Source organism: Phocoena sinus, chromosome 3, assembly GCF_008692025.1.
Source record: "Phocoena sinus isolate mPhoSin1 chromosome 3, mPhoSin1.pri, whole genome shotgun sequence".
Taxonomy (NCBI): Eukaryota; Metazoa; Chordata; class Mammalia; order Artiodactyla; family Phocoenidae; genus Phocoena; species Phocoena sinus.
In genome coordinates, this window is record NC_045765.1 from 59,333,165 (window position 1) to 59,477,343 (window position 144,179).

Here is a 144,179-nt window from a genome sequence, read left to right on the forward strand (position 1 = left end):
AATGACTAAGATATTGTGGAACATAGTCACAATGGACTGGACCTGGAAGGAAATTTATAACCTGGAATTCATGTAAGAGAAAAGAGGAAAGAGCATCTATCTCCAGGAAGTTAGAATATCAACAGCATATTCAACCCAAAAAGGTCCACTTCCAGGTGCATGAAGTGGTTTGTGGCAAGGCAATGTTCCCACTAAAAAAAACCCCTGGAAACACAGACAACTTATAAAAATCATATATTCAAAAGCATCAGAGAACTACTGAGGCAATGGAGATTAAAGGGTAAGATTTCAGGGGAGAACTTTTTACCAGATGAGTGCAGAATACACATTATTTTCAGGAGACATTTATATGGTCAATTCATTTTCAGTAAAGATGCCAAATCAAGCCAGTGGGGAAAGATAAGTTTTTTCATCAAAAGGTGCTGGAACAACTGAATATCTATATGAGATCAAATGAAACTTGACCTCCCTACCTCACACTATATGTAAGATTTAATTTGCCATGGATCATAAACCTAAATGTAAAAGCTATAACTGTAAAGATAGTAAGGAAAATATCTTCATGATCTGGGATAGGCAAAGATTTCTCAGAAGTAGAAAGATATAACTATAAAAGAAATCATTGATTGAGTGGAATTTATCAAAAGTAAAAACGTCTGTTCATCAAAAGATAACCATCAAGAAAATAAACAGGGTTTCCCTGGTGGCGCAGTGGTTGAGAGTCCGCCTGCTGATGCAGGGGACACGGGTTCGTGCCCCGGTCCGGGAAGATCCCACATGCCACGGAGCGGCTGGGCCCGTGAGCCATGGCCACTGGGCCTGCGCGTCCGGAGCCTGTGCTCTGCAACGGGAGAGGCCACAGCAGTGAGAGGCCCGCGTACCATAAAAAAAAAAAAAGAAAAGAAAAGAAAAGAAACAGGCAAGCCCCAGACTGAAAGAAAATATTGACAAGATAGATGACTGAGAAAGAACTTATATTCAGAATACATAAAAACTCCTAAAACTTAATAATTTAAAGGAAAAACAGCCCCATAAAAATAAGCAAAAAACTTGACAGACGTTTCACAAAGGAAGATATTTGAATGGCCAATAAGTTTGTGAAAAAGTGCTCAACATTACAAGGCATTAGGAAAGTGGCAAGGATGTAGAGCAACCGAAACTCTCATATTACTGGTAGGAGCATAAGAGTACAACCATTTTGCAAAAGCGCTGGCAATTTCTTAGCCAGTTAAACATGCCCTTACACTCTGATTTAGCAATTCCAATCCTAGTTATTTATCCAAGAGGTACAAAGACATATGTCTTTAAACCAACTTATACAAGAATGCTCCACACACCTTTATTCACAATAACCAAAAAAATTGGGAAAAAACCCCAAACCCAAATATTCAACAGGAGAGTGGATAAACAAATCACGATGTATTTATACAATGTAGTGCTATTCAACAATAAAAATAATCAATGCACACAGCAACATGGATTGATGTCCCAAACAAAAACAACTGAAGACAAAAGAGACATACTCTATAATTCCATTTTTATGGAGTTCTAAAACAGTCAAAACCAATCGAAGGTGAAAAACATCAAAACGATGGTTGCCTCTGGGGGTAGAGATTAACTGGGAAGGGACGCAAGGGAACTTTCTAAGCTGATGAAAATGTTCTGTATCATGATAAAAGAGGCAATTAAATGATATATCCATTTGTCAGAACCGTGTGTGCTAAAATGTGTGCCCTTCCATGCATGTATATTTTACCTTAAAATGAAAGAACTGTTAAAAATCATCATCAGGTAGGGGAGTTCGGGGGAGTACAGTGGACGCAAGAATGGCAGAATTTGATCATTGTTGTGCTAGGTGATGAATATCCTGGCGTTAATAATACTCTCCTCCTTACGTTGTAAATGTGAATTTTTCCATAGTAGAATTTGTTAATGAAGGTGAAATAAAGAAGTTTTAAAATTTCTTTAAAGAAGAAAAAAATGAAGAGAATTAGTTGCCAGCAAGTCTTTATTAAAAGAAACACTAATGGTAGTTTTTTCAAGAAATAAAAATGAAAAAGAATCTGAAAAAGAATAGATATATGTATAACTAAATCACTTTGCTGTACACCTGAAACGAACAGAACATTGTAAATCAAATATACTCCAATATAAATTTTAAAAAATAAATGAATTTCAATTAAAAAAAAGCAATAAAAATGATCCACATGGAAACGTAGATATACAAGAGAGACTGAAGAGCACCAGAAGGGATAAATGTGTGGATGAACATAAATTAATGTAACTGTACAGAATAATCCTAATAATGTTGTGGAATTTAAAATATATGTGGAAGATTCATCAGAATAATGAAAAGTTGACAGAGTTAAAAATATTCTAAATTAAAATATTCTAAGGTGTTAAAATTATTGGGAAGATAGGAAAAATAATTTTTTGGTAAAATGTCAAGCAGACATCTTGTAATATATGTGGTAATTTATTACAGTAGTAATAGGAAACTAATGTAGTATCCACTGATGATTTTTGCCAAAACTAATCCTTACTTTGATGGTTGCAAAATACTGATTTTCCAACTCCAGCACTCCCTCTACATTTTCTAGTTGCCACTTGTCATTCTACTAAAGGAACAGAACTTTTTCCCCCTTTCTATATAAATAAATAAATATTATATGCATAAGTATCTATTAAATATATATTTATATGCAATATACTATATATATAAGTATATATTATATATGTATATATTATCTTTTTATAATCAGTATGGACTCATAAATCCGTCAAATTGTCCCAGATTTGGCCCATGGGAGCCTCTTAAACTGGCTTGTTGTTGAGCCTCTTTAACTGGCTCCGATCATTTTGTGAATGTGCGTGTCTGTGCATGTGTATTTCCAAACTTCCTAGCATAGCAAGATATTCCAGTCTTATATATTTCCTGCCCTAGCCCTAGAATGAGCCATTTCTCTGAGGAGCCCTAGACTCCTTTTAGTAAGAAATGGTATTAAAAATCAAGATCTGGTTTTAGATATCCATATTGCTACAGGGGTGTCTTTTCTTCTTGGCCTTTTCAGCAGATAGAGCTAGGAAATATATGCGTGTATAATAAACACACACATATATACACACACACAAATATATATGTGTGTGAACATATACAGGTATATACACATATATATTTATATATACCTATTTTAGAAATGAGTTCACACCAGTACCTCCAGTCCCAATTCATCCCCATAGGGCTCTTCCTTGCCTTCCTCCATTCCATATTTCTACATCTCTTTTCTCCATGGTGAGAACCCTGGCTTCCAATAATATCAACACATTTACTCTTTTTTCTAAAACATAATAGATCCAAAACTATCTTAGAGGACTTCCCTGGTGGCGCAGTGGTTAAGAATCCCCCTGACAATGCAGGGGACACAGGTTCAAGCCCTGGTCCAGGAAGATCCCACATGCCGCAGAGCAACTAAGCCTGTGCACCACAACTACTGAACCTGCGCTCTAGAGCCCGCGAGCCACAACTACTGAAGCCCGCATGCCTAGAGCCTGTGCTCCGCAACAAGAGAAGCCACCACCATGACATGACTGCGCACCGCAACGAAGAGTAGCCCCTGCTCGCCACAACTAGAGAAAGCCCACGAGTAGCAACGCAGCCCCCTGCCCCCCCAAAAAAATTGTTTTAGAATTGATTTTCCTATAGCATTGCAAAAAAAAGCAAACAATAAAAACGGTTCAGGATTTGTTTGTAACTCTTCCCTGCCTCCCTTCCTCACCACAGACAAAGTATCAAATACTGTATTCATAAGTAAAGTCAACTGCTTCTTTGTCCGCCCCCGCATTCAGTAGGGTTATAGTGTTCATTTGAAATAAATTGGGTTCACTGGTTTTAGTTTGATTTCAGTTTTAGAAATGTTCTCCCTGTTCATTCTTACAGATGCAATTTTAGTTTTTGAGTATGTGGAACTCTAACATACTTCCAAAAGCCAAAATGTGCAAAATATACTCAGAGAAGTGTTACTGTCTCACTTGCTTTCTGCCCCTTACCCCTTCTAGGTTACTATGTTCATTGTTTTCTGGTTTATCCTTTCTGTGTTTCTATTTGTAGAGATATATGTATGTTTTCTTATTTTGCCTTCTTTCTTATACAAAATGTAACACACTATATATGCTCATTTGCACTTTGCTTTTTTCATTTAACAATATCTCCTGTAAATCACTCCATAATCAGTTCATAGAGATCTTCATCCTTTCTTTTTACAGTGTGTAGTATAGTATCAGAGTTTATTCAACCAATCTTTTTTTTTTTTTTTTTTTTTAATGCGGTATGTGGGCCTCTCACTGTTGTGGCCTCTCCCGTTGCGGAGCACAGGCTCCGGACATGCAGGCTCAGCGGCCATGGCTCACGGGCCCAGCCCCTCCGCGGCACATGGGATCCTCCCGGACCGGGGCACGAACCTGCGTCCCCTGCATCGGCAGGCGGACTCTCAACCACTGCGCCACCAGGAAAGCCCTATTCAACCAATCTTATATGCTTGGATATTTAAGTATTTGTCAATATTGTGCAATTACAAATAGTGAAGCAATGAATAATCTTGAGGGCATGTATTTTCGTATCACTGGGGTGCATTTTCAGGGTAAATTCTAAAAGCAGAATTGCTTGGTTAAGGGTACATACAAAGATAATTTTATTAAATACTGTGAAATTCCCCTCCATAAGTCTGTAATAGTTTGTGTTCCTACCAGCAATATATGAGAGCCTGTTTCCTACAGCTGTGCCAACAGGGTGTAGTTTCAAGCTTTTGAACTTTTGCCAGTCTGATAAGTGAGAAATGATATCTAGGTGTATATATATATATATATATATATTTTTTTTTTTTTTTTTTTTTTGCGGTACGCGGGCCTCTCTCACTGTTGTGGCCTCTCCCATTGCGTAGCATGGGCTCCGGACGCGCAGGCTCAGCGGCCATGGCTCACGGGCCTAGCTGCTCCGTGGCATGTGGGATCTTCCCAGACCGGGGCACAAACCCGTGTCCCCTGCATCGGCAGGCAGACTCTCAACCACTGCATCACCAGGGAAGCCCCTAGGTGTATTTTTATTTACATTTTTCTTATGAGTGAAGTTGACCATCTTTTCATATTTTAAGCACCATTTTTATATCTCTTTTGTTAACTGTATCATTTGAGCATTTTTTTCTTTTTTTTTTTCTTTTTGTCTGCGTTGGGTCTTCATTGCTGCGCGTGGGCTTTGTCTAGTTGTGGCGAGCCGGGGCTACTCTTCGCTGTGGTGCTCTGCCTTCTCATTGAGGTGGCTTCTCGTAGTGGAGCATGGGCGCTAGGCACACAGGCTCAGTAGTTGTGGCGCATGGGCTTAGTTACTCCGTGGCATGTGGGATCTTCCCAGACCAGGGATGGAGCCTGTGTCCCCGCATTGGCAGGTGGGTTCTTAACCATTGCGCCACCAGGGAAGTCCCTGAGCATTTTTTCAATAGAATTTTAAATCTCCTCCCCAATTTTCAGAAGAGATATAGTTATATGACTGCTGTGGACTGAATTGTGCCCTCCCAGAATTCATATTGAGGCTCTAACCCCAATGTGACTGTATTTGGAAATAGGGCCTTTAGGAGGTAATTAAGGTTATATGAAGTCATAGGGATGGGGTTCTAATCCAAAAGGATTAGTGTCCTTATAAGAGGAGACACCAGAGAATAATCTCTTCTATTTCTTTCTCTCTCTCCCTGTACACGTGTACAGAGGAAAGGTCATGTGAAGACAAGTGGCCATGTGCTCTGGAAGAGAGCTTTTACCAGAAACTGAACTGTACCAGAACCTTGATCTTGGACTTTCCAGCCTCCAGAACTGTGAGGAAATTCTATTATCTAAGCCACCCAGTCTATGTATGGTATTTTGTTATGGCAACCTAAGCAGATTAAGAGAAGGACAATAACTTTTACCTGTGTTATATTTTGCCAATATTTTCTTCCAGTTTGTCATTTTGACTTTCTTATGGTGTTTTTCTTTTTCCATGGAAAAGTTTTGTTTTGTTTTTCATGTTTTTTAATGTAGTCAAGAGAGAAGTATTATAATAACCTTTTCAGATAATTGTGAATATTGTTCTCTGATTCTACACCCAAACTCATTAAGTGGTAGTTTCCTAACAGTTAGTAGTTATGTAGAATATTAAAACATATCACTGGACTTTTCATACTCTGTGACATTAAATCCATTGGTTTTTCTTTGACTTTGAATGAATTTCTTTTTAACCAATGCATGATGGTGTAACATCATGCATTTGGACAATATAAGTTCGCTAAGTTATACTATCTTATATATTACTAAGATATTTAAGATCTTTCTAAATGTTGACAGATTTTTATTATATAACATCAAAAAATTATATTAGTTAATACCGTCACCAATATCATCAGAAAAGTTTTTAAGTTTTGGGAAGCTGTCAACTGTCAAGCTCATGGTGGCAGACACAGGCTTTCAAAATTTTTTTAAATCTGGCCATTAAAGACACTTTTAATTCTTAAGTGAAACTGTGTGTTTGTTGAAGAATTCCGTAACTGCTAAGTTTGGGGCCACTGCCTTGATTTATGCTAAGACACAGTTTTACCCACCAGTGCTTTTGTAATATCAGTGCAAATGTCAATACAGTGAGAAAGGCAAATAAGGCCCTGCTATTAATTATGAATGTAGTCTCAACCCACAGACCCCAGTAAAGAGTCTCAGGGACCCTGAAATGGTCCCTTTGAGCACCACTGCTCTACAGGTAGCCTAATCCTTTAAACCATATTTTCAATCCAGCTCTAACCTCGGGGTGGGGGGGGAATATTTAAATCTAGAGATGCCTCTAGGCCTGGAAAAAGGTAATGTAGCCCTGATGGTTTTCCTTGGTCCCTTTGTTGTTCCCAATTAAGGGTAAATTTTCATCTGTACTCCTCTTAGAGAAGGGCATTAGCTGCTTAACAAAGACAGGAGGGGGTGGGGATTATTGAAAAAAAGGGAAGGAGTCAGACTTACTGCCAATTACAGATCAAAGAGAGAGAACTTACCTCTGCAGTAATGAAGTAAGGAAGAAAGGCTCCAGTGGAAGAGAGGAGACGGTGGTGCATCTGTTCCATGGAAAAGACCACATCTGTTTGCTTGTGGGGGGCAGAGGATGGTGGGGGGAGGTTTTTTTTCTTTCCTGGGATTCCTCTACTCCCTCGAGCACTCACATTCACTTCTCTTTGCTTGAGTGTGTTGATGAAAAGCTTAGGAACTAACTAGAGACCCACTCCCTGCCCTTCCACAAATAAGGTCAAGCTAAACCAGGGAAATGGTGACACCCCACCATTTGACTCTCAGATCATCGAAGGTCTTGGAGAACAGTCAGGGTGGGGCCAGGAGGTGCTGGGGAAATGCACGAATGCTCGATCCCACCCATTGCCTGCCCTGTCCCAAGATCTTTGGAGGGCCATTTGGCTACCTGTGTTAAAGCTTGTAAACTATGGCTCTTTGATCCAGCAGTTCCGCTTCTAAGAACTTATCCTCAACAGTCAGATGTGCACAAAGATGCATCTCTAAGGACATTCATTAGGTCTTTCTAATAGGGTGGGAAATTGCCTGAAAGAAAAACAGTAACAACAATAACCAATAATAATTGGTTAACTAAACAATGGTACAGCCCGGGATGTTTGGGACAGTGGTTCCCAAAATGGGGTCTGCAGATCCCTGAAGGTCACTGAGACCCCAGACTTTTCATGATAATGCTCAGACATTATTTAGCTTTTTCACTGTCTTGGTCTTTGCACCAATGGTGCAAAAACAATCGTGGGTACAACTGCTGGTGACTTAGCACATATCAGCAATGACACCAAACTTCACTAATCATCATTTTATCATTTATTGCCAAGCACTCGCAGAAAAAAAAATCCCAACAGTTTCACTTAAGAATGTCCTTGATGAAGCAGTAAAAATCACTAATTTTATTGTTCTTATTGATTAACGGATTCTATTGCTCTTGACCCCTCAAGACACATTTTACATTTTAATATGTTCTCTGTGACCACCTGGGAAGTATGTGTGAAGTACTTCTGCTATATAACAAACTAGGATGGTTGCCTTGAGAAAAAGCATTTGTGTGACTGAGTTGTGGACTAAACTAGCTGCTTTTTTCATGAAACACCATTTTTATTTGAAACGACCATGACGGACAGCAGGGCTACATTAATATTTTCATGGGCTCCAGGCATTTTTGCTTTTTTGGGCCCCTTCCTCTATAAAGAGATATAACAATTCTATTTTATGACTATGTTAGTATAAAGACAAATATATTAATGTTATATTTTAAAATATTTTATTCGATCTAAAAGAAGTAACCTTCCTTTTCTTCTTCTGATTTTAAAGAAGTTGAAACATTTTCATGGGCCCATAAAGTCATGTGGGCCTGGGCTCTGTTCCTAATGGAGAAGGTGGGCCTGACTGACAGACAAACTGTGGTTGTTCAGACTTGGGTGTGTGCAAGGCTGAATCCTCCATGAGACATAGTTGTAATATATCATGTTAATATATTTGTCTTCACACCAGTGCCGGGGTTTTTTGTTTGTTTTTGTTTCTGTTTTTAAATGGAGGAAGGGAGCCCAAGAAGGTAAAGATGCCTAAGGCCCAGGAAAGTCATAATGCAGTCCTATGTATATGGTGGACATTTTCTTGAAAATGAATAAAATGAACTTGTCACTTCAAGAAGGGTAGTTGTGACATTATGTTGCCAATGGTAAATTTGAACTTACAAGGAAAAATTACAATATTGGGAAATTTGTATCTGCCACCATGAGCTTGAAATCTTCTCAGTACTTAAAAACCTTCTGTTGATATCAGCGGTGATATTAAGGAATGTGATCTTCTGATTGTACCATGAAAGGAGTTCGCATTTGGAAGACTGGGAGATCTGTATAACTCAGCGAACCAGTTTTCCAAATGACCAATGAGGGATTATACCAAATCATGCATGGCTAAAAGATCCATCAAAATAACGGATAAAAAAATAAGATAGACTATTAAGGAAATCAGTCCTTTGCCTGTGGTGTTACAAATCATGTTTCCCTAGCTTATCATTTCTACTTGGACTTGATTTATGGTGTTTTTTTTTTTTAATGCAGACTTTTAATTTACTTTTTTAACACCTTTATTGGAGCATAATTGCTTTACAATGTTTGTTAGTTTCTGCTGTATAACAAAGAGAATCAGCTATATACATAGATCCCCATATCCCCTCCCTATCCCACCCCTCTAGGTGGTCACAAAGCACCCAGCTGATCTCCCTGTGTGATGCAGCTGCTTCCTACTAGCCATCTATTTTACATTTGGTGGTGTATATATGTCAATGCTACCCTCTCACTTCGTCCCAGCTTACCCTTCCCCCTCCCCGTGTCCTCAAGTCCATTCTCTACATCTGCGTCTTTATTTCTGTCCTAATGCAGACTTTTTAAATGTAAAGTAAAATTTAAGAATTCTGCTCATTCCCCCCCAAATAAGATAGATTAATAAATCCATTCAAAATAATAAAAAAGTAGATTAACGGATTTTTATGTTACCAAATTCAAAAACTTATCCATTGGTTTCAGATTCTACATTGCTATTAACCTGTAAGAAACTACTACTTTTTGGGTTTTGGTATGGTATCAAAGAAGAACATCCACAGTTATCTGAAAAGGATATTAAAATCTTCTATCTTTTCCCAAACACATATCTGGTTTTTTTTTTTTATGTAGGCTGGATTTTTTTATACTTAAAACAATAGATAGCAACGACCAAATACAGGAGACATGAGAATCTAGCTATTTTCTGTTAAACCAGACATTAAAGAAATGTGCAAAGTTGCAAGGCAATGACACTCTTCTCACTAAATTTTGTTTGTTTGGAGAATATAGTTATTTTTTATACAAATACATTATTTATATTAACATGTAACTTGTTTATATGTTAACATTTTAAAAATGAATAAATTGATATTTAAGATCTTTCTGTTTTAATTTCTAATAGAACAAATACTGACAGATATAACCCACATAAACAAGAGCTCTTTGCAGTCCTCAATAATTTAAGATAAAGGCGTTTTGAATTCAAATAGTTTGAGAACTGCTGTTGTAGAATACCTGGTTAAATGTTCATAAAGGACCATTAAGTTTCAAAAGCAGGTGACAAGCCCTAAATGCAATAGGAACCCAAATACATTTAATATTAGGTAGATACGGATACAAGGGCTGAAAGGGGAGCAGTGGTTCTCTCCCAGTGGTATACTTAGGGTGATTTTTCTTTTTTTGAGCATTTTTATTTTCCAAGTTTTACATAGTAAGCATGCATTTATTTTGCAATTGGAGAAAAAAAATGCCGGTGGAACCCTCTGAGCCAGATTAGGGGAGAGTGCATGTCACCGAGGTAGAAGAACAGAGCACACAAGTTAGAGGGGAAGAGAAAGGGTGGTGGAGCCTTTTGGAGAGAGGGCATCTTGAACTGCTCCCAGGGACAATATTCCTAGTGAGTTCTATGAGCATGGCACACTGTGGCGGGGGGGCGGGGAGTGTGAGGGGGGATGGCACTAAGACCACCTCTTGGAGGGGTATAGACTCTAACCCAAGGACAACAGTGCATGACTCAGTGGGGACAAAAAGACCCATTCTGAATGGCCGGGGAGGATGCGGAAGATAGATGCTGGGCGCAGAGGAAACCAGGCCCCTAGAAGGGCTCTCTTCAGGACTGAGCCATGAGAACTCAGGTCCCAGATGAACTTGGATTTGAACTCCAGCGCCAGCCTACCTGCTCTGTGATCTCCAGCATATTTCTTAGCTTTCCAAATCTATAGTGTCTTCATCTGTAAACTGGGGATAGAAATGTCCCAGAAATAGTGTGCCTGCTTGGGCTGATGTGAAATGAAAATGATGGGATACATGTGATTTGACACATAGTGAGTGTGCAATAAGATGGAAAGAAAAAACAGCCTTGTAGGCATGACCCATGTCACCAGGGAAATCAATTTAGTCAGAAACCAAAGCTGGGGTGGAGGTGAGTGAATTACTTCTTGGCGCCCTAGGGTTGCAGATTGGGATCTCTTGCTCTGTGTCTGGTCTTAGCCATCACTAAGGACCTGGGGAAGAGGAAGCCTCAGGTCTGTAAACAGCCAGACACCAGCAGGCTGCAGGCATCTCCTCCTCTCCACACATGCCTGGCCTTCCCTACAGCCCAGCTGCTCTCTCTTGTTAAGTTTCTAGGAGTACTGCTTATGTTTCGGACCAGAGCCTGGGCAGTGTGGCAACGCACCTAGAGGGGTTTTCTCCTGGAAGGAGCCTGGTCCACAGCAGGTGCTCAGCAAGTGTTTGTTGAGTGAATTATTGAAGTCTGGCATCCTCCCGACTTGCTGTGGCCTACAGAAGCCTCACCTGGTGGCTGGCCCCTGCAGAACTGAGGGACCTCCCTAAAGAATGGGGAAGGACAGAGCAACTGGGGTGGGGGGTGATCTCTGTCCCTTTCCAGACACCTCTCTGCAGCTTCCCTGGGGGAGTCCTCACACATCCTTAATGCTTTTGTTTTTGGACCCAAAGAAATATCATTTCTCCAGTTTCACCTCCTGTAATTTTCCCCTTCACTCATTCCACTTCAGCCTCACACTCACTCTTCCTTTCTTAAAAATTGAGATATTATTGACATATAACATTGTGTGAGTTTAAGGTGTACAACCTGTTGATTTGATATATTTATATATTGCCATATGACTACCACCTTAGCACTAGTTAACACCTCTATCATGTCACACGTTATCTTTTTTAATGGTAAGAACACACTCACTATACCTTGATGATTTCAGAGACTCTTCTGCCTCAGGGTCTTTGCATTTGCCCTCCTGCTGCTTGGAATACTCTTCCCCCAGATATCCACTTGGCTTGCTCCCTCAATTCATTCACGTCTTTGCTTAAATGTCACCTTCTCAGGGAGGCCTTCTCTAAAGTTTGAAACCGCACCCCAACTCATATCTCCTATCCCCCTTCCTTGCTTTGTTACTGAGCCCAAGCTCGTACTCCTTGCTGCACGACAGGCCAATAAATCAAGAGACGAGTTGTTGGGCCAAGGAATAATGACTTTATTCAGAAAGCCAGCAAGCCAAGAAGATAGTGGACTTGTGCCTCAAAGAACCATCTTGCCTGAGTCAGAATTCAGGCTTCTTTTATACTAAAAGGGGAGGGAGTAAAGTCAAACATTTGCTAGTTCTGGTCAGCCTCTGGAGGGGATGTGTTAATTTCTTCCTCCCTGCAGTCATTCACAGGTGGGCCTGGTAAGGATGGTTCCTGTGAGCTAACCAAAGGTATTTTAGCTTCATGCTCATTACCTGGGAGGCAGGGTTCGCAGAGATGGGCCATTATATATAATTTAAGCTTATAGGAAACACCCTTTTAGTGATTAACTTGTAGTAGGATACAAAATTTCTTCCCTATTACAGCTTTATTTTCCTCTATAGCATTTACACCATCTGGCACATCATCTCTTTTGCCTATAACCTTTCTTTCCCTACTACACGGCAAACTTCAGGAGGTCAGGGATTTTTGCCTGTTCTGTTCACTGCTTCATCTTCATCACCCAAATTGGTGCATGGCACAAAGTATGACCACAGTAGTTAATTGAATTAATGGATGTGTGAATGGCATGTATTGGACACTGCTTTGCAAACTTTTAAAGCATCTTGGTGAGGGGAGGAGGTTACCACCAGCTGCTACAGGGGCAGCCCGAGGGAAGGGAGGGGTCTTCAGTGACTCATAATCTCCCGTCACCAACTCCAGCAGCCACAGAACAACTCTGCGGAGGGTATGTATTGTTATCTAAAGTTGGTCCACAGCTGGGTGCTGAGGTGGCTTCCCCCTCCACACTTTGGTGGAGGGAGAGGAGAGAAGGGGAGGAAAGGTCCCTATTTAAGTCCTTGGGATGGGTCACTAACGCCTTCAGGCCAAAAACCAATTTAGGAATACAAGATAAGTTTTGCATCGGCCCCTCTTTCTGCTTGTCTGCAGTTAAAAAAAAAATGTGTGTGATGATAAAGAATCACTGTTTATATTAGTAAATCTCAACTTGGGTCCAAGAGTGAACATTTGCTGAATCGAAGTAAACGCCTTCCATGCAACAAAGCAGATCCAGACTTCTAAGGGTCACTATGAAGAAGCCCAGGGGTGTGCAGTAGATGGTCGTGGGGAAAACCAGGTTTGATGGGGGCTTGCGTCTAAAGACAGCGGGAGGTTCTGAAGTGCGCGGGAGGTTTGCATTGGTTGGGGAGGGAAAAGTGCTTGCTGGTAACAGCAGTCGTGCCTCCCTCCCTGCGTTAATGGGAAAGCGTCTAGGGATGGGCAGCAAAAGCCCCCCCTCAGTAGGCGCTCAGTAAGTGTCACTCGAGACGCACAGGCTGGGACGCGGGCTGGAGAAGTGCCTCTGCCGGGGTCCCGACCCTTTCCCAGGACTTAGCTCAGGGCGAGTCCCCGGCTCGGGCGGGACCCAGCGTTCGGTGTCCTGGCGAGCTGACCAAGGGCTGAGGGCCAGAGCCAGGGCCGCGATGCGGCCAGGGGACTGACCCACCGACATCCAGGCGATATAGCGCGGAGGGTCCCGCGCGCGCCAGGGCGCGCGCATACGCGGGCTTGGGGTCAAGGCCGGGGCGCCCGGGTGGAGCGGGAGGGGTGGCCGGACGCGCGGGGACGGGATGGGATGTGACGAGCGGCGCGCTGTGCATTGTGGGAATCCCGGGGCCGCAGCTAGTGGTTCCAGTTCACTCAGCAGCGGAGCCGGGCGGAGGGGGCGAGCGCGGGGCGCGCGGGCGGGAAGCGAGGAGGCGGGCGGGCCAGCCAGGAGCGCGGAGAAGAAAAGGCGCGAGCGGCCGAGAGGGCACAGGCCAGACAACCTTGCTGCTGCCGCCGCCGCCGCCGCCAAGCCGCCCCGTAAGTGCCGCACGGGCCCCCTCGCCGCGCGCCCCGTCCCCGCCGCCCGGGTCCGGCCGCCTCGCTCTTCCGGCCGAGGGTGCCTGGGAGCCTCCGGGCCTGGCGTGTACCGGGCGGCGCACGGCCGCGCTCGGGCCGCCGGCCTCAGCGCGGCCCACGCCGGGGCCTCGCGCACGCACGGCGCCCTCCCAGGCCCTGCCCCGGCCGCGCGGGAGTCCCTCTGGTTTTGTTCAAAAAGCAAACCCGGAAGCCAACTTCTCTTAGAACCGCGTTCTCCTGCCTGCGCCTGAGCGCTTTTGTGGGCAGGAGACAGCCCTAACCCGTCCCCCGGCGACCCTTCCCGGGGCGGGCGGGCTGGACTCGGGGCCGCGGGAGGCGGCGGGGAGCTGGCCGGACGGCCTGGGCCTGGACGCCCGGGAGCTGTTGTGCGCGGAGTTGTACTTGGTGAGGCGCCCGTCCGCCGGCGAGTTGCCGGCCCCGGCACAATAAGTGGGGCCCGAGCCCCAGGTGGCCGTGGTGTAGGCGTCTGGCTGGTATCTGCTGGGAGGGTGGGGTGGGGGGTTGGGGGATACTTGCGGGACTGCAACCAGGCAGGGGCGGGGAGGGGTTTGTTCAGGGACTGCCTGGAGAGGGGCCACGGGAACCCCCCTAGCTTTCGCTCGTCTTCTGACCGGCCTTTTGTTTGCTTTGTGGTTGGGAGTTTTTTTTTTAAAGGTAACTCCGGAAGGCTGGAAGGCTGTAGGTTCCTCGGGTGGAGAAGGCCGGGAGGGAAGAGACTCGCTGGGGGTGGGGTGGAGTGAGGAGGTGAGTGTGCAGGATGCTGTTGGCCATGCCACCTGACAACAGGTGTGCCGAATGGCGCGCCCCACCTCCACTCCTGCAGAGACCACAGATCACTCAAGGATCTTGTCAGTAGATTGCTTGGAAGGTTCTTTTAGACAAGATGTTAGGGAAAAATATTCCTGAGTTTGAAAGTAAGAGACTTATGTATTGATACAAACAGCTGAGACAAGCCTTAAATTCAATAATTAAAATTACCACGAAGTCCATGTAAGACTTTAATGATCCAGTAAACAGCATATAAGAATAGACAGAGGGGCACTTCTGCTAGCTTCTCTCTTTCTTCTACCCTTGTGGTTTGAGGTTTTATCATTAAAGATGGGGGAAAGTGCTTTGTTACAAGGCTTCCTGCTCTAGGGACTCGGAATTTTGAACAGTTTTAGGTTTGAGTGGGAGACTCTAGTTGTGAATTAGATGGAATCCATGGCCACGTTTCGGTTACTTGTCTGCTTTCAGAGGAGTTATTAGCTCTGAAATGGACACCTTATACCTGCAACTGGAATTAATACCCATTGTACACAACTAACCAAAGCTGGGCAGTAGCATCTCAGTCTTGTACAAGAGGCTACCCGATGAGGATAAATGTGTTTTTCAACCTGTTTTTCTTTCTTTCTTTTTTTAAATCCTCAAGACTTTAAATTTTTCTTTACTCTAGTTTTAGGAGGAGAGTGGGAAATCTTTCCACTTTGTTATTGTTTTAATCTCTTACCATTGTTAATGCTGATCCCTAGATAAAGGCGTTTAGTAGGAGGGAAGGGGTTAAAGTATGTGAAAATTGTTTGAGGCAGGGAGGGCCTTTAGAATGAGGAAGGGATGGCTCACATTTTATTAAACTTTAAGAGTTGTCTGGAACATCACACATGACACTCTACACTTTACACAACTATAAGTCACTGGCTTGGTCTATAACAAATGGACCAGGGTCAGGGAGGGGTACGTCTCAATCTTTTGGTTTCTTCTGGTCCTCCAGACAGCAGATCTCTGGAAGATCCCTCATCCCTTCCTTCCAAGAGAGACTTGGACTACATACATGTATTCTCAGACCTGCCTTTAATAGCTTCAGAGTTAATGCTGCCCCAAGCCATTTAAAGGAGCTTTATTTAAATAAACAGAAGCATAAACTGAAAACCGAACCTGACAAAACCCAACAAGCATCTATATGTGGTGTTTATCAGAATTTCAGCAGCCTCTAGCTCTCATTTGAGTGTGCCTTTGGGTTTATGTCAGCTTTTTCAGAGCCCCATTCTTGGCACATGGACTGGGAAGGGGCAGGGCTCAGTGGGGCCCACACCTGTCTTATGGGTCCTTCCCAAGTTCTGTAGGTTTAGAAATACATTGGGCCCCACCCCAGCTCTTATGAGTGAGCCCAAGTGCGTCAGCTCTTCATTCCAAAGAGTTGTGTAGCTTGTTAACTTGGATCAGGCCTTCCAGATAAGTGTCTTGCAGCTTTCAGTAAATATTTCTTGAGAATCATTTTCTTGAGGGTCAGGCACTAGGGACAGAACCTGATCAAGAAATGTCCAGTATTGCCATGTCCCCCCACCTCCCAGGAGGGGAGGGGGCTGGAGGTTGAATCAGTCACCAGTGGCCAGTAATTTGGTCAGTCGTGCCTCCTATGTAATGAAGCCTCCATAAAACCTCCAAAGGACAGGGTTCAGAGAACATCCAGGTTGGTGAACAAGTGGAGGTTTGGAGAGAGTGGCACACTTGGAGAGGGCATGGACGCTCCATGCCCTTCCCCAGACCTTGTCCTATGTATCTCTTCCATCAGGCTGTTCCAAGTTATATCCTTTTATAATAAACTGGTAATCTAGTAAAGAAGAAAAAAAAAAAAAAAAAAGAAATGCCCAATTCTTATCCTTGGGAAGCTGATATGAGGAGGAGAAGGCAGGCAAGCAGCCATTGCAGGGTCAGCACAGGAGGCCACAGTAGATCCCATAGCAGCTCCCAGACAGTAGCCTATTCAGGAGCAAGCCCTTACCAGGCACGGAAAGGCCAAGTAAGAGTTGGCTGGGCAAAGGAGGGCAGGTGGGGACAAGCGTTTGAGACCTGCCCCACATGTGCAGAGTCTGAGAACAATGAGAACAGAGGTCATATGGGGGAACTGCCAGAGTGCTCAGGATGGCTGGATTCTAGAGGGGAGTCAGGTGAAGCCAGAGGGCCAAACAGACCAAATCACAGAGGATCCTGATCAGAAACACACGGAAGGATTTAAACTTCTTCCTAAGAGCAGTCACAAGCCTTTGAAGGCTCTGAGTAGGAGGAAGATGTGGTCAGATATCCTTTATTGGGAATGCTTCATCAGTTCAGCAAATATTGAATAGCTTCTAGATGCCAAGCCTCACCAGGGTCTTGCCCTACTGAAGCTCACATTTTCCTCTGATGGCCTTCCATTGGAGTGATTCTCTCTGAGTTTCGCACAACCTTTAAAAGGGAGAGGAGGTTTGAAGGAAAATGTCCTTATGAAGCAGGCAGACGGTGCCTTACTGTTGTTGAAGAATAGTGCTGGTTCCTTTAGTGTCACTCAGGAAGCACATCATGGAGTGGGTTTGCAGAGGTGAAATTTTTTAATCCCAGACTAGCTTCCTGCTAACTGTACCTGCTTGTAGTGAGTAACACTTGTGTTCAGCTTTTGTTTTTTTCCCGTCATGAAAAACCTAACACATGAGGAGAGTAGTATCTGCTGGAACAAAATGTGTGGTTTAGGGTTTACTTACTGTCTCAATTTATCCTTCTCTCCTTGTTTGCAGTCCCTTGGTTCACTGAGGGTGGACTGTAAGTTCTTTAATCATCCGCCTCATTTTATGGTGTAGTGTTTTATGAATGGAGAGAGATGTTTTTCCTGATTGGCCGGAGTACCAGACCAAGTCTCTGTTCTGAGCCAATCAGAGTGCAGCTTGTGAACCCCTGCTCTGTGAGTGATAGTTGTGTAGTATATCCACATGCCTCTGGGGACATGACAGCAACAACACCGTTAATCATTTGGTATGATAGTAAACGGAAGAGAATGCAGTAAACAGGATTAGTGTCCTGCGCTTCAGAATCAAGTGTCTCAGGTTTGCCTTTGTGATTGGAGTTGATGGGAAGGTGACAAATGCATGTGGACACGTGGGCCTTTATCCAGCGGCAGGGAGTGGATGGGGCTGTCCTCGCTCTGTAACAGCGAGCACTGATAGCTCAGATTGCTCCATCCTCAGGTGCTGGAGATAGGGCTGTCTGACTCGAAGCCCCCTAGCCGTTCTAATCAATATTTTGCTCAAGATCAATATGCACACATTCATTGCTTAGATAATAAAAGACTTCACCATTGACCATTCCAGTGGTTTTGTGAGTGTCCTGATTATTTAAGTTTTCTATGCTGCATCTTTTACAGAGGTCAGTGTCTTACAGATATGAGGAAGGTCAGTACTTTCCTCTGGTCTGTGTTACGGTGCCCATCTTATGGCAAGAAGAGAGATTGCTGGAGCCATAGGATGGTCAGGGAGTCAGAAGGCCTCTGCAGGCTCCAGCCTCAGCCATCGGGGAAATTGCGGTGTTCCCTTTCTGGGAATCCCCAAGGTACCTCCACAAGCTCCCTGAATTTTGAGGGTCTGGGCTCCCACACGAAGGGTCCCAAAGAAGGTCCCGGACTGGTGTCTCACTTGCCACATCTCTGAGTCCTGTGGCCTTTGGAAATGCTGCCCTCATTTTTGTCAGGAGAACCCCATCCACTGTAACTAATCAGTCCCAACCCAGCCAGCATTTGAGGGCCTCTCAGGAACGTGGCTGGGTGGTAGGTTCTTAGAGATACAGTGGGGAGCAGAGCAGCCTGGTGCATGCGGTCAAGACAGACAAGGAAATAGGCAGTGGTGATACAGTGTAAGAAGTGCTAAGAGTGGGATAGTTGGCTTTAGAATGTTTATATAAGTTGGATCCGGAGTGGCAATCATGTTGGAGGGAGGGGCTGGAAACTGCACTTGCAAAGCACTTTATATAAGACTGAGAAAAGCAGTTGAACATACTTCCGTGGTGGCTGAGGTGCATTATAAGGGATTTTTCGCTGGGCTCAGGGGCCACCGCAGGAGTGTCTACTGAGGAAACTGAGAGCGATTCAGCCTGGTGGAGCCCTCATTGCTGGAAAGAGGAAGAGATGAGCCGGAGGTCAGCAGGACCTTGCGTGTAAAGCTAGAGTCTGGGCATGGGGCTGCTCCACACTAGACTGGGACTGGGGGCCACACGGCACAGCCACTGCAGGAATGGGTCTCCATCGCCAGAGGACATGTTGGGACCACTAGGTAGGATTGCCCCAGACTGAGGGCTGGAGAGAGTGTTCCAGACTGAGCGAGTGGCATGTGCCGAAGGGTGGAAGCGGGAATGAAGGTGGTTTGCAGCGCACTTAGGAACCAGTGAGGGTGCCCTGTTGGTGAGGGATAGAACGGTGTGGTAGGGTGGCCGTTTCCCCTCCTGAACTCTGTTGCCCCTCCTCCTTGTTTTCGTGTCCATTTTATTCATGGAATCCTCACAGCCAGGCTTCTCATTTGTCCTGTGCTTTGAGGACAGATCACGTTGTCGCGGTCTCATCTCAATCGCTGGGGGGTTTGTCATCAAAGACCTGCTTCTCACTCGAGCCTGGCTCCAGTGTGTCTCTGTGTGAACTTTGGGTTTCTGCAAACACGGTTCATGTCTATTGTGAATGATTGATTGTTGGAGGAGTTGCAGAGATAAAGACCACAGAGATCCCTTCAGGACCAACCACAGAATTTTCATTTCCTGGCCTGATAACAGTCAAGAAGACCGCCAAGCTAATGTTCAGTAACGAACGCCAGGGTTGCCTGAAGACCTGTCACTGTCTTCAAAGCCTGCGGGGCCCTCTACAGGGCTGAGGGCTTCTGGTGTGCTGAACAGGGAGCCCCCCTGGTGGATGAGTCCAGGAAGGAAGGACACAGCTTTGTTAGTTCGATAAGGTACTATTGCTGTTTCTCCTGTGGGCAAGCTCAGTGCCCTGAAGAGAAGGTGAATTCAGAAGAAGCCACTTCCTCCATGACGTAGGACTGTCCGTCTCTCAGAAAAGGCTAGACACAGGACATGGGTCAAAGTAGGCTTTGACTGGTCACTCAGACCCTGGTTTCAGGGTCAGCTTTCAAGTTGGTTTGTCAGGTTACAGAGACTGGCTGTTTCCTCTTTTCTTCGGAGCACATAGCTGGAGGCCATTTCCCAATCTCTCTTGCGGTTAGGTGTGGCCATGTGACCACATTCTAGTGGGTGGATCACAGTCAGGGGTGATGTGCCCCGCTTCCAGGCCTGGCCTCTGAAAGCCCCCATGTGTTGTCCTCCATGGCCCTTTCCCTCCAGTAGTAAACCCTGAATTGTGCATTGAAGGGTGGGAGGAGTCTGGATCTACAAATCATCCCGCAGAGAAGCACCAGCCAGTCATGGAAGCCACTTTGGACTTTTCACAAGTGAGAAGTAAGCTGGGGGCGCTTATTTGTTACAGCAGCTAACCTAGGACGCATAGGCTTTCACTGGTGGGGCTGTGACTTGAATCAGGTCAGTCTGACTTTGGAATTCGAGTTACTAACCACAGTGCTCAACAGCCACTTCTGTCACAGCCACTCTCTCCCCCCACGTTGGTGCCTGGCCATAGCTGCCCGCATCCCATAGACCTCTGAAGAGCAGGACGGACCCAGCATGTTCGTTGATTGGTTGATCTGGAGATCGCACATCGGTTTCCAAATGATGTTTTAAAAACCACCACAGGTTACTGGATGTCATGAGGCTGCATGGCTCAGTCAGAATCCTTTCAGAGCTGTGGCTGCAGCTTGGGGATTTATAGTTAGAAGTGCAGGAAGCACATGAGGAGGGGTGAGGAACAGAATCCCTTCAGGACAGGCCCCTTGGGGAGGGGATGAAAACTCGGGCTGCTCTATCAGAGAGGAGCCTGACTCCAAATAAGACGTGAAGATGTTCTTCTATCAGCAGAGTGGCAGTGATGTTTAAGATCTTTCCTGGGACCTGGGGAGCTATAGATGAGTTGACTACAGCACCTGGCATGGAGTAGCTCCAGGTTGAGTCGAGTTGGGGAGGCAGGCACACAGATATGTGCCAGGGTATGTTCTGTGGGAACACAGAGCAGTGAGCAATTCCATGGTCAGGACCGAGGAGAGGGGTTGTGTGAGCATCAGTTCAGCAGGTTGGCAAGAGGACAAAGGGTGTTTCAGGCAGGGGAAGCAGCATGTATAAAAACATTCTGGACACAGCTTCACAGGTCAGGAATTCAGGGGCAGCCTGGGACATCAGCCTGGGCACGGGTGGCAGGAAGCAGTGCTGCAGAAGTAGTTGAAGGATGCTGTTTGTGGCTGGCTCAGGGTGATGGGGAACCAGCAAAGTGGGCAGAGATCCTCTGGTGTCCATGGAGAGAGACTGGTGCTGGGGAGAACAGGTGAGAAATAGTGGGAGCTGAACCAAGGCAGGGAGGGCGAAGAGAAGGGAAGAGGCTTGAGAAGTTAGGGCAGCCTCCGTTGAACTTCACTAATGACTGGGAGCTGTGGTGGTGGGCAGAGAAACAGGGACAGGGTGACTCCCGCCTGGCAGCTTGATGCATGGTTTTGCCACCGTTGGGGCTGAGAAACCCAGAGGAGTTCACCTGCCTGTGGGACTTAACAAGTGGGCCCTGCCGCAGGCAGTTAGAACGGAGCTCTGGGGCTCAGCAACCAGGTGTGCACCGGGTTAGGGACCCGGGAGTCACCAGCATGTTGACTAAGACTCTTGACTCAAGTCAGAGGGAAACCCCAGGAGCATTACTTTTGAAGAATAAGCGTGTCTAGGACCCATCAGGTCCCTCGATGGTAGTGGCTCCTCTCTGGGACAGGACATTGTCCCATTCCCACAAAGGCAGCCCCAAACATACCCAGACAGGTCCGCCTGTAGACAGAGCTGGAGTCTGTGCTCCAATAAGAACAGGCTTCTCCTTCTGGAAGGGGGAAGCATTCAGATGTCAAAGCTCTTAGGCCAAAGGAATGGGGTTGGTCTGTGAAACACATTTGCATTAAAGCAGAAGACTGCTAGGAGCCCAGTTACAGCTTTTCCCTGCAAACACACATGCACACACGTGTACACATACCATTTCCTGCTCAGAGTGAGCATGGGCACCTGTTTGCAGGGAATGTTTTAAAATAGAGCTCATTACAGAAGAAATGGAGCCAACCAATTGTTTCAGAAAAACCAGACCCTTCTGGGACTCTCTTTAGCACTCAGTGAACAGTTAAGACTTGGTGCCCCCCTTGACAGGGTGAAATACAGGGTTCTCGTCACAGAGGCCTTGAGCCCCCTTAATTCTGGTGAGCCAGTCAGCACAGCTGCCCCAGAGTGTCCAGGAATTCTGCTCTCTGCTGTTTTGGCCATCTCTCTGTTAGGCATGTGATCTGAGATGATCTTGGGGGGTCACACTGATGTTAGGTATAGACCATGCATATCTTGAATGTAGGGTCGGGTGTCAGAGTAACAAGGACTCCTAACTTTGTGGCTTCCATGGTCATAGAGACATGGACTGTGGCAGCTGGAGGGGCCCACACACCGTGGAGCCTGACCTCAGTTTCCGAGAAGATGAGAGACCTGCCCATTTTACTCAGTGGTCTGAGCATCAGTGACTTCGAGGGAAGGCATGTCTGACGCCCCAGAACAGGCTTAGGGCTCTGCATAGCCCCTCTCCCAGCACCCTGCACTGGCCTTTCACAGTTACCATTTGAATGATTGTCGGGTTATTTGTTGTTGCTCTTCCCCGCCAGCTCTGGGAGAACAGGAACCACATCTGTCTCGTGCGCTGCTGTCTCCATTCCCCAGCATAATTCCTGAAGTGAATGCATGAGCGACTTGAATGCTCTCAGTGAACATTTGTGACCTTACTGTGTGGTGCTACACTAGGTATACAGTTGGGGGCAGCCCTCTGAGACCTTGCAGTGTGATGGGAGAGATGGCGGGTTGGGGCGGGGGCGTGTGCACGTCAGTGCTGTGGTGTGAAGCACGTAGGAGCCCAGAGGATGGAGCACTCAGGGAGGGGTTGACAGAGGGCAGAAAAGAAGCATGAAGGGTAAAGGAGGTCCTGGCTAACAGGCACAGCCACGGTGGAGGAGGGCATTTGGGGACACTGCCTGTGTTTGCGTTTAGACCTAAGGAAGCACAGGTAAAACTAGATGGGTGTGCCAGGCCTAGATTTCTAGGGCGTTTCGTGACAGTCCAAGGGTCCTGATTTTATCTTGGGAATTGTGGCAGCAGGGAAAGCTTTAAGACCTGGGCCGTGACGTATTCAGATTTGTGTGTACGGAGATAGCCCAGCCAGTGGAGGGCAGGTAGATCGTTTGTGATCGTTTGGTTAGGATAGTGGTGACCTGGATCCAGGCACAGTCGGGGTGGAAAAGAGAGGACTCCACAGTAGGTGTTGAAGTGGGGGGATCCTTCGGACTGAGGGGCATTTTGGATGGGGGGGTGGGGTCCAAGGAAGGAAGAACTCTCCTCCCTCTTCTCTCTAAGGACAGGCCTGTGCTCAGAGGGCCTCTTAACTCCAACCTGACTGCCCACTGAGCTCCTGTGAGCTGTTCTTGCCTCTCACAGATAAAGGACCTTAAGGTAGGGGTACTGCTTTCATCAGAGAACCTAGGTATATGCCTTACATCTTCATTCTAGGGGCAGGTGACATAGTTTTCTTTTCTTTTATGAAGGCTTCAGCAAATTTATCAGCCCTGGTCTCAAGTGTATGAAAATACAATTATTAAACAAGCGTATAGATTGTAGCCAAGAAATCCCATTGTCTTTTACATCATGTGGCGTAAAGGCGAGGCACTTAAGAGCAGTCATTGTCAGAGTAACATTTATATGGAAGTGGCCGATAAAATTGATGTCATGGTATAAAACGTGAAAAGCGAAGCTGTTCTCTTTTCCAGGGCTGAAGCACACCGGCAGAATGCAGAAACTGGGCTTGTGGGGCTCAGCGGCTGCAGGCAGTGGCATCTGCTGGCACAACCCATTTCATCCAGGGGCCAGAGGCATGGGGAAAGGGGAGATGCCCTGTCCCCAGTAATCCTGACCCATGTGTCTCTTTCCTCCACAGTGTGTTTACTGATCCATCTCCAGGGCCACCGCCATGTCCAGCCGGGGTGGGAAGAAGAAGTCCACCAAGACCTCCCGGTCCGCCAAGGCAGGAGTCATCTTCCCTGTGGGCCGGATGCTGCGGTACATCAAGAAAGGCCACCCCAAGTACAGGATCGGAGTGGGCGCGCCTGTGTACATGGCCGCCGTCCTGGAGTACCTGACAGGTGAGTGTGCCCGAGTCACTGCAGACACCACAGCTTTCCAAGGATTGGTAGGAGGACCTTGTTCATTTCTTTTATTTTGAAATTTTTCAAACCTACAGAAAAGTTACGAGAACAGTACAGTGAACATTTTTACCTAGATTCGACAGTTGTTAACATGTTGTCCCACTTGCTTTATCTCCCTCCACCCTGTGTATATGTGAGTGTGTGTGTGTGTGTGTGTGTGTGTGTGTGTGCGTGCGTGTGTGCGTGTGTGCGTGCGCACTTGGACGTTTCTGGAGAGCCCAGTCCAGTTGTTTTGCAGAATGTCCTTTAATCTGGGTTGGCCTAAGGCTTGGATTTAGGTTCAATGTTTTGGTAGGAGAATTCCGTAAGGGATGTTAAGTCCTTCTCTGGCGTCGTGTCAGAAGGCACCTGCTGTGGGTTTGTCCTGTCATTAGTGATCTTTGCTTTAGTCATTCGATCAAGGTGGTATCTGTGCATTTCTGCACATCCTGGATCACAATCTGTCACCCACTGGCTTTAGCATTCCTTGATGATCTTACCTGGATTTGTGCTATGACGGTTATATAACTATGACGGTTATAAAATAGTGATTTTTCTATTTCTGTTATTTTTCCTACATTTGTTAGTTGGCATTCTTCTGTTAAGAAAAGCTTTCCTTCTGCCCTTCCCTTCTTTTTATTTTTTGTTCTATCAGTGTTGGTTCACAGATTTTTAAAATTTAGTGTGTTATACACTATCGTGTCATTACTCGTTATGATGGTCACATTGTCTCAAATTTGATCTTCAAGCTGGTTTCTGTGTCCTTCTGCCCCCTCTCCATCCGTTTCTGTACGTTTCCTTGCTTTCCAACATAATGAGATAGTCTCATCTCCCCCTGACCTTCCCCTGCCCTAGTCTTGGAATCGGCCATCTCTTCAGGGGCGTCCTTGGTCCTTTTCCCAGATATAATGTTATTGGTCTTATTGGTGGCTCCATGGCAACTGTGGGAGGCCAGCTGGGCAGGGATACCACCCCCCATTTTTAGTAAGGAGAAAAACAACCTCTGGGCATAAAAAATTTGCCTAGGGTCACATATAACCAGGAAGTACTTGAGAAGGGATGCACATCCCGCTCTCCTTTTGTAATACTTTTACCACTTTTTGCTTCCATACACCATCAGGGTAGGTGGCAGGCAGGGGCAGCTGTCTCCCTAGAGCCAGAAAGGAGAGACTCAACAAGACAAGGTGCCTCTTCCAAACGGAAGTGGTCAGGCAGTAGAAGAGCTGGGTCACTTCCTGCTATCCCAGGCCTCTCAATAAGACAACACCAAGGTTCCCCCCACAGAGAACACATGAGGGTTATAGAGTTTTTTTGTGTTCTGTTAAAAGAGTCTAGGCGTAAAAAGTAATTGGTGTTATAGTTGTGAGGCCTTTGCACATATTTGGAACTTGTCACATATTTGGACCCTCTGCTTGTCAGAGACTCGTAGGTGGCATGGCTGGTAGCATGAAGTAGGCCTGATTCTTCTCACTATGCGGATGAGGAAACAGAGGCCCAGAATTTATGTGTCACATCCAGGAGAACCATGTATAACACAGGCAGTCAGCCAGGGAGACCAGGGAAGACGTCACTAGATAGGACTCGGAGAACATTTTTAAGGTCTGGCCCGGCAGTTTACATGCTGTGTGACCCAGAGAGAGTCACTTAACCTCTCTGGACCCCAATTTCCTTACAAATCAAATGGAGACAGCAGTCCCTGCTTCACCAACTCCAGGCTGCTATGAGAGGGGCTTTGTTTGAGTATAATGGGAAAGCTGACATGATGTGCAAACCCAGCCAGCCGGTGTTTCCTGGTTCCCGAATGCTGTGATGCCCCCGGCACTGGAGTGACACTGGGGGTGTTCATAGACACGTTCGTTAGGTCAAATACAATAGCAGTTTCGTTTCTTCTGTCAAGCTTCCTCTTTTCAGTTAGCAGGGCGTTGGTGGGGGGATACCACTGCCCCATCATGTCTGAGGCAACTACTGTCCGCGCCGCACAGAAAATCTGTACGTCTTCCTTGTCTATGCCTGGTTGGCTCTGAAACTGAGTGCAGTGCTCATGAGGGCCAGGTCAGCCGGTCCGTTCTCATGGGAACGGACCTTGAGACCCTGCAGCCTCCCCACCAACTGTGCCTGTCTCTGGCTGTCATAGGTGCAGTAGTGGTCCCAAAGAGGGGTGGGACAGGGCAGCCCAGCCCTAGAGCTGGCCAAGTCGCTCAAGGGAAATCCTTACTTTGGCGTTAGCCATGTTAACCCCTGTATATTAAAGAGTAATATATATTTTTAAATTTTACCAAGTGCTTCCAGCAGAGCTATTAGCTGAATCTGAGCCATTTCCTCTGCCTATACGCAGTGCTGAGTCATTATGTGACTGCTGCCCAGTGCCTGCCCCCGACTGGGTACCTGGTCTGTGTGACGAGGCCTTGAGGGACGTCCTGAGCACTATACTCAATCACTGTTGGTGGTCACTTGTGTCTGGTTGCCTTATGGGACAGGAGCTGAGTTCTGGGGCCACATCCAGTGAAGCATTGCTCCATTCCCCCCATCAGGACAGTGCTGCACACCCACCCTCACTGCTCTTAGGCGGTGATCTGCCCTGAGCCCCTCGGGCTGAGATGTGGGGGCACGTGGATATTGGGAAGTCCTGGGCATCTGCCTGCTCAGAACTTTGGTTTTGGTCCCTGAGAGAGAAGTAAAGGTGGGCCAGCTCGCTCTTGCTCTTGTTTCACTGAAGACCCTTTCCCACCCATTCATACTTACTGAGCACCTGCTGTGAGCCTGACCATGCCAGGCTCTGTATGAGTGCACAGGAATGACTGGGGAGGAAACGGTCTCTGCTCTGTGGAGCTCTCACAGTCTAGTCTGGGAGACAGAACTAGCCAACCCAGATGGTTACTGACTGTGCTGAGTGCTGTGGAGGCTGTACACAGGACAGAGGGACCCAGGTGATGATGTGGCCCAGGAGGGCTTCGTTGAGGAGGAGACATCAGCTGAGACCTGGAGAAGGAGACGGTGCCAGCCAGCCCTGCGAGGGCTGGGAAAGGGGTTCTGCCACCCACTCACCTGCGCACAGTGCACCTACTGGGTGCCAGCCTCTTCCCAGAGCTGGGAGAAGCCAGGAGAGCAGCGCTCATGCAGCTTAGGGCCGAGTCAAGGATGTGGCCCAGACATCATGCTCCAACACAAGGCATCTGAAGGAAGTACCACCCATTCCGCAGGTCCTCATTGAGAGCTACGGTGTGTCCGGTGCTGAGATATAAGCCAGAACAAGACCTCCCCCCAGCCCAAAGAGCTTTGTCCAGAGGCAGGTACAGGCAAGAAAAGGGCAGTGATGATGTAGGACTGCATGTGCTGGGAGTAGGTTTCAGAAAACATTTCCTGGAGGATGCTTGTTAACCAGTTGACCAGAGCTGCCCTGCTTGTCCAGTTGTCACCTGAAGGGCCCTATGGAGGGATTGTTTTCTTCTCTTACAGGTGGCCTACACAATTGCAGGCATGGTGATGGGGTGTCACACAATGCTCTTTTGAAATGGCTGGGCCAGGCCTCCTCCTGTGAGAAGGCCCCGGTGGAGAGATGAGGAGGGGTCTGGATGCTCAGGAGTTGCTGAGCTAGCTGCAGGGCCCACCTAGGAACAGGTAGCTCTGGAGCAAGGAGCTGACATCTCCTTGGTGGCCAGCCAGGGGCACCACTTGGGGTGCCACGATGTTCAGTAGAATCAGGTAGAGGCAGCAGAGCCAGGTGGTTAAGAGCGTGGACCTTGGTGTCAGAGCTGCCATTTCTTCGCTGTGGTCTTAGGCAGGTCACTCACATCCCCAAGCTGCAGTTTTATTATCTGTGAAATGGGGGTTACAGTCACTGTGTCATAGAGTTACTATGAGGTGGAAATGAGTGGATGCACGTGAAGTGCTTTTCTGTGCCTGCACAGTGTAGGTGCCCCAATGCCAACTGGTAGCGTAAAAGCAGAGGGAGGGGTCCCCAGTAATCCTGCTCTGGCTGCTGAGGTAACTGAGGGTTGCCCACTTCCTTTAGGGATGGCGATGGAGGCTGTCACTGCCCACTCATGCGTGGTGTCCTTTCATCAGGCACCTGTAGAACATCTTGGCTGTTTCAGGCCTACTTGCTCTGGTTTATTTCAAGCTGCCATTTGACCCCTCCTCAAGCCTGAATCACCCTCAACACCAAGGTGCCCTGTTAACCAAACTCTTCTGTCTGGTATTGAAGGCCACTTCTGTCCTGAGCTCCTGGCACACTCATGAAAACCTTGAAGGGTTTTCTGGTTAGCTAGGAGCTGAGCATGCCCAGCCCTGGGCCTGTGTTAGGCCAGAGCTGAGGCCAGATCAACATTAGAGCATCTGGACAGGCAGCAGCCCAGCAGGCCAGGGGCCATCAGAGCCCAGATAGATGATCTCCTGTGGAGAGCATGTCTTCGGGGGTGAGGGACCATGCTCACTCATGGAGTACTTCGTGGGTAAGTACTCCTCCTTAGGGTCTGTTCAAGGCTGGGGTGGATGTGGGAGGAGGATGTGGCCTTGCGTCTTGCTGTGAAACTTGAAGCTGGCATCTGTTTCTCCTCTTGGGTGCAGAGCCCAATCATCTGCCAAACTTAAAAGGAAAAGGCAACATCTGGAACAAGCTTAAGTCTGGCAACCAGACAGCTCCTTCTGCACACCTCTATGTGCCTGGCAGCCCTTCTGACTCTTCCCAGAGCTCCTCCTGAGGAATGTGATGCTGTTTGCTGGTCTTCTCAGTGTCCAGGGCAGTCCATTCTCAACTCTTTGGTCCTTGGCCTTCCGGCGTAGGTGATGATAGTAGCCCCACCTCTTGGGGTTGCTTTGAAGATTGATATTGCATCTTATGAATTTAGCCAGCATTCCTACCAAACACTCAATAAATGATGGATAAAAATAAGTATTATCAGGGGGAAACTGAGGTAGTTTCTTTGAGGCATCATCTTTGTCCCCATATTACTGTGGTACTTTTTTCTTAAATGATATTTAAAGGGAACTTGAATTAGTTCAGCTCAGAAAGCCTCTTTGGAGTTTCTTCGCTCTGCTCAGTACAGCACTGCTCTGTGCTGGGAGGTATAGGAGACATGAAATAAGGAACACGTGACATGGCTTTTGCCCTAGTGGAACTTCCATTGATGTTGGGGACACACAAGCCCACAGACCAGTAGGGGAATAGGGCAGGTCTAAGGGACAAGTTAGAAGCACTGGAGTCCTACAGTGGGGGTAGCAGGGGGAATGAGAAGTGTGTGGAAGAGCAAAAAGCAACCATGCTATGATTCGATGGATGCAAAGCACTCTGGGTCAGCATTGCTCGGACTGTGTTCAGCAGAACCGAGGTGTTTGGTGAAATTTAAGAGGTAGTCCACCAAAACATAAGGCTCTATGGGTGAAATTAGGAGATGGCTAGATTCACACTCCCTCTTTTGAGATGGATATGTGAATACCTTTGTTGAGTTCCTGAGTAAAGGGACTGGTTTTAGTTTGGGTACCACCGAGAAACCGCTCTCTTTACTGCAGGACTTTTCAGAGCCTTTAATATACTGGTGTCCCATGAATCCCCAAGGGAGGGAACTGTGATATGTAGTGGTTCCCAGACTTTTATCAGAAAGCCTTTCAAGGAACACCTGTAAACACCTTGCACCATACCGTGTGAGGACACTTATGGGTTAGGCCCATGAGAAATGGTCCATGAGAAATGAAGAGTGCCAACTGAAGAAACAAAGCTGAAGGCCACCATGAAGGATGCATTTTGGTCTGGCTCATGACATTGAGGCGCAGAGCTTGGCTAATAGATAAGGAGACCTAGGTCTGCCTCCTGCATACAGGGCCCAACACATTAGAAGGTGCTTCAGCATTCACACAGGGAGGCTATGACTTGGGAAAGCTGTGCAGTTATTCTGCTAAGCTGAGCCACTCATGCATTGACCACTCTCCAGGGCTGTGCCAGTCACTAATATGCCAGACAAAAGTCCCTGCCCATGGGACTTACCCTGGAGGGAAGTGCCTTTGGAGGCACTCACCCAACGCCTGATGACATCTTTTTCTTTTTCTGGTCCAGAAACCCTGTTACATAGCCTGATCACACAGCTTATTGTGCCAACCTGCCTCCTAGGATGTAAGCCTGTTTGCAAAAATCAAATCTGTTCTCAGAGGATTTCTCCACAGTAAGGAGGGTGGGAAGCCCTGGCTGCCAGCTCTCAAGACTGAATGTTGACACTTTGTAATAAGTGTAGACACCCCCCCCCCCCCCGCTCCCCCAGGGGACCACCATGAGAGTTCTGCTGATTTGGATACCCCAGCTCTGGTCTGTTTAAATACCTACTGTTGTAGTATTATATTTCCACCTCTTATAGGATAAGGCCGTGGCTAGAATTATTTTTTCTGTCTTTTTTGGCTCTAATCTACAAAATGATGAAGATATCCAGACTTGCATATTCTTAACCCCCTACTCCTTTTCCATTTCCCCATGCCCTGTCCCTCACCATGCCCTGTGTCTCAGACCTCGGTCTTCCCTCTCCTGTTTCTCGTCAGTGACCAGGACCTCCACACTCTTTCTAGCAGGCACCTGGCATCGCTCACAGCAGGCACTCCAGTCTGAAACTGTCTGCGGGTACTTCGCTAACCATGGGGAAGTTTACAGGGCCAGCTCCTGACCTGGGGAACGAACAGGGTTCACCCAGGTCACCCTTACGGCTGCTTTACAGACTGGATGAGTCCTAGCCCTTGTGCCTGACTGCATCCTGTAGTAAAACCCCGGGGAAGAGGGATGGTTGTTAAAAATACACCTTGCTGTCTGGTTTTGGCTAGTAAAGTGATCATCCTCATCCCAAATTTCAGCTTGTTTGATTTCTAATCTATAACTCAGGTCAGATGTTGCATATCCCTTTGGTGTTAGTCATTGTCTGCGCTCCATCCCTGCCCCCATCTCTTGTAAGTATAGTAGGGAGAGGCCTCCTCTGTCAGCAGTGTGTCCTGTTACACAGATACTCATTTCAACAAACATCCATCCACTTAGCATTTCTGGCCTGGGAAAGAAAGGATCCGATAAGCTTGGAAGATTACGGTAGGCGGAGCCTGCAGTTGTCTCTGTCACTTACCTGGCCTCTTTACCACTTTTCTATCCGGAACAGCCAACTGTGTCCTGTACTCACACAGCTAAAAATAGGGCAGGGAGAAGAGGACAGGCTGGCTCCGTGATGCTCCGAGGCTCTCTGAATTCCTATGTCTCTTGCTTATTTGCATGACCACCCTACCTTAGACTTACACTTCAGGCCAGGACCCAGCTAACTCTTGCCAGTGACTTCATGCTTCCCTGGGGCTCCCAGAACCCCACAGCACTCACTGTTCTGCAAAGCCCTTCAGCAGCTGAAAGGGAGGACTAGATTTTAATGAGCCAGAGGGTTGCTGCGACTAGAAAAAAATTGGAAACACAGAAGTTGAAACTCCAGTGTTCTGGCAGCCTATATTTAAATGTATGTTCCCTTTTCCAGTTATGTGAGTAATTTATGTTTGAAAATTTAAGAAGGGAAAACTCACTCATAATCCCACTGCCCAGAGATAGCCGCTGGCACTGAATGCCTTTTGTGTGTATGTGTACATGCATGAAAGGGAGTTAGATTTTAGTCTATTTGTTTTCATTAATATCTGCTGTTGATGATCACTGTACATGATCATACGAAGCAAATCATGAAGTCATTAAGGGAGAGCTACATTGTCAGTCCTCCTCAGTCTCCCAGGAGGAATAGATGATTCCGTGGTGGATGAACATTCAAGGGGCGCTGGAAAAAAGCAGCTTTTTAGCACAGTGTTCCCTTGACATTTCCCTGATGACTTGTTGTCAGATGGCCAGCCTGTTAGCAGACCCAGGTGAGTCAGACCTCGGGGCTGAGGCCAGACATAGAAACCACTGAGGGGTGGAGTTTCCCCAGTGCTTCACTTCCCCATCCAAGGTGTGGAGGCGGCAGCACGGCTTGAGGACGTGCTTCTCCCAGGGCCACTTGAATCTGCTGCAGAGCTCAAAAACTGAACTTTCATCTGGTCCTTCATTCAGTTCTTCTAAAGAGGCCATGAGGTTGTCCAGGAGAGTGTTAAGTGTGGCCTGGGCCCCCTTCACAAAACAGTGGCCCCATGTCCCCTGTACTCCCAGCCCCGGGGGTTGGACCACATCACTTGGATCAGAGAAAGGAAAGGTCTCATTGCTTTCTTTTGCAAATATTTTCTCCTGCTCTGTGACTTCATATTCTCTCAACACTGTATTTCAAAGAGCAGATTTTTTTTTATTTTCAAAAAGTTTCAATTTTTTTCACGTATTGTGCCGTTGATGTTGTATCTAAAAAGTCATCACCAAACCTTGAAGTCATCTAAATTTCCTCCTGTGTTATCTTCTAGGAGTTTTATAGTTTTGTATTTTACATTTAGGTCTCTGATCCATTTTGTGTTAATTTTTGCAGAGGGTGTTAGGTCTTTGTCTAGATTCAGTTTTTTGCATGTGGATGTCTAGTTGTTCCAGCACCATTTGTTGTAAACCTCTCTGCTTTCTTGAAGATAAGCCATGTTGCCTAGGAAACCTCAGTGGTCAAGGATTCTCATTGTTGCTTCATGATTCCCCTTTGAAGGACTATATGCAGCTTTCATTTCTGTCATTGGGGTCAGCATATGCATAGCTGGGTTCCCACCAGAAGTTCTGTTTTCGCTTGGGCCAATGGGAAGGCATGAAGCACTACAAAACTGATTCTGGATTTAGGCAAGGAAAAATGTGTGACCCAGACTGTGCATGCCTCTTTCATTCAGACCTTCCATCTGGGCTCACTTTATACATCCTTTAGAATTTCATTTAGTGAGGTCTTCTGGTCGTAAGCTTTCTCAGGCTCTGATTTTGAACATGTCTTTATCTCATCCATAAAGTTTTTAGCTGTTGTTTCTTCAGTGTCTCTATTCTAGTCTCTTTCTCCTTATGGAACACAAATTAAACATTCATTAGTGTTTTATCTAAGTTCCATATCTGTTCATCTCATTTGTATTTTTCATTTCTGTCTCTCTAGATTACTTTCTGGATAATTACTTCTGGTCTATCTTGTAGAACTATCTCCCAGTTTACTAATTCTCTCTTCAGCTGTGTCTTATCTGCTATTTAATTCAGTCACTGAACTTTTAATCTCAGTTGATATTTTTTACTCTGGAAGTTGTTTGGTTCTTTTGTGAATCTGCTTGGTCATTCTTTATAATATCTTGTTTTCTCTTCATTTTCAAATTTTTCTTTAAATATATATTATACACAGTTCTCATATATTTTTCTGAATAATTATCTTTTCCCCAGCTTTATTAAGGAATAACTGACAAATATAATTGTATATATTTAAAGTGTACAATGCAATGCCTTAACATAAATGAAATGATTACCCAGTTTATCTGAAGTCTTTATGAGTCTGTTTTTGCTGGATTTTCAGTCATTGTTCAGAAAGCCTACCTCTCTCCAAGGCTGCAGAGGAATTCCCTCATGCTCTTGCTTAGTATTTTTATGGTTTAATTTTTTACATTTTTACTTTGACCCATTTGGAATTTATCCTGATATATAGCGTGGGAGAGGGCTCAACTTAATTTTGTTCCAGGTGGTTACCCATCTGTCTCAACACAATTAATTGGATATTCCGTCTTTTCCCTGGTGATCTGAGATGCTGCTTTTACCATACATGAAATTTCTAGATATAATTAGGGCTACTTCTCGACTTCCTTTTCTGTTTCATTGGTATGTTTATCTAGTTATATACTTTATAATATCTTTCTCATATCTGGTAGGTCTTTCCTGTCTTTTTATTTTTACACAAAGTAATTGTTTCCTTTAATAAGTAATACATACCAATGACAAAATTCATGTTCCCAAAGGACATACAGTGAGACATGCATTTCTCTCCCTATTCTTTCACACACCCAGTTCTCAAGAGACAATCAGTGTTACCAGTTTCTTATATATGTTGTATATGTTTCTAAATATACTCTTCTCCCTTTTCATTTCAAAATAAATATAGTAAATGTAATGGGTGCATGTGATATGCAGAGACTGACATTTATATTTGAGCCAAAATCTGAGGGTGGTTGATCTGCCTCTAACCTGCCCCAACATCGCTGGTCCCCTCAGCCAACCTTGAGTCCTGATTTGAGACTGAGAGGGACGGCCTGCCTGGATCCTGGGCCATCCTGGGGCTGCTTTCCCCCGGGATGACAGCTTTGTAGTTCACACGGCCTGCCATGGATCCTGAGTATTTGTTCTCATCCATAAAACCAGGACAGTGCCTTGGAGAACATCCCTGCACTTCCATCCTGCATCACCGCCTGAATGCTGCAGTGCTTGTTCACTGGTTTAGTAATTCATCTGTAATGACCTATTTGTGAAAGAGTTACCAAGCTCTGACCAGGTACAAGGTGCTGAGCTGGGTGCTGGGGGTCCGAAGAATCACTGTTGATTTCAGCAGATTTGTACTGAGTGTCTGTGATGGGTCAGACATCCCTAAGGACATATTAGTGACCCCCAAGGCTGGGACTATGCCTTCCCTACCCCCTCCCTCATCACTGTGCGCTCAGCTGCTCAGCACATAGGTTTTTGTTGAAGGGTAAGAAGACTAGTTAGAGGAAGGATGAATTTCTGGAGAGGGGAGTGTAGGTAATGTCAGATGCTGCCAGGAAATTGGTAAGGATGAGAGTTGAACTAGACCCCTGGGTTTTTTTAATGATGCATAATTAGGATTAACACCAGGGCGTCCTGGACCAGACCTGCCTGAGGAGAGGCAGGTGGCAGGGCAACTGTTGGTGGCAAATAGGAAGGCACTGGGAGTGTTTCAAGAGTTGATCTCTCACTCCTGCCAGAAAAGGAGGTCTCCAGCTGCACCTCGAATAACAGAGGAAGCCAGGAGCTGCCCACCTGATTAAAGTAGCAGCATCCCAGGAGAGGTGCTTGAGGTCCCCCTGGGTCCCCTGTGGATGACCATCAAGAATGGCTTTAAAAGAACTACTTACTTAGAGGAGGAGGAGGAAGTAGGTAAGAATTCTACAAATATCTCTTCTCTCAATATCTTCCTGTTAAAATATCAGCAACTAATAAAATATATTTATAGCCCTCTTAGCTTCTTTCCCTGCCTGAGGGCTTCTCTGTTTAGTCAACCCAGAATAAAATACCATGACAGCAAAAAGCCACTTCTCAGAACTATAAATAAGTCCTAGCAAGGAGACAAACCCAAAGGATACTAACCACAGTCAGCCTCTCTCTCTCTCCCTCTTCCCACCACCCCCTCCAGTTCTGGTTGCCAAGAGGATGACACACACACACACTCCTTGGATTTGCCAGGCTGCTCAGCCAGCCTACAGCTCTGACCCTGCCTCCACCTTCCCTCCCTCCCGCTCTCTTCCTTTATCTTCCACCCCACCTTCTTCCTTTTTAGACAAGTGCCCTCCATCTAGTGACCAGAAAACGTGTTCCCTGGTACTTCAAGAGGCCTGTGGGGTCTACAGGGGGACATGTGTCGGTCTACAGGGGGACATGTGTCGAATGGCCTTGATAGAAGACATTTACATATGTCCTCCGTATAGAAGGAGGCTCCTTCTCTGCCAGAGCCCACATTTCTTGCCTGCAGAACTGTGAGGACCATGTGGAAATCCAGGGCCTCTGGAAAAGGCTAATCTATCGGCTTCCTTTGCCGTCGATATCCTGATGGATGCTTCCTGTGGTAATGGGTAACTGAGGTAGTCTTTGGTTAACATTTCTCTGTTGTCTCTGTAAATCTGGATATTGACCGCTGCAACTCAATATCTGCTGTTCATTCAGAAAATGAAGGTCTTTAACTCCAGTAGCATTGTTTTCTTTGCTCTCCCACCTCTGCCCCAGGCCCTGGCAGTTTCCCTCACAGATTAAAATCGTGGCTTGTCAAAATGTGAGTTTTGGGGCACAGAGGGCAGTGCTTTGCATGCAGGCAAAGGCAGGACGGTTTAGATAATAAAACGCCTGTCGTACATTGAGCATTTACTATGTGCAAGGCATTGGCTAAGTGCTTTACATCTGGTAACTCACTGAATCCTCAAACCACCTATTTTGCTTAGGAGGAAATTGAGGCTCGAGGAGTTTAAATAACTTCTCCAAGGTCACTCAGCACAATAACTCATCTCTAGAAGAGCATTTCTGTAGGCTCTCAATGGAGCTGAAATCTTAGCAGTGAAAAGGGGAGCCCTGGGGCTTGGGATTACTCAGTGCACTTTGCATCTCCTCTGCCTTTAGTGGACATCTCAGGAGGATGGGATATGCCCAGGCCTCCATGGCTGGCTCCTGTCCTCCCCAGAGCAGCAGCCTGGCCGAGGAGGCAGATGTGGACTCACCAGAGGAACGGGCCCTGCGCAGTCACAGGTGATTGCCAAAGGGCACGTGGTGTGGCTGTGTCAGGCGGAAGACAGCCCTGTGGCCTGCTGTGGGCAAACAGGACAGGGGTCCTGCGGGATGGACCTGGAAGGACGAGTAGTCCCTGACAGGAAGGAGGTGCATGAGCACAAGAGGGGTGATGGCCATTGGAGGGACGTGTGCTGGGCTATAGGGAAGGGGCAGTCTGCTCAGTGTGGGAGGTGCTGCCTGTAGCTGGACCCAGAGGTCCTGGGGGAGAAGCACCAGACGGCCGCCCTGAGCAGAGTGGAGGGCAGTGCCCAGTCGGGTGTGGGGAGGCTGTAGCACTCAGCAGCGCTGAGGGTGGACTGAAGGGCCAAAGGGTTTTGCCTGATGTCCCTTCATTGTCCTCTTAGTGAAGGGGAGGTGGAATCCTGGGCAACAGAGCTTAGGCAAATCCTTAGACAAGTGGCCCTCAGCATTGGGAATTCGTTTAGGCAGACAGGGCTGGGCTAGTAAAGGTGACCCCAGGAGCGGCAGCCCCTTTCGGGGCCTCCCCTACTATGACACACTCATATCGCTCTAAAAACAGTCAGTTATGGAAGAACCTAAAAAGTCTTCATGTGGTCAGATCTTTTTTTCCAGAAGCAGGATTAAGCAGGCTGGGACAGATGTCAAGGCAGGAGGGTGCTTACGACATACAGTTGCCAAGGCCAGTGGGGTGGCATATAGCATAGTTGCCATTTCTCATTTATGCTGTGTTTTCAATTTACTTTTTACGTTTTGAAAAGATAAATTGTGCACAAGATAAACTCAGCGCCAAAAGGGTAGAAAAAGATGTCTCCCTCGGATCTGGTCGCCAGTTCCACTCCCAGGAGGCAAAGCTGTGCCACATGTCCAGGAACACGTGTCAGCGCGGGCGACAGGCATGGCCTCTGCCCCCCACAGGATGGCAGCCTACAAAAGCCCTGCTCTGCTCCTTGTTTCCCCTTTAAAAGTCCGTCTGGGAAATGGCACCATGTCAGGGCTCTTCAAATGAGTTTCCTCTTTACATTACACTCTTCAAATCATTTCATGTCAGCAGACATCTCTTGATTGTTCACCCCTTCCTGAGATGAATTAAGAACAAATGGCTGTGATTTTCCATATCAAAACAAACATACATATTAACCATTTCCTTGTAAATTAATTTCGAGTCCTTGAAAGCAGTGAGCGGTGGGGAGAGGGCCCTGCCCGGCTGTCAGCCAGGCCCTGGGTCAGAGCAGGTTCCTCTGGCCTTCCCTAGCCACCTCGTCCTTCCGCCTTCCTTCTGGGGCCTTGCCTTGTGCTGTCTCAGCAGCTGGCTTTGGTCCTGCCCTTGCCACGCTACCCCTGCTGAGTCAGGCAAAAGCCCCAGACCCCATCCTCAGGCAGAGGATGCCTGTGGGGCCACCCTGGGTGCTGCGTAATATCAAGGCAAGTCTGGCGCACCGAGGTTAAGCGGGTTCAAGTGCATTTTTCAAACATATGTAAACAGTTAAGTGTAACAGCAAAGGGTAAACTATCAGGGGAGGAAACGCCAGGTTTTCCATATTGCTTCTCTCCTCCTCCTCTTGGCTCTCAACGTACATCCCATCTATCCACCTAGACAGCCAGCCAGCCAGCCAGCCAGTTATTTTGATAGAGGAAACTGAGGAAAAGAAAGTCTAGTTTCCTTCCCATAGAAATCAAGCCTGTTATACTCTGTTTTAAAAGATAAAGTGTGTGGCCGTAGCATCAGCATTTGGAGCTTACGTTTACCAAGTGTTCTAAGCATGTCGTTTGGTAACTCATTAATCCTCACAAGCCTAGAGGTGACCTCAATTATCATCCCCTTTTATAGAATGAGAAACTGAGGCACAGGTGTGTCTTGGCAACTCTCACAGCTAAAGGGCAGGAGCTGTGATTCACACCCAGGCTGTTTGACAGCACGCCCCCGGCTTCAGCGTGGTGCTGTTCGGGGCTACTGCCTCCACTGAAGACAGACCTAGGAGGTGAGCTTACACAGAATCGCTAGAGACTCGGGGAAGGAAGAGCAAGGCTTTTCTGATGCACCAAGCTGGGTTGGCAGTTTAAATGAAGGTAATATTTGCCAAGAATCATAATCTCTTTTTTGTTAATCTGAATAATGCAAAATTACTAATTTTTTATTTTGAAATACCAAAAACAATTAGCTTACTTCAGAAACTCTCACATTAAGCTGTGTTTCTTTCTTACTGGGAGACTGTGGGATAGGTGGGAGACTGGACCAGATGCTGCCTCCTGGGCCCTTGGCTCATGGGCCCTGAGGAGGGGATCTGTCATGTGGGCTTAACAGCAGCAGTGGACAAGTTTGTATGAGACTCGGAACATCTGCAGAAAAGCAACAGAATGGTTCATTCTTACAAAATACCTTGTTTTCTGCACAGAACATACCACCTTCAATTACTGCTGTAGGTTTTATTTTCTCTGTGGAACCCCTGTTTCCTCGGAGGCCCCTGGGACAGGCAGACTAGAGAGCTTTGCTCTGGCCCACAGGCAAGACCCTGGTGCTCCAAGCTGACGGCTCAGCGGGCTTCAACCCCTGCCACTCATCTCCCGAAAAGGTGGGATGTGGGCCGGTGGATTCTGGGCTGCCGAGGGAATTGGAAACTGTGGTGCAGTCAGGACGCAGGAAACGCTTAGCAGTCGCTCTCCGATTGGGGTTGATTGGGTTAAGGTCTTCCAGAATGGCGTAAAACAGTTCTGAACTCAATGAACTGCCGATGGCAGCCTGATGAATGGAAGGAAATACGATAAACAGATTCCTTGTCGTGCTGTCGGCTTTGTAGCAGATACCTGTTTTCTCCTTGGGATTACGTGAACATTTGCTTTCCTTTGATTTCTGGTTCTTTTCAGTATTGCTTTTGTGAGAGGAGACGCTTCAAGCAGTTCTGTAGAAGCCCCCGACTCTTCCCTTTGCAAGGTCCGTGTTTAGCCTTTGGTGCAGCCTCCACACATCACCTGTTAGCTGTTAGGAGTCTAACTCTGCCAACCATGACTTCAGCTCCCTGAAGGGAGATAGAATGCTTCAGTACAACAGATAGGGCTCAGTTCAGGCATTTGGGGGAAAAAAAAAAAAGACTCTAAGCCTTTGGTCTCTTGGTGAACTTGGAAAGTAGACCTATCAGAGGTATTCATGTTCAGACAGCTGGGCTGTAGCTGAGAAGGCTGCCAAATAATGCTGTTACTCAAGGTTGTGGGAATTTCGTCAAGTGGCCTTAAAACAATCGCATTCCACGCGGCTGGGGAATGGTGGGCCCGGGGGTGCCTCTGCCGTGCCTGCTGCTCTGAGGAGAGAATAAGGTCACGTCGCTGGGCCAGGCCGCTGCATATGATGGAGCCAGCGACTCACCGCTCGCCAGGGACCGGCCCTGGCCAGGAGTCGGAGCCAGAGACACTCCGGTGTTCTGCCAATTAGATCTTAAACAAAAAGATGTTAAAACAGGAAACTTACCTCACAGGTGGCCGGTGTAGCTCATCATTCAACCTGTCCCCTTTGCAGTGTTTATAACTGGGGAACCTCACCGCACTGAGGGTCCTCCCCAGAGTGACCCCACGTGCTCTGAGCCCCACACCAGTCCCAGTGCTGGCCGGCGGTATCAAAATTAGACTGTCACTGGTCAGGAAGACTTGGCTTGAGGGGTGGAGGACCTGGTCAGGGGTTTGTTTCTTCTCCCCGTTACTGCTCTTTGCCAGGTTCCTCCCGTGGTTTCTTTTTTTTTTTTTTTTTTTTTTTGCTGTACGCGGGCCTCTCACTGTCGTGGCCTCTCCCGTTGCGGAGCACAGGCTCCGGACGCGCAGGCTCAGTGGCCATGGCTCACGGGCCCAGCTGCTCCGCGGCATGTGGGATCTTCCCGGACCGGGGCACGAACCCGTGTTCCCTGCATCGGCAGGCGGACTCTCAACCACTGCGCCACCAGGGAAGCCCCCATGGTTTCTTAACGGGTTCCATTTGTTTGGGTTACAACCTCAGGGCTGTGGCTCCTGAACCTCCTTCCGTGGCAGGATCCAAGCATGGAGCTCTGGAAGCCGTGGAGAAAAGAATTTGCGTCTGTAGATGTGCTGCTTTCCTGGTTCTCTTTCTCAGAATCCCTTTTTTCTTAAAACAGCCAGAGGCAAAAAAAATTTAGAGATGCACAAAGCCTTCCACAATGCAAGATTAATCATGTGCAAGAAACCCTCCCTGGTAGGGAGGCACGGACTGCATTCAAGTCGAGGCAGAGCTGAAGCTGGCTCCGGCCTAGCCCAGGAGGCGGCCCCCTTGCTAGTGGGGGTGAGGGGCCCATCCCCGCGGGCAGTGGGTATAGTGGCAGGAGCCCAGGCACAGCCCTGAGCCTAGGGCTTCCATGAATTTGCCCTTGCTATCATTTGCAAAGCTGAGGATCACTTGCTAGGAAGGAAACTTAATCAGGAAATCACCTTTGGTGGCGTGTGCCGTGCCCCAGTTCCTCGGCACTCACCACCCTCTCTCCTGCCCTCCCACAGATGTGCCCTGGAGAGCAGATGGGAACTGATCCATCTCGTTGAGTTGCTGGCAGTTGGCACCTCTCCTCTCCCACTGCAGCAGGCAGTCCTCTCTCAGCCAGGAAAGCCCTTCATGACTGCCGTTTCTAACACTGGACTGAGGACGAAGGGGGGTTGGGATTACTGAACACTTGGCAAGGGGCGAGTTCGTGCTCTGGGTTCCTACTTTTGTGCGCAGCAGGAGTGCGTCCTCCATCTTTCTGGGCTGTTGTCAACTTCCCCAGCCCTCTGCCTGGGGCGGAGCGGGGAACACACTTCTCATAAAAGGTGTGTCTCTGAGGTGCTCCCTCTTGTGTGTCCCTTGACCGTAGCCGTTGCGGTGGTAACTATCCAACTGGAAAACATGCAGGAGTAAACGGAAGATAAAGCTCTTGCACAACCAGCCAAGATGGGAATCTCTGCCCCTCTTTGTTTCCCCACTTGACGCAGCTCCCTCCCTCCCCACAGGGCCGAGGGTCCTCTCTTTGAAGATAGGGAGTGGGAGGGCCAGTTATCTTGGTCTTCTGCAGATCACAGGTGAGCTGGGGTTTTGCAGAAAGGAAGGAGTCCTGGATTTTCTAGCTCCTTGGTGAAGAAGTCAGAGGAATGACAGGAAGGACACCCCAGCCCAGCTCTTTCTGAGGAGTTAGAACACTCCTCACCCCACTCCACACACCTCTCCAGCCCCTCCATGTCCACCTTGTTATTACTCCCAGGTGGATCCAGTCTGGCTCCCCTGAGTCCAGGCTGAATTAGCGGTAAGTGAGCACAGTCCTTGACATTTCCCATGTGGAGAAACTCAAACTATTTGCGATTGCAGACACAATGTGAGAGTGGCAGCGGAGGGGGAGCTAGTGGTAGTCCAGGGGAGTTCTTGGAGAACTGATCGTCCTGTTTCTCAGCTGTGGGTGCTCCTTAGAGCTCAGTGCACTGTTTTACTTGCTTGTGTTACATACTGCCTGTCCCTCACCCAAATCAGGGGCCCAGACACACTTGGAGTTCTGGTGAGCCCTCTCCAGGTCTTTGCATTCACCATCTGCACCTTCCCCACACAAAAAATAAAGTAGTGATGCCAAGAATAAAAAGACCACTTGCCTCTTCCCCTCCAGCCTCCACCAGCGGCCACTGTGCCTTCTCTTGGGGAGAACCTGCACCCAATACTCTGGGCAGGAAGAGAAAACAGGCCACTTCCACTTTCCCGAGAAACCATAATTTCAAACGATCTTCTTGCCAAATGGATGGGCTTAGGACACTATTGTGGGTTTCTCTCTGTCTCTCTCTCTCCATCTCTTTCTCTCTCTCTTTTTAAATGAGGGCCAGGTAAAGCATTCTTAGCACATTATGGGGAGAAGGTTGTAATCCCCCAGCCTCCTCCTGTGTATTCTGGCTTTGTAGATACTGGTGGCCTCACGTTTCCTGTGGCCTCAAAGTGGAGGAAGGCTGGGGAGGTGAGGGGGTGGTGGAGGCCAGGAAGCCAGCCAAGTGGGCTACAGCTCAGCGGTGCCAGCTGCCCTCTCCAGCCTTCCTGTCCCTTGGGCTGGCTGTGGCTGGCTCTCCTTCCTGTGACCTTACTCCTAGGGTCAGGCTCCTGTTGCGTCAGGCTCCGGCCTCACTTCCTCACAGGTAGTGAGTTGGACAATAGTGTTGCAGATGTGCTGCCTCCTGCGTGAACGTGGGAGAATGGAGGCCAAGCTGGGCTCATTTCTGCACATGGGCATCAGGTCACTTAGGTATCCCAAGCACGCTTTCTTGCTTGGCCGTGACAGGGTCATCTCCTCTGGGCTTCGGGACACACAGTCACCATCAATTATAGGGAAGCTTCCATGAAATTGACAGGTGGGCCTGTACTCAGGCTGTATGGGAAACAGCCCTGTGGAGACTAGTGGATGAGGGTGGGAAGTGTACTGATTATCTCCCCTTCTTCCCCGGGCCTCACTCTAGTGACTTGTTCATGTGACGTTCAGGGTGAGGGACCCCTATGGCCTGGGAGCATCAAGCAGGCAGGGGCCTCAGTTGCCTCTGGTGTCCAAGTATCATCAGTGCAGTGATTGATTATTGAGTAAATGAATTCCTGCCTTGGATTTAGGCATTGAATCCGTGTGATCCAGGTGTGAGTATCCAAGCAGATTTTCAGCTTGACACACAGACTAGTTTTTGCATTGGGTTCAGCTGTTAGTACCCCTTAACAACAGAAACCATGTAATATTGTAAATTTTAAATACATGGTTTTAATGTAGCTAGAATTTTTTCCCTAGTTATTTTATAATGATTCTGCGTTTTCGCTTTGCTGGAGATATCTAGTGTTTGCAACATAACTTTGAATATTAGAAATCCTTTAGTACCAGGAAGAGGTCAGACTTGAGCTGAGCCTAGAAGGGAGTGCTAGGTGGATATGACAGGCAGGGCTGTGGCGTGGACAGAATTGCAGAAGTGAGGGTGTAAGATACATTTTGGGAGAGTCTGCATTTCTCATCAAGAAAATGAGGCGAAAGTGATGAGGTTGACACTTACAAAGAGAACTGGGCCACCAAGGAGAAAAAAAATCTCTTGCCAAAGGGTACTTCCTAATTTTCCCCATCTTTGGTGCTGTGGAAGAACCTGTTTTCTTGTCTGGCAAACCCCGCCCCAAAGGACTGGTCAATAAACTCTAACTTAGCACCAACTCTAAGTCAGGCTCATATCCTTCTTGGTTTTTTATTTTGTGGAAAAAGTCAAATATACAGAAAGCTGAGAGAGGAACTCTCCGACGTCTTGCTCTCTTACATCACTCCTGGATTTAACAGGTGTTAGTATTTCACCACATTTGTTTTCCTCTGTAGACTTTTTCAGGATTATCTGAGTAAATTGCAGGCACCAAGGCCCTTCACCCCTAAATACTTCAGCATGTATCTCCTAAGGACAAGATACTCCCTTCAGAGTGGTAATACCATTATCACACCCAAGAAAACCAATAATTCCTTTGTGTCTAATATCTGGTCTACATTCAAATCTCCTCAGTTGTCTCCAGAATGACTATTATAGCTTTTTTTGCAATGAGGATCCCATCAAGGATTGGCACTATATGTAATTGGCTGTTGTGGCTGTGTAGCCTCTTTTAATCTACTACACTCCACCTTTTTTGTTTTATGTTTTTATGACGTTGACTTTGTAAAGGGTCCAGTCATATCCTTCTAGTTTTGAATCTGAGTGTACAGGCGTTCAACATTGGTTCCATTAACAGAAATTTACTAAGTAATATGCCACCACCCCCTGAAGTCCTGTAAACCCATGTATGACCCGTTGCTCAAGATGCACAGTTCAGTCTCGGCCACACTGCTGGCTCCACGGGGTTGTTGCTGGTGATGTCTGGAGCGCTGACTGTGGGCAGCCCTGTTCTGGGAAAGGGCTTCAAATCTCAGCTCTACCACTTCTCACTGAGGGCCTTCAGCTGGTGGTCCTTTCTCCTCTCTAAGCTTCAGGGTCTTCATGTCCACAACAAAGGGGTTGGACCAGGGGTCTTCCTAGTCTCACTCAGCTTTGCCTCTCAACACCTCTGTGACTTGGCTCCAGGTGTTGCCAGGCAGACCGCCTGCAGCTTCGTAGCTCGGGGTAGCTGCTTCGGGAAGCCAACTGCCTGCTCCCATTCCTGGCACCAAGAACAGGGGATCCGGGAGGGTGCACACGGTTCTCTGATGCTTTAATGTGACCACATGCCCTTCCCCTCTGCTCCCCACAGCGGAGATTCTGGAGCTGGCTGGCAATGCAGCAAGAGACAACAAGAAGGGCCGGGTCACGCCCCGGCACATCCTGCTGGCCGTGGCCAACGATGAAGAGCTGAATCAGGTAAGGGGCTCTCCTTTCCCTCCCCCACCCAGACACACCAGCAGGCAGTCTTGCTGCCCAAGAGTTGTCTGTCCAGAGGGAGGGTGCTGTTTGGCTGGCTATCAAGGGTGTGGACTGCATTTTGGACTAGTAGCAGCTTCCCCATCCCCCTCCACCCCATGGCAGTTTTTCCCCAAGATTTTATTGGTTTGGGGGAGGGGAATGAAACAAGGCATTTGGCTCTCCTTGGAAGAAAGATGGTTCTTTCTTCCACCCGAGTGGAAACTCCACCCGAGTGAGGGACTCTGAAGACTTGCTCCCCGTGTTGTGAGCCAGGGTCCTGTCAGCCTCCTTGTAGATGCCATGGAGGAGGGAGCTCTACCAACCAAAAGCAAGAGCATGGGGTGGGGGCAGGGCTGAGTTCTTGAAGGTCACGGACGTGCTGGTCTGACTCACCATCCACTACTTTGGTTTTCCTGCAAGCTGCTAAAAGGAGTCACCATCGCCAGCGGGGGAGTGTTACCAAACATCCATCCGGAGTTGCTAGCGAAGAAACGAGGATCCAAAGGGAAGTTGGAAGCCATCATCACACCACCCCCAGCCAAAAAGGCCAAGTCTCCGTCCCAGAAGAAGCCCGTGTCTAAGAAAGCAGGGGGCAAGAAAGGGGCCCGGAAATCCAAGGTGCGTAGGTGATTTGGCAGGGACGTGTGGAGGGTGGGGCTGGGCGGGTGCCGGCAGGCGGGGTCATGCGGGCTCCCCTTCCTACTGAGGGCTCATTCCCCTCTGGGGTGGGGGCCTGTGGAACAAATAGAGCTGGTGACAGAGGGCTAGTCCAGCTCAAGTGGCCAGAGTCTGGACGCAAGTTGGGGACTAGATCTCTGTAGGCAAGGGGGATGTGGGGAGGTGCTGGGGCAGATAGCCCCAGGCTGGAGGGACCTGGTGTCCACCCTTCCAGGAGATGCTCACGCCCGTGGGGTGGGACATGTATATACAGGAGCTTCCCTGTGCGAGCGACAGCAATCGAGTCCTGCCCAGAGCTGCCAGCTGCCCGCTTGCCCTTGACGTGCCCAGAACTGTCATTGTGTTGCCATGGCTGCATGTCCTCCTCCGAGCCTGTTCCAGCAGGGATGGTTCAGATGGTTAGCTCTCTGAAATGACCACCTTGTTAAGGAGGAAAATAGATGCGTTATTTGGGCGCTCTCTGCCAGACCCAGCTGGGATTGAGACTAGGTCGTAGGTGCTGATCTTTCTGTGGGGAGCGAAACCTTCTCATGAGTGTGACCTAATGTCTTCTAGGATGGGGCAGGCCAACTAATCCCAAGCCAGGATCTTTCTGGTCCACCCTCGGGAGGTCCACACCCGTGGCTGGTTGCATTCACCTGTCTGAGACTCCAGGGTAACTGGGACACATGGTTTCTGTTTCTTCCTCACTGGGCCCTGCCTCTCAGCTGTTGTCACAGACTCCAGGGCCAGCAGACTAGGAACAGCGCAGCTCTGTGTTTAATAAAATGGAATCTTAAGGCTGCTCCACCCTGCCCTGCCCTGGGGTGCCCCCTCAGGAGTCACCCTTCTGGCCTCTAGCCAGACTAAGAGGAAATTATCTCTGGCAGAAGGTGGCCTCCCTATTTTGGAAGACCCCCAGTAATATCCCCTTGGAAATGCCCTGCAAGGCCTAATGCAGTGTCATCGTCAGGACATTCTTACTAGAGCCCAAAGCCCTCACCAGAGCGAGCTGGTGAGGACACCTTCCCAGAACAGGTCCAGGAGCAGTGACCCGGAGCCACATGCCAGCCCGCCCTCCCAGCATGTCCCCTCCTCTGAACCCATCCAGACATCAGGCAGGCCTTCACCACGTGGGGGGCACCTTCTGTGACCTCTCACCTCCCACCCACACTGTTTGAGGTGTAAGAGGCTGTATTTTTTGTACATCCTTCTGGGTGTGGACAAACACTTCCCTGAAAACGACAAAATCTAAATTCCTCTTGCCAACAGACACCCCCCACCCCACCCTACCCCACCAGGCTCAGAATCACTCCCCGCTCTTTGAGAGAGAAACCGGATACAGAAGAGTGTCCTGTAAGTTATTTCCAGACACTGTACTCCACCTTGCTCACAAGCCCTGGAGGAGGCTCAGGGCAGGCTGGGGATTTCACAGAGTGCACATTCCTGCTAACTATAAAATTAGCAGATTGAACTGTTTCTTTTTTCCCTTACAACATTTGCATTTGGGGGGAGGTGCAGGACAGGGAAGGCAGGGGAAAGTGCCTGTGTATCCCCCTTTAAATGTTAAAAAAGAAGATGAAGATGCCAAATCCATCATCTCTTGATTATGGGCCTCAGGGAGCTGGCTGCCCACAGAGCAGGGGGCCAGCAGGGGCAGAACTGTGGCACCTCTCCAACCTGAGTGTCTCTGGCAACCCTGGGTTGAACCTTGCTCCCTGTCACCCCCAGTCTTCTGGCATAGTTTTTGCCCCGTAACTTTCCGAACTTCCCAACTTCCCAAACACTATGAATGCTTTTTCTTTCTTTTTGGACTTGAAATATAGAGTGTGTGTGTGTGTGTGTGTGTGTGTGTGTGTGTGTCTTCTAGTAGCTATATTCGGAACTCAGTGTTTCTAATAACCATATGCCAATAATCACTTGAACACTCAACTTTTCCCTTGATTACAAAAGCAGGAAGTCTGTTATGGTGGTCTGTTTTTCTTCTACACAATAAAACACATTGTCTGCTTACTGTACCAGTATTTGGCTAACATTAAACCCTGGGGGAAGCTGAAATTGGAACCGTGAACAGCTAATTTTCAAAACATTTGTTTAATGTAAATTGTGGTGCCAGCTCCCAGAAACAGCGGAGAACCCTGCATCTCCAGGTTTAAGTGGAATGTTCTGAAAATAACCTTTCTAGAGACATGCAGACAAAGCCTTAGTAACATGCTAAAGCACTTGTAGTGAAAGGGAGTTGGTATTTTTCAAGTGTCAACACTTGAATTCCAAATCATAATTTTCCCCCCAATTCTATGTAATTGGAAGGTTTTGAAAGTCTCCAGTTGTGACAGCTGAGTCGGCCTTAGTGGAAACTGTTAGAGAAGGCGACAGAACCCACCAGGGGCTGGGCATCCGGGGCCCTGGCAGTGCCTTGGGGTTCCTCCTTCTACTTGGGTGGCCTCAGGCAAGTCTGTGCCTCTGTTTACCCCCCGCCGTGAAATGATGGGGTCCATCCCAGCCCTACAATTTACTGACTCTAGTGAATGTTTGCATAATGTCTTTGTGTAGGTAATATGTGTGAGAGTTTGGATGGTACAAAGAGTGTGCGGTAATAAAATCTCACTCAGTCCTCCCACTTCTCCCCAACGCAGTCTCTGGAATGAGTTTTCATGTACCCTTTCAGAAAGTCCAAGCACATAAAAAGCATACAGATGCATAAAGTCTTCCCCATCCTACTGGCCTTTCAAGTGTGTGTGTGTGTGTGTGTGTGTGTGTGTGTGTGTGTGTGTGTGTGTGTGTGTGTGTGTGTGTGTGTGTGTCGTGTTCCCCACTGTTTTTGCAGTGTGGTGTCAGTGGTTACTGGTGCCAGCTCATCTGGCTTTATATTCCAGTTCTGCCAGTTGCTGGCTGTGTGAGTTGGGGGAGTTACTTCATTCCTCTGGTATCTCAATTTCCTCATCTGTAAAATGGAGGTATAACACAGGGTGGTTGGGAGGCTTAAAAGAGGATTCATGTGAAGTGCTTACAGCAGTGTCTGGCACACATGTCAGCTGCCGCTGTTACTCCCTTGGCAGTTCTTACTCATCTTGGCATGTGGAGCTGCTTTAGTCTCTCATGGTGTGACTCCAGTTACTGATACTGTAGGCAGGAGCAATGTACCCAGTTCTCTATGGATTGTTCCTCGTGTCCATTCTGACAAACAGTGCCGCAGTGACCATCACTGTGTGTGGGTCTCTGTGCGTAAGTGCAAGTGTATCTGTAGGAGAAAGTCCTCAAGGTGGACTTACTGAAGCAGAGAGTGTATTTTTTAACTCTGATGGCTGTTACTCCCGTATACTGCATATTATCCCATTAAGAAATTTCAAGAGTGGACTTATTTACACATTTGACACTGAGTTGTTGAAAGAAGATGCATCCATTCGATCCATATTTATCGCATCTACATGTGCTTGTTCCCCTTCTTGGTAGTGAGGGTACAGCACCTTGGTGCTCAGGGAGCTCTGGTCTAGTGAGGGAGGTAGAGTCACTGCACAAGGCCGGGGGGCAAGTGGTGCTCCGACCACAATAAAGTGGAGTGATGGCATGGCAGTGTCGTCTTACATAGGTGCTCAGGGGAGGCTTCTCTGGTAAGGTAACACTCAAGGCATTTAAGTGATTGAGAGGAGAGAGCTCCTGGCATAGGGGGGAGCATGCCTGGCTCTTCCCAGAGAGAATGGGACAGGCCTTCATGTGGGGTCCCCAACGTTTCAGAGAAGCCTGGGGAATCTTCTCAAGATAAGGTTTTATTTATTTTTTTAATCTTACTTTTTTAAGAGGGACTTGGCTGGCCCCAAATGATTTTTTGTTTTGTTTAAATTTTATTTATCTTTTTGGCTGCGTTGGGTCTTTGTTGCTGTGCACAGGCTTTCTCTAGTTGTTGCGAGCGGGGGCTACTCTTTGTTGCGGTGTGTGGGCTTCTCATTGCGGTGGCTTCTCTTGTTGCGGAGCATGGGCTCTAGGGCACTTTGGGCTTCGGTAGTTGTGGTGTGTGGGCTCTAGGGCACTTGGGCTTCAGTACTTGTGGCTCGCGGGCTCTAGAGCGCAGGCTCAGTATTTGTGGCACACGGGCTTAGTTGCTCCGCGGCATGTGGGATCTTCCCGGACCAGGGCTCGAACCCGTATCCCCTGCATTGGCAGGCGGATTCTAACCCACTGCGCCACCAGGGAAGTCCAAAATAAGGTTTCAAAATGCATAAAATACCGAAGATTCAAAGGAAACCATTTATGCCTAAATCTTCAAGGTTAAGACCCCTGTCAGAATGCTCACCAAGATTCATAGGATAATCTTTAAGGTATCTCCAAGAAGGCAGTTTTTGCCAAAAGTTTTGATAAATAGTCATCTCACCTAGGATTTTTCAAATGTAAACCCGCTCTACCACCCCAGTTGAACTCCACCCCCATATGTGAATCACTCTTCCCCATCAAGAAGATACACTTGCTCCTCACTGCCTGGCAAAAAGCCCAAGATGATTTTGGGAGAGCGCCTCTTTCTTTTTGAGAAATATTTAAACTGCAAATGAGTGATTAATGTTCTGGTAAGGGATGCCAAAAAAAGGGATTGGTTCTTTTGAGAAGCTGCCATCCTTGCAAAATTTTGCTGACTTTTTAATGAAATTTCCAGAGATTCAAACAGCAGAGCAAAGGAGACTAGGCGTAGGTAATCTTGGGATGATAATTTCACACAAGTCTTTTTGGACACTCAGTTCCACAGATTCTTAAATACGTCTCCCACTGACTCTGACCTTACAGGTTTTCTGCTGCTCAAAACAAAACTGGGTGTATGCACAATACATGGAGTTTTTGGATTTGTACAACAATATGAATTTCTAAAATGTCAATCTTTTTTTTTTTAACACCTTTATTGGAGTAAAGTTGCTTTACAATGGTGTATTCGTTTCTGCTTTATAGCAAAGTGAATCAGCTATACATATACATATATCCCCATATCTCCTCCCTTTTTCATCTCCCTCCCACCCTCCCTATCCCACCCCTCTAGGTGGTCACAAAGCACCGAGCTGATCTCCCTGTGCTATGCAGCTGCCAATCATTTTTTTAAACTCTTTATTGGAGTATAATTGCTTTCCACTATTGTGTTAGCTTCTTCAGTACAACAAAATGAATCAGCTATAAGTATACATATATCCCCATATCCCCTCCCTCTTGAGCCTCCCTCCCACCCTCCCTACCCCACCCCTGTAGGTCATCACAGACCACAGAGTTGATCTCCTTGTGCTATGCAGCAGCTTCCCACTAGCCATCCATAAAGTGTCAATCATTTTGGAGATGGACAAAGTATTGCTTGCTGGCTTTTGTCCTCCCTGGGCCAGGTTGTGTAAAGAATCTACCATCTACTCTCACCATTTCATATAAGAAAGGGCATTTTAATACCAAGAAGTGAGGAAGGGACTTAATCGCAGACTACAGACCTTAGGAAAACTTAGGGCACAGTTGTTACGATTGGAATATAGTGACATCTCCCAAGGCAACTGTGTAGACCTGAAGCACCGTGTCACGGGCTGCACGCCTTGCAGGGAAGAGGCAGGTGTTGGTTGCCAGGTGGACAGACTGTGAGAACTGGGAAGGAGCAGCTGGTCTTGCACAGGGTTTGCCACTTTCTCTGCCTTGGCCATTTGTTTAGTCAGTTCTCCTGCCTTATCTCACTTTCCTGATGAGGAAGCTAAGTCTTAGGGAATGTGAGCCATGTACCTAAGGCTATGCAGCTAGTAGACCAGGGCTCAAATGCAGGACTTCAGAGTTCAGATATAGTGTTACTTGTGTGTCCTGTGACTATGGACCATGTCCCTAGGTAGAATCCCCTCTGGTCTGATGGTAGAGGGCTGCAAAGCCGCCCACTGCACAGTGAGTGGGGCAACGCCTTAAAAAACTTTTTTAAAATAACACATTCTGGCCTCTCATTAAATTTGTTTGTACATTCATGATATATATTCTGTTTATAATTTCCACCTCTTACCCTCTACAATGTTCTTTTTCTCGGTGTATTGAATTATAATTGACATAAAGCACTGTATACGTTTAAGGTGTACAGCATGATTTGACTTGCATGTATCATGAAATGATGACCACAATAAGGGTAGTTAATATCCATCATCTCACATACAGAAAAAAATGGTTTTTTCCTTGTGATGAAAACTCTTAGGACCTACTCTCAACAACTTTTCCTACGTATCATACAGCAGTGTTAACTATAGTCATTGTGTTGTACATGACATTCCCAGTACTTATTTATCTGATAACTGCAAGTTTGTACCTTTTGACCACTTTCCTCCAATCATCCCTCCTCCTCCAACCCTCTGCCTCTGGTAACCACAAATCTGATCTTTTTTCCTGTGAGTTTGGGTTTTTTTAAGATTCCACATATAAGAGGGATTATGTGGTATATGGTATTTTAATTTCTCTATCTGACTTATTTCACTTAGCATAGTGCTCTCAAGGTCCATCCATTTTGTCGCAAATGGCAGAATTTCCTTCACTTTTATGGCTGATGAATGTTCCATTTTGTTTTATATAGGTGTGTGTGTCTGTGTGTGTGTGTGTACGTGTATCATATTTTCTGTATCCGTTCATCCATTGATGGACACTTAGGTTTTTTTCCATATTTCCATATCTTGGCTATTATAAATAATGCTGCAGTGAACATGGGGTGCATATATCCTTTTGAGTGAGTATTTTTGTTTCCTTTGGATGAATACCCAGAAGTGGAATTGCTGAATTATGTGGGAGTTCTCTTTTTAATTTTTTGAGGAGCCTCCAAAATGTTTTCCATAGTAGCTGCTCCGGTTTACGTTCCCACCAACAGTGTACCAAGGTTCTCTTTTCTCTACATCCTTGCCAACACTTGTTATTTCCTGTCATTTTGATAATAGCCATTCTAACAGGTGTGAGGTGCTGTATCATTGTAGTTTTGATTTGCATTTCCCTGATGATTAGCGATGTTGGGCACCTTTTCATGTACCAGTTGGCCATTTGTATGTCTTCTTTGGAAAAATGGTCTTGAGTTTTTTGCTCTTGAGTTGTCTGAGTTTGTATATATTTTGGATATTAACCCCTTGTCAGATAAATGATTCACAAATATTTTCTGCCATTCCATAGGTTGCCTTTTCACTTTGTTGATTGTTTCCTTTGTTGTGCAGAAACCTTTTAGTTTGATATAGTCCTACTTGTTTGTTTTTGTTTTTGTTGCCTTTTCTTTTGGTGTCAAATCCGAAGTCATTGCCAGTACTAATATCAAAGAGCTTACTGTCCGTTTTCCTCTAGGAGTTTTATGGTTTCAGCCCTTATGTTCAAGTTTTTAATCCATTTTGAGTTAATTTTTGTGTACAGTGTAAGATGTAAGTGGTGCAGTTTTATTCTTTTACATTGGCTGTCCAGTTTTCCCAACACTATTTATTGAAGACACTGTCCTTTCTCCATTGTATATTCTTGCCTCCTTTGTTGTAAATTAAGTGACCATATATGCCTGGGTTTATTTCTGGGCTTGCTGTTCTGTTCCATTGATTTTGTGTCTGTTTTTATGCCAATACCATACTGTTTTCATGACTACAGCTTTGTTATGTAGTTTGAAATGAGGGAGCACGATGCCTTCAGATTTGTTCTTCTTTCTTGAGATTGCTTTGGATATGTGGGGGTCTTTTGTGGTTCCATACAAATTTTAAGATTGTTTATTCTATTTCTGTGAAAAATGCCATTGGAATTTTTTTTCACATTTTACTATTTTTTTAAATTGAAGTATAGTTGATTTACAGTGTTGTGTTAATTTGTACTGTACAGTAAGGTGATTCAGTTATATATACTTTTTTATTAAGAGCACATTTTATTTTTTTAATTTTATTTTATATTGGAGTGTATTTGGTTTACAATGTTGTGTTAGTTTCAGGTGTACAGCAAAGTGATTTAGTTATACATATACATATGTCTATTCTTTTTCAGATTCTTTTCACATATAGGTTATTGCAGAGTATTGAGTAGTACCCTGTGCTCTACAGTAGATCCTTGTTGATTATCTGTTTTATATATAGTAGAGTGTATGTTAATCCCAAACTCCTAATTTATCCTTCCCCTCCCCCCTTCCCTTCTGGTAACCATAAGTTTGTTTTCTAAGTCTGTGAGTCTGTTTCTGTTTTGAAAATAAGTTCATTTTTATTATTTTTTAAGATTCCATATACAAGTAATATCATATGATATTTGTCTTTGTCTGTCTGACTTCACTTAGTATGATAATCTCTAGGTCCATCTGTGTTGCTGCAAATGGCATTACTTCATTCTTTTCTATGGCTGAGTAATATTCCATTGTATATATGTACCACATCTTCTTTATCCATTCCTCTGTTGATGGACATTTAGGTTGCTTCCATGTCTTGGCTATTGTAAATAGTGCTGCAATGAACATTGGGGTACATGTATCTTTTCAAAGGATGGTTTTCTCTGAATATATGCCCAGGAGTGGGATTGCTGGATCATACGATAGCTCTATTTTTAGTGTTTTGAGGAACCTCCATATTGTTCTCCATAGTGGCTGCACCAATTTACATTCCCTCCAACAGTGTAGGAGGGTTCCCTTTTCTTCACACCTCTTCAGCATTTATTGTTTGTAGACTTTTTGATAATGGCCGTTCTGACCGGTGTGAGGTGATACCTCATTGTAGTTTCAACTTGAATTTCCCTAATCATTAGAGAATCTTTCCATGTGCCTTTTGGCCATCTGTATGTCTTCTTTGGAGAAATGTCTGTTTAGATCTTCTGCCCATTTTTTGATTGGGTTGCGTGTATTTTTTTTGCTGTTGGGCTGCATGAGCTGTTTTGTATTTTGGAGATTAATCCCTTGTCTGTTGCATTGTTTGCAAATATTTTCTCCCATCCTGTGTGTTGTCTTTTTGTTTTGTTTATGGTTTCCTTTGCTGTGCAGAAGCTTTTAAGTTTAATTAGGTCCCATTTGTTTTTGTTTTCATTACTCTAGGAGGTGGATCAAAAAAGATATTGCTGCGATTTATGTCAAAGAGTGTTCTGCCTATGTTTTCCTCTAAGAGTTTTATACTGTCGTCTTTACATTTAGGTCTTTGATCCATTTTGAGTTTATTTTTGTGTATGCTGTTAGAGAATGTTCTAATTCATTCTCTTACCTGTAGCTGTCCAGTTTTCCCAGCACCAGTTATTGAAGAGATTGTCTTTTCTCCATTGTATATTCTTGCCTCCTTTGTTGTAGATTACTTGACCATAGGTGCGTGGGTTTATTTCTGGGCTTTCTGTCCTGTTCCATTGAGCTCTATTTTTGTTTTTGTGCCAGTACCATACTGTTTTGATGACTGTAGCTTTGTAGTATAGTCTGAAGTAAGGGAGCCTGATTCCTCCAGCTCCATTTTCCTTTCTCAAAATCACTTTGGCTATTTGGGGTCTTCGGTGTTTCCATACAAATTTTAAGATTTTTTTGTTCTAGATCTGCAAAAAAAATGCCATTGGTAATTTGATAGGGATTGCACTTAATTTGTAGATTGCCTTGGGTAGTACAGTCATTTTGATTCTTCCAATCCAAAAACATGTTATATCTTTCCATCTGTTTGTGTTGTCTTCGATTTTTTTCATCAGCATCTTATAGTTTTCAGAGTACAGGTCTTTTGCCTCCTTGAATCGGTTTATTCCTAGGTATTTTATTCTTTTTGATGTGATGGTAAGTGGGATTGTTTCTTTATTTTCTCTTTATGATCTTTTGTTAGTGTATAGGAATGCAGCAGATTTCTGTGTATTAATTTTGTATCCTGCAACTTGGTGGAATTCATTGATGAACTCTAGTAGTTTTCTGGTAGCATCTTTAGGATTCTCTATGTATAGTATCATGTCATCTGTAAACAGTGACAGTTTTACTTCTTCTTTTCCAATTTGGATTCCTTTTATTTCTTTTTCTTCTCTGATTGCCATGGCTAGGACTTCCAAAACTATGTTGAAGAAAAGTGGCGAGAGTGGACATCCTTGTCTTGTTTCTGATTTAGAAAAAATGTTTTCAGCTTTTCACCATTGACTCTGATGTTAGCTGTGGGTTTGACATATCGATGTATGGCCTTTATTATGTTGAGGTATGTTCCCTCTGTGCTCATTTTCTGGAGAGTTTTTATCATAAAAGGTGTTGAATTTTGTGAAAAGTTTTCTCTGCATCTATCGAGATGATCATATGGTTTTTATTCTTCAATTTGTTAATGTGGTGTATCACACTGATTGATATACAGATATTGAAAAATCCTCTCATCTCTGGGATAAATCCCACTTGATCGTGGTGTAAAGTCCTTTTAATGTACTGTTGGATTTGGTTTGCTGGTATTTGTTGAGGATTTTTGTATTCATCAGTGATATTGGCCTGTAATTTTCTTTTTTTGTGGTATCTTTGTCTGCTTTTAATATCAGGGTGACGGTGGCCTCATAGAATGAGTTGGGAGTGTTCCTTCCTCTGTAATTTTTTGGAAGAGTTTGAGAAGGATAGGTGTTAGCTCTTCTCTGAATGTTTGATAGAATTCGCCTGTGAAGCCATCTGGTCCTGGACTTTTTTTGTTGGGAGTTCTTTTGGGTTTTTTTGTTTTGTATTTTTGTTTTTGGCTGCACTGCAGCTTGCGGGATCTTAGTTCCTCAACCAGGGATTGAACCTCGGCCCTCGCAGTGAAAGCACTGATCCTAACCACTGGACCACCAGGGAATTCCCTGTTGGGAGTTTTAAAATCACAGTTTCAATTTCAGTGGTTTTGATTGGTCTGTTCGTATTTTCTATTTCTTCCTGGTTCAGTTTTGGAAGATTGTACCTTTCTAAGAATTTGTCCATTTCTTCCAGGTTGTCCATTTTTTTGGCATATAGTTGCTTGTAGGTAGTCACTTATGATTCTTTGTATTTCTGTGGTGTTAATAGTAACTTCTCTTTTTTCATTTCTAATTTTATTGATTTGAGCCCTCTCCCTTTTTTTCTTGATGAGTCTGGCTAAAGGTTTATCAATTTTGTTTATCTTTTCAAAGAACCAGCTTTTAGTTTCATTGATCTTTTCTATTGTTTTCTTTGTCTCTATTTAATTTTTTTCTGCTCTGATCTTTGTGATTTCTTTCCTTATACTAATGTTGGGTTTTGTTTGTTCTCTTTCTAGTTGCTTTAGGCATAAGGTTAGTTTGTTTGAGATTTTTCTTGTTTCCTGAGGTAAGATTGTATTGCTATGAACTTACCTCTTAGAACTGCTTTCGCTGCATCCCATAGGTTTTGGATTGTCATGCTTTCATTTTCATTTGTTTCTAGCTATTTTTTGGTTTCCTCTTTGATATCTTCAGTGATCCATTGGTTGTTTAGTAGCATATTGTTTAGCCTCCACGTAGTTGTGTTTTTTGTTTTTTTTCCTTGTAGTTGATTTCTAATCTCATAGCATTGTGGTCAGAAAAGAGGCTTGATATGATTTCAGTTTTCTTAAATATACCAAGGCTTGATTTGTGGCCCAAGATGTGATCTGTCCTGGAGAATGTTCCATGTGCACTTGAGAAGAAAGTGAATTCTGGTGCTTTTGGATGGAATGCTCTATATATATCAGTTAAGTCCATCTGGTTTAATGTGTCATTTGAGGCCTGTGTTTCCTTATTGATTTTCTGTCTGGATGATCTGTTCAAAGATGTAAGTCAGGTGTTAAAATCCCCCCATATTATTGTGTTACTGTCGATTTCTCCTTTTATGGCTGTTAGTGTTTGCCTTATATATTGAGGTGCTCCTATATTTGGTGCATATATATTTACAATTGTTATATCTTTTTGAATTGATCCCTTGATTATTACGTAATATCCTTCTTTGTCTCTTTGTAACATTCTTGTAAAATCTATTTTGGGGACTTCCCTGGTTGTCCAGTGGTTAAGACTCCACACTTCTGATGCAGGGTGGCACAGCGTTCGATCCCTGGTCGGGAAACTGAGATCCCACATGCTATGCAGCGTAGCCAAAAAAAAAAAAATTAAAGTCTAATTTGTCTGATATGAGTATTGCTACTCCAGCTTTCTTTTGATTCCATTTGCATGGGATACCTTTTTCCATCCCCTCACTTTCAGTCTGTGTCCCTAGATCTGAAGTGGGTCCGTTGTAGCCAGCATATATACAGGTCTTGTTTTTGTATCCATTAAGGCAGTCTGTGTCTTTTGTTTGGAGTATTTAATCCATTTACATTTAAGGCAATTATCGATATGTACGTTCTTATTGCCATTTTGTTAATTGTCTTGGGATTGTTTTTGTAGGTTTTTTTCTTCCTTTCCTCTTTTGTTCTCTTCTTGTGTAATTTGGTGACTATCTTTAGTGTTGTGTTTGGATTGCTTTCCCTTGTGTGTGTATGTAACTACTGTAGATTCTTGGTTTGTGGTTCCCATGAGATTTTGATATAGCAGTCTGTATATGTAGAAGATTGTTTTAAGTTGCTGGTCTCTCAGTTTCAAATGCATTTCCTGTATCCTGCATTTGTACTCTCTTCTTGTGTGTGGATGATTTCCTACCTTTACTGTGTGTTTGCCTTTACTGGTGAGCTTTCGCATTCGTACTTTTCTTGATTCTAGTTTGGGCTTTTATCTTCTGCCTAGAGAAGTTCCTTTAGCATTCGTTGTAAAGCTGGTTTGGTGCCGCTGAATTCTGTTAGGTCTTGCTTATCTGTAAAGCTTTTGATTTCTCCATCGAGTCTGAACAAGAAGAGCCTTGCTGGGTACAGTATTCTTGGTTATATACTTTTCCTTTTCATATACTTTAAATATATTGTGCCACTTCCTTCTGACCTGCAAAGTTTCTGCTGAAAAATCAGCTGATAACCTTATGGGGATTCCCTTGTATGTTATTTGTTGCTTTTCCCTTGTTGCTTTTAATATTTTTTCTTTGTCTTTAATTTTTGTCACTTTGACTAATATGTGTCTCAGCATGTTCCTTCTTGGGTTTATCCTGTCTGGGAGTCTCTGCACTTCCTGGACCTGAGTGAGTGTTTCCTTTCTCGTGTTAGGGAAGTTTTTGGCTATAATCTCTTCAAATATTTTCTCAGGCCATTTTTCTCTCTTCTCCTTCTGGGACCCCTCTAATGCAAATGTTGGTGCATTTAATGTTGTCCCAGAGGTCTCTTAAACTGTTCTCATTTCTTTACGTTATTTTTTCTTTGTTCTGCGGCAATGCTTTCCACCATTCGGTCTTCCAGCTCCTTATTTCTTCTTCTGGTCCTGCTGGATGCAGGACCGTAGCTCCTCTTGTTTCTGGTGTCTGCCCTCTGGTGGGTGAGGTTGGTCCTGGACTTGTGCAGGCTTCCTGGTGTGAGGGACTGGTGCCTGCCCTCTGGTGGGTGGAGCTGGGTTGAGTTTCTCTGTTGGGCAGGACTGTGTCAGTGGGTGTGTTTAGAGGTGGCTGTGAGCTCAGCACAGCTTTAGGCAGCCTGTCTGCTGATAGTGGGGCTGTGTTCCTATCCTGCTGGTTGTTTGGCCTGAGGTGTACTAGCACTAGAGCCTGTAGGCTGTTGGGTAGGGCCAGGTCTTGATGCCAAAATGGTGACCTCTGGGAGAGCTCACACCAATCAGTATTCTCTGGGACCTCTGGCATCAGTGTCCTTGCCCCTCCACTGAGTCACAGCCAACCCTCGCCTCCTTAGGAGACTCTCCAAGACTCGTAGGTAGGTCCAGCTGAGGCTCATGTGGAGTTACTGCTGTGCTGGGTTCCAGTGTATGTGAAACCTTGTGTGCATCCTCTAAGAGCAGAGTCTCTGTTTCTCTCAGTTATGTAGAGCCCCTGCACTTAAGCTCCATTGGCCTTCAAAGCCAAATGCTCTGATGGTTCCTCCTCCTGATGCCAGACCACCAGACTTGGGAGCCTGACGTGGGGCTCAGAACTCTCACTCCTGTGGGAGAACATCTGTGACATAATTATTTTCCAGTTTGTGGGTAAGCCACCCGCTGGGTATGGGATTCGATGATGTCATGAAAACGCCCCTCCTACCATCTCGTGGTGGCTTCTTCTTTGTCTTTGAAAATATCTTTTTTGGTAGGCTCTAGTTTTTTTGTCGATGGTTGTTCAGCAGTTACTTGCGATTTTGGTGTTTTCGTGAGAGGAGGTGCGCTCAGGTCCTTCTCTTCTGCTGTCTTGGCTGGGAATCTCTTGCCATTGGAATTTGATTAGGGATTGCATTGGATCTGTAGATTGCTTTGGGTAGTATGGACATTTTAACAGTATTAATTCTTCCAGTCCTTGAGCATAGAATATCTTTCCATTTATTTGTGTGTTTAATTTCTTTCATCAGTGCCTTACGGTTTTCACCATGCAGGACTTCCACCTCCTTGGTTAAATATAATCCTTGGTATTTTATTCCTTTTAATGTGGTTGTAAATTGTTTTCTTAATTTCTCTTTATGATAGCTCATTATTAGTGTATGGAAACACCACAGAAATCTGTGTAATGATTTTGTGTCCTACAACTTTACTGAATTCATTTTTTCTAACAATTTTTTTAGTGGAGTTTTTAGAGTTTTCTGTGTATAATATGTCATGTTCAAATAGTGACAGTTTTACTTCTTTCTGATTTGGATGCCGTTTCTTTTTCTTGCCTAATTGCTGTGGCTAGAGGAAAAGAGGAAAAATAAATTTTAAAAACCTTCAGACAAGTGAAAATGGAAATGTAACTTACCAAAACTTATGACATGCACCAAAAGCAGTTCTAAGAGGCAAATTTATAACAATAAATGCCTACATCAAAAAAATTTTTTAAATCTCAAATAAAAAAACATAACCTGAAGGAACTAGAAAAAGAACAAATGAAGCCCTAAGTTGGCAGAAGGAAGGAAATAACAAAGGCCAGAGAAGAAATGAATGAAATAGAGATTAAAAGAACAATAGAAAAGGTAAATGAAACTAACAGATAAACTAAAGATAAGTAATCTTTCCTATTGGTTGTTCAGTAACATGTTGTTTAATTTTCATATATTTGTGATTTTTCTAGTTTCCTTCTTGTAATTGACTTCTAGTTTCATACCACTGTGGTCAGAAAAGATACTTGACATGATTTCTTACATTTATTAGCGCTTGTTTTGTGGCCTATCATGTGGTCTATCCTGGAAAATGTTATATGTGTACTTGAGAGGAATGTGTATCCTGTTGATTTGGGTGGAATATGCTGTGTATATTTTTTAAATCCATCTGGTTTAACATGTCATTTAAGGCCAGTGTTTTCTTATTGATTTTCTGTAAGGAAAATCTGTCCATGGATGAAAGTGGGATATTAATGTCCCCTGTTATTATTGTGTTGCTGTCTTTTTCTCTTTTAGGTCTGTTAATATTTGCTTTATATATTTATTTGCTCCTGTGTTGGGTGCATAAATATTTACAAATATTATATCCTCTTGTTGGATTGACTCCTTTATGATTATGTAATGACATTCATTGTCATTGCAGTCATTGTTTTAAAGTCTGTTTTGTCTGACATAAGTATAGCTACCTCAGCTTTCTTTTGGTTTTTATTGGCATGGAAAATGTTCTTCCATCCCTTTACTTTCAGTCTGTGTATATCCCTACATCTGAAGCGTGTCTCATGTAGGCAGCATATAGATGGGTGTTGTGTACTTATCCATTCAGTGTCTTTTGATTGGAGAATTTAGTGCGTTTACATTTAAAGTAACTATTGATAGGTATGCACTTATTCCCATTTTGTTCACTGTTTTTTGGCTGTTTTGTATTGGGTTGGCCAAAAGGTTCACTTGGTTTTTTCCATAATATGGCTCTAGTAGCACTTAGTTGTCTTTAACTTCATTTGAAAAAAATTCTGTTAGATTGTATTGTGACAGCTGTCATATCAGCATGCTTTTTTTTTTTTTTTTTTTTTTTTGCGGTACGTGGGCCTCTCACTGCTGTGGCCTCTCCCATTGCGGAGCACAGGCTCCGGATGCACAGGCTTAGCGGCCATGGCTCACGGGCCCAGCCACTCCGCGGCATGTGGGATCTTCCCGGACCGGGGCACGAACCCGTGTCCCCTGCTTTGGCAGGCGGACTCTCAACCACTGCGCCACCAGGGAAGCCCCAGCATGTATTTTATAAAAGACCTCAAAATTGGTGAATTTTTGTGTAGCCTTTTTAATACTGAAGATGGCAGAAAAAACATTTTAGGCATATTATGCTTTATTATTTCAAGAAAGGTAAAAATGCAACTGAAACACAAAACAAAGATTTGTGCAGTGTATGGAGAAGGTGCTGTGACTGATCAAATGTGTCAAAAGTGGTTTGCGAAGTTTTCGTGCTGGAGATTTCTCCCTGGACGAGGCTCCACGGTCGGGTAGACCTGTTGAAGTTGATAGCAATCAAATCGAGACGTTAATTGGGAAAAATCAACATTATACCACACTGGAGATAACTGCATACTCAAAATATCCAAATCAAGCATTGAAAATCATTTGCACTAGCTTGGTTATGTGAATCACTTTGATGTTTGGGTTCCACATAAGGTAGGCAAAAAGAAACCTTCTTGACCGTATTTCCCCATGTGATTCTCTACTTAAACGTAATGAAAACGTTCCGTTTTGAAAACAAATTGTGATGGTTGATGAAAAGTGGATACTGCATAATAATGTGGAACAGAGGAGATCATGGGGCAAGCGAAATGAACCACCACCAACCCACCAAAGGTCAGTCTTCATCCAGAGAAGGTGGTGTTGTGTATATGGTGGGATTGGAAGGGAGTCCTCTACTATGAGCTCCTTCTGGAAAACCAGACGATTAATTCCAGCAAGTACTGCTCCCAGTTAGACCAACTGAAAGTATCACTCCATGAAAAGCATCCAGAATTAGTCATCAGAAAACTCATAATCTTCCATCAGGATAACGCAAGACCTCATATTTATTTGATGACTGGGCAAGAACTGTTACAGCTTGGCTGGGAACTTCTGATTCATCCGCCATATTCACCAGACATTGCACCTTCAGATTTCCATTTATTTCAGTCTTTACAAAAATCTCTTAATGGAAAAAATTTCAGTTCCCTGGAAGACTGTAAAAGGCACCTGGAACAGTTCTTTGCTCAAAAAGATAAAAAGTTTTGGTAAGATGGAATTATGAAGTTGCCTGAACAATGGCAGAAGGTAGTGGAACAAAAGGTTGAATACGTTGTTCAATAAAGTTCTTGGTGAAAATGAAAAATGTGTCTTTTATTTTTACTTAAAAACCGAAGGCACTTTTTGGCCAATCCAATAGTTTCTGTTCCTTTCTTCTTTTCTTGCTCTCTTCCTTTGTGATTTGATGATTTTCTTTAGTGGTACACTTACATTCCTTTCTCTTTTGTGTATATACTATAGGCTTTTGCTTTGTGTTTATCATGAGGCTTATATATAACAACTTATAACAGTCTATTTAAAATTGGTAACACGTTTGATCCCATTTGAAAGCTCTATATTTTCACTCTTCTCTCCATGTTTTATGTTTTTGACATCACATTTTACACCTCTTTATCTTGTGTATAGTCCTTAATTAATTATTGTAGTTACAGTTATTTTTAGTACTTTTGTCTTTTAACCTTTATACTAGCTTTATAAGTGATTAATCTACCACCTTTATATTTACCTTTATCAGTGACAAAGGTACTTGTACTTTTCATATGTTTTCCTGTTACTAATTAGTGCCCTTTCTTTTGAGCTTAAAAGAAGTCCCTTTATTATTTCTTTTAAGGCCAGTTTAGTGGTGATGAACTCCTTTAGCTTTTGCTTGTCTGGAGAACTCTTTCTGTATTCTTCACTTCTGAAGGACAGTTTTGCCCGGTAGAGTATTCTTGGTGGGAAGTTTTTTTTACTCTTAGCATTTAGAAAAATCATGCCACTCTCTTCTGGCCTGCAAAATTTTTGCTGAAAAATCTGCTGATAGTCTTATGGGCTTTTTGTGTGTGTGTCACAGGTTTTCTCTTGCTGTTTTAAAGATTCTCTCCTTGTCTTTAGCTTTTGCCACTTTAATTATAATGTGTCTTGGCATGGTTTTGTTTGCGTTCATCTTATTTGGGACTCTCAGCTTCCTGGCAGGATTATCTTCCTTTTTATGGCTAAATAATATTCCATTGTGTGTGTGTGTGTGTGTGTGTGTGTGTGTGTGTGTGTGTGTGTGTATCACATTTTCTTTATTCATTTGTTGATGGGCACTTAGGTTGTTTCCATGTCTGGGCTATTGTAAATAATGCTGCTATGAACATGGGGATGCAGATATCTCTTCAATATAGTGTTTTCATTTCCTTTGTATATATTTCCGGAAGTGGAATTGCTGGAGCACATGGTAGTTCTATTTTTTATTTTTTGAGGAACCTCTATACTGTTTTTCCATAGTGGCTGAACCAATTTACAATGTGGGGCAACAGCTTTAATGCAGGTAACCATATGCAAATGAATCATTGCTGAAAATTATCAGTATTAATTATCACAGGTTAGGCTTTATAACCTGGCTGCGTAGGCAGCTGCTGACTTGTATCAGGGGCTCAGGGAGCCTTTCAGGTCCCCTCCTCCCAGTAAAACCAGCTCCAATTCCCAGATGCTTGAAATTCTATCATTTAGGGCTTTCTGACCTCTTCAAATCCAAGTATCCTTGGGCAGAAGCACTAAATATTTATCTACTTAGCAACTGCATTTCATTCCCAAGCATTTGCTGAGCACCTCGTGTATGAATGGTGTTCACTGCGTAGAGTAGTGGCTTTAAAACTTTTTTGCTTGCATACTTCCTAAAGCAGTTTTGAAGATCTTCATAGCTCATACATCTAAAATTTGACAGCTAAACTTCTCATAATAAATTTAAATATCTACTACAAAGGGTATAATTTTGATATATAATACATATTGAAATTTAAAAAGAAAACTCTCATCATTTAAATGTATCCAAAAAAATCTACTTACTGTGATGATTTGATATACCACAAAATACACAAACAGGCTCTTTTTTAACAGTTGGAAAATTTATATAACTTTACTCCTTTGAGCCCTTATTTTCCTTTCACTTGCCCCACAAATTTTTATCCTAATGTAACACTTTTTTTTTGCTTGTAGTATGTTAGTGATTTGTGCAACAAAAATAATGTACGTAAATTTAAATTCATTTTGAAAAATTTTCTTGTGATCATAAAAGCACTAAATATTATGGTTTCCACAGGATTGGATAGTTATCACATTTATTAATAATACACAGTTGATCAAACTGAAATACTTGACACATTTTAATTTTAACTATTAAGGAGGAAGTAAAATGTTTTTGGAACTGTATCATGTCGTGGAATGCATGGAGATAGTTTTTTCAGTTAACTCAAGTACCCTAAGATGAATGTTGCTCATTGTAAAAATGAGTCATCATCCTATATTTTATTTATAGGTATAAGTGCCTGGGAAATCTTGTTCACAAAAGTAATTAAATGGGACTGGAAAGGATTTTGTTATAGCAACATCACTCAATCCTCTGAACCCTTTCTGAGCTACATGCCAACAATCACATAGTAATCTGTCATCAATTTGTTTTAATAAATGTTTTAGTTTAGAATGGTTTTAGATTTACAGAAGTTACAAGGCCTGTATAGAGAGTTCCTGAATATCCCTCACCCAGTTTCCCTGTTGTTAACATCTTCCATAACCCTGGTACATTCATCACAACTAAGAAACCCGCATTGGTACGTTACTGTTAACTAAACTCCATCAATCTGTTCTTTAATGGTCTATCAGCTGATAACTCAATTTGGTAGTTATTCAGTTTTGTTGAAAGCACAGAATTAGAAACATCTGACTTGTGAAAGGATTTGTCATCCCGTCTTTGCTTTTCTTATTTCCTGGAAAGTATATCAAAAAGGCTTTACTAAGACTTACCATGTAATTGTTGATTATACCTGTCAAATCTGATACACTTGAAGTGTTAGGAAAACCAAAATAGTGATAATTTTACTATATCTTTGCTAATACCATGTTTCTTGTTAAAATGCTTTCTGTCTTAGCATTTATATCAAAATCTTCGAGCATCAAATTTAGCTCATTCAATTAATGGAAAATGTTCCAGATTAGCCACATAACCTAAATGCCAAAGCAGTCCTTATTGTTAAAGCACTTAGTAAAATTAGACCTTATTTTTCAGTGTAAGTAAAAATATTAATACGTTAATGAATTTGAGTATTAAAAGGGAAAATAGATAGGGCACGGGCCTTGCCCTGAGTTTTCTGTCCAGATCCTTCCTTCAGGAAGCCATGGCCACTTATATTTTATATATTTTATAATATTTCTCACCCCGTACTTGGTTGATTTGCTCCCACTGGACCATCCTCAGGAGTAATGTCCTTTTTGATAATAATTGGGGGAAGGAAAAAGTACCTAAACAAAAATTGCTATTGTGCCCACTTTTCTCACTCAACAATATATCTGAATGCAAAAAATCCCTAAATGAGCCAAAATATCCGTTTCTAATACAAGCCTCATCCTTGACAGAAATAAAAGACTGAGAAAGACATGTATCCCTACTTGAAGGGTGGTGCTAATATTCACTCTTGGGAACTGGGAGAGATGGTTGTGAAGGGAGACCCAGCATGACACCTTGATTGCAAGCGTAGATCACTCTTAGGGCAGACCCACTTCAGGAAGAAGTACATTACGCAGCAGAGGATCTGGAAAGTAATCACACCTCTCGACACAACATACCTTTGCAAGGCTCTTGGAAACCCCAGAGGACGTATACTTCAGTCTGAACGATGCTGGAAAGAGGCCCAAGAGCCTGCCAAGATCCATGCTCACCGCAGGGGGGTGGGGCATCTCAAGGGGACAGATAGGCTTACCAACAGCCCCCATACGGATCCTTCTCCAGGGCAGGTCTTAATGAAAGAGGGTGGGAGAGTCTTGCCTCCTGGGCTCGGAGGGTTGGAGGGTGATGATCCTTGGTCTGAGTTTTGGCTCTTTGAGAACTAAGGATCCAGAGCAGTTTGGGTTTTGCCCGCAGACGTGAATACTGTACAGGCATCTAGAAAGTGAAGACCCTGAATTAAGAGACATTTACTTGGTCTAAAGTTATGCAACTGGTTCTGTTCTAAATTATCACTGTGAAGTTTTGCCTTTAGGTAGCTCTTTTTTTAAGATTATAAAGGTGATGAAAATACAGTTTAGCACTCTTTACTCTTGGACTTCAAAATAAGCCTGCAGCCCCCACTTTGAAAAATGCTGAGAACTAGTAGTGGTTTAGTTTCCTGTTTTCTCTTGAGTATTATGGGCATTCACCTGCCTGTTAGAAAAGCCCAGATTCACGTGGTCTCCATCTGTGCAGGCCTCATACTGACTCTTCTGTTTGTGCAAGAAGAAGCAGGGAGAAGTCAGCAAGGCAGCCAGCGCTGACAGCACGACCGAGGGCACACCCGCCGATGGCTTCACTGTGCTCTCCACCAAGAGCCTCTTCCTCGGCCAGAAGGTAGGCAAACGCGGGCCCCGGTCTGCTCGCAGGCCCTGGGACAGGTGGGTGCCTCCACCAGCAGGAAGGCTGACTGAGGACCACTCCTGGCCTCATGGGCTGGAGGAGAGAGTGGGGCCTGGGGCGGCTTTAGGAGAGGACTCAGGGAGGGCTGGACAGGGTGCTGAGGGGAGACTGGCAGGTGGGGAGAGGAGATGGTGGTAAGGAAGAGGGACAGCAGCTCCTGTGGGGGTCGGGACACCCTGGGCTTAGTCTGTGGAAGGAGCTGTGTATATGGGATGACCTGGTCATCCTGTAGTCCTGCCCAGAAAAGCAGCTGGAAGTCAAAACTGGGTCCTAGAAAGGGAAAGATCTAGCAGGCAGTCCAGGTGTTCCGGTGGGCACGGAAGGTGGAACCTTGATCCAGGGGGCGGGATTGTTGCTAGACACACTGTGCCACCTGAGGACTCCTCAAGCCAATCGTTTGTTCGTTTTAACCGTGGGCAATATGTTTTCAGCCGCCCCAGTGATGCAAATTTGCCAGGACGCCATGGTTTTGTAACAAATGATTCACTTTTGTTGAAAATAAAAATGATGCAAAGGCTTTTAAGACCTGAGAATGAGAGTTCATATTTCTCTGTTAACGCCAAAAAAGGGGGTGGAGAGAGAGTGGGAATTACTTTTCTGAATTTTTTTTATCCTACATTAAAAAAAAATTAAAAGCATGGATTTGAGCTTCCATGTAATTCGCATTTAGTTTGCATGTGGTGAACAACTTGGTTCTGAAGCTGCATCATTTTTAAAACCTCACTGTCAGTTTTCTTTGGCATCTCAGTGACACAGTCCTGCTCACGTCATTGCAAGTGCTCCTTCTCCCCCTCCCTCTTCCTGTCGCTAATTGCACTCAGGCTCCCATGATGCAATTCCTGTGGTGGACTCTGTGTTCCAGCAAATAACCATTACAGTGTACATTTTATAACCATTATCTGTATTTTGTATGCATTTTTCAAAGGAAAAAATAAGCAGCACTATCTGTCATCTTAAGGTCTGGGGCTTTGAAAGTTTTTGTTTAAAATATTTTTTATTTATAAAATTTCAGCTCAGCAGTGAAGGCAACCACCTGGGTTTACTTTCACACCCTTTAACCTGTCCTTTGGGTAATATATGGAAAGTTAATGTGACCTGTCATCCAAATTGCTTTGGTTTGAACTAAAGTGCAAAAAAGCTCTGCGATTTAGGACTAGCTCCAGTGTGCTTCAGATCCCTAATGCTGACGATTAGAGCCAGGACTTGGAAACCTGTTAAGCAGGTAGAACAGTTCAGTGCCTGGGTCCACCCTCTTCCTCACTCCTTCCCGTACCCCACTCTCGCGTGCCCTGACCCTGGCCTCTCCCTTCCCTGTGTTCTTCTTGCTCTCTCCTGCTGGTTACCCCAAAGCCAGCATCAAGTCAGAACTCCTCACACCCCCTTGCTGGATTTCCAGAATAGCCATACAAATGTCCATGTACAAATGGAGATGCCCTTCTTGCCCTTCTTGGCCTTGGGATCAGGGCCTTGTCTGCTGCATACGAGCCCTGGAAGGGAAGGGAGGCAACAAAGACTGCAGACACGTTGCTAGCTCCTCTGCAACCAAGCAGTGCCGTCTCCTCCATTTTGGGTACAGCCTGGTCTCAGGCCTCAGGACCAGGCACCGCAGGCAGGAGAGTACCAGAAAGTGCAAATCCAGCTAATACTGACTATACTCCACTCACGGTCGGGGAGGGAGAGTCCAAAAAGCTATAGAGAAGCACTGATACTCTATATTACAGGCATGTTATCTAATATTATTTAGGAAATAGAGGAAAATGGAAGATGGAGGCTTGACAGCAAACTAATGTGGCTTTTTGATATCTTGACTTTTGGAGGGAGAGCCTGAAGGGACTGGTTGAACTGGAGCCCAGTGTAACATGGTCAGCTGTGAGAGAAGGGGCTGAGTGCAGAGCCAGAAAGTACACCTGCCTTCTTTCCCGTATCACACAGTCCGGTGTGAGTGGTGAGAACAGAACCCCAAACTACCACAAGGCGGCCCTTTGCTTCCATCTTAATGACCCAGGACACACACATCCAGGATGAGCTACCCCCAAATCCAGCCCTGCAGGTGCCCTTTAGCAGGGTAAACTGTGTCTCCCCAAAAGTGGTGTCACAGAATAAAGCATCTCAAGTCAGCCTGGGCACCCTGTTAGAAGCTAGTGTCCTAACAACACTTTCTGGAACCCTGTGCCCTGCAGCATGAGAGGGAATAAGTATTCATAGTTGAGAGCGTTATTTTGAAGCAGGACTTTCTGGCCCTTTATAAATAGTTTTTACTGTCGAGTGAAAGTCATGGCATTTAGTGCAAAAGGGGCCAGAGTGGTCAAACTGACACATAGGAATTTTTACACAAAGCACATTTTAAAATGTCATTATTACAGACATTAATTTTGACTTGGATTTTAGGAAGTGTTTCAGAAAGGGTACTTTACAATGGTGACTGTATGGTGCTCTGTGTTCTATGAGTCTTACTTTCCACCTGTGACAGTGAAACCAATGCTGGAATAATGCAAAGCAAGCTGAGGTCAGAAAGGTGATACTGTGCTCGCTACAGCCCTGAAAGGCACAGTTGCTAAGCTACTTGCAGGAGAAGCTGGCCCAGGGCTTAGGAGCCTGGGATCCAATTGTTGTTGATGATAATGTATCTCACATACTGACGTCTCAGGAGTAACCGCCCTCATTGCTCTCTGATTTTACCCAGTATTCACACACATTGTTGAATTGTTTTCAAAAGGGAAACAGTGCTGTGAATCTGAATCGACTAAATGTGTTTGCTTTGTGGTTCAGTGGAGATTCTCAGCTTCTTCTCAAGATTTAAAAAGCTTAATGTCCAAAAAAAGTACTTCCAATGTGTATTTCTATAAATCTGTGTCAGTGGTAGTAAGCGACGTAGGCTTCCTTGGAAGAGTCAGTATTATTAGAAGCAGTTGGGAAAGCAGTGTCAGGAGGGCATGCGCGTGTGCCTCCCCAACTATCAGGATTGCAGCCACAGCCCTGTGGGCCGCTAGAGGCAGGGGTAGGTACCATGGGTTTTCTTCCTCAGATCCAGACACCCTAGTCCCGGGGGCTGGGGAACAGTAAAGAGAGGGAGCTCTTGAAGCAGGAATGAGGAGGAAAGGCCCCCCACCCTCTTCCACCCTATGGCTGACGACTGGCTTCTGAGACAGTTTAGGACGCTGATGAAGCCATGCTTCTGGGCCTCCAGCAGTGCGCACAGGGGTCCTTGTCTTTGTGTGGCACATTCTAGCCTGAAACCCACCAGATGCTACCTCCAGGCCTGAGGCCTCTGGGGGAATTCAGGCTGGAGATGCGTGCAGGCTGGCAGCATAGCACAGAGGAAGGAGTCCCTCCACCCCAGAGGCCAGGGCAGGAATGGGCCCTGGAGCAGGTCACAGGGAACACATGGTGATCCATGAGGAAGTGGAAACAGTTCTGTGGAAGACCTCACCTCTCCATCCTCCTTAGTTAAAGTGGACCCTGGGGACAGGAAAAGCGTTGCATTTTATGTGATGGGCACAGGGAAAGGAGTCTTCCTTGTCCATTGTGAGGGAATGAGAGATACGAACAGGCTAGTCTGGACAGTGACAGGCTAGACTTAACAGGTCACTCAGATAATCTTTAAAAATCATGTTTATTTCCTAAAATTGAATTTCTGATCACATATGTAAAAAAAAAAAAAAAAAAGGATTGTACTATTTCCCATAGCCAAGGAGGTCATGTCAAGGCAGCCCAGATGTCCATCCGGTAGCCCCAAGCCACCGGCTCCTTCCTTATCATGGGCAGGCTGCCTCCCGACCTGCTCTCAGTGGTGGGTGCCATCCTCCCTTCCAGGATAGCCAGGTTAGCTCTGAGCCACCTCAGTTCCCAGCCAGGCCAAGGGCCCGGTTCCTGAGCTCTGGCCTTTCCGTTAGCTCTGCTTTCGGGGAAGCGGTTTGTTCACTTCATCTTAAAGTTGTGTCTGGATGTTTGACATTCAGTTCCAGCTCTGTTTGTGGGCCTACAGAAACCCGAGCACTGTCTTAGGTATTGGATGGCCCTTGGGCAGGAGGCAGCCTGCACTTTGCCTTCAAGGAGCTTGTAGCCTAACGAGTTCACATCAGGAGTAGACAACAAGGGTTAACTGGGCATAACCCCTCGAGGGGAGACTGGGTACTGTAGACATCAGAGGCTGGCTCCAGCAGAGCCCACTGACATGAGCATCATCAGGTCCCCGTGGTGGAAGAGATCTTGAAGGACACTTAGCTCAGTCCCCTTCCCCCAGCCCTGCAGCCAGGTGGGACCCCCCCCCTTCTGCTCTATAACTGGCACTCTCTCCAGTGGCCAGCAATCTTCACAGATACTTTAAATTCACCATTCTGTGGTTTAAAACTTAGTTTTCCATCTTTCCCAATGTTAAGACAAGGAAGTAGTTACCTTGTTCATATTCTGAAATCATTAATGACCCTCTTCCCTCCCAGAAAATCAGACTAAACTTGGGAATTTTCACAGTTGCCCAGAAATCTGATTTCCCAGCCCACAAATACCCCTGCTCTGCCATGTGCTTCAGACAGCTATGGGTCCCTTTGGCTAAGAGGCCCAGGTGAATTTGACCCTGGGTGGGCTTAGCGGGGCCTGGGACCTCCTAGGACTGGGCATCTATCCTGGGCCTGCCAGGCCTGTTGGTGTGTGTCCTCGGCACAGTGAGATCCTTTTCAGGCATGTGTATACGTGGCCTCTGCTTATCCTTCTCCTGTCCAGGGGAGCTTCTGTTCTTGTTTCATGACCAGATGATCAGATCACTGCTGGCTTCTGCCCCCTGGGCCAGCCTGCCCAAGCCAAGATGATTGCCCATCTGTCTTTCCAAAGTGCCTGAAGCAATTTGTCCTCTCCCCTCCCCATTCCTCTCCCAAACACACAAACACAGACCGCCCCCCTCCCCCAAGCACATGCTTTATAGTCCTCTATAATTGTACATTTTTAATGGCAATACTGTTTTGTGGCTCAGCCCCTCACCTTGAGGACTTCTGCTGAGCCTGGTACCCAGCAGAGCATGATGTGGGTGAGAGTGAAACTGCACTTGGTTAGCTGGGGCTTCTCCATTGCTGGTGGCAGTGGCTCCCTGATGTGCAGGATTCAGTGCTTCCAAGAGCGGGGCTGCTTCTGCTCAGAGGGAAGGTGGTAAGCCCTGAGTCAGCTGGGAATTCTGTTTGCAACTGCTCCCTCGCTTCAGCAAGGCCACAAAGCCCCGCACTTTCCCCCAGAAAGCCCTAAAGAGCAGGGGGGGTGCTCCCCAGGCAGAGGCAGAGGCAGTCTACCAGGGTCTCCCCGGCTAGTTGAATCAGAGCCCATGGCAGGAGCTGATTTTCCGGTGAGACATTTCTGAATACAAATCCAGAAGTGTGTATACAATTAGAAAAAAATATTATGAAGTTTAAAGATTTAAACATGTATGGTTTTTAAACAAACAGAAAAGGAATCTCCTAGATGTCTTTAAAGTGTAGTCATCCATAACACCAAGTGAAGTGTTCTTTTCCCTTTTTTCTCCTTTCCCTTCCTCCCCCAACGATCTCCTGCTGCTTCACACAGTGTAGGTTTTTATTTTTGGTGGGGAGCAGGGAGTACTGGCTTAATTTGAGTTTTTATAAACAGCATTTGCTTGAAGTCATATGCAGTACTTACATGATACCATAATCAAACCCTTCACCCTTGTCCTGAACCCTAAACCTTCACTTGCCTTACTCTGAGACCCCGACCCCGCCCCCCATTGTGTGCCCATCCACACCCCTTCCCCCTGAACCAACACCATTAGCACCCTCTCCTTGATGCTGTCTCTTCTGTGCCTCTGTCCTGGCACCAGGACCTGTGCTCTGAGAGCTTCACTGTGTGAGGGCACCCCAGTGGGCTTCCTTCAGCTTCAGGAATGCCAGTGGCTGGCCCCTAATTACCCTGCAGTGCTGGGAACCACACCCCAGAAAGTCCAAGTGGAGAGAGCTTGTACCTCTTCTCTCTTCGAGCCCTAACTAAAAATGAGGCGTACCACACTGGCGGGGCCTAGCCAGAGTCCTTCCCCCGGCCATAAGACCGAATTCATTTCCACAACTTTCAGTCGAAGCAGGTCCCTTTTTTGAGAATCTGCTGATTGCATCTGGGAATCAGAAATGTGGGTTTATATTTCTACTGCTTATAGCACGTCAGGTTTTTTGTTTGGTTTTGTTTTCAACAAAATGTTTGGCCCCAGAAATTCAGGGACTTGGAGCTCAGTTGCCAAGTGCTTCCCATGTCAAGCAGCCCAGATGTCCATCCGGTAGCCCCACACTCCCGTGTGAGTGTCTGCACACGGCCCTCTCCTGGGAGTGAGCGCCTGGACTAAGCGCCTGCCCTGCTTGGCCCTGAGGGTGCGGTCAGCTCCCCAAGCCGGGACTGCAGTTGGTCTTGGTCATCCGCTCCTCTGGGCACTGCTCTCTGCTGCATCTGGTAGGAATGTCTGTCACTGAAGAATAGCCATCTTCCCTGAGAGAGTGTGAGTGCTGAGCTGCAGGCGCTTGGACCTAAGAACAGGAAGGGGATCCTGGGCCAGCTAATTCCCCCTGCCCTCTGACAGCCAGTCTAGGACTTAGGATTCCTCTCAAACTGAGGATTGCCATGGCACCAGAGTAACAGTGGGGAGGGAGGACATTCAGCGGTTCTTTATAAAGACTCAGGTGGTAGGGTACTCATAAAACTCACTCAAAGAAAATGCTCTACCCCTTGGGCCTCAGAGTAGCCTCACCAACAACGTGAACAGTTTAAAAGACACACTATCTTGCTGGAGAACTGCTGTGTCTCTTCCTGGGTTTGGCTAGAACTTCAGTATTACATGACTAACAGGCACGTAAAATTAGATGTTACTAAATAACAGGCCATTCTTGCTTCTCACCACCCCTGAGCAGGGCACAGGAGCCAGCCAGCTAGTAGTCACGGTGATGGGGACAGCCTCAAAGACCCATGACCACTTGGAAGAGAATGGTAGAGCTACGAGGGGTTTGCCCAAACCAGCTAGGACTTCCGCACCATCCCAGTGCTCAAAGAAGGGGACGGTCACATATACCACCCCACCCTACCCCAGCAATGAGTACTTGACTCTGGGTCCTGAGAGCTGCTGTACTTGGGCCCCCAGATCACAAGTTCTTTTCAAGGGAAGTGGATCCACCAGCCTGATATGGCTATGCCTCCCTTTGGCCCCAGGCATCACCAGGCAAACACGTTCTGGACCCTCAGCCTAGCTTGCTTCTTTTTAGCATCCTGAGTGGCATTTGAGTCTTTCCTTTGACGTGGATTCAGTTTAGCCAGTGACTCCCTCTTCCCCTTTGTGCCCAGTGCACCTGGAGTGTCCACTGCCCTTCATCTGTATCCCAAGGCTCACGTCTCTGTGACTTCCCAGCTGTCCTGTTATTTCCCACCTCATGCTTTTCTTTTCAGCTGAACCTTATTCACAGTGAAATCAGTAATTTAGCCGGCTTTGAGGTGGAGGCCATAATCAATCCTACCAATGCTGACATTGACCTTAAAGATGACCTAGGTAATTGGGGATGGGGTTTGGCACCATCAGCTGTCAGTTGAAAAGTTATGGAACCCAGAATTTTGGCTCTTCATCTTCTCAAACTTCAGATGGTCAAACCAAATTCCCAAAAGCAAGATTAATGTTTGAGGGTAGACATTGAATGTCTACTTACTTCAAGCCGTTCCAAATGGAAATGATCTGATTATGTCTTATTAAGCCCGATTGGCTGCTTTCTCCTTGATTATAAATATATTGCCATCTAAATTCTCTTCCATAATGATCACACTGACTGCTGGTTACTCGGGTGGGATTTTTTAAAACTGTGTTATTTTTGGTTTTTTTTTTTTTGTTTTTTTAAGAACTGAAAAATCTCAGGTAACTACAAAATGATAGTTTCTCCATTTAAGCCTTAATTAGAAATGACAAAGCATGAAAACACTTGAGAAGGGAGACAATTAAGCTGCATCAGTATACTATTAAGTTGTCTTTAATCCACCAGCAAATTGATTTCCCCCAAATTTACCACCTACTGTCACTTCGACTTCTTCTGCAACTGAAAACAGTATATGACTGAGTGCCACCTTCATGAATTACTTGGCTCGTGTATGATATTAAAAAGAAGGGCAATATCTCTTTCTGAGTGAGTTCTTCCAGAGGAAAACTGCCCCAGAGCCATGGCATCTCCCTGCACAGGAGGGTGGACGGTTCAGGGCAAGCTGAGGGCTACCCATCAGGTGTCCCACTCTGTGGCCTCACCTTTACAGAGAAGAACTGTCAGCTTAGGGCACAGTGAAGGCTCCTGTTTCCTTAGCTGTGAGCCTTGCAGGGGCAACAGGCTAGCAGGTTCCCACCAAGGCAGCCTTGTGCCTGATGCTGACTTAGGTATGTTTTGTGTATCTTTAGTTCCCATCTTCGGCCACCTTTGTAAGATGGCAGATTTCCTTACCGGGAGAGATGCTCATGCCAGAGCCCAGGCCCGACCCACACAGACTGGGTACAGTAGTGGGCTGAAGACATGAGAACTGGGACTCAAAAACGCCCTGCTTGAACTTGTTTTCTAACAGCCTTAAGCAGATACTTTCTTTAAAAAGACAAAAACAAAAAAACCCCCACAAGCTAGAAAAAACTAGGATCCTGTCTATCCATAGTATATTTTATATGTAAAATACATAAAAATGAGGTTGATCAGAATAAGAGGTAGGCTGGAAAAATACTTTTACACATCGAGGGGGAAAAATAAAGGCATTCCTCTGCACACACCTATACTGTTTTCTCAGTTTTCAAGAGACGTCCCTCGAAGGTAGACAAAATAATGAACATCACAGGAATAAAAATCAAACCCTAAAAGATGACTACTGCCGATAAAATGGAGAAACTTGTTGTTTTGGTTCGCCTGATAGTCCACGTTTTTTAAAAAACAGATGCCATGTTTTAGTAGCCTTCTCAGTGGGGTGCCAGTCTCACAGGCTTTTGCGAAGTGAAGTGGGGCATTCGTTGTTTTGTTATTTCTTTTAACCTTTGGAAATGATCTCATGTGTCTGTTTCTCTTTTTTTGGACTTGTCATTCAAATGTTTAATTTAAACATGTCACATTTGATATTCCTCCTCCTCCTCTCCTCACCCCCATCCACATGTGCGCACACTTCGTGGACTGATTGCCCTTTTGGCTCATATGTTGGAATCGACCAGGTAGGCCAGCCCTGCCATTGGGGCCTTAGTAAATGTGCCTGTGCGTGGGTCTCGGTCCAACACAGTTGATATACATCTGTTTACCTGTTATAGTTGCAAGTTGTACAGGCTGACATTGCCTCGATCGACAGTGATGCTGTCGTTCACCCGACAAACACTGACTTCTACACCGGTGGTGAAGTAGGTAATGCCTAGCTGGGTGCTGCCGAGCGTGTGTGTGCATGGTCAGTCAGCCGCCGCAGACAGCTTGATCCTTTGACAGCTATGCAGGGCTGCATTCATTTCACACTTCCAGCTGTCCTGACCTTCCCCAGGTCTCCTGTCCCCGGGTTGTGAATGCGAGAACTACAGCTAACTGTCCGCCAGGTTGCATCCTGCAGCTCACACATGGGCACACTTCTGGTTTGGAAACTGGTTCAGCAACATTTCTTCACTGCTTCCTGAGGCACCGCTTTGTGGGAGACTGGGTTCACACGTGATTTGAGCTGCAAGCGGGATGCAGACAGATCGGCTCAGTGGCATCCAGGACCACCTCTGTGCCCCCCCGTGGACCAGACACGCAGGAATGCCTATGCATGGGTCTGTGTCAGAAGCACACTCATTCCTGAGATGGCCTTCAAGCCTTAGACGCACGTGGGGGGAATTTTAGAACACTCCCACACTCAGGGGTTCTCAGGCCTTACGTGTATGAAGCCACCTCATTCTGATGTGCTGTTCCTAGATCACTCTTGAGAAACACTCTCCTAGACCCAGAAAGCTCCTTCCTCTCCTCGGCAGCTGACACACGTGGTCAGCTGGCTTCTGGCACTGAGTAGCTGAGGGTGGGGTGAGGCGGAGAGAGCGTGTGGCGTGCCAAGTACTGTGACTGCAGACCCACTGCACGAACGTAGATAGTGCCCTGCTTTAAGAATGTGTTGAGGGGCCTTTATAATGAGGAGGCATCCCGGTGTGATGGCAAAAAAGTACAGGTTTGGAGCTGGGTAGAAGGATCCTGAATCCTAACCTTACCATTTACTGGCTATGGGGCCTGGGCAAGTCACGTAACTCCTCAATGCCTTGGTTTTCCCTATCTGTAAAATAACGGTGATGAAGAGAATTATGTTAAGTCATGTAACCAAAGCACCCTGCCTCATTGCCTGGTTCGTGATAGGTGCTTATTGCAAAGGTCTTGCTCTCAGGTGCGTATATGATTTTTACAGTCGGTGTGCTGGTGCTGAGAGCAGCATTCTGAGTATAGATTCAAACACCAACTTCCAAAGAGAATGGATACATTTCTAGTAAGGGCAAAAGTGAAGTCATCTTGAAGGGATGACGCTGTTGAGACTCACGTGAGTGTCCCAGACACTGGAAGTGCAACAGCTTAGCAATCTGTAGCTGTCCGGCTCTGTTCAGTGTCACTCACAAAGCCTGCTGTTCACAGTCTGCCCCAGCCACTTTGATTTGGGCTAATTGCTCTCCTGGGCATTTTGGATTTTGGACAAGGATAGAAAGACAAACTGGATGGAAAGTCAGGATTCGCCAAGCCTGCCAGGCCCAAATGAAATCAGGCTGTAGGCAATTAAAATAAACTCCCCTTTCCCAAGATTTTGGAGGAGTTTAAGAGCTCCTAAGTCAGGCAGCTTAAGAGAAAGATACTTCCTTTCTTAACCAAGTGAAAACTTGATGGGAGGGAAGTACTTATTTGGAGGAAACTAAATAAACGAACAGCTGAGGGCTTATCTTTCAGCCAGGAGTGACTAAGGCCTAGGTTCATCCTGCCATCCAGAACTTCGGGTGAAATGGCAATTGTGAAACTTGCTGGGCAGAAGAATCTCGCCCAGGCTCAGGGAGAGGAAGAAGGGGCCAGCCTGCTGCGGCTGTGAAAGTGTTTTCCTCAGGATTAGCCACACCAGGAGGTGGAGCTGGAGGCTTTGAGGCTGGCGGGGGGCCAGACGGGGTAACGTGCAGAGCCAGCTGCCCCCCCCCCCCCCCCGCCCCCAGAAGAGCCCAGTCCTTCCTAAACCACGAGTGGAACCGGTCTCCTTGGAATAATGGCAGTGCTATGCTTTTCTCTCTGACATGCTTGCCCTTAACCCATTCATATGCACAGGTTAGGCATGAGTAGCCTTGGTGACATGTAAGTAACTCGGGTCCGAGAGCTCGGCCAAGGTTACGTCGTACATCACTCGTGGATACTGTCACAGCAGGTCCAGACAACCTGACTGGCCAAGGAGGAAAGACGGTGCCAGGACCAGAACCCAGGTCTTCCAAAGCCCACCTCAGTGCTTTTTCTCAGCGAACCATTCCAAACTAGTACTGAACCCAGATCTCTTGCAATACCAAAACAGTGATCAACCAGATTCACACATGGTCTCAATTGGTTCCAGTTCCCACTTTGATGTGTGAGAGGGGAAAAGAGGAAACGAGGATGTAATCACTCCACTTCTCATACTTGGTGTGAATTCCTGAGTCCCGAGACTGCTGGAAGAAGGAATGCGAGTGCAGGAATGCTTAGCCCCAGTGATTAACTTTTACCCATCGAAAGTTCTTTCTAACAGTGAAATAGACCACAGGCTGAGCCTGACGTTTGTCCAAGCCTAAATTTTCGCTTAGGCTGGTTTGAACACTGATACTTATGCCTGCTTTCTAAGCATGAAATAATGCTCTTGTTCTCTCATGGGAGTAACACATGTTTATGCTTGGGGGCAAATAAGCCAATTGCCTTATGATTAACCCTGAAGTTAAGCCTAAAAAGCAAGAGTCTTACATTCAGAGTGTTGACGATACAGTTGAAATGGGCCTGTTTCTTGTTAAAAAGTACACGTGTGTCTACATGAACATGTGCATACATATGTGTGTGTAGGAGTCAAGTCCTGACCGGGTTGATTGCCTGCAATCTAGGGTTCAATTTTTAAGTTTGGGAAATGCATTAAGTGTAATTTAACGTGCAAATTTCACTTCTAATTAAAGCAAGATTTAATTATAAGTAAAAATTTTAAAGTAAACACTCTTCCTAAGATAAAACACCTTTAATTATAAATCAGCCCATTTTCTTAATATTTTTCTATTTCAGAAAGGAGTTGGTAGTATTAATACAACACTGATTTTACTTTACCTTCCAAATTTCCCATTTCTCCTAAAGAGTAGATAGGATAGAGAATGTGGACCTGAAATAGTCCTGCCTGGAGCATGTTTGTATCCATCCTTCAAGGTGGAGGATGGGTGAGGAGGGAAGGCCAGACCGGGTACAGCTGGGCAGCAGCATTTGGGATCCAGCAGATTCAGACTTTGGATTCATTTTTCTCGGTTGCATGGATATTTCGGGTGAACCTGTAATTGGGCCTCATTCACCTGGGTTGTACCCTCAAACTCTCCACGTCCTGGTGGGTGGAGTTGAGCCACGAGGCCCAAGCCTGCTCCCTTAAGCCCATTTGGCCACTGTCTCTGATGCTGAACTTTGTCAGAAACACGCAGAGGCTGCCACCACTGTCGGTAAAAACCTCTGAAGCGGATGTGTTTTCCCTCTGGACACCTCTGCCATTTAAAGCCTACTTCACTGCTTTCCAAGACAGGTGAAGGCTTGTGGGCAGTCTGGGCTAATGAGGAGGGACGCTGGATCCCACCTTAGGGATCCCAAGTTAATCTCTGTCTGACAGTCAGGCCATCTCTTAGCCGAGAGCTCCTTGTGGGTGGTGGCCTGCTGCTCACGTTCATTCAGGCCCCCAGACTTCCTAGAGTGGGGTGGCTTATAGGCAGTGCCTGCCATTAGCCCTGTGCCGTCTTACCTGTAACAGTGCCCAGGCTGTCTGCTTTTCCTTCTAGGCACTTCCTGGGGTTAGTTCACCCCACCAGAACAGCGTGCAAATGAGGCAGGTTTCTCTAAGATAATCAGTCCTGGTCATTCCAGGGTGAATCCAAAGAGAATCTGGGCTGGTGCATCCCAGTGCACCCTCACTGACCCATACCAGAATGTGCCAAGGGCACCTTGAATTTTCCAAGACAAATGGTGAATCTTAAGGGGAGTATTTTATCCTCTTCTGAGGAATGTACTTTAAAATGTGCACAACTGAGGAAGCAGAGCTTATGGAAGACTAAGACCCCATTCTGGCCAAACTTAAAAGGACGATTTTGACTGCTGCTTGCTGTCCCATGCGAGACGTTTAACCCACAGACCTTATAGGTGTTGGTAATCTTATTTGGGAACTTGGCTTTCATAGCAAGAGTTGATTACTTACCAAGTACCCTAATTCAAGAAGAGTTGCTCCCTGCCTCCATTTGATTTTTTTTTTTTTTTTAAGATCTGGTCCTGAACAGTTAGTCATCCTTCTTTAAGTGTACAAGTTCATCTTTAAGCTCTGTTTCTGGTGTTGCTCTCCTTTACCTAAAACGATTCTGAATCATTTGTGTGATTAAGGAAATACTGTCTGAAGCCTTTTTTTTTTTTTTTTTTTTTTTTTTGTATTCACATATGACACCAGAGCTGCAAAATAGGAACTAAGCATGGTAACAGTGCTGGCCCCGAGGTGGCCAAGTCTGCATGCTCTCTCCCGGGCCTGCTGCCAAGAGGAGAGCTAGCTGCTGATGGAAGCGCGGCGTGCTTCTTCTAAAACCTCCTTATTTGGGGCTTCTCCCCAGAGACAGGAAAGAAAATCCAGGGGGAGGCATCAGCCTTGGAAGCCGGCACCATCTGCTTTCTCACGCTGATGGAAAGCATGCAGGACAGGCGTGCTTGCAGAGAACAGGCGTCTCCCATCTCCCTCGCATCTCTGGCATGTCCAGGATCACCCCGAGTCACCCCCAGATAAGAGGCAGCAAAGATAGCTCGGTGACCGGCAGTGCAGAGTGGTAACTGGCCGATGGTGAATCTCTTCGAAACGTCACTTTTCTGACTCAGCCAGGGCTTTGTTCCTGTCTTGCAGCTGTCTGGACATTTAGCCAGTCAGATCATTTTTAGTATGTAATCACCTGACATGCTAAGTGTCTGTGTGTGCCCTGAGACTCAAGGATGGCCATCTGACCTCGCCCTGTCCTTGTCTAGGAAACACGCTGGAGAAGAAGGGTGGCAAGGAGTTTGTGGAAGCTGTTCTGGAACTCCGGAAAAAGAACGGGCCCTTGGAAGTAGCTGGAGGTGAGGTGGGGAGGCACTGTGCTGATCTGGGCGTGGTGCATGCTGCCTTAGGGAAATGGTTTTACAGGACGACTTAGAATTCAGAGGTGCGTGGCTGTCTCCGAGACGGAGGCAGAAGAAAGCCTGTTAGACTTTTATCACATACAAATTGTCAGGGGAACTTAAGGGTTGTGGAAATTGCCTTTCCAAGTTTTTTCTTCATTACTTAAAATAGCTTCTAAGTGTTTGATGTCTAGCCCTCAAATTTTAAGCAGTTACAGAAGCCAAGTTCGGCAAATCTAAGAGCTGAGAAGTATAGATAGGGATACTGAGCCATCTGCAAAATTGCTGATGAGAGATGCAAATGAATCACTTTCATTCAGCCATCTGTGTTTTTCATGCGAGAAATGTAAATATACATCTCTCGTTTGCCAATTACACCTTTCCTGATAAGAGGGGTGTAAGAAGATGACTTGGAATGTGACGTGAGGAGAATTTACTGCTAAGAACTAGAGGCAGGGCACTTCTTACTGATGCCAGCCTGGATTTGGGGATTTTAGGTGGACACAGGGTTTCCCGAGCACCTGGGAGTCCGAACAGTGGGTGAGGCTGGCTCACCCCACCAGCTATGTGAGGACAGGCCACTCCCTTCCTCCCCTTTGGGCTCCAGTTTTCTCTTCTTACTAGATGGTTCCCAAGTCTGTCTTTCCAATCCTGTTCGTTTTTAAAACGAATCTTAATATGGGCATCAACAGTTACTATGTGACAGCCACACAACCTTCTCTGAGGGTACCCCAGGCCTTACCTCTCTTTGCCCAGTGACTAACGCACAAACTCCCATCCCGGGCTAGTCACGGGTCCTGGCGGGGATAAGAGGGTGGCATTGCCTTTGACCTCCGCTCTGCCAGTTCTGTTTTGCCTGCAAAGGGCATGGCATTGCAGAGAGTTGGTGGGGGCACAGTTACTGAGCTCTTCCAGGCAGTTCCCCGCTGGAACCGCCCACACTGAACAGGGAGGACACACACAGCATCAACTACCCAGCCAGGGGCTCCTGGCCTTTCCTCAGCCCCTTACTGGCACCTCTCTCTGTGCCAGCCCAGGGTCCTTCCTGTTGGTACTCCAGTTAAAGCCCATTTGGTGACCCTCAGCAGGAGGTGTGATAAGAGGTGGCCCTGATGCTGCCACACACCAAACTTGTCTGGTGACACCAGAGCCACAGCTGGTACAAACCCGTTAGACTTAGCACAGCTGAAGGTATGTTTGCCTGTTTCAAAAGCAAGAACACATTTCGTTCTTGATTTTAAGATCTATTTTAGAAAATGTTTTAAAATAGTTTTTGAGTATCAAGGAAATAATAGAACATATCCCTGTTCCGCTGTCCAAAGATAATCACTGCTAACACATTTCTTGTCTTTTGAATGCATAGTTTAGCAGTTACTTCTCACGTGGACATGCAGGTGAATTAAGCCCCCCAGTCTCAAGCCCACAGTTCTTGAACCAGTCAGCAAGCAGAGCCAGGACTCAAAATCAGACTTGTGACTCTGGGATCAGAGCAGTTGCTACTGCAGCATGAGACACCTCCCATAAATCACTCTTCTCCAGGTTCTCCTAGCGACAGACGGTACCCGTTAACAGCCCAGACCCCTTGGATAGCACTGATGGTGTTCGTCACAAAGTGGGTTTAGAAAACACTTGGTCAAAAAAGTTTGGGTGTCTTACTGGAGCAGTGGTGGAGACGTTAGTGTGCTCCTGCATAGAAGTCTCCCAGGCAGCACTCACCAGACCCGTTGGTTCCAGAACCACCACCTTTACATTGCAACTTTTGGGACAGGAATCCTGGAACATGCTCTGGGAGACATGGGCTGGCCTGTTATATATTTCCTGGTAGGAGCAGACCCAAGACCAGTGTCTTCAGATCTGACAAGAGGCAGAGAATGAGAACAAATCTGGAAAGGCAAGTCTGCTGTGGAGATCTGTAGTTGGAAAAAGGCTCCTCTTCTAGGAGAGGAAAATAGTTCCATCCTAAAAGCACTGTCCAATTAATTCTGTCAGAACTAACAGGATCGGTTAGTCAGGGAGAAGAACAGGGCAGCAGACATGCTATCTGGGTTACTTTCCCAGGAGGTTTGTTCCGAACTGTGTCAGAGATTTATAGGTATTGATACATCATAATTAAATACACATGAATCCACTTGAGGAAAGGGCGGTTGGAGAACCCCGAAAGGCAATTAATTGGAGGCTACAAACATTCTGACACATTTGGTCAAGTTAGATGGTTATGGCTCGGCCTTCTGGGAGGGTAGGGAGAGGGTTTACTGTGACCTTGGCTAAAGTTCCTGGTGGCCATGCGTCCTAACGCCAACTTTCCAGGGGTGGGGGTTGGCTTGGCATCCCCCCACCCCACCCCGCCACCGAGGGAGGAGACTGCAGGACAAGCAGTTTCCGGCTCGAGCTTCCGTGGGAATCACCAGGCAGCAGGCAGCTGCAGCCCTCCTGGACCAGGTGGTCGGGGGGCCCGGGCAGACGTGCTGGAGCTGGAGAGCCGGCCTGGGCTCGGCACCTAGCACGCGTGCTTTGCAGGGGGACCCAGCTCACTGCTTCTGTCTTGTCCCCTCCAGCCGCTGTCAGCGCAGGCCATGGCCTGCCCGCCAAGTTTGTGATCCACTGTAACAGTCCCGTCTGGGGTGCAGACAAGTGTGAGGAACTTCTGGAAAAGACAGTGAAGAACTGCTTGGCCCTGGCGGATGACAAGAAGCTGAAGTCCATCGCCTTTCCATCCATCGGCAGTGGCAGGTAAGGGCCCACGGCCTGTCCCCCTGCGTATGTGGCCCATGCTTGCAGGGAGGTCCGACTGTGCCCATGGTCGGCTAAGGCTACTTTCAAGCACTTGCCTTTGTTGAGGAGACTGGAAGCTCGAAATCGGGAAGAACACAGACATTAAGTAATTGTGAGGGACAGTTGAAGAGATGTAGGGAGACAGGAAGCCTGAGGAGAGAATCAGACTTGAGCCGTGACAGCAGATGTCATCACAGAAGGTGACCCTTGAAGGACACTAAGACCAGACCTTAGGTGGGTGGGGAGGCGTGAATGCAGGGATACTGAGTGGGAGAGCCCCTCCCAGACCCAGCCCATATAGCTGTGTTACAGTTCTGTCCCCGAACCCCAGCATCCTCCACCTCCCCAAAACCTGCCTGCTCTCCCCGTGTCTCACTGCCCTGCTGATGGGGTGGATCTGAGTGGGCAGGTACGTGAGAGTGAAATAGGGCTGGGCCTCCCCCACCTCCCAGCCCTGAAATCTCCCCAGGGAGGCTCACGGAGGCTGTGGGGAGCAGCACAACTGCCCCTAAGACAGGCACACAACCCAGAGGGCCCGCACTGGAAGGGGGTGTAGTCCTTGAGCCGCTGCTGAGGCAGGCAGGATTCAGCCACAACCCCCAACCACCCCCGCTCCCGGGTGGTGCACCCCCAGATGCCTGTCAGGGCAGCCCTGGGCTCGGGCTCGGGCCTGGCTAACCAGCTGCGTGATGGCACGCAAATTAACCCCCCGTCTGAATCCAGCCCCCTACTCTGTAGAATAGATGTGACCGCCCCCCCACGCAGCCTCTCAGGACTGCTCGGAAATTAAAGGAGCTCTCCAAAGGGAGCATGCTTTGAGAACTCTCTGCCACGATGAAGCTATGAGGGCTGCCTCCGAGGCTGTGTCTCACTGCCTGCCACATCTCCACGGTCCTCCCTACCAAGGGTCTGAGCAGCAGGCCTCTGGAAGGCTCGCCATCTGGATGGGGCACGGAAGCAAAGGGAAACTGGCCTTCAGAGCTTCCGCAGCCCCGGACTCTGTATCATCCCTGGGGCTTCCCATGCAGATCGGGAGCCTTCCAGGGTCTCTGCCATCAGTCCCTCCCAGTTCCCGAGGAAGGCGGGCTGTGCGGTGGCAACACAGGTCCCAGCACGCTGACGTCCCGTGACACCGCAGGCTGCATCGCCCTCCTGGGAGAGCCTGAGTCACAGTCCTCAGCACTATTCCGTGTGTGTACAGGAAGCTGCTCTTCTCAAAGCACTTCTCTTCCAAGCCCATGAGGAGGACCGAGAGTGGATTTTGCTGTTTTTATCTTGGGCGGGCCTTGTCATTCTGCTTCCCTGAACAGTGCCATCACTGCGGGTCCCACACCCCAAGCGCCAGGGACAGAGCTAGTCCGGGCGGAATTCCTGTCATATCTGCTCAAGCAGAGCTTAGTCGCTGTACCCAGAAGGCCTTGCTTACAGGCAGACAGGCACTGTGCCCCAGGGCTTCCTGTGGGCCGGGGCAGTCACACGTGACTGGTGGACCCACCAGAGGACCTGATGTGGGAAAAGATCTTCCTCTGGAGCCTCTGTCACTGCCTGCCTCCATCTGGGACAGAAGGAGCATTCCTCTGCAGTCCCTCCTGGAGGTGAGCTGTGGGCGCCACACCTCCCCTCTCTTCCCCTCCTGGCCTTGGCCCTGGCCCTGCAGTTCCGGGCAGCCGAGGCCTCCCAGACCAGGTGCTCCTTTGTGTGAGGGCCCCTCAGTCCTCTGCACTGACAGTGGGCTCTCCTCTGGGGCTTACTAGCACAAAGAAGCTGGTGTCGGGGGAGGGGCCCTGAGCAGAGGACAGGTGAACACGCACACGGCCCCCAGCCTTGCGTTCCCACACTCACTCCACCCTGTGCCGAGCTCTGCAGGGACATCCAGAGCTGACACGATTGTTGTTCTGGACTGCCATCTATGTTTCCCGTCATCATACATCTTCATTCTGTTCGCTTCTGCCAAAAGCATCTGTTGAGCATCATTTTAAAAGTCAATACCATTTAAATGCCTGTTGAAAGCAAAGCTGACAGAGCTAGAGCATCTAACAAACAGCCTTTTTCAGTCGGCTCTAAGAGCACCTGGCGAAGACGAGCATCCTTCATAAGCTGGTCAGCAAGCACCCAGCAGGTTAAACTTTCCCAGGAACTGTGGAGAGGTGTATAGGTGCCCGATTCAGTCCCAGAGTCAATTCAAGACCTTTTTTTTTTTTTTTACAAAGTGCTTTTGGATCTGAGCATAATTAGCTAACTTCCTGCTTCTCCCACCTTCCCAGCCCCCCACCTCCCATGGAAGTTCTATTCTTCAGCATTGCGCTGCTGTGTGACCTTTGGTAAATGGATCACCCTCTCTGTCCCTGGCCTGCCTTATCAGCTAGTGAGGCTAAGGGACTGCCCTTCCTCACACACGGTTCTGAGGCTCAGTTAATTAGTGTTTCGGATGCACTTTGATCTACTCTGATGAGAGGTGCTTCCGAGGAGAGAAGCAATAGGAGCCTTTATTGGAGGTAATAATTTCATGCTCTTTCATATGACTAGTGGGAAAATTTTAATTGAAGCGTAAAAGTCATGCCCATAAAAGAGCATCTGTTATTACAAACTTATTTACATTTTTCACGGAGTAAAAAGTTTTAAAAAATAATCAGTTGAAAGCTTTTAAGAGGGCGGAATGCCAAAGTCAAGCACATGTGCATAGCCACCCAGCCCCACATCTGTCGGGCAGACCTTGCCCCACAGAGCTGTGTAAACAGCTGCCCTCTCTTTCATGAGCAAAGACTGGGATTATACCAGAGCCGGCCAGTAAATCACAGTGGGGTTTAGGAGGGGAAATAAAACAGCTTGTTTGTGGCATCCAGTGTCTCTGGCATAAAAGTCATGTTGGAATTAAAACAATATAAATGCAAAACATGTTTGTTGGTAAAGAGCTGTGGGATCACTTTCTCTCAGCTGAGGCCCGGCATCTTGGGCATGTGGACGATGACCACAGCCTTACAACTCCCTTCCTCCAGCCCATCGGCCCCCAAGACTGGGGGCCAATCTTAAAGCCCACTGGAGGCAAATGAGACCCGGGGTGTAACCCTGGCCTCGGGAAACCACCTCTGGCATCCGGACCTCCTGTCCTTGGGCATCCTGGTCACAGTATTGATGGATACCCCACTCCCTCCGCTCTGTTTGACGTTAGGGGACAATCCCTCTCCAGAGAGGCAGTACTTGGGGAATAGCTAGTTTGGGGCTTTGATTAAACTCTCCTTAGATTTATGAGCCTAAAAGGAAAGCCAGTTTGTTTTCTTGAAGCTACCACTTGTGGGTATTCACTGAGTCCCACGCGCTGTGCTAACCCCTTCGTCTGCAGTATCTCACAATCCCACAAAGTGAGCAGCACTATTAATTCCACTCAAAGGCAAAGACACAGAAGCTTAGAGGGGTCAAGTCACTCACCAGAGGTCACACGGCGTGTACTTGGTAGAGCCAGAATTTGCTCAGAGGTCCTTGGCCTCAGTGCTCTCGGTATTAGGCACATGGAACCCCTGCCTCCTGTCCCCTTTGGTCAACAGACCCACCTCCGAGCATCCTGCCAGAGGATCACCCCACTGCCTCTGCGCTCTCTGTGTGAGAGGATTCTAGAGAGCCTTGGAAACACCTCTTGGAATTCCCTGACCTGCCCAGGCAGAGCTGTCAGCCTCCCTACCCCCCTCGGTGTGGGCCTCAGAAGACAAATATAAAGGACAGAGACAAACTGAATTGGGGAGAATTACTTATTAACTCAAAACACGTGAGCCCTGGAGTGAGAGAAGGTAAGAGGCCTCTGTTGGGTTGTGCTGCCCTGGCCTCTCTCTAGCTTTGGAGGCATTGGGCCCATCACCATCCCCTTCTGAATTTTAGCTTCACCCTCTTATAACCCACTGCTCTCAGCTCAGGACCTTGATAGCCTGCCCTTTACCTCTGGATGGAGTAGTCTCTGGCTGGGCAGTTACTCAAAGCCAGACAGACAGAACACAGGAACGCCTAGGAGCACAGTGTGCGGGAAACCTAATCCCAGCAGAGGAGGGTCCACATGGGGTGACAGACATTTTGCCCATGTCACCCAGGCTGCCAAGGCGCCCTGCCCTAGCCATCTCCCAAACAGCCAAGACAATTAGAGAGGTGGCCTGGTCCAGCAAAAAAAAAAAAAAAAAAAAAAGCAGAGTCCATCCAGAATCTGCTTTAATTCCTATTTAGCCTTCAGGGTCAGGCTCCTAATCTTTCTCCTCCAGAAGATCCATCCACGCTTTCCAACCCCCAGGACACAGCCTCTCCTCACAGCGATCTCTGGGTCCCTGATCAGCCGGCTCAGCACAGCCCCTGGCCTGGAGTCCTTAGCATCTGCCCTGTCCCGCCCTGGAGGCTGAGCTCACCAAGAGCAGGGATGAGGAGGGGCTCAGCACAGCTGGAGGGAGTAAATCCTCTTCTGTGTTGTGGCCCTGTGAACTCACGTCTCTGCCATCAGATGGGACAGTGGACAAGCAACCAATGTGTACAGCCCCCGGCCATCACTGGGCAGGTGATCCAGGAGGGCACCAGGTGGGAGGTAGCCCATGGGGTCCCCTTGCAACAGCCAGGGAAACTGAGGTCTAAGACACTTGGGAAAGGCTGTTGCAGACATAGCTGGAGCGACTTCAGGGGGAAGCTCAGACACCTTCTTAGTCGGGTCAAGGCAATAAAAAAGGTCTAAGTCTAAGATAAACTCCATGTGGGGTGGGAAGCGCTTGGCCGCAGGGGAACTTAAGACATTTGGCGTGAGCACAGCTGGCAGGGTCAGGAGCCGAATGGGAATAGGAGGGGCACCCATCTCACGGGGAGCAGCCTCTGCATCACCACCGCTGTCGTCACTGCCATCTTCCAGTGGAGAAAACTAATGCCAAGAGAGGTGAACGCCTGCTCCCGAGGGCAGCTAAGATTGAAACTGGAATCTGACTGGAGTGCAGAAGCCCTTATCTGCCCTTGCTCTAATGCGCCTTGAGGAGGTGCCATCTGGTCTCATCCAGAAGGCAGACGCGGTACGGCAGTAGAACAGAGTGACCGTCACAGAAGCAGTAAGCCTGAGATGGGGAGGACGGCACAAAGACCTGGCCAGAAGGGCTGTGGTTATTCAACAAAAGAACCCAGCCAGCCAGCCGAGAAGCCACAAGATGAGTGAGATGCATAGGCAAGCCACTCTCCTCAAGCTGCTCAGTACTGCACCAGGGAACCCCGACGGAGCCCCTGCCACACCGCAGCATGCCCATGGCCCTCCAAGAGAACTGGACAGCTCAGACCCGGGCAGCAGCCCTCTGGGGCCCTGACGCTGACTTTGTCAGCACAGGGAAGCAGCAAAGATAGCAGCAGTCACCCAGTCCCAGCTATCATGGGGTCGGGTTGGGAAGGCCATTTCCCACTGTGTGGGCCTTTAGAAAGACCCTTCGAGACTACCCACTTTAGAGATGACACTGTCGATTGAGGGCTCTCTGTACAGTATTTTGTTCGATACACACAGCCTCCCCAGGTAATAAATACTTGATTACCTACCCCATTTCACCAGGTGGGGAAACAAGGCACAGAGACAGGGCCCAGACGCAAATCCTGTGTGGCTCCAGGCCACTGCGTGTGCCACAGCTGCCCCTGTTTTGAGGGTGCAGGGCCTCTGCATGTAAAGCACGCTTGTGAAAGCATCCACTTCCACATTCCATTTCATTACAAATACTTGTAACTGTGCCTACTAGAAAACATTTTTGGGACCCACCTGAAAATGTCAGGAAAGCCATCACCTCTTCCATTCCTTCCTGGCGGCTTGCGTGGTCCAGAGGGGCCATAGTCCCATGGCTGGGTCTCTCCTTTAGGCTGTGAGTGCCTCAGACAGAGGGATAGGTTTGTCAACAAGAGGTTTTCCTGGAAACAAATCATATTCACAGTTCACCCAACAGCAACCTTAAAGGACAAGGCCAGACCAGCCCAAGCTCCCTTAACAGTAGGGCATCCAGGCGTGGGCTGCAGGTCTGTGACCTTTGATCCCGACCTTTCTTCCCAATGCAGGTTCTTAACCTTTGGGCCCACCCTGAGTGCGTGTAGAACAGTGGATCTCAAAGCATGGTCCCCAGGCTCACCTCATCTGATTTCCTGGGCGGAGCCTGGCAGCCTGCGTCTCGGCCGGCCCTCCGTAATCCTGACAGAGGCTAATGTTGAGAACTGTTGATGTAGAGGAACAGGAACTGATGTCCCTTCGGTCAGAGTCACACATCCCTTTTCAAGGGTCCAAGGCAGAGGCATAGAAAGCTGTGGGAGAAGGTCTGTGTCAGAAAGCGCTGGGCATAGGCGGCGTGACCAGCCTGCTGCGGGTGCTCCACGGGAGGCCCTGCGGCCACACCCTGCGTCTCTGCACCGCACCACACCTCCCCTGGCTCGGGCAGAGCGGCCGCAGGGTGGCATAAGGGCAGCTCACGAAGCCCAGGCCAGGGTCAGCTCAGGCTGGGCAAACACCAGAGGAGATGGGCTGTGACCATCAGGCCACACAACAGACAGCTTGCTCTTCAGGGAAGTTCCACAGGCCCTCACCTCGGCCCAGCTCACCTGCGACGTGCAGGAGGGCACCCTTAGTGGGGGAGCTTGGGGCTGGTGGAGCGTGGTCTCGGGCTTCCAGTGCAGAGGCAACTCTTTGCAGTTCTCTCAGCCCCCGCCTAGCCAGGTCGTGCCCACAGGCCGAGCTCTGCCTGGGCAGCGGCCCTCAGAGTCCCTGGCCTGAGCGCAGGCTGCTTCCAGTGGCGGGCCGGGCCCCGCTGTCCTGCCGTAGCCTCGCAGCCCTGCCCACTCCCGCCTGTCTGCCCAGGGGCTGCCGCCGCCTCAGGCTTTCCTCACCAGGAACGAAATGAGTCCTTAGGGCAGCTCCTGTATTTACAGCAGGAGAGTAAACACTTGCTCCTTGTGAGATGTTTAAAATGGGCTCTCATTCGCGTGACCCTGTGCCTGCGCTCCGCCATGGCTGGCCTGGCCCCTGCCTCAGGAGTAGGGTTGCTTGGAGGAAGGGCGGCCCCTATAAGGATGCGAGCTGGGTGCCCCACGACACACTCACTGCGGAGAGGCCCTCAAAGCAGAAGGTCGGGTTCACTCCATCCAGTGCTTTCCAGCGCGTGTCTTGTTCCGGACAGTGTAGCCTTTGTGCTCCTCGACTCCTGTGAAAATAGTCAAGGCGGCCGAGCCAGGTGTTGTGAGGACAGCTTCTTCCCAGACTGAGCCTGCAAGGCCCCAAGTGGGGATGGGTGCGAGGGGTATCACCTGCCACGCAGGGTCCCCACCCTCCCCACTTCCAGCACAGCCCCTCTTCCCACCACCCTCCATCCCAGCCCGCCTCTTGGTCCCCCCAACTCTGCTGGTGGTCGGAGCCCCAGGGTCTCCTCAGGAGGAAGCCGCCTGTCCAGCAGCCCTGGCCTGGCCGGAACGCCCCTGCAGCTCTCTCTCAGACTCTGACCCTGGTCTGGTTCACAGGCTCGTGTGTGCTGGCTGCCAGGCAGGAGTGCCTTGTGCCTGGGGGTAGGGGAGGTACCTGCACGTGATGGGCCCCAACTCTAGGTCACACCCTACTACTGCCCGCAGGCTCCTCTGCACAGGCTGGGAACGGGCCTGGGGTGACACCCTGGTCCTCTAAAAAGGAACTTCGCTTCTAAAGCGTCCACGAGTTGCTAGGGGTCCACTGTCAAGCTGGGTGAAGCCCTGTTTGATCAAAAACAAGTCGCAAGGGGGGCTCCCCTGGTGGCGCAGTGGTTGAGAGTCCACCTGCCGATGCGGGGGACGCGGGTTCGTGCCCCGGTCTGGGAGGATCCCACATGCTGAGGAGCGGCTGGGCCCGTGAGCCATGGCCGCTGAGCCTGCGCGTCCGGAGCCTGTGCTTTGCAACAGGAGAGGCCACAATGAGAGGCCCGCGTACCGCAAAAAAAAAAAAAAAAAAAAGTCGCAAGAATGGTTTTCTCCTTGGCCCTGAAAGGCTCTGAAAAGCCCTGAGTGCTGACAATAGAATAAGTGTGACCCTCCAAAAGAAGCCGCTGAGGTGGTCCACAACTCATGGCAGTTAGCGAGTGAGCCTAGGAGAAATCCCGCACCTGACACATTTGAAAACCTCTCACCTGGCAGCAGGTACCCCATCCGAAGGAAAGCCCCGGCCGAAACTGCCAGGTTGACCCAGCACTTCGGACTCCACTGGACCCGCAGGCTCAGGGCAGACTGAAGACGATCTGCTTAGAAACAAAGAAATCCCCATGGAGACCAGCCCCTCACTCTCACCCTCAGTATCCTGGACTGTAAACCGGGGTCAGTAGGGATTTGAATCCAGGGCCACTGGCTCCAAAGTCCACGTTATTTCCCCCAGACTAGGCAAGTTGACACAGTGCTGCCGTGGTCCTCCTGGGTCCTCCTGCACCTGCAGCGTTGACCAGGAACAGCCCCAGCACACACAGAGCGAGGAGCGCCCGTCCTCCTAGTCCTGCTTTCACATTCTTGCCTGAGCTCTGAGCCCCTGCCTCCAGAATTGCCACGTGACGTTTACTTTAAATGGAATTGTATGGGAATTCACACCAGTTTGGCTTGGAGACTGGGATGCTGTCCCTTGAGATGAAGAGCCTACTTGTCCCAGGGTAACGACCTGCACGCAGCTCCCCAAGGCCTGGGCCTATGGGGTGTCCAAGCTGGTGTGTGCCGGGAGGTGGATTCCTGCCGCCCATGAAATCTGAAGGCCAGTGTGAAGGATGTAACCCTCTACTAGCGTGAATGGGGGCTCGTGCTTCCTGGAGAAGCTCCAGCCTCCAGCCGTCCCTGAGGCTGAGACCCCCGGGGGGCCTTTGGGAGCCTGGGCTGTGTCTCAAGGCCCATGCTGGTCCCGGTGATGTTGGGAAAAGAACCGTGGGCGCTCACCCTGCCTGCGGGAGACTACACCCAGCCCACACGCCGCGAAACACAGATTCTGTCGCCTTGCTGGCATGCTGCCTCTCAGAGCACAGCACGTTCTCCTGCGGGCCATAGTTCTCTGTCTACTCATTCTTCCCCTGTCTGGTGGCACTGGGCTGTCTCACGCCTGTGTACAGGCAGCCAGAGGTCGAGTACCACTTGTGGACCCTGACCCAACACGAGGCCACTGCAGCACAGAGGGCCTCGAGGGGCTCGCGGAGGGAGGATGTGGCCAGGGAGGGGGGTCCTGTGGCCGCCATGGCCCCCTAGTTGCTGAGCCGTCGTTCTCTCTCTTGCAGGAACGGTTTTCCGAAGCAGACGGCAGCTCAGCTGATCCTGAAGGCCATCTCCAGTTACTTCGTGTCAACAATGTCCTCTTCCATCAAAACGGTGTATTTTGTGCTTTTTGACAGCGAGAGTATAGGCATCTACGTGCAGGAAATGGCCAAGCTGGACGCCAACTAGGCTGAGGAACTGCAGAACCAGCCCGCACCGTGCCCCCGCCTCCAATTTGAAAGAAAGAAAAGGAAAAAAAAAAAAAAAGATTCCCTCCGCTTCTAGTGGGAGGCGGGAACCCTTTCATTTTTTTCAGTTTTGCTCATCTAGGGAAAATAAGGTTTTGGTTTCCAGTTTAATTGTTTTTGACCTTCTAAAATGTTTTTACGTTAGCACTGATAGTTGACATTACTGTTGTTAAGCACTGTGTTCCAGACCGTGTCTGACTTTAGTGTAACCTAGGAGATTTTATAGTTTTATTTTAATGAAATCCTGCTTGACGCAGAGCAGCGGGGAGAGCAGTGTCTTCTACGTGGGGCAGAGTCCAGGAAGCCCATTTTGTAACCATGTGTCGTGGTGCTTTATTGTACACCCAGTGGCATTCTTTTTACTATAATGTTCTTTTTTTTCCCCCTCAAGAAGAAAAATCATGAATCTGCAGCAGACTTAATTTTTGTTTACTTTTTGTCTTAATGATGGATTTGAAAATGAAAGAGTTAAAAGGCAGAACAGAATCTGTTGTCCTTAATTATATTTGCAATTTGGAATTCGTGTGAATTGATTTAGTAAAATGTTAAACTGTTGCGACTGGTGTGTTCCAAGTTATTGTGCCCTTGAGTCCTAAGTCGGTTTCTCTCGTCACAGGATGGGGCACCTTGGGTGGGGCAGCCCACCTCCAGGAAGCACCACAGTGGCCATTGCACCCCCTGGGGTGGGGAGAGCATCTTCAGGCCCTGATCCCCATTTCATGGATGAGGAAGCAGATGTACCAAAAGCCATGTGGGTGGCAAGTGGGCGGCTGGTACTCCAGCCCAGATCTCTAGCCCAGCTCTCTCCTGCTATCTGCCCCCTCCCAACGATCTCTCTGGCTCATGGCTGGACCCAGAGCCCCTGGGCCACTTGCCAGATGGAGCTACAGAAGCCTTGAGCCCTCTGCTGGGGCTTTGTTGGGTCTGTTGTTCCTACAGGATGAGGCTCCTGTTGCCAGGAGCTTTCCAAAGGCAAGGTGCCACCACCAAGGCCCCCAAGACATGCTGTCACCTTTACATGCCTTCTTGCAGCTGTGGGTGTTTAGGGATGATCCCAGCTGCACCAGAGTAGCTTAACTCTGGTTACCTAAACTTGTTAGCAAGGACTTCCCTGGTGGCGCAGTGGTTAAGCAGCCACCTGCCAATGCAGGGGACACGGGTTCAATCCCTGGTCCGGGAAGATCCCACATGCCGCGGAGCAGCTAAGTCCGTGTGCCACAACTACTGAGCCTGTGCTCTAGAGCCCGCGAACCACAACTACTGAGCCTGCATGCCACAGCTACTGAAGCCCACGCTCCCTAGAGCCCATGCTCCGCAACAAGAGAAGCCACCACAGTGAGAAGTGCACACACCTCAACGAAGAGTAGCCCGCTTGCTGCAACTAGAGAAACCCCACGTGGCAACGAAGACCCAACGCAGCCAAAAATAAATAAAAATTAAACTTGTTAGCAAAACGCAGACATTATTTGCTTTAGAAGGTACTTTCACCTTAATCTAAATTAGCCTAAAATGCACAGAAGACTGCTCTTGTCGCTTTAAAAAGAAATGTGCCTGATTCTAAAGCAGACTTTACCCAGGAGGAAATAACGCAGCACACTGCACATCATGGATGAATGTAAAGGATCATTTTTCCTTTCCAAACTGTGCTTAATGAAATCAAAATAGAATTCCTAAGCCATCACACAACCAATCTTTTCAGTTTAAAAGCAGCTACTTCTCACTCACACCTGAAAGATTTTTCAAATTTTTCCTAAACGTAAGGTGTTATTAAAACTTTTTACATTGTTTCCCCAAGATCTTTACTGGGTATAGATGACATATTCCTACTTATTGATTAGATTTTGGCAAAAAGAGAGAAAGTTTATCATTGCCTTTTCAAGAAGATGCATCTTGGGATTAACATGTACACACTACTATAGATAAGATAATCAAAAAGGACCTACTGTATAGCACAGGGAACTCTACTCAGTATTCTCTAATAACCTAAATGGGAAAAGAATCTGAAAAAGAATAGATACGTGTATATGTATAACTGAATCACTTTGCTGTACACCTGAAACTAACACAACATTGTAAGCCAACTATACTCCAATATGAAAATAAAAACAAAAACAATGAGAAGAAAAAGAAGATGCATCTTAAAAATGAATTCACTCCATAAATAATATTAGCAAACTGTCTGCCTGGACAAACCACACCGAGTAGCTATTCACCCAAGAGCGTTGTTTCTGCAGGTAGAATCTGCAGCGTGTAGGGTGATGAGAAGTACGCTGTGGTTACTATGAGTTTGTGATACTGATTATTTATTGTGCGCCTGGCACTGTGTTGAGTCTCTTGTGGGTACCACTCATTCTTCCTTGTGATGACCCTGTAGAAGGAACACCTTAGAAGCCAATCCTGTGTTTAGTGGAGATCGTCCACTAGATGTCGCTAAAAGGATTGGGAAGTCAAGAGAGGAAAGGGCCGCAGGTTTCTGCTCTTCCTTGAGCTTGCACAAAAGAATAGATTGCATTTGTCAGGATTTGCGTGAATTATTTACCATAATCAGCTAAATGTTTCTAAACTTTCAATAATCCAGAGTGCGCTGTGCCCCTGAGCTGTGGGCTCACTGAAGAAATTGTTTCCAATGAAACTGAGGGAAAGAGAGCCAACCCCCAGCCTGGGAACCCCACCATCGCTAAACCACCCAGTCTTTTTTTAAAACTGGGATCAAAAATTGTTCTCTGATGTCAGTCTCATGTTTTCAGGGAAGAAAGAAAACAGTTCATTACTTTAAAAAAAAAAAAAAAGGTATAACTACAAGGAACCAGTTGAAATATACACATACCTCAAATGAAGACAAGTTTGCACTTAGTAAAATTTACCAGAAGTGAAATTATTCTGTGAAGGGGGAAAACTGCAGGTTCTGGAGAGGTAACGGCTGTCCCGCCCTCCCCTTTGCCTTGAGCTGTGTCAGAGGCAGGCTTGCAGTGAGGGCTGTGGAGCGGAGCCACTCCTCCGGGGCCGCGCAGCCTGGGATGCAGCCTGGGATGGTGGCAGCAGCAGAAACACGCCCTCCCGCTTATTTCTGAGGATCAAACTTTGCCCTCAGCAGCTGGACTCTGCCCTGAAAAGTCCAGACGATTTCGTCAGCGTGCCTCATGAGCTCCCTTAAGTGACACCTGAGATCTAACACAGCGCCGTGGCTCCAACTGGGACCACACTGACCATAATAACTACGGTGTGTGTGTGTGTGTGTGTGTGTGTGTGTGTGTGTGTGTGTGTGTGCGCACGTGGCGTCTGTGTGCACACAGGCACATGCGTACATGTACACGGGTCCTCTACATCCATCATTTCATCTACTTCTCATGACAACCCTATGAGGTTAACCATACTATCCCTATTTTACAGATTAGAAAGGTCACACAGCTATCAGTGGTGGAATGGGGTTTGAACCCAGCTGTCTGACCCTACAAATAGAGCTCCCCCCCTTCTCCCCCTGGGACTGACCTCTCCTTTGTTATGTACCCACAAATTCTGCTCCAGTGAGGCCGGGCTTCTTGCCTATTCACTGATACGTCCTGCGCAGCTGGCCCTGGGGGCATACACACAACCTGTTGGATGATAGGCGGATAGAAACGTGTACTTAAAGCAATCCAGTGGCCGAGAAAAGACTTATTGGGTGCTTACTATGAATGAAGCCTCAGATCAGGGCCTCTTGCAAAAGCAGGTGAGACACTGCTTCTGTCCAGCAGAGTGGGTGAACCACAGACTCAGCTGCTATATTGGCAGGGAGGGGCTCAGTGCAGGGAGCTGCACCCATGGGCACTCTGAGAGTGCTCAGGGAGGCTTTCTTGGAGCAGATAACCTAGAGCCAGACTTTGTGGGAAAGGTTGGAATCTTCTAGGCCAAGAGAGCAAGGTGATAGGTGACAAGTAGCCGGATGGTGCACAGGCATCTCGGCCCCAGCCGGGGAAGCTCGCTGTGTCCCTGTGCTGGGAAGCCCAGGGCTGCACCCCACTTGCAGCCAGGCAGCCATGTCAGCCCTGGCTCTACCCCCAGCCCTGCCCCTGGCATGTGGAGCTGTCCATCTGTGGTTGTGTTTATCTGGCAGAATTCCTCCTTCCCATTCAGGGTCAGGTGGCTGTGTTTGGTCACAGCTACAGTTAGCCCTGACAGAGAAAAGGAGGCAAGAAGCAAGAAAAGAGAAGAGAAAAGGGGAAGGGGAAGGGGAGGGGGGAGGGGAAGGGGAGGGGGGAGGGGAAGGGGAGGGGAGGGGGGAGGGGAAGGGGAGGAAACAAGAGATGGGCAGTAATTTCCCTCTCTCATCCCATCACAAACCCCTGGAAATCCTGAGGTACCACGGCTGGGCTGGCCTGTTCTTAAGTCTTGCCTTTCTGGGGAAGGTGGAAGCCTGGGCCAGTCAATTCAGAGGGTAGGTAATCCCCTTGTTTCCTTATGTGTCACTCAGGCTGCATCGTCAATCACCCTGATTGGCCCAGCTCTCATCAGGGGCCATGGTGGCTGGGGGATGGCGTGGCCCATTTATTCATTAGCAAATGGGATGTTTAATTTTCACGGCCAGGCGCCACTGGCCAGTGTTATCTTGGGAGCTGGCCTTGGTGCCGCCTTGAAGCGATCCACCTGAAGGCACTGGGGGCGGGAGGAGTGTCTGGGGCCCAACCCTGGCCGAGAAGAAAGGGAAACGCTCAATGGCAAGGGGTGAGGCCACCTTTTCTTTGGCTTTTCTTCCATTTGTAACCTGGCCCGTTGTGTTTGCTTCTGGGGGCCCCGATATCAAAATAATATCGCATGACCCTCCTGACAGGCAAGGCAATAAAACTGCTCATTAATCCCGGCCCCCATCACCGCCCCTCCATACTCCTCAGCAAAGGTGTGTAAATAGACTGGCCTTTCCCTGACCCCTAAAAACCAACCCAGCCAGGGGCTCCTTTGTCAGACTCAGAGAAAGAGCCTCAGAAATACTCTCTCCACAGACAGCACTTTCCCCTCACTCCCATTCTCCCACCAAACCGGCCCACATCCACGCACACACTCACCCATACTCACGCTTACACGGGCACACACACACACACACCCTCCCACACCCACGCTCATGCACACACACACGCTCTCATTCACCTAAGGAGGGAGACTCCAGACCCTCTGTGCCAGCAGAGGCAGAATCGAGGGACATGCAGAGAGACATCCAACTTGAACAGAATCAGCCAGGGCTCAGTTTTCTGTAAAACAGCTAAAATGTCTGCTCAGAGAGGCCCTCCCTGGCCTGTCCCGCCCTGTGAATGTGCATTTTCCGCTAACACTCCCCTGAGCGTGCTTAGTGGGGGCACCCACACTGCCCTCCAGAGCCCGCTGCGGTCCAGCGCCCACAGCAGAGGGGGCGCCGTCATGTGCCCTGGAGCACACGCCGCAGGTAACGTAATCACCGGGGAAGAGGCCACAGATGGTCCTGAAATCTGTCCCGGTGTTACAAGTTAAAGGTCGCTGTCTGGGCTGTGGGTGTATGACGACACTGCAGGGAGGGTAGAAAGCTCACAGTCCCAGAATGATACCCCGCAAAGCTTCTTGTGTCCAAAGCCCAGAAGCCAGAGCTACATACGACCTCAACACAGAGGAACACGGCCCTAGAACGCATGTAAGCAGGTCATGTGTGCCTTGCTGGCAGGAGTCCCTTCCAGGCCTGAGCTCTTGGGCAGGCCGCCACCATAGCTGGTCCAGGTGGGTCCCCAGGCTCGACCTTCTCGACACATCCACCTATGTACCCCATGCCCAGTCTGGCTGGGAAACCTGATATTTCTGTACCTTGAAACCACAAAGCTTCCTAAGCTTAGGAGAATAAATTAGAGTTGAGTTCAAGTAGGCTCAGCTGCGGCCGATGGGCAAATTGATTTGCTTCCCATCTGGGAGATTAAATTCCACTGCCCCAAAATGGCAGCAGGGTAATGAGCTGTCAGTCAAACAGTGCAGAGCCGGGCTGGGCGCGTAATTGAACCCTGGCAGCTCCTTATTAGGGTCCCCGCAGGTCCTGGCTACGGATTCCCACCTCGAGGCGGCCTCCGAGCCCCAGGAGAGAACACACTTACTTGGCGCTGCTACACATCCTCCGGAGGGAAATGTCACCTTGGGCAAGGGGGGGCGCCAACTTCGGGGAACTTTGACTTAGCCAAGTACTTATGATATGCTTGTCAACAGCCACTGACGGCCCCTGCAGGATTTAATTATGGGCAAATCCAAACACCTGGGAGGATGCTGCCAGCATTCATTGAGATGACACCCAGGGGACCTCGCTTCCCAGGGGGCCCTCACCTGAAGCCTCCACTGCCTTATGTGTCCCCAGCCACCCCTAGGGCTTCTCAGAGGACAGCACCCTGAAACCATCACCACACCCCACTCAGCCCTTTCTAGCATGCAAGACCTGCATGCACACTGCTGGTTCAATCCTCCCGGTGCCCGGGGTGATGGTCAGTGTCTCCATTTATAAAAGGGATAAGGAAACGGGACCCATGGAAGTTTAGAAGCTGCCTACAAAGTCTACCAAGGCCTGGGAATCGAGGAAGGCTGGTCTTCCTCTCCAGCCTCCCTTTCCCATCTGTGCCGACTCTGTTTCAGGCCACTCCTATCTTGCTTTCAAGATTTTGCACGTGTCAGTTCCTCAGCCTGGAACACGCTGCTGCCGCCTTTTTGTAATCCTGCTCAATCCTTCAGGTCTCTGTTCTTAGACCTCCCTTCCTCCCTGACCCCGCTGTCCAGACAGGTATCTTCCCTCAGGGTAGCCTGCACACCCACCAGTCCCAGCACTGTACCTACTGGACAGCTCTCACGTGTGGACGTGGCTGTCTCCCCATCAGATAGCAAGCGCCGTTCATTCTCACACATCCCCTGAGCCTCTGGGCCAAGCATTGTGCTAAGCTCTGGATGTACAGCAGTGAGAAAGCAGAGAAGACCCCACCCTCTACGAGGCCAGGGACCAGAGCCCCTGCACCCTGCAGCACCCTCGGTGCCTCGCCCAGAGGGTCTGGGGCAGAAGAGGGGCTCTCTCTCAGGGCTGCATGAATCACTGGTCAAGCCGAGCCTGCTGGGACCTCGAAGGCCAGTCATCAGGCAGAGCGCCTGACTCAGAGGAGGCAGTGGGAAGCACGGGGCGAACGGGGCCATTCCTGACACTCTGGTTCTGTAGAAGTCAGCCAGGGGTAACACCCCGCTGGCTCTCTGGCTTCATGTGGGTACAGAGAGGCTTCAGAGCGAAGGCTGATGTTGGCACTAGGCCTCAGCTTGGCACCAGCTTGCCACACTGCTAACCACAGCCTGGATCTCATGGCATCTGGTGCTTCTGCTTCCCCTGGCTCTTGATTTGAAAAGGGTGTGGACATGGAACCTTTCCGGCTAGATGCTAAATCCACAGTATCAATAAACAGGGAAAATAGTGGGAAATGTGTGCAGGAGAAACCTCTGAATTATGGCAGCCGAGAGCCCTTGCCTGTGTACCGGTGAGGCTGGGGGCACACATTTTACAGGCCAGGGTATTAACCCCAGGGCAGGTGTCCTTGATGGGCCACTGGCAGCATTTCCTGGTGACCTGACATACAAGTCTGAGTCAGGAAGCTTCTCACAGCCCCAGCCCCGTAACAGGAGGACCAGGTCCTGCTGCCATCTCAGTCCAAGGCCTAGGTTCTGGCTCTGCCACAGGGAGAGAGAGGCTGTGATCACAAGCACATAGCACACGTTGGCCCTGGTGAGTCTCCACCATGCCCCGGACAGGATGTGTGCCCGACCCTGTGCTGTCCAGACCACCACAGCACAGGGCAGAATCACAATGATGTAGAACCCTCGAGACCCTGTCTGCCACCTCCACACTCGGTTGGAAAACCACAACAACAACACAGCCAGAGGCGCGACCACGCGTTGAGAAGTGGCAGCGGTGTGAATGCTAGGAACACCAAGAAGCCTGCCTGCATTCTCTATCAACCCTTCCCAATGACCCTGAAAATGAACATGATTAGCCCCTCTCTAGGTGGGAGAGCTTGGATCAGAGAGGTGAAGTGACCTGGCCAGGCCACAGAGCGTGAACCTGGCAGAACGGGATTCAAAACCAGGAACGAGTCACTCTGAAGTCAACCCCTGCTCATTCTAGTACACTGCCTCCTAGTGGCCGCAAAAGGTAAATTATCCCATTTCACAGGTGAGGAAAAGTGAGGAGGGGATCAGTGCCTTACACGATGCCACAGAGCCAGGGAGACGCCGGCCTTGGACGCCCTCCTGGGCCTCCCAGGTAGAGAGCCAGGGTTCTGGAGAAGCCTGAACTGACACAGGAAGCAGCACCGAGCTCTGCTCCTCCACAGGCTGGGGACCCGGCCGGGGCCTTCCAGTAATTAGTGGGCCCTAGTTAAGACCAAGTCGTGCCGTTCCTGGGCCAGGACTTGTTTTTGTTCCCAGGCGAGGTCCTCGCAGGAAGGCCAGGCGCACGTGCGCAGCCCCATAAATCCAGCCAGCGTCGCTCATTACAACGTTCCGCTTCACGACTCCTCCGCCCCAGCCGCTCGGGCTTCGCGGCTGCCGGGCCTCCCTGCAGCCGAGCTCGGCCGCCCGGCACCGCCCGCAGCCCAGACATGAGCTCATCCAGCACACGGTGTGTGAGGAAGTGGCTGGCAGCGCTCACGGCTGCGAGGGGAAAATGTGCCCATTAAGGCTGTCAGCTGTCAGCCCCCCAGCGATACACCCCGCCCTGCCGTGGCAGGACCACCCCACTCCGGGCCCTGCCTACCCTCCAGTTCACGCAGAGGTGCCCCCATGATGGGGCCTGCCCGTTCCTGGGGTGTGTGGGCTCCGAGAGTGGCCGCAGGCAGTCGAAGCAGGGCAGGGAGGACTTGGGTGGTAAGAGAAGTGGGATCAGAGACAGCGGCCCTGAGCACCGTCCTGGCTTCAGCAGCTGACCACCGCCCTGTTGTCCCCTGACCCCTCCGACCCTCCATCCCTACAGCTGTGCGATGGGAAGCTACACCTTGTCCTGGCCGGGAAAGCACTGCTCTGCAGCCCATGACCTTGAGCCTCTGTACTTTGGTGTCCCGTTAGTACAAAACCTGGCTGGTCCTTTATCTTTGTGGTCTGAGGAGCTGCTAGGGGATGAAGCGCTGACAAGTCACCCCACCTCTTGTGGGCGTGGTCTCATCTGTTAAAATAGAGTTGGCCGCACAGTGTCAGGGACAAATGCATAATCAAAGTGATCTACTTCTTGCTATTGCTCTGATTCCCATAAAGGTTAGAAGCTATGTACCTGTCATGGCTAGAATCCAAATTCTGGCTATGGTCAATGTTTGACAGTAGCTCATCTCCATGGGAGCCAAGTTCAAGGGAACCCGGCTGGGTGGTTATCAATACCATGGTCCATTCTAACCCAACATTGATGGTATGTGGCTGAGAGGCTGGAGTCATCGGCGAGCCCTTCCCCACCCTGTGCTATCACAGCTCAGAGAGGAGCTGGGCAATGCCCAGTTTGGAGGGAGCCTTCTAGAACTGTGCTGTCCAATACAGTAGCCATTAGCTACATGTGGCTATTTAAATTTAAATTAATTAAGACTAAATAAAATTAGGAATTCAGTTCCTCACTTTCACGGTCACATTGTAAGTACTCAACAGCCACCACACTGGGCAGCTCTGTTCTAGAACATCAGTCCATGGAGCCCTTCTGAGCAACTCCCCAAGGTTTTCATACCATTTAATTTCGTGTATGGAGCAAAAACCACGGCCAGGGCATTTCCACCAGCAAGTGCCTCTATGTTACCAATAACGACAAGGACAGTGACTGATCGTCATGGTGGAAACGGTAATATCCATGCACTGATGGTTTCTAGGTTCCAGGCACTGTGCTGCATACCCCACACTCATTATCACATTTAACCCCACCTTCTAAATCCTCTACAGTTGGTGACATATCTCCATTTTACTCAAGACAAAATGGACTCAGGAACTCAAGCAAGGTGTAGTGGCAAAACTAGCTCCAACTTCAAAGCCAGCCTCCCCTCAGGTGCAGATCTCAGTCACACCTTCTCCTGTGCTTTGACTACAGTTGCACCCCGAGGGATGCTTGCTCTTTCCAAAAGGTGCCAGTTCTCTTCCTGCCTTTCACTTAGCTTTGAACTTTTCTTCCTCTCAGGAAAGCTCAGACTTGTTTGTGAAGGCCCCTCCCGGCTAGTGGGGCTGCCCTGGCCCCATCAGCCACCCTAGTTCCTAGAGGGACCTGCTCACTGGGCCCACCCGGGGCCAGGTACCATGGGGGCAGCCCACGGATGAAGGCCCTAGCTGTGCTGCCAACCCCCTTCAGGGAGCGTGGCCTTCTGCAGGGTCAGGTCAGCAGGGTTAAAAGGGACACCAGGTGTCAGGTGGACACCCCAGTGTACGAACCTCTGAGCAGGAGGTGTCCCTGCCCCAAGCCCTAGCTGTGGCGCACACCAAGGCACGGAGACAGGATGGGGGTGACGGCGGCCAGGCCCCTGGAGTGAGCCCCAGCACCTTCATTCACTTGTCTATGGTTCATGGAACAAATGAACGCCAGGCACTGAGCTCAAGCAGCCTGCGGGCCTCAGGCAGCCCCTGCATCGGGACCCTCTGCCTGCTGGCATGTGTCCACTGCAGTCATGCCAGCTAAACCAGGGCTTCCAGGCTTTGAGCTGAAGCAACGTCCTAAATGGGATCACACCCCCATGCTGGAGGCCGAGGGATGGACCGTGCCCTCCCCAGGGCCCAAGCCTACATGTGTCTTGCTGAAGACCTAGGACTCTGGTTTAAGAGCCTTTTTATAGGTTCCTATAAAGGAGAAAGTGAACTTTTAACATGTTCGCACTCCACTAAGTCAATACGCATGAAAGGGACAACAGCTGAGCTTCCTCTGAGCAAATGCGGTCCAGCAGGGCTGGAGGGTAGCATGGGTGCCACCCAGCTACTGCAGGCATCTGTGGCTGCTTCTCCTTACCCCTGGGACTGGAGCATGGCCCCCAATTAGCAGGCCGCTGTCCACCAGACCATGGGCAGGCACTGGTGATGCCGGAAAGCCCTCCCTGGCTGGGCTAATGGGTGGCTCCTGCCCTCACTCAGCCAAGACGGGCCCCCAGACGCACGGTTTTCACGGGAAGATTTAGAGGAGGGGAAATGCGGAAGCTGTAAAGTTTTACTAGGAAGTCTCAACCATCCTCCTTTGGCCCCGACACTCATGCTGCCCTTCATTTTTAAGAGGGCTTCCTTTCTGCTTTGAACTTACCCCTTAAATCTAAGCACCCCTGTGCCTGCCTCCAGGATCCAGGATCCAGCCTCAGACTCCAGAGATGCCCACCCAGGAGGAACAGGACGAGAGAGCTTGGGCATCCCAGAAGGCCTTCTCCTGCCCAGCCTCGCCCTGGAACAATCCCCAAGGATGCCGTCTGCCTGCCTGCCATCACGCCAAGGTCACAGGAACGAAGGTTTCACGCCTGAGACAGGACACATCTTGGGTCAGGTTTGCAGACATGTGCACAGCTCTCTCTCTGTTCACTCATTTGCATGAGCATTTGCATGTGTGCAAGGCCTCCTGGGCACGTGGTGGGCATTAGCTCAGTGGTTAAGAAAGCAGACATTTGAGTCAATTCCTGGGTTCGGGTCCCGGCTGTGCCACTTATTGGCTGTAACCTTGGGTGGGTCACTTAGCTTCTCTGAGTCTATAACTAATCTCTAAAATAGGAACAGTGATACCCCCTGCCCCAAACACACACCCACCCACCATGAGGTTGCTGTGAATATTAAATGCCATGGTGCAAGCACTCCATAAATGGTAGCTTAGAGCCTAACAACTCTGAGAGGAAAACACCAGTCTCCCCTTCTGGAGAACGAGGGAAGTGAGAAGGTTAATCGACGTACCCAAAGTCCCATGGGAGAAAGAGACAGAACTGCGTTTAAGTCTCAGGTCTTTCAGACTCCTAAGCCCACGACCATGAACTCTTTACTGCAAAACATCCTAGGCTTGAGAGCCAAGCAGACCCTTCAATCAGTGAGAAATCAAGAAACTTAGCTGGAATTTTGTAATTAGCAACTCTACAAAGAAATCATTTTCATTTCGGCCCCATGGTTTAATTCTGTTTCTTAGTTTGAGCTGGCGATGGTGGAGGGTAGTGGTGGTATTATAATGTTTTCAGTGCTTAAGGGAGTCAGTCTAGTGTGGGGGGCCAGTTTACTATCTGCTGCAGAAAATCAAACCCCTACTCCACGGGCAGTTAACTAAACATGGCTCCGAGAGGCCAGGCCCTGCAGCCTCCCAGCCGTGGAGGCCAGGCCGACAGAAGTCCTCTGGCTGTGCGCTCAGGGAGGGAGGGGTGGGGAGGGATTGCAGGTAGGAGTCAAGGCTGCCTGGCATCCCCCTCAAAGAGCTGGCATCTCTCCGCCACATCCTAGTCTGGAAATACCTGGAAAATTGACATCTCTTTGCAAATTCTGAGGACTGTCTGCTAACCACCTTTGCGGAATTCTTACCTTCTAGGAGAATTTCTTGGAATCATTCACAAAATAGTTTCTCCTTGTTTCTGAATGGAGCAAAACCTCCTCAGTGTAAAGTCACGTAAAACATAGGCCTGTGGCGATGCTCAGGTTTAGAATCAACCAGTGGTACAAGGCAGAAGTAAGTGGCTGGATCCACGGGGAACACCTGCATAGCATGTGGGGAAACTGAGGCCCCAGTGCAGAGGGACCACTCAAGACCCAGTTACCAGCTTTGCATCAGTGCTAGGGAGGTAAGCGTCACTGTCTTGGTCTGTCTGCCTTTCTGTCTTTGCCTCACCCTCCTTTATAACAGCCTTGAAACGCCCAAATCACATGGTAATTGTCTGTGCTAAATTCCTCTTTGGATAAAGAGCTGAATTGTTTTTCCAAGTTGCTAAAAGGTCCAGAAATGTGTAGGTCAATCAGGTTCTAGGAAGGGGCCCACCAGGAGCGAAGGCTGGCCTATTCATGGAAGATTCCAGAGGCCTTAGAAAAAAGCAAAGCGCCAAAGTTGATGCACCCCCGCATCCCACCCCCTGTCCATCAACACAGCCTGATGGTTCCTCTAACAAAGCCAGTTGCCAACCGCACGCTCTCTTCTTTAAGCCGTGGTGAAGATGTTGGTTTAGCGCTTGCTCTCTGAGTACGCCAAAGCCAAAGGTATTTCTGCAAAAGCTCACAGACTCTACTGCTGTGCTGGCTTTCTATACATGCAAGAAAGTGGAGTGAGTGCTCCTGTGTTCGCTGAAAGCACCCGGAACCCATCTTTTGGCTGGCACTCAGCCTTCTGGGAGCTCTGCCCCCTGGAACACTGCTATAAAGCCAGAGATTGTGGAAGAAATGCAGCCGGATGGAGAAACTGTTGTCGCAAAGCTCACAGTTGTGACTCATGTGGAAGAAGGGGCTCCATTCCACATCAATGAGACTGATCTTCCCTCGGTGGCCTAACATTCTTTCTGTTTGCTCCCAATCTGCTGTTGGATGCAACTCTGAAGGAAATGAACAGTGAGAAGATAGAGGATGCTCACAGAGACACACCAGCGGAGTGTCGGGTAGTAGCAAGGGAAGAACAGGAAACCCATGCAGAAGAACTGGTGCAGAACAGCGGCTGGGGGCCACTTCAGGGAGAAGCTCTGGAGCAGATCTAGGACAGGCCCTCTGCTCATCATCTCATTCAGCCCAAGCTCAGGTCTTAGTGTGCGTATTAGTTTCTCACTGCTGCTGTCATGGATTATCTAGAACTTAGTGGCTTAAACCAACACAAGTTATCCTACAGTTCTATAGGTCAGAAGTCCACAACAGGTCTACTGCACTAAAAATCAAGGTGTCACCAGGCTGTGTTCCTTCTGGGCTTGGAGGGAGAATCTGTTTCTTTGCCTTTTCCAGCATCTAGAGGCCGCCTACAGTCTCTGGCTCGCGCCCCTTCTTTCACCTGCAGAGCCGGCTGTGTAGCGCCTTCTGACTTCTCTCTGACTCTCTGTGACCTCTGCTTCTGTCATCACATGTCCTTTTCTGACTCTGACACTCCTGCCTTCCTCTCTCACTTATAGGGCCCTTATGACTATTACACTGACCCAAACGTATAATCCAAGATAACCTCCCCATCTCGAAATCTTTAACTTAATCACATCTGCAAAGTCTCGTGTACCACGTAAAGGGGATGAGGATTGGTCCTCGTTGCGGGGAGTTACTCTATCTACAGCAGTGTCTTCAGAGACCCCTGGGGCATAAGTGGTCCTCACACCACAAAGAACAGGGAAAGATAGACTCGCCATCAGAAAAGGGTTAGCAGAATCCATGCGTCACCGAGGGAAGGAAATCCAGTAGATGACACACATCTTTCCCTACAAAGTGCTCTTTCTCCCAGTGTCACCTGATGAACATGACTTTGAGGGCCTCTGCCGGCCCAGGGGGCACAAGGACCCTCTCTTGTGCCTGGGCTGTCTCCAGGGTCAGGCACGCCCTTGGCCCTTGTGGGAAGTAGGACCTGGGCCCTCCACTACTTAACCCAAACCTTCCCCCACCTGGCTGCCATACCCCACTCAAAGCTTTCATGGCATCACCTAATAAAGCTCCAGATGTGCGCTCCAGCCACTTGGTTTTTGATAAGTTTTCGAGCCTGTGAAGTCCTGGCAGGGGGTGAAATTGGGGTGGATGCAGAGCCACAGAGGGCTCGGGGAGTGGGCACTGAGCACCCCTGTACCAGCTATACACAGCAGCTCCCACACGATGTACACAGCCAGCAGGTTGAGAATGGAGCTCTGAAGCCCATGAACCCCGGTTCGATGCTTACTTCTGCAGCTGGCTGAGCCCGCGGGCCCTGACACGACCACAGTCACAGACACAGTGCAGCCTAGTGGGTAAGTATCTACCCTTCTCCAATCGTCAGGCTTGGTGGCTTTCTCCTAATTCTCTCTGGGGTCCTAGACTGCCTGCTTTTCTCCCCGGCAACCCAGGCTCCTCTGCAGCCTTCACCTAGAAAAGGCCCTCGTCCCCTGGTGTCCCAGGAGGACTCAGGGAGTCAGGCGGGGTAGACCAGCCCCATCTGAGAGGGGAGCAGAGGCCTCACCTGCCAGGCTCCTTGGAGAAACTACGGGGAGGGACCCTCCCCCTTCAACCACCTGCTGACCCCACTCGGCCTTTCAGATGCCCTCGTCCCGGAGTTGGGGGCTGCCGCCTCGCCAATACTGGCAACTCACTTTCTACACTGGTGCTCTGAATTACTGGGCTCTGTGGTCTGGGCTTTCCTCTTACCACTCAGACCAGAGCCAACGGAAGTCAGAGCCTCAGACTCCAGGGTCCTGCAACACCTACAATGGTGACACCGACAACAGGGAACATTTACCGATGGCTTAGCACGGGTCAGGCCCTGTGCCAAAGGCTCTGCAGCAGCAGCGGCAACACAGAGGGGAACACTACCATTACTCTCACTCTCAAGGTGGGGGCCAGGGCTAGCAGCTGAGGCTTTGAGAAGTGAAGGAACTTGCCCAAGGTCACACAGCAAGTGACAGAGCCAGGACTTGAATCCAGGTCTGACACCAGAGCCTATTTTCTGAACCACTCTGCTTCCCGCCCTGTCCTGGCATTTCCCGTCCCATCGCAGAACTCCGTCCAGAGGCCCCAGCATCCAAGCTGCTGTGCCTAGGAAGCCTTTGTGAACCTAAAGCCAGCTCAGGGTACCGCGTGCAGCAGCTGAGCACCCCCAGACCACCCGCCTGCCTAACCTGAGCACCCTGTCCCTGCGGGCCCGGGAAAACCAAAGTGAACATGGCACACAGGGCCCTGTATTCCCTGAGGGGTAGCTTCCTTCTGCTCTGCCACCAACATCTGCTGGAGCCTCACCTCTCGGTGACAGGGACCTCCTGATGCAGAGGAACCGACTTCATGGGGGCTGGCGCAGTGCCAGGGAGGAGAGCTGAACTGAGACTTTCTCGGTGGCAAAGGTGTAAGCAGACACTACTGGGTTGGGGGAGAAGATCTAAGTCCAGACTTGTGTGTTAAAGCTGCTGTGATCCTTGGGAATGAATCCTGATTTTAAAAAATAATAAAACATCTGAGGATCCTGGGCCCGATGAGTCCTGGCTGGCGAATGTTTGGGGAGCAATTCTACAACGCGGCAACTAGGACTTCTGCAGAGGTAGCACCACATGGCCAAGCCCCGTCCACACGCGCCTCTGAAGCATCCACGCTCAAGTCACCAGCGGCTCCAGATGTCGACTTTAAAGCAGACAGTGCTTTGGCAGCCCTACCAGCCCACGGCCGTCTGCCCTCACAGACAGTACACAGCATCCCCTCACCTCATTTAAAAAGTTGACTTGTTGGTTCTTTTCGAATTTCTACAACCGTCATGAAAAGGGAAGAGGGGGAAAGGCCCCCTCAAAGCCCCCCCCCCCCCGCCACATCGGTGTCCAGTGTCAGCTTGTACACACGCACTCAGACCCAGCTGCACAGTGGTACGTGAACGGTCACACTGCTTCCTCTGCAGCCCGTCCCTGACAGCCAGGCCCACCTGTGCCTTGTTTTCTAAAGAAGCACAGGACAATGAAAAGGGGGTAGATCTGGTTTCTCAGCCTGGCCACCTACTACATGTGTGACCTTGGGTATGTCACTTGCCATTTCTGAGCCTTTCAAAACGTTGTCATGAGGATTAAATAAGATGATATGAGTGTATTGGAGAGGCGCCAACACAGGATCTTGCACACAGTAGGTGCTCAATAAATGCATGGTCATTAGTCCTCTTCCACCTCCTTGTGTCTATCCACCCTGTCCTCGGACAAGAACTTCATAAAGGGAAAGTGAGTCTTTTCCTTCCTCTGGATGGCCCCTGGGCTGAGTCCAGGGCTATGCCCCCTGAGGCCTCTTGAGAAACAGGGCCCACTGTGCACCCCGGGAGCAAGTGTCCTACGGAGGGGTGCCAGGCCACCTTCCCACCATAAACATCCAGAAATGTTGGATAAGACATGATACACATAAATTTAAATGTAAAGGCTAAGCAAAGGAAGCAAAGAGGGAAGGAAGAGAGGAAGGGAACAGATGTGGGAAACCAGCAGTGCTAGAAGGAGGTCAAGGCCATGTGAACACTAAAGCCATGGGCTGCCCCCGGGACATCTGCCAATCCCAGAAACAGATAAAGCCTTTGGCCCACAAAAGAGGGAGGTCTGAACTGAGATCTCTGCCAGGATCCAGGGCTCTCTAAGAGATCTACCTCCTCCAATCCAGTCACTGGAAAAGGAGACCACCAGGAAATATGGCCATCTCCAGCCTTGGCTCTGAATGAGAAATACCCCAGAAACATCTCATAGGAGATCATAGCCCAAGCCTGCCTTCACTCAGGTTTGGGTATGAATTTACAACACCTTCTCAGTCTGGGAAACTCCAGCAAGAGACATTGATTTAAAGTGATTTCAGAGAGGTAGCATCCCTGGGCACCAGGAAGAAAAGCCTTCACAAAATCTCTCTGAAGGGATGCACGCTCACCCCCGGCCCCCTAAGAATTTTGCAGATTACAATCGGTTAGCTATAAACTCACCATGAAAAATTACCAAATACCCAAGGCGAGAAGGCACCAGGAGTGAGAGTCAGCAAGAACAACGGCGGGAAAATTGGGCCCCAAGGACCAGATATCAAATTTGCAGATATGAAATATAAATTAGACCTGTAAGCTTAAACATAATGGGAAAAGAACATTTCAAAACTGACCAGGCATACCTGAAAAAGAATCAGCTAGAATTTCCAGAAATGAAAAATGAAATTAGAAGCCCAACGAACGGTTAAAGAGAGCTGACGTGAGAATAAATTAGCTGGAAAAGATGATCTAAAGAAACAACTTGGAAATTGGCACAAAGATAGAATGCGATGTGCCATGAGAAGAGCATGCCCTACATAGTGGTTGGCACTTCAGCCTGGAGCCCAGAATATCCACAGTCGAGTGGACCTGAACCTGACCCACAGCCTGGAGCAGAACAGACGCCCTGCAGATCCCTGAGTAAAAAGTAAATTTTTTTTTTTTTTTTTTTGCTGTAAGCCCTGGAGTTATTAGAAAGTACTACTGCTGCTAGAACTAACACAGAAGTTGGTACCTAGAAGTGGGCTGCTATCACAACCTAAAATATGTGGCACTGGCTTTGGGACAGCAAGTGGTAAGGAAACCTAAACAGGGCTAGAGAAATGGCACTTGGGTTATGTGGTGGTAAAAGTGCTGCCCATGAGACCTGGAAAGCCGGACATACACCTGATGTATTTATGGCTTCCAGTGAAGAAGAGTCAGAAAAGATGATTCCTTGGGTGAGTCAGATGTTACTAGCTGCATTTCATAGGGTGCTACAAGAGAGAAATGAGCTCAGGGAAGAACTGACCAGTTTGCAAGCAGAATGGAGGGGGTTCTAAAGTCCCTGGACTTGCAAAGCCACAAAATGGAAATGTTTTCCCACCAAACTGAGGGTGTAGCCATAAGATTCAGTCTTAGGTCAAAGACCAAATCAAGGGCACAGCCTTTAAGACACTGTCTCAGAACAGAGATCAAACCACAGATGTGGCCATCACACAGCATTTGTTCACATCTGAAGGGATTAAGATCACACCCGGTAGATCAAGGACAAAGTCAGGCTTTCCTCTCATGGAAGCCTGATTAACTCAGAATACCTATAATTAAAGTGAGAGAGAAAGAGAGGGAGAGGGAAAGGGAAGGAGAGGGGGAGGGGCAGGCCTCAAAAGAATTGTGAGACTGGCTTGTGGCATATGGAGTTGGAACTCAAAAACATTTTTAGAGGTATGTAATAAAACTAAAAGTCAAATACATTTTTAAACATGATTTTGAGAGTATTATATTACCAGAAATATTGCCATTAAAAAAGCCCGTGGCCCCCACAACTTTCCACAGACAGGGGAGGAGGCTGAGAAAGCTTCTCAGCCAGTGAACGAAGGCGTATTTTTTAACACTTTCTTTGGAGGGAGGCAAGGAGGACAACGGAAGAGGGAGAAACTCCCAGGGGGTGAAACCAGGAGCCACAGAGAACAATGGATGTGGGTGCTACTCCAAGAATCAGGGAATCCAGGAGTATTCAAGGAATAATCAAGGAATATTGTCTACCCTCAGCAGAAGAGGATCTCACCGTATTTTCCCAGAAGGAGGACTCTGCTGTGGACCACTGCTTTGCGCCTCCCATTCTTCCTCGATTCAATGGGAATAATAATTGTAGTTACTTTGTCCCCATTCTTCAATTGCATATCGTGTAGTTTTTATTTTTGCCAGGGAAGCGGGTGGGGATAGGGAGCAAATACTTGTCTCTTTAGTTCACAGGCCTCTGGGCCAAGAGCACTGTCGGAGATTACAAGATTCTAAGCCTGATTCTATCACTGGATAGAATGTTGTACAGTCTTGGGGAGAGAGGACGTGTGTTTTGCTTAAGGTGAATATTTGTGACTAGGTGGACAGACTGCAGGACAGTGCATTATCGCTCAGCAAATAATCACCTTTCCTTAGTCCCCTCCATGAGTGAATGAGATTTCCCACCTACTGTTTTGGGCTTAGCCATGTGATTTTCTTTGGCACATGGAATGTGAGTGGACACGATGTATACTGAGGTTAAACGTACTCCTGTGGTTTTCCTTGGCCTCTCACACGCAGGTAACTGCAGTCCCTTCCACCTGGGTCCTGGAATGACATGTGGGTCAGACCCAAACCTGACCCTCAGTATGGAGTGCAGCCACCAGAGCCAACCTACAAATCTGTAAGCAAAAAGTAAATCTTTCTGTTATAAGTTCTTCCCTGCAAAATTTAATGGAAGATAGATTGAGAACTTTTATTTATTATATATCTCATCAGATTCCCTGAAGATAGTAGTATGAGAGAGGGGAAATAGATAATGGCAGATGCTGTTCCAGAATTGGTAAAAGGTATCAACCCTCAGATTTAGGAAGCCCAATGAATCCCAAGTAGGATAGAAAAAAAGAAACTCACACTTAGACCTACTACAGTGAAACTGTATAACCCCAAAGACAAAAAGAAGGTCTTAAAAGTTGCCAGCAAGGGTGCAATTGATCCCCTGCCTTGTGTGAACTCCATGCCTAGGGGTCTACATATGGGAACGGACACTTACACCCTTTACTGAGGAGAACTGCCAGGCAGGTGGCTTTGCATGTGTCGTGTTATCTGGAAGGAATCTCAGGGCGTCTCTAATCTGGCCCCCTCAATGACAGATGAGGACACTGGGCTCCAAAAGAGAGAGGGGAAATGCCTGCATATATTGTCTCACTCTCTTGGCAGACATGAGAGGCCAGAGCACCACTTCTCAACCTGTGTTTCCTATGAGAGAGGGCTGAATGTGCCCGGCCTGTTATAGAGGGGTACACGGAGAACAGGTGCTTCCCAAATCCATGCGACAGGGCCTAGAAGAAGAAAGGAAGGCCCCCGAGGGCTCTGATACATAGGCCACATACCCAGACCCTACTTGGCCCATGGTGGCCGTGCCCGGGAAGGAACTGCCTTCTACATGGTGCCAACTGGCTTCTGGGGCCTCTCCCAGCCTGGAATACCCCTGCTACCACTCCCAAGAAAGCACTCAGCCCAGATAAAAACCCAGCTCTGCCAAGCAGAGGCATGCCAGACCCTATCAGAAAAGTCCCTGACCATCCAACTCATCCCTTTGGAATTACCCTCTCAAAGTGGACACAGCATGACTTCCCTCATTCCTCAGCTGGCCAAGGTTATTTTGAGGAGAGTGGCCAACATAAACAGTACATAAAAATGAGTCCAGAAACCAAACTTCCAGCTTCAGGATGATGAATGTCTATTTGTGGGTGGTAGACCAAACATCTTGGGACAGCTTCCCAGAGCCCAGGGCCATCTGTCCTGCCCACATTCCCAGTCCCAGAGGTGTCACTGGCAATGAGGTCTCCATAGATGACAGCTGTCCTGGAGATCTGGCTCCACAAATATCTTCCTCCCAGGCCCTGAGAAGGAAGGACAGACACAACTGCAGGGTTCACAATGGCCCAGACAACTTGGAAGTGAAGAGGCTTGTGGAATGTGTGGACTGGCAAGCAGAGAAACCACATTTGTCTTTGAGCAAAAGGGTCTGGGTCTGGATGGATAACTGAGGCAATTACTCAGCTCATTAACAGCCAAGCATTTGCTCATTTTCATTAAAAGGATCATCTGGCTGGTGTTCCCCCAGATGGCAGCCCTGGAGCCACCTCCCAAGTATCTGCCTATGGACAACTCACTCTGCAGGTGGCTTTGGCCAATCTATTAACAGTGGGCAACCTCTGGGCTCCAGGTCAACGTGCATTCTCACATTGACCTGTCAAGCGACTCTGCTTTAGGAAAAGGAACTGGATGTCCCTGCCAAACCAAAGGCAGTCACAAGTTATATCCAACCCTCTGGCTATCTTACCTCTTCAAAATATCTTAGGAGCCAGGAAATGGGCCAGAAGGTCTCCAAGAGGCCAAAAGTACTGTCCCAACTTCCATGCACAAAAGCCCATGCCCATTCCTCATGCACAAGTCCCTCAGAGCCAGTGGTGCTGCCCCTAACAAGCTTGTTCCTATGGTATCCTAAGCCATGACAGATTGGAAATTACAGGTAGGAGCCACCAATGAGAAGATCAAGCAGGACCACCTGCAGACAGAACACGGGCCATAGCAAAAAGTGACAGCTACTAACTGACAGCAAAGACACAGGGAAAGAATGCAGACCCATAAAACAGATGAAAAGAAACTTAAAAAAAGTAGCCTGTGACCACTCAGGGCAGGGACGGACGGTGCCATATATCTGAGTAGCACAGAATAAGGCCTGAGCTCATCATTGCATGCAAATATATTTTTGAACGTTTTACTAGGAAACAATTTTAATGAATGAGTTTTACCTGAATTCATTATCATTATAAGGACTGCCGAATGGAGATTTTTTTTTCTAATCCCATTACTCCTTCTACATTGATCTGTTGGCATTCTACCATGATAAGGAGCTTCCTCTTCTGCATTAATTTAAACCAGTGTGGACTCATGGATTGCTGTGCATTGGGTTTTAACCCGTTACTATCATTATATAATTTGATGCTCAAATGTCCCAGATTGCACCAGGGGGAGCCCTTTCAATTTGACTTCCATGTTCTTCTGACATACCCACATCATTCTTTGATTACCTCCTTACTTCCTGGCAGAAGATGTTTCCAACTCATCATGTACTTTTCCTGCCCCAGCCCTGGATTCAGCCATTTCTCCAAGGAGGCCTGGTCCTCTTTAGTGGAAAATGGTATTAGAAACCATTACCTGAGCAACTAGGTGTGCTATTTGCTACATAGGTGTCATTGTTTCTATGACCTCCCAGCGGAAAGAGCTCAGTAATATTTGTATATGTGAATACACGTATATATCACATTTACATATATGCTAATTTCTACATTTATCTATGTTTAAAACCAAGTGTTTATACCAATACCTCCAATTTTAGGCCAGCAACACTGGGTTCATTCTCACTTTCCCCTTTCCTTATCTGTAACTCCTTCCTCTGATAACAGGAAAACAAACTAGCCTCCACTATCCTAATGTATTTACTTATCTGCTCAGTCGCCCTGTGTATAATCAAATTCTCAAATCTCCTAGGTTGCCACCACACTCAGCCACCTTCCTCACATGGCCTTCAACTTCTGCCAGGCCACATCCCCTGTTGGGCCTGCATAAATGCTCTTTTTCCCAAATAGTTTTAGTGAATTATAAATTACCATGAAATTAACCCACTTTAAGTATACAATTCAAAGGTTATTTTTTTTTGTTTTTTTTTGCGGTACGCGGGCCTCTCACTGTTGTGGCCTCTCCCGTTGCGGAGCACAGGCTCTGTCTGGACGTGCAGGCTCAGCGGCCATGGCTCACGGGCCCAGCCGCTCCGCGGAATGTGGGATCTTCCCGGACCAGGGCACGAACCCGTGTCCCCTGCATCGGCAGGCAGACTCTCAACCACCGCGCCACCAGGGAAGCCCCAATTCAAAGATTTTTAAAGTAAATTCATAGAATCGTGTAGCCATCGCCTAACCATCATCTAAAATTCAGTTTTAGAACACTTCCATCACTCCAACGAACTCCCCAGTGTTCATTTGCAGCCAGACCCCATTCCCCCATCCCCAGGCAACCACAGATGTGCTTCCTGTCTCTGTAGATTTACCTGTTCTGGAAATGTCATATAAAGGGAATTGTATATCTTTTGCATCTGACTTGTTTCACTTAGCACAATGTTTTTACATAATGAGGTAACATGCATCCATAGCTCCTTTTTATTACCATATCATATTCCATTTAAAGGATGTGTCAGACTTAAACCAAGTATGTTACCTTTGTAACAAAGTATCTGTTAACCAGCAGACAGACATTTAGATTGTTACCAGTTGGGGGCTGTTATGTATAATGCCATGGACTTTCATGTACAAGTCTTTGTATGGATACGTATTTTCATTCATCTTGGGTAGTGTGGTAGGCAGAATAATGGCTCCCAAAGAAGTCCAATTCACTAATCAGCTAACTTTAAGAAAGCAAGATTATCCTAGATTATTGTATATTATGTCCTAATCCCTAGAACCTGTGAATACGTTATGTTACATGGCAAGGGGGAATTTAGGTTGGAGACGGAATTACGGTTGCTAATCAACTGGTGTTGACAAAGCAAGATTATCCTGGATGATCTGGGCAGGCCCAGTTTACTCACAAGGTTTCTTAAAAGTGGAAGAGGCAGAAGAGGAGGTCAGAGTGACGTAATGTGATGTGAGAAGGACTCAAACCGTGAACCGTGAACCATGAACCAAGATGGAGGAAGAAGGCCATGAACCATGAACCAAGGAGCCGCGGGCAGCCTCTAGAAGCTGGCAAGTTCAGCCTCTAGAGCTGGAAAGTTCTGCCTCCAGAGCTTCCCGAAAGGAATGCAGCCCTGCTGACACCTTGATTGTATCCCACTCAGACCCTCTAACCTCCAAAACTGTAAGATAATACATTTGTGTTTTCTTCAGCCACTAAGTTTGTGGTACGCTCTTACAGCGGTGACAGAAAACCAATACAGGCAGATATCTAATTGGGTTGCATAGCAAGTTTATGTTTAACTTTTTAAGAGGCTGCCCAATTGTCTTTCAAAGCCGCTGTACCGTTTTACATTCTCACCAGAAACATATAATCTTGGTCAGCTTCTAGAGCCCTGAAACAATTGTTCTTGACAATTTTGTCCAGTGTCATTTGGGGAGAGGATTTGCCAAGCCTCGCATTCCCACCATACCAATGCCCAAGGGCTTTTTGACTGAGGTATTGAAGAAGGAAGGAAGGAAGAGAAGAGGGAGGGAGGGAAGAGAGGTAAAATATTTTTAAATGACTTACTGGCAATACTAGAGGACAATAATTTCAGGGTCTCAAACCCCTGTCCCTCTTCTTAGTGGTATGATTTGGGGCATGTTATCCCACTCCTATGAGCCTCAGTTTTCTCACTATAAAACAGAATACATAATGAGATCTGCCTCCTAGTTTTGTGGCAAGGATTAAATAAGATAATACATGGGAAATGCATATTCAGTACTTGGCCTCTAACAGCTACCATCGCTGATAATGTTTATAAAGACCAGGTCAACAAGAAAAGGTTATATTTTGTCTTAGCTCTATTTAGGGAGACAGAAGGATGTGCAATGAAACGTAGTGTAGTATTTGTAGAAATGTAAACACTTGTCTTGGTTGGCCTATTTTCCAAGTCACTCACGGAGCTCAGAAACCTAATACTTAACTACAGAATTTTACAAATCATCTGTTGCCAGTGGCTAGCCATACATCAGCACGTTCTACCATCAATAACAACTCTATACATTTGTATAAGATTCTAACATCTTTTCTGTACATATTTTCACATGTTCTTCAAAACAACCCAGTGGGCAGACAAAACAGGAATGAGCCCATATGACAGATTAGGGAAACTGAGGCCCAGAGCTGTCAAGTGATTCATTCAAGGCCCTACTGAGAGGAGGTGGCAGAGCTACTACCATTTCCTTTTCGGCAAGGTTCCCACCTCTCTTTCACTGACGTGGTTCGCTCATGGACCGTGGAAAAGAGTAGGGTTCATCAGATCCAGAGATGCTACTAACACAGCCAACGTCCATGAACACATGCTGATTTCATTATAATTCTGCTCATCTCGCTGCGAGCAGCCATGCATGGCTTGGTGGAGATTCAGACTCCATTACAGGGTTCAGCTGGCATTTGTCCTAAGCCCAGTGGCATTCTTAATGCATTTGTGAAAATGGAAATGAGTCAAGGCACTCAAGGCCAATTATTCACGAGCAAGTCAAATACCCCCAGAGCCCACAGTGAAGGCCTTGCTGGTGGATTCACGCCCTGTTGACAGCTCCCCACACTCACACTTCCAGAGGCAGACCCTTTGGAAGCCCCGTTCTCCCCACACGCCCTTTCATGCCTGCCATCTCAGACATATCTTCACAATGGCCTCATGACATTAGTCCTCTCATTCTCCCCATTTCACAGACGAGAAAGCAGAGGTTCAGAGAGGTTAACTGACTTGCCTAAGTCACACAGCTGGCAGATGGTGAATCCAGGCCTCAAACTCAGGTCACTGAGATTCAAAACTCCATGAGGTCCCCATGCCCTCCCCATGCCTCTTTTGAGTGTCCCTTGTCACAGAGACCTCCTCTTTCCACCTCACCACGCTCCCTTGGTCATTCTACACTCTGATCTGAAGAACACAGCATACAGACTGGATAACTGTCCAATACCGGATAAGGGGTATGCAAGTCAGCCAACCTCTGTGAAGCCTCTGCCCTTGGAGCTTCACGTACAAGGGCAATTTCTGATCGGAGGCTTTTAAATCAAAGAACCCTAAGAGGTAGAAGCCATGTGTCCCGAGAGCACTGCCTGACGGTCTCATTGAACTTGTAAGCTTTGCTGTTGTTATTATTGTTTTTATTCTATTTTGACTTTTTGTTTTGCTGCTCTGGGAAAAGCTAATTCATTAAATGAGCAATGCTTAGTAGTCTTGAGCCAAGTCTAACTTTGTTAGAGGGCATGGGTATAGCTGTAGAGAACCAGGAAGTAATGTAGCGCCTGTTTCAAACCCAAGGTAGATGAGCCAGAAAACGAAGAGCTGTTTGTCCGTCTGTCTCCTCATTTCCCCCCCGCCCCATGCGCACACCTACGTGACCAAAGTTTACATGCCAGCCCCAAAGGACATTTTCTCAAAGCCTCTCTCCAGGCTCTGTTCCCAAAGCCCAAGAGGGGCAGGCACACCCCATTTGGACACAGCAATATCTGAATGGGAGGGGTCACACCTACAATGTCCCCAAGGATGCCAGTGAGGGCAGGACATGTCACCCCCTCATCTCCCAGAAAGACTGGAGCAGGCTGTCCCTGCAGCTCCCTGTCCCTTGTGGCTCAGGCTGTTCCACACTTTTCCCAGGGTCAGGGGGAGTTAGGGAGGTGGAGAAGGGGAGTAATTGAGACTCACAAATTCTATAGTATTGGGAGGTTCATTCAGATTCATTCATTCATTCATTCATCCACTTACTTATGGTCAACTCTGTGGCAGACAGCACACTAGGAACCCGTGACCATCATTAGCACAGCACTTCACAATTTCCAAAACCATTTCACACACGTTCTCTAGGTGATTCACACAATGACCCTATTTGGCAGGGTTGATATCATGCCCATTCTACAGATGGGCACACTGATGTCCAAAAGCAAGTACCCAAGTCTCAGAGCAAGGAAGTAGAAAAACCAGGCTGGGAACCCAGAAGTGAGTGTGTAGGTAGACTTCCCTGCCCGTCTCTTCAGCACGGGGACAGCCCTTCTCTCACTAGCAGCTACCTCACGAGATCTTGCAGGAACTGAATGGCGGAAAGCATGAGCTGTGCTTTCACCACACCTGGCACAGTGAGATGGCTCCATGGACACCAGCCGCTCACACTATGGTGGTGCCGTGGGGCCCCGCCTGGACACACGAAAGGGGCTCAGGACCCTCGCTTGGACAGACCAGGGCCCCCGGCCAGTGAGCTGATGTATTCCCTGCCCTGGCCCCCCAGGAGGAAATCAGGGGCTGGAGGGGGAAGAAGCCCGTGGGGCAGGGCTCTGGGCCTGCCTCGTGGCCGGGCACTCCCGGCCCTCGCCTTTGTCTGCACCCGTGTAACTGAGAGGCCTGTCTAGACTGAGCGGCTACCAGAAGTAATCCCGGGAAAATCTCCCTGAAACCTGATCCCTGCCCTTATCGAGGGCCAGGTAGATTAGCCTGATTGATTGAACAATGGATGCTGGGGCCCTAACACTATCTCCATGTGTCTCCCTGCAGAAAGGGCCCTGGGCAGGCGCAGTGCCGGCCTGGCGGAGGAACCTGTCCTGCGGGGTCGCCCGGCCAGTCAGCCTCCTCCCGGCCTGCTGGGGGAGGGGGCTGGGAGAACCTGATTCTACCAGGGTCAAAACAGCAACTGTCAACCACTTCCAGCACGTAGGTGCTGCTTCCCAGGACCCAGCGTCCCTGCAGGGGCTCACACGCCCCACATGGTGAGTGCCTATCATCACCATCATCACCATCATCACCGTCACCATCGTCACCATCATCATCCCCCCTGTTGCACAGATGAGGGGGGCACAGAGCCTAAGCAACTCGCTCGGGCTCAGACGGCACAAAGTAGCAGTCAGGAACCAGCTCCAGGCTGTTGGACACACAGCCCTGAGCGCTCGCCCACACTCTAGTCCTGCCTCGTGCAGCTGTGGTCAGCAAGCCACCGTCTCCAACCATTGCTCCAGACACCCTTCCAACGTCTTTCAGCAAAGAAGTCAGGCCCGTGGGCCTCTTCAGCATGATCTCGGGTGTGGAAGCGCTCTGTCAGCAGCTACATACCCCCGTGAGCCCGTGCCATCACCCAAAGCGTCACTCTCTTTTGTTTTCATTTGAACCATTAAGCTTGGGAACGAACCGTAGACAAAGCAACGCTGCCTCTACCAAGAGCCTTCCAGAGTGAGTGAGCCACGCAGAGGGCAGGGCTGCCGGTCACACGTGGCCACCTCCACCGCAATCTGCCGGCCCTCAGCAAGGGGTGGATGCAGAGACATGTGGTTGGTATGTTCTGTGATCCTGGTGTTCTGGGAGGACCAGGAAAAGAGGATGACGGACGAGCCACAGTTCTGTCCCACGCTGTGCACCTGTGAGGCCTTTCTGTCACTGAGGTCAGAGCAAGGCCACCAACGTAGCAGCCCAGGGCAGGAGCGCGCAAGTGAGCCACACCTGACTTCCATCCCCACCCCACGACTCACCTATGCGGCCTGGGACCGTCACCTGCCCTGTCTGAGCCACATCACGCCCATTTGACAAATGAGAATACCAACCCCCCAACTCTGCTGCACCCCCAGTGTCGTTTGGAATGAAATGAGCCCATCTGTGCCCCATATATAGGATAGGCAGGGCAGGAGACACCCCCACCCAGAAACTCCTGCTAAAACTCTGAACTGATGGAACCGATAATGAAACGTAACCCCCCGATAGCAAGTCATGTTCTGTCCTATCCCACAGAGTGACTGCTGATGTTAAGGATCCCAGAACAACACGTTTTCAGGCAGACCCGTCCTCACGGCCCACAGCACAGGGGCAGAGTCTCTCTACCCGGGACACCACCACTGCGTGGCGGGAGGGCCGCTGTGCGAGAGCCTCTTGTCACAGATGAGGAAACTGAGGCCCAGGGAGATTTCCCCTTAGGTCTCAGTGGAAGGGTTTCCATGGAAGCATTATCCACTCATTAACTAGAGTGTAGAACACTGATCCCCCAGTAATACTTCTTTGAGGTGTTTTTGCAATTCGAATACCCAGCTGGGGTCCTAATTCATTTCAGCAAATGGCATCGAAAGCATCTCTGTCTCTGTGATCTCACATTGGATAATCCCTGCCCCTCTGGTTTCCTGTTGGCCGGGTAACACCTGGACTCCCAGAGGTCCCCTCACCTTCTCTCTTACTGTATCCCTGTGTGGGCCTGATGTCCGTCCCCAACTGTCCCCATATCTTACCCCAGCATCTCCCATGTCTGTCCAGAACCAGCCAGAACCTCACCCATCTTTTCTGGCCTGCCTCAGCCCACGCAGAGGCAGCACCTTCCTCTCGAATCACTGGTCAATTTCTCCTGTGACTTTATTACTAGACAGGAAATGGCCACTAAGGCCGACCCTCCTTCAGGCATGGGTCGACTGCCAAGTGGGGAAGGGGTCTGGGAGATTCCTGAGACGGCGAAGCACCTTGGTGCTGAGGACAAAGGGGGCAAAAAGGTAGGTTTTCCTATGCAAGTCCGCGTAACAAGCACTAGCGGGACACCTGCTACATGCCAGTTCCCACGCAGGCAGTCGGCGGGGAGGGGGAAGACAAACAACATATACCCCTACCCTCTGGAGCCCTGTCTGACCAAGGCCAAGCACGTTGGGGCCAGAAGGAGCTGGTGGAGGAGCTGTGACTCGTGGGTTGGGGGTGGCTCCCTACAGGAGGGGCCTCGAGAGGTGCTTTGAGAGCTGGGCAGGAGGCCTGGGAGGCGGTATTGTGGGGGATGGCATGGTGTGAGGGAGGGAAGCCCAGGGGGACTCCGGGGTAGGGTAAGTAGTGCTCAGATCACTCTGTGAACTTTGCACCATGGGAAAAGGAGAGCCACTGGCAACTGCAGAGCAGGGCTGAGTTCTAGAGAGACCACTCTGGTGGCAGAGTTGCAAGTGGATTGGGGGCTGTGGGATAGAAAGAGGAAAGCAATAAGGGGACTATTGCAACAGCTCAGGGGAGAGAGGGCTCCAGGGTCCACACTCTTCACCATGTACAAGCTGTGTGGCCTTGGGCACATTACTTAACCTTTCTGAGCTTTAATCACCTCCTCTGTGGAATGAGATTGTAACAGCGGGACTGTCATGTGGATTCAACCCGATAATGCATGAAAAGCATTTATAAATTTATTTATAAAAGGACGATGCCTGGTCCACAGTATATGCTCAATAAATGTTTGCTTAGAAAAAACAAAAAGGCAAAGACTAATTCTAGAGCCCCCTTCCTCCCCCAATCTCCCCAATCGATAAAAGCAGCCCTTTTATCTCAGTCCCTGGGACCAAAGGGAAACCAAACACAGCAGCTGCAGCTCTGCCTCCCAGGACCCATATGCCCCGCCTGCCTGGGCTTCTCCGGTTGGGGCCCACCACTGCCCTGCCGCTGTGGCCGAGGCAAGAATGCTGGCGCTGTGACCTGGCCATGAACCTTCCCCCAGGCTTCAGCGTGAACAAAAGCATTTCTTCTGCCTCAGCAATGCAAGCACCACCCAGCCCAGCACACCCTGCCCAGGGGGAGCCCACAGAACTCAAGTGGTCCATGCAGAATTGTACACCTGCCTGGTTTTGCTGCCTGTACCACAGCTGGGCAGCAGGAGAAAAATGAAAGAAAATTTTGTTCTTAATATTTATGACTCTGGTGGTGTGCTCATGCACAGGGCTGAGTTCTTCCATAAAGCAGGGGAAATTCAATCCAGTGTAAAATGTGCTTGGTAGAGGAGCGGGTAACACAAGCTCTCGAAACCCTGAGAACTTTTGGTTGATCTTTTCACAAGAAAATTGTGGGATCTTCCAGGTGGGTCGAGAGGTTGGGAGGCACATATTCTGCAAATTTAGAGGGGAACCAGGCCAGACTCTCAGGGACTTCAGAGACAAGTCCTGCTGGCTGCTCTTGGATGGTGACGTGGCAGCGGCCTGTCCCCTGCCATGTTCCTCAGCCATTCACATGAGGTGGGAACATGCAGTCAGTTCTCTTTGGGCAAAAAATGACAAAGATGGCATTTCAGATACGATGAAAGCGGGCTTGTTTCCTTGGCCATCTTTGGATCATAATTAATTTTCGATGGTGAGATGTTGCAGAGAGATCATGGGTTTGGGGGTCAGGTCCCAGGTTTCAATCCTGTTCCACAATTTGAAAGCTGCATTGCTTCTCTAAGCTGACCCTCGGGCACTGGTGAAAGATGGAGATGATGGGAGCTGCCTGAGATGCCTGTTTGAGGGTAAAAGACGATGCTCGTGAAGTACTGAGCCCTGTGCTCGGCACATCCCTGTTTCTTCATAATACGTGTCCTCTGCTGTCAACGACAGTGTTCACTTCAGAATATAGCACATCTGCACCACCACCCCAGAGTGGGCCAGTGATCAATTGTTTAGATAAAGCAAAATATTTTTGTTTTAATGAACGTCACTAGATAATTGAAATAACAAGGTGTTTTTCCCCATGGAAATTATCTAAATGGCCTCAAGTTTCATATGTGTGCAACAGACATAGACTGATAAACAAGGGACTTAGCGGCCCTGGATGAAAAGCCAGCCCCTGGTCATATTTCCAGAAGTCAGAAGGATAACCTTGCCTTTGCAGAGAGCAAGATGAGTACTTACAACTAAAAATGCAATTCTCACAAGAATTGCTCAGTACAGGGAACTGAGTTCAAGAGAATCCCTGGAAAAGTAAAAAAAAAATCACATGAAAATGGTAATAATGCAAAGTCCTAATGAGTGTGAATTTGCCCTCCAACTACATCTTTGGAAAATAAAAGTTAAAAAATTTTTTTCTTCTATTTATAACCCAGAATGCCTTAAAAATCAAACTGAGGGATCTTGGTCAGAACACCTAAATTAGGCCATACATATAAAGAGATAAGTGGCATTTTTTATACGTATATTACATGTATAAAATATTTATACATATATGTAGACGTAACCACAGCAGTCAAGATCTTGAGTAATTCCATCACCCCCAAAAGTTCCCTCGTACCCTTTTTACAGTCAATTTCCCTTACCTCCAGCCAGCAATGAATGTAATTTCAATCACTACAGCTTTGCTTGTTCTAAATCTTCATGTAAATGGAATCATGAAAGATGTGCTCTTCTTTCACTCAGCATAACGTTTTTGAGATTCATCCATGAGGTTGTGTATTTCAGCAGCTTTCTGACCTTTATTGCTAGGCAGTATTTCATCGGATGAATGGACCACAACTTGTTTATCCATTCACTTACGGATGAGCATTTGGATTGTTTCTAGTTTGGGGCTCTTAGGAGTGAAGCTGCTATTAATATTCATATAAAAGTCTTTTGGTGGACATTTGTTTCCATTTCTTTTGAATAAACACCTAAGAATGAAATACCGTTAAGTGTGTATTTAACTTTAAATGAAGCTGCCAACCCGTTTCCCAGAGAGGTTGTACAATTTTACATCTCAACCTACAATATATGAGAGTTATAGTTACTCTACATCCTCACTAGCACTTGAAAATGTCAGCTTTTTTAGGTATTTGACATATTTTCTTTTTCTACAGATTTATTGAGGCATAAATTAGAGTCAATTACACTCACCTATGTTAAGGATGCAGTTTGATTAACTTTAGTAATTACATATAGTCATGTAACCACAACCACAATCAAGATACAGAAACTTTTTATCACCAAAGGTTCCCTTGAGCCCTCATGCCGTTGATCCCCTCCCCTGGGCCCTGATCCTCAACCTACCACTGATCTGCATTTTGTAACTACAGTTTTGCCTTTCCCAGAATTGCATGCAAATGAAATCATACAGTATGTAGTGTTTTCACTTGGCTTCATGCTCTTTGAGATTCATCCATTTTGTTGTACGTATGAATAGTTCACTCCTTTTTATTATCAAATAGTATTCCATAGTATGGACATACTACAATTTGTTTATCCATTCACCAGTTGATGGCCAGTGGATTGTTTCCAGTTTGGGGCTATTATAAATAACACTTCTAAGAATGTTCATGTACAATTCTTCTTTTGTTTTTTTTTGGGGGGGGCATGTTTTTTCATTATTCTTGGGTCGATAACAAGGAGTTTAATTGCTGGGCTATATGGCAAGCATATGTTTCATACAGCCAAACTCTTTTCCAAAGTGGCTGAATGATTTTACATCCCCATAGAGAGCAATGTATGGGCATTCTAATTGCTCCACAACTTTGCCAACATTTGGCGTTGTCACTCATTAAAATTTTACAGGGAGTGGCCAAGATGACAGAGTAGGAAGACCCTGAGCTTACCTCCTCCCATAGGCACACCAAACTTACAACTATTTAGAGAGCAACTATCAATCAGAATGACTTGAAGCTTAGCAGAAAAGATTTTCCACAACTAAAGACGTAAAGAAAGAATCACATGAGACGGGTAGGAGGGATGAAGATGTGGTACAATCAAGACCCACACCCTTGGGTAGGCGACCCACAGGAGGACAATCACAATTACAGAGATTCTCCCCAAGAAGTGTGGGGTCTGAGCCCCACATCAGGCTCCGTAGCCCAGGGGTCCTACACCAGGAAGACGAAGCCGCAGAACGTCTGGCTTTGAAGGCCAGCAGAGCACCATTACAGGAGAGCCAGAAGGCTTTAAGAAACATAGACTCCACTCTCAAAAGGTGCACACAAAATCCCATATACTCTGAGACTCAGTGTAGAAGCAGTAATTTGAAAGGAGCCTAGGTAGGACCTACCTGCTTATCTTGGAGAGCCTCCTGAAGAGGCAGAAGGCAACTGTGATTCCCCCTGGGACACAGATGCTGGTGGCAGCCACTTTGGAGCGCTTGTTCCACCATGAGAACGCTGGGCTGGCAAGTGCCATTCTGGAGCCCTCCCTCTACCTTAATAGTGCTGGGGGCATACCTGCCCACTAGCCAGTTGGCACTAGTCCCAGGGGTCCCGGGGGAGAAGAGAGAAAGAAAGGGACAAAGAACTTATTCAAAGAAATAATAGCTGAAAAATTCACTAACCTAAGAAAGGAAACAGACATCCAGGTCCAGGAAGCACAGAGTCCCAACTAAGATGAATCCAAAGAGATTCAGACCAAGACACACTATCATTAAAATGACAAAAATTACAGATAAAGAGAATCTTAAAAACAGCAGGGAAAAACAACTAGTTAGGTAGAAGGGAACTCCCATAGACTAACAGTTGACTTTTCAACAGAAATTTGCAGTTCAGCAGGGTGTGGGGCATGATGTACTTAAAGCGATTATAGGAAAAAACCTACAACCAAGAATACTCTACCCAGCGAGAGTAAGGAGATTTAAAGGAGAGAGAAAGAATTTTACAGACAAGCAAGAGTTAAAGAGTGCAGCACCACTAAACCAGCTTTACAAGAAATGTTAAAGGGACTTCTCTAAACAGAAAAGAAAAGACCACAACTAGAGGGACTTCCCTGGTGGCACAGTGGTTAAGAATCTGCCTGCCAGTGCAGGGGACAAGGGTTCGAGCCTTGGTCCAGGAAGATCCCACATGCCGCAGAGCAACTAAGCCTCTGCACCACAACTTCTGAGCCTGCGCTCTAGAGTCTGCGAGCCACAACTACTGAGCCTGTGCGCCACAGCTACTGAAGCCTGCATGCCTAGAGCCCACGCTCCGCAACAAGAGAAGCCACTGCAGTGAGAAGCCTGCGCACCACAACAAAGAGTAGCCCCCACTCGCTGCAACTAGAGAAAGCCCGTGTGCAGCAATGAAGACCCAATGCAGCCAAAAATAATAAAATTTTTAAAAAAAGACCACAACTAGAAATATAAAATTTATGAAAGGAAAAAATCTCATCGGTAAAGACAAATATACAGTAAAGGTAAAAGATCAACCACTTTTAAAGAAAGGTTAAAATACAAAAGAAATAAAATCGTCTATATATATAATAAGTAGTTTAGGGATACACAAAAGGATGCAAAATATGATGTCAAAAACATTAAATGTGAGCAGGGGGAGTAAAAATGCAAGGTTGCTAGAATGCATTAAGAGATCATCAATTTAAAATAATCATATATATAGCTTTATAAAAACTTCATGGTAATCAAAAATCAGAAATCTAGATACACACACAAAAAAGGAAAAAGGAATACAAACAAACACTAAATATCACATCAAATCACAAGGGAAGAGAGCAAAAGAAGAAAGGGGGGAAAAAGAACTATAAAAACAACCAGAAACCAATTTTTAAAATGGCATATAAATACCTACCCATCAATAATTACTTTAAATGTAAATTGGACTAAAGGCCCCAATCAAAAGACACAAAGTGGTTGAATGGATTAAAGAAATAAGACCCATATATATGTTGCCTACAAGAGACTCATTTCAGATCTGAAGACACCATAGACTGAAAGTGAAGGGATGGAAAGTGGTATTCCATGCAAATGGAAATGAAAACAAAGCTAGGGTAGCAATACTTACATCAGACAAAATAGACTTTAAAGCAAAGACTGTATGTAACAAGGGACAAAGGACAGTATATAATGATAAAGGGACCAACCCAAAGAGAGGCTATAACAATTTTAAATATATATGCACCCAATATAGGACCACCTAAATACAGCTGATCTCTGAACAACACAGGAGTTAGGGCAACCCTCTGTGCAGTCAAAAATTTGCTTATAACTTATAGTCAGTCCCATATACATAGTTCCTCCACATCCACAGTTCCACATGCACAGATTCAACCCATTACAGATCATGTATTACTATAGTATGTACTATTGAAAAAAAAATCAATGTATAAGTGGACCTGAGCAGTTCAACCCCATGTTGTTCAAGGGTGCAACTGTAACAAGTGTTGTTCAAGGAAGAAATTAACAGTAACATAATAATAATAGGGGGCTTTAACATCCCACTTATATCAATTGACAGATTATCCAGATAGAAATTCAATAAGGAAACACTGGCTTTAAATGACACATTAGATCATATGGACTTAGTCCAACATTCTATCACATAGCAGCAGAATATACATTCTTTTCACGTGCACATGGAACAGATCCAGGATGATCACATGCTAGGACACAAAACAGGTCTCAGTAAATTTAAGAAGATTAAAATCATATCAAGCATCTTTTATGACCACAATGTTGAGACTAGAAATCAACTACAAGGAAAAAATTGCAAAAAACACAAACACACAGAGGCTAAACAATATGCTACTAAACAACCAATGGAGAAATCAAAGGAAGAAATCAAATAGGAAATCAAAAAACACCTGGAGACAAATGAAAATGGAAACACAATGACCCAAAGTCCATATGACACAGGAAAAGCAGTTCTAAGAGGGAAGTTGATGTGATACAAGTCTACCTCAGGAAATAAGAAAAATCTCAAGTAAACAATCTAACCTTACACCTAAAGGAACTAGCAAAATAAGAACAAAGAAAACCCAAAGTTAGTAGAAGGAAAGAAATCATAAAGACAGAGCAGAAATAAATGAAATAGAAACTAAAAAACAACAGAAAAGATCAAGGAAACTAAGAGCTGGCTCTTTGAAAAGATAAACAAAATCAATAAACCTTTAGGCAGACTCATTAAGAAAAAAAGAGAGAGGGCCCAAATACATAAAATCAGAAATGAAGAGGGAGAAGTTATAACTGACACCAAAGAAATACAAAGGATCATAAGAGATTAATACACACAATTATACACCAATAAAATGGACAACCTAGAAGGAATGTATGAATTCTTAGAAATGTACAATACCCCAAGACTGAATCAGAAAGAAATATGAAATATGAAAATATGAACCAGTTACCAGTAATGAAATTGAATCAGTAATCAAAAACCTCCCAACAAACAAAAGTCCAGGACCAGACAGCATAACATGTGAATTCTACCAAACATTTAAAAAAGAGTTAATATATATCCTTCTCCAATTATTCTTCAAAAAATGAAGAGGAAGGAACACTTCCAAACTCACCTTGATATCAAAACCAGACAAACACACCACAAAAAAATAGAAAATTATAGGCTGATATTGCTGATAAACATGGATGCAAAAATTCTCAACAAAATATTAGCAAACCAAATTCAACAATACATTTAAAGGACCATAAACCATGATCAAGTGGGATTTATCCCAGAAATGCAAAGATGGTTCAATCCACTGAACAATCAATGATGTGTGATACACTGCATTAATAAATTGAAGAATAAAAATCATATGACCATCTCAATAGATGCAGAAAAAGCTTTTCACAAAATTCAACATTTATTTACGATAACTCTCAACAAAGTGGATATAGACAGCACATACTTCAACATAATAAATGTCATATATGACAAACCTATAGCCAAGATCATACTCAATGGTGAAAAGCTTAAAGCATTTCCTCTAAGATCAGGAACAAGACAAAGATGCCCACTCTTACTACTTTTATTCAACATAGTATAATCAGACAAGAAATAGAAATAGAAGGAATCCAAACTGGCAAAGAAGAAGTAGAAGTGTCACTATTTGCAGATGACAGGATACTATATATAGAAAATCCTAAAGACACCACTAATATTAGAACTAATAAATAAATTCAGTAAAGTTACAGGACATAAAATTAATATACAGAAATCTGTTGGGTTTCTATATAATAACAATGAACTATCAGAAAGAGAAATTAAGAAAACAACCCCATTTACAATTGCATCAAAAAGAATAAAACACCTAGGAATAAATGTAACTAAGGAGGTAAAATACCTGTACTTGGAAAACTATAAGATACTGATGAAAGAAATTGAAGATGACACAAACAAATGGAATGATATACCATGTGCATGAATTGGAAGAATGAATATTGTTAAAGTGACCATACTGGGCTTCCCTGGTGGCGCAGTGGTTAATAATCCACCTGCCAATGCAGGGAACATGGGTTCAAGCTCTGGTCCGGGAAGATCCCACATGCCGCAGAGCTACTAAGTCCGTGCACCACAACTACTGAGCCTGCACTCTAGAGCCCGTTAGCCACAACTACTGAAGCCCGCGTGTCTAGAGTCTGTGCTCTGCAACAAGAGAAGCCACCACAATGAGAAGCCCGCGCACCGCAACGAAGAGAAGCCCCCACTCTCCACAACTAGAGAAAGTCCACATGCAGCAATGAAGACCCAACGCGGCCAAAAATAAATTAATTAAATAAATTTTTAAAAAATGACCATACTACCCAAGGCAGTCTACAGATTCAGTGTAATACTTATCAAAATGCCAATGGCATTTTTCATAGAACTGGAATAAATAATTCTAAAATTTGTATGGAAACACAAAAAACCTTGAATAGCCAAAACAAGGCTGAGAAAGAAGAACAAAGCTGGAGGTATCATGTTCCCTGTTTCATATTATGCTACAAAGCTACAGTAATCAAAACAGTTTGGTAGAGGTACAAAAACAGACACATAGATCAATGCAACAGAATAGAGAGCCCAGAAATGCACCCACACTTATGTGGTCAATTAATCTATGACAAAGGAGGCAAGAATATGCAATGGGGAAACAGTTGCCTCTTCAATAAATGGTGTTGGGAAAACTGGACAGCTGCCTGCAAAAGAATCAAAATTGGACTACTTTCCCATACCATACACAAAGATAAACTCAAAATGGATTAAACACTTAAATGTAACACTGAAACCATAAAACTCCTAGAAGAAAACATAGGTAGTATACACCCTGTGATATCAGTCTTAGCAATATGTTTTTGTTCCTGCCTCCTCAGGCAACAGAAACAAAAGCAAAATAAACAAATGGAATTACATCAAACTAAAAAGCTTTCACACAGCAAAGGAAACTATCAACAAAATGAAAAGGCTGCCTACTGAATGGGAGAAGATATTTGCAAATGATATATTTGTTAAGGGGTTAATATCCAAGATATACAAAGAAATCATACACCTCAACATCACAAAAACCAAACAACCCAATTAAAAAATGGGCAGAGGACCTGAATAGATATTTTTCCAAAGAAGATGTGCAGATGGCCAACAGACACATGAAAAGATGCTCAACATCACTAGTCACCAGGGAAATTCAAATCAAAAGCACAATGAGATACCACCTCACATGTGTCAGAATGGGTATTATCAAAAAGACGAGAAGAGGTTGTGGAGAAAAGGGAACTCTTGTGCACTGTAGGTAGGAATGTAAATTGGTGCAGCTACTATGGAAAACAGTATAGAGATGCCTCAAATAATTAAAAATAGAACTGCCATACAATCCAGCAATTCCACCTCTGCATATTTTTCCAAAGAAAACAAAAACAACAATTTGAAAATATATAAGCACCCCTATGTTCATTGCAGCATTATTTACAATACCCAAGATATGGAACCAACCAAAGTGTCCACTGATAGATGAATGGATGAAGAAGATGTCACACACACACACACACACACACACACACACACACACACACACACACACACTGGAGTATTACTCAGCAATAAAAAAGAATGAAATCTTGCCATCTGCAACAACATAGATGAACCTAGAGGGTACTGTGCTAAGTGAAGTAATTCAAACACAGAAGGACAAATAGTGTTTGATTTCACTTATATGTGGAATCTAAAAAACCAAACAAATGAATAAACAAAACAAAACAGAGTCATTGATACAGAAAACAAACAGGTGGTTGCCAGAGGGGGTGGGGGTGGGAAAATGGGTAAAAGAGGTGATGAAGGTTAAGAGGTATAAATTTCTAGTTATAAAATAAATGAGTCATGGGCATGAAATGTACAGCATGGGGAATATAGTCAATAATATTGTAATAACTTTGTATAGTGACAGATGGTAACTGGACTTATCATCGTGATCATTTTGTAATGTACAGAAATATAGAATCACTATGGTGTGCGCCTGGAACTAACATAGTATCATAGGTCAATTATACTTAAAATTTTTAAATGACATGTAATCACAGTATTCTAATAGGTTCTGCGGAGAACATATTTACATTGTTATAATGATGGAAACACTAATTATTGATATAATTAAAAGTATGATAAAATTTGGGGGAGAGGAAGAAGAGGTGGAGGTATTAAATATTCATCTCACAATATTTATAAACTTAAAATTTGCTTTTCTTTTTATTTTATCTATATGAGATGATAGATGTTAACTAACCCTATTGTTGGTAATCATTTCACGATATACAATATATCAAACTATCATGGTGAACTTACACGATGCTATATTTCAATTATTTCCCAATAAAACTGGAAAAAAATTAACATTAATCTAAAATATAATTATTTAATAGCCTGTTTTTGAGGATAATGTAATAAAGATGACATATTTAATAATAATAAAACTGCACAAATTTTCTGAGAAACTTATCATTGAGGATACGATAGAGATGACTGTCCTTTCTGGTATCTTTATATTTTCTGGAGGGAACAGTGTAAACCAATTTGGGGATTAAATTGTAAATTAAAATGAAAAAAAAAATTGTTATAATTGTAGTCATTCTAGTGGATGAGTTATTGAATTTTCCTGCTAAATATGTGTTGAATGTATAGTCGTGTGCTTATCATCCATTCATTTGTGCTCTGGTGTGAAGTGTCTATTCAAAATATCTTGCTTATTTTAACACTAGGTTTTGTCTTATTGAGCTATAAAGCTCTTCACATATTCTAGCTAAAGTCCTTGATCAGATATGTGAATATTTTCTGAGTCTATTTGCCTTTCCGTTTTATTAAATGTGTCTTTTGACAAGTAGAAGGTTTTAATCTTTACTGAATCCAGTTTATAAATTTTTATGATTAGTGATTTTTTTGTGCCCAAATAAATTTTAGTCTATCCCAATGTGGGATAGATTTTCTCCTATCTAAACTTCTAGAAGGTTTTAAATTTTAGACTTTACATTTAAGTTCATGATCCATTTGAGTTAATTTTTGTTTACGGTGTAAGGTACAGTGGGTCAAGGTGCTTTTCCTTTTCCATATGGCTATCCAGTTGTTCCAATAACAATATTGGAAAAGAATATCCACTTCCCACTGAACTACCTTGGAATCTTGGTTGAAAATTAATTTACCATATATGTGGGTCTATTTCTGGACTTCCTGTTCTGTTCTTTTAATTTATATGTGTGTCCTTAAATCAATACCACACTAGAGTTTGCTGTACTTTTTTAGTTAGTTTTGAAATCAGGTAGTTTAAATTCTCCAACTTTGTTCTTCTTTTTTCAAGATTGCTCTGGATATTCTAGGACCTCTGTGTTTCTATATTAATTTTAGAATCAATTTGTTAATTTCTAAACAAAAATCTGCTGTAACAGGTTTGGATTGCATTACTTGGGAAGAACTAACATATTAACTATACTGAGTGTTACAATCCGTGAACATGATATATCTCTCAGTTTATTTAAGTCTCTTTAAATTTTCTCAGTAATGTTTTGTAGTTTTTAGTATAGAAGTCTTACATATATTCTGTTAAATTTTCCCTTATGTATTTTATGGGTTTTATGCTATTATAAATGCAAGAGTCTCTTGAATTTTATTTTCTAATTGTTTGTTCCTAGTATACAGAAAAAAACTGATTGTTGCAAATTGACCTTGTACCCTCTGAATTTGTTAAATTCACTTTTTAGTTCTAGCTGCTTTTTCATAAATTCCTTAGGATTTTTCCATATACATGATCATATTACACACCAGTGAAGACAAGTTTAATTCCTCCATCCCTGTCTGTATGTCTCACTTCCTTTACTTGATTTATTGCACTGGCTAGGATCTTCAGTTCAATGTTGAAGTGATGAGGGTGAACGTTATCTTGTCTTTAACATTAGGAAGAAAGTGTTTCATACTTCCCCATTATGAAATAAGCTGTAGGTTTTCTGTAGATATCTTTTATCAGGTTGAAAAAGTCCTTTTTCTTTCTAATTTGCTGAGTTTTTATGAGGATGATGGATGTTGAGTTTTGTCAAATGCTTTTTCTGTCTTTGAGATAATCATATGGTTTTCCTCCTTTGTTCTGTGTTAAGGTGACTTATACTGACTGATTTTCAAATATTAAATCAACTTTGTGTTCCTAGAATAAACACTGCTTGATCATGATGTGTATCCTTCTTCACATTGCTGGATTTGATCTGACAAAGTTATATTAAGGATTTTGTGTCCTTAATGCATCTTGCGTTCTCATGTTCATGAAAGATATTAATCTATAGTTTTCTTGTGTCTTTGTCAGCTTTTGTTACCAGGGTGATGCTGTCCTCATAAACAAGTTGAGAAATATTCCTTCCTCCTGTCTTCCGAATGATTTGGTGTAAGGTTCCTGTTATATATTCCTTAAATGTTTGATAGAGTTTACCAGTGGAATTATCTGAGCCTGGAGGTTTTTTTTCTGTGTGGGGAGGTTTTTGAAAATAAATTCAATTACTTTGACAGGTATAGGCCTGTTCAGGTTTGGCAATGAGAGTTTTTTTTTTTTTTTTTTTGCGGTACGCGGGCCTCTCACTGTTGTGGCCTCTCCCGTTGCGGAGCACAGGCTCCAGATGCGCAGGCTCAGCGGCCATGGCTCACGGACCCAGCCGTTCCACGGCATGTGGGATCTTCCCGGATGGGGGCATGAACCCGTGTCCCCTGCATCGGCAGGTGGACTCTCCACCACTGCGCCACCAGGGAAGCCCTGGCAATGAGTTTTTAGATGCAACACCAAAATCACAATCCATGAATGGAATATTTGGTAAGTTGAACTTTACTGAAATTTAAAACTTCTCTACAAAAGACACTGTTAAGAGAATAAAAGAAAAGTCAAAGACTGGGAAAACTCTTAAAACTCAATAATAAGGGGAAAAAAGACAATTTTGAAAATGAGTAAAAGATCTGAATAGACACCTTCCCAAAGAAGATATACAGATGGCAATTAAGCATATGAAAAATGCTCAAAATCATGTCATTAGAAATATACTTTACATTTCAGTATACGCATATGTATAATTTTATGTATAAATATATGAAACAAAACTTTCAGAAAACCATACTCTTACTAATGTTATGCACTATGAAATATTATTTTCGTGGTACTATTTAAGAAGGCAGAAAGTATGTGATATATGTTATTTGGTCTAGAACGTGTTTGGTTTCAGAGTTGTTGCATAAGAAAGTAAAATTGTGTCATCTCAATAATTCATTTCAGTGGAACTTCCCATCCCTAAAATGAAATTATTGTTATTTATAATTATCATGATGACTATTTTTGATGATATTAATGAAAAGAAATGTCTAGTAATATGCAGGCTCCTAGTCACATATTCATTTAGTTCAAACTCTCTAAAGTCTATGAAATAAACATTACAACCTTCATTTCACAGGTGAGGAAACAAAGAGCCTTAGTCTGCTCTGGCTGCCATAACAAAATACCACAGACTGGGTAGCTTAAACAACCAGTTTAATTTCTCATACTTCTTGAGGCTGGAAAGTCCAAGATCAGGGTGCCAGCATAGCCAGGTTCTGGTGAGAGCTCTGTCTGGCTTGCAGACGGCCACCTTAACACTGTGTCCTCACATGGGGCGGGGTGGGGGAGTTGGCAGGGGGCACATAATCAAGCTCTCTGGTGTCTATTTTTATAAGGGCAATAATCCCACCCTCATGATCTTATCTAAACCAAATTATGTCCTCAAGGCCCCATCTTCAAACACAATCGCATTGGGGGTTATGGCTTCAATATATGAATGTAGGGGGGACACAACTCAGTCCACAGCACCAAGGTTCACAGAAATTAGCCTACCTGATCAGTTAAGTGGTAGAGGCCAGGCTAAACCCTTGTCCACCTGACTTGAAAGCTCACGTTCTCAGTAGACAGTATCTCCCATTAATAAAGCCAGGATCTGAGACAGCCTCCCAATTTTAGCTCCTGCTTTTACCACTGCAGCACATGCACTGAGGAAAGCCAAAGATGAGCAGTCAAAACCTTGAAACACCAAAGAAGCCGTTTTAAGAAAGAGCCTAGTGTCTGTGTCCACACACCCCATCCAAGTGCTCTCATGGAAAAGCCCAGGAGGAGAAGAGGCAGCAGAGACTGTGGCATGAGGAGACGGAAATAAAGATGGATTGGGGCAAGAGGGATACAGCAAGTGCCATGACGTTCTGGAGCCCTCCTTTCTTGTGGGTCAGGGACCACCCTGGCTTTGGTTCCCTCTGGTGCCTGGACCCCCAGACCTGCCCTAGGGATGCCCAGTGAAGAGTGGCCTGTCATAAGGATTTGGAGTTTTTTGATGCGACATCCAAAAAGAAATCAGCCAAGTCTTCATGCCTGCCTACCACCAAGAAATACAGTTTTTAAAGATTTCATCACACCCTCCTCACCCCCACTCCAGCCAAGGGCCTCCTCCATTCTAGAACCTCATATTCAGGCAACAGGGATAGAGTCAAGGACATCCTTCACATTATTACTGTAAGTTGAAATTTTAATATATTTTCAATGTTTTTCTTCAGACCATGTCAAAATGTCCCAGTGTCAAAACAGCCAAGTCAACAAGTCACGCATCTGAACGGCACCATTGGATCAGCCACGTCACAATGATCAGTGTCACACTTTCCTGGGTGATAACCAGCTAGTGTGACAGACACACTACTCCACAGCCCAGGCTCCCGGATCTGGGGCAAGGTCACCACCCAGGAAATGTTTGCGTCAGAGGGGCCTTGCTGTTAACCCGCCTGTGCCCGAGATGGTGGGAGGTGGGATGGGAAGGAGGGAGGAGGGCTTGGCAGGTCACTGCAGGGGGGGCCCTGGGAGGTGGCTGGAGTCACATGACTAACAGGACCCTGACTCTGCCCGTCCTCCAGGCAGACAGGGGACAGCGGAGAGAGCGCTAGATCGGGCCTGGGGTTGAGGCCAATCCCAGCTACTGATTCCCCAAGCCCCAGTCTTCCCTGAAATGAAACCAATACAGTAATCTTGGTCCTGTTCATTTATTAAATGAGACAATGTATATAAAGTGTTTAGTTCATAGCAAGTGCTCCATAAATGTTAGCTGTTAGTCTCATCACACCATCATCATCGTCTTCATCTTATCCCTCCTCCTCCTCCCTTTCCCTCTTCTCTTTTTTCTCCTTCACCTTCCAGGGATATTGTGAGCATTAAAGGAGATCATGGATAGGAAAGTGTGCACATAGCAAATGAATTATTTTAACTTACTGTAACGTTGCCATCCGTATAAATCAGTGAATGTAGGTTATCTATTCTTCCACTACAGTAGCCACTAGAGTGAAACCATGATGACCTTTTGGTCTTAAGATTTAAAAAGACTCACTGTCATCAAGGATCTGACTTTATTCCTGGCCCATTTTTCTAAGCAAAGCCTCATCTCTTACATATAATTGCTCTGCCTGGAATAGTTACAACTGGGCAATGCTGTCAATGGGGTCTGTCCAGTATTGGAGCACTTCCATTTCTGGATGTAAGCAGGAAGTACATGCACAACTCAGATGGTCAGAGAGGTGAAGCCAAGACTTGTTTTAAGTCAAACTAATTGGAGCTCACTTTAATTCTCATCACTACGCCAGGGAAAGTTGACTGCCACCTACACCATGAGAAACATGCTATTTAAGTGTTCCATGTCTAGGTGAGGAGCATATACTGAGCACTTATTAGTCTTGCTTTTAATAAATTATATCTAATTCCCACACTCATATTTTTGGTGTCCACCACCCACCATTGGAATATAGGCTTCATGAAGACAGGAATTTTTGTCTGCTTTTTTTCATTACTATATGCCCAGTGCCTAGAATAATGTCTGGCATGTGACAGATACTAAATAAATAACTGTTAAGTGAACTAGCCTTCAAGTCAGTCATTTTCATGTATACTTTATAGTTGTGGAAATTCAGGCTCAGAGCAGTAAAGCAGCCCTTCCAGTATCAAACAGCTAGTAAGGAGAAGAGACTAGACTTGTACTTAGCCTTTCTGGCTCTATCTGCCCCAGAAGATGATGAGACCAATGCCAATTAATTTCTAATGCCCTGACACAAACAGAGACCAAAGCAACAGAGACAGAGAACCAAGCTTGCATAAACCTGGGGCTAAAAATGTACTCCTTGTTGTACAGAGACAAAATCTTTCTGTCCGTCAACCTGAGTTTTCTGAGTCTGCATGAACCATGCAGGCGTAAGGGCCCAAACGTGAGCTATCAAATGCAGAAGCCAGAGGTTAAGGCCCCAAAGTAAAAACCAGCTTAACTCTAGTTCCAACTGCAATGGAGTAAGTCTACTACAGCCTATCCAAATGATGCCAACTAAAAATGCTAGACAGAATTCAGAAAGCAGCTACCTGAGGATCCTGAAAAGTAAATAACAGCAGGTAGATTGGTGAAGGAAGTCAAAACCTGAAGTATAATCAGTATGGTGGTAACGAGTTATATGGTTTTATCTTTTCTTCCTTTATCTCTTGGCTTTAACTGAAGGGTGAGTCAAATTGGGGAATAGCAAAGTGGTTGCAGGAAGCAAAAACTCTAAGAAATGACCTCTTTTGGTGAATGTAGCCCTTAAATTAAGCCAGAGAATGTGGAGGAGTTCACATCGTTTTTAATCTCCTTTTTCCCTCCTTGCTCCACCCCAAGGCCAGCTTCAGTCCGAGAAGTGCAGGACCATGGAAAGGGCAACAAGCCAGGCACCTAACCTCCTGCAAGAAGCCTGTGCCTCTGAGAAAGGGGGATCCTGCTGTGCAAAGAGTGCGGTGCTTTCTTCTCTGTTCTGTGACCATGTCAGTATTTTCCATGGGCCCAATCATGCAAAACTGCAACAGTATCAGTGGCTAAATCAACAAGAGAACCCCAAATTTCTAGCCAGAGGACCAGGCCAGGGAGCCCCTGAAGTTGGAGAGTGTGGGGGAAATCCTACGGAGGAGGGATCAGGAAAAGGTGAGAAAAGGCTCCCAGCTGAAGGTGAGACAGCACTTGTCATCTGAACCCAACCAGGTTGGTGGCCTGCTAAAAGAAAACAATCAACATTCTCCAGAATATTTTAACAGGACCCAGAGACTCACAAATGAATATAAAGAATGCCCTGGGTATAATACAAAATTACTCAGCCTACCAAGAACCAGGAAAATCTGACCAATTCTCAAGGGAAAGGACAATCAACAGATGCCAACCTCAAGGTGAATCAGATGTTAGAATTATGAAAGTCTTTAAAGCAGCTAGATAATCATTCTCTATGAGGTAAAGACAAATACTCTTGAAATGAATGGAAAAATAGACGTGCTCAGCCAAGAAATAGAAATTATGAAAAAGAACCAAATGGAAATTTTGAAACTGCTAAATACAACATCTGAAAGTGAAAAACTACTGGATAGATTCAATAGTAGGATGGAGATGACAGAAAAAAGAACAAAATCAATAAATATAGATGGATAAAAATTACCCAAACTAAAGAACAGATGAAACTTATTGAGAAAAAATGAACAGGGCTTTAGAGACCTGTGTGCCAATTTTGAAAGGTCTAACATTCATGTCATTGAGGTCCCTGAGGGAGAAAGGAAAGATTAGCAGAGAAAAAAATTTAAGAAAAAAAAAATGTCAAACTTAGCAAATTTGACAAAAAACATAAATTTACAGAATAAAGAAGTCAAACACATCTAAAACAGAGCAAATCCAAAAAGACAGCTCATACAGACACATTAAAATCAAACTGCTAAACACTAAAGATAAAGAAAAAAGTCTTGAAAGCAGCCAGAGAAAACACAGTATATATAGGAGATCAGCTATTCGAAATACTACTGACTTCATATCAGAAGCCTTGGAGGTCAGAAGATAGTGAAACAACATCATTAAAGTGCTGAAAGAAATGTCAACCCAGAATTCTGTATCAAGTGAAAATAGCCTTCAGAAATGAAAGGAAAATAGTGACATTCTCAAGTGAAGGGACAAACCAAAGAGAATTTGTCACCAGCAGAACTGTTCTAAAATGTATGCTAAAGGAAGTTTTCCAGGCTAAAGGGAAATGATTCCAGTCTTCAGAAATGAAGGAATAGAAACAGTAAGGGTAAATATAATAGGCTATTTTTTTCCTTTCAGGTTTTCAAAAAGACATATGACTGTTGAAAGAAAAAATGATAATCTACAGAACCCTAAGAGAAGGGCTCAATGTATGTTTATATAATACCTATGACAACTATAACAAAGTGGGGAGGTTAATAGTACCTTTTTGGTTGTAAGTCTTCTATATTTTTCTTGAAACTGTAAAATATTAACTCTAAATAGACTGCAAAGTTAGGTTTATATTGCATCATTTCTAGAGTAACCACTAAAAAATTATATAAAACATTGATAGGTATATCAGATATATATTATATATGAAGATATAATTTAAAAAGCCAATATATAAATAAAAATTAAAAACGAAAAAATATTCAGTTAATTCAAAAGAAAGCATTAAATGATGTACAGAGGAGCCAAACAGAGAGGAGACACCAGAAAGTGGGCATAGAAGGAACATACCTCAACATAATAAAGGCCATTTATGACAAACCTACAGCTAATATCATATTCAATGGTGAAAAGCTGAAAACATTTCCTCTAAGATCGGGAAGAAGACAAGGATGTCCACTCTCACCACTTTTATTCAACATAGTTTTGGGAGTCCTAGCCATGGCAATCAGAGAAGAAAAAGAAATAAAAGGAATCCAAATTGGAAAAGAAGTAAAACTGTCACTGCTTGCAGATGACATGACACTATACATAGAAAATCCTAAAGATGCTACCTTTAGCAACTTCTAGAGCTCATCAATGAATTCAGTAAAGTTGCAGGATTCAAAATTAATACACAGAAATCTGTTGCATTTCTATACACTAACAATGAAAGATCAGAAAGAGAAATTAAAGAAGCAATCCCATTTATCATTGCATCAAAAAGAATAAAATACCTAGGAATAAACCTGCCTAAGAAGGCAAAAGACCTGTACTCCAAAAACTATAAGATGCTGGTGAAAGAAACTGAAGATGACACAAACAGATGGAAAGATATACTATGTTCTTGGATTGGAAGACTCAATATTGTCAAAATGCCAATACGACCCAAGGCAATCTAAGATTCAATGCAATCCCTATCAAATTACCAATGTTATTTTTCACAGAACTAGAACAAAAACTTTAAAAATCTGTATGGAAACACAAAGGACTACGAATACCCAAAGCACTCTTGAGAAAGAAAAATGGAACTGGAGGAATCAGGTTCCCTGACTTCAGACTATATTACAAACCTACACTCATCAAGACAGTATGGTACTGGCACAAAAACAAAAATAGAGATCAATGTAACAGAAAGCCCAGAGATAAACCTACGCACCCATGGTCAATTATTCTACAACAAAGGAGGCAAGAATATACAATGGAAAAAACACAGTCTCTTCAATAAACGGTGCTGGGAAAACTAGACAGCTACATGTAAAAGAATGAAATTAGAACATTCTTTAACACCATACACAAAAATAAACTAAAAATGGATTAGAGACCTAAATGTAAGACTATAAAACTCTTAGAGGAAAACACAGGAAGAACACTCTCTGACATAAATCACAGCAATATCTTTTCTCATCCGTCTCTTAGAGTAATGGAATTAAAAACAAACAAATGGGACCTAATTAAACTCAAAAGTTTTGCACAGCAAAGGAAACCATAAACAAAACCATAAGACAACCCTCAGAATGGGAGAAAATATTTGCAAACAAAGCAAGCAATAAGGGATTAATCTCCAAAATCTACAAACAGCGTATGCAGCTCAATATCAAAAAAACGAACAACACAGTCAAAAAATGGGAAGAAGACCTAAATAGAAATTTCTCTAAAGAAGATATACAGATGTCCAGGAGGCACATGAAAAGATGATCAGCAACGCTAATTATTAGAGAAATGCAAATCAAACGTACAATGAGATATCACCTCACACCTGTCAGAATGCCCATCGTCAAAAAGTCCACATAGAGTAAATGCTGGAGAGGGTGTGGAGAAAAGGGAACATTCCTACACTGTTGGTTGGAAGGTAAATTGGTACAACCGTTATGGAGAAAAGTATGGAGGTTCCTTAAAAAACTAAAAATAGAGGTATCATATGATCCAGCAATCCCACTCCTGGGCATATATCCAGAGAAAACCATGATTCGAAAGGATACACGCACCCCAATGTTCATTGCAGCACTGTTTAGAATAGCCAAGACAGGGAAGCAACCTAAATGTCCATCAACAGATGAATGGATAAAGAAGATGTGGAACATATATATAATGGAATATTACCCAGCCATTAAAAAGAATAAAATAATGCCATTTGCAACAACATGGATGGACCCAGAGATTATCATACTAAGTGAAGTAAGTCAGACAGAGAAAGACAAATATCATATGATATTGCTTATATGCAGAATCTAAAAAAATGATGCAAATGAACTCATTTACAAAACAGAAACAGACTCATAGACTTAGAAAGAAAACTTATGGTTACCAAAGGGGAAAGGTGGGGAGGGGGGAGGGAAAAATTGGGAGTTTCAGATTGACATACATACATTACTATATTTAAAATAGATAATCAACAAGGACGTACTGTATAGCACAGGGAACTCTCCTCCATATTCTCTAATAACCTATATGGGAAAAGAATTTGAAAAAGAATAGATACATGTATTTGTATAACTGAATCACTTTACTGTACACCTGAAACTAACACAACATTGTGAATCAACTATACTCCAATATAAAATAAAAATTCAAAAGAAAAAAACAGAAAAAAAAACAAACAGAGAGTAGGCAAATAGAAAAATGATTAAATGGTTGATCTAAATATAAATATTAATAATTACA

General features: G+C 46.4%; 1 protein-coding gene across 9 annotated transcripts; it reads left to right on the forward strand.

The window, feature by feature from the left end:
- Nucleotides 1-13,747: 13,747 nt before the first annotated feature.
- LOC116750637 (core histone macro-H2A.1) lies at nucleotides 13,748-94,165 on the forward strand. 9 transcript variants are annotated; one of them, XM_032625532.1, is made up of 9 exons: nucleotides 13,748-13,958; nucleotides 23,881-24,085; nucleotides 44,734-44,840; nucleotides 45,303-45,500; nucleotides 66,867-66,974; nucleotides 74,460-74,559; nucleotides 81,248-81,337; nucleotides 83,935-84,109; nucleotides 93,385-94,165. In XM_032625532.1, exons 2-9 carry the CDS (start codon nucleotides 23,914-23,916, stop codon nucleotides 93,548-93,550), a joined length of 1,116 nt encoding a protein of 371 aa, XP_032481423.1. In that variant the 5' UTR covers nucleotides 13,748-13,958; nucleotides 23,881-23,913; the 3' UTR covers nucleotides 93,551-94,165. The 9 variants fall into 9 exon arrangements, 7 of the variants coding, with proteins under 7 accessions (XP_032481423.1, XP_032481427.1, XP_032481424.1 ...); XM_032625536.1 differs by lacking the exon at nucleotides 74,460-74,559 and adding an exon at nucleotides 76,324-76,414 and having other exon boundaries at nucleotides 13,750-13,958; XM_032625533.1 differs by lacking the exon at nucleotides 74,460-74,559 and adding an exon at nucleotides 76,324-76,414 and having other exon boundaries at nucleotides 13,753-13,958; nucleotides 66,864-66,974.
- The last annotated feature ends 50,014 nt before the right edge of the window (nucleotides 94,166-144,179 follow it).

What these genes read in the sequence shown, in the direction of transcription:
- LOC116750637 (XM_032625531.1), top strand. Translation starts at nt 23,914, where the DNA reads ATGTCCAGCCGGGGTGGGAAGAAGAAGTCCACCAAGACCTCCCGGTCC. An exon ending in GCCTCTTCCTCGGCCAGAAG is followed by an intron (nt 66,975 to 74,459) that starts GTAGGCAAACGC and finishes TTTTCTTTTCAG; the next exon opens with CTGAACCTTATTCACAGTGA. An exon ending in TGACCTTAAAGATGACCTAG is followed by an intron (nt 74,560 to 81,247) that starts GTAATTGGGGAT and finishes GTCCTTGTCTAG; the next exon opens with GAAACACGCTGGAGAAGAAG.